General features: G+C 38.1%; 1 protein-coding gene across 6 annotated transcripts; it reads left to right on the top strand.

Annotated features, from left to right (window-relative positions):
- The first annotated feature begins 66,364 nt into the window (after window positions 1–66,364).
- DYNC1I2 (dynein cytoplasmic 1 intermediate chain 2) lies at window positions 66,365–118,998 on the top strand. 6 transcript variants are annotated; one of them, XM_037044463.1, is made up of 17 exons: window positions 66,365–66,527; window positions 67,936–68,052; window positions 72,553–72,670; window positions 81,404–81,494; window positions 87,723–87,782; window positions 89,910–90,025; window positions 100,198–100,293; window positions 100,501–100,663; window positions 100,772–100,871; window positions 101,596–101,721; window positions 102,637–102,783; window positions 103,123–103,236; window positions 103,544–103,677; window positions 104,528–104,672; window positions 114,532–114,672; window positions 116,497–116,622; window positions 118,366–118,998. In XM_037044463.1, the coding sequence occupies exons 1-17, from the start codon at window positions 66,393–66,395 to the stop codon at window positions 118,474–118,476; spliced, it is 2,040 nt and encodes a 679-aa protein (XP_036900358.1). In that variant the 5' UTR covers window positions 66,365–66,392; the 3' UTR covers window positions 118,477–118,998. The 6 variants fall into 6 exon arrangements, with proteins under 6 accessions (XP_036900358.1, XP_036900357.1, XP_036900360.1 ...); XM_037044462.1 differs by having other exon boundaries at window positions 66,366–66,527; window positions 118,363–118,998; XM_037044466.1 differs by having other exon boundaries at window positions 66,399–66,774; window positions 118,363–118,998.
- The last annotated feature ends 25,181 nt before the right edge of the window (window positions 118,999–144,179 follow it).

Here is a 144,179-nt window from a genome sequence, read left to right as displayed (position 1 = left end):
TTTTAATCATGCTGTGTCTTGGTGTGGGCCTTTTGGGGTCCATCTTTTTGGGGACTCTCTGCACTTCTTGGACTTGTATGCCTATTTATTTTACTAAGTTATGAATTGTTTTGTCATTACTTTTTCACATAGGTTTTCAATTCTTTGCTCTCTCTCTACTTCTGGTACCCCCATGATGCAAATATTGGTAGACCTGAAGTTGTCCCAGAGGCTTCTTATACTACTCTCATTTTTTTAATTCTTATTTATTTATTTATTTATTTTTAATTTTTAGAGAGGGGAAGGGAGGATGTCAGAGAGGGAGAGAAACACTGATGTGTGAGAGATACAATGATCAGTTGCTTTTTGCACACCCCCAAGTGGGGACCTGGCCTGCCACCTAGGCATATGCCCTGACTTGGAAACAGTGACCTTTTGGTTTGCAGGCTGGCACTCAAACCACTGAGCCATACCAGCCAGGGCTATTTTTGTTTTTCTTATTATGTGTTTTCTGTTTTGTTATCCTCCAAATTGCTCACTTGATCCTCTGCTCCATGTATTCCACTGTTTATTTCCTATAACACACTCTTAATTTCAGTGAATGTATTTTTGATTTCTGACTGGTTCTTTTCTATATTTTCTAGTTCTGTTTTTATGTTTCCCATCTCTTTGTTGAAGTTCTCACTGAGTTCATCTATCCTTCTCCTAAGTTTACTGAGCGTACTTATAACCAATGTTTTGAACTCTGCATCTAGTAGGTTGCCTGCCTCCATTTTGTTTAGTTCTTTTTCTGGAGTTTTATTCTTTTCTTCCATTTGGGACACATTTCTTTGTCTCTTCACTTTGGCAGCCTCTCTGTGTTTGTTTCTGTGTATTTTGTAGAGTTGCTGTATCTCCTGGCTTAGTAGACAGGCCTTATGTAGTAGGTGTTCTTAGCGTCCAGTGGCACAGCTTCTCTGATCACCGAAGATGTGGCCCCCTGTTGTGGGCTGTGTACCATCTCCTGCTGTAGTTGAGCCTTGATTGCTGTTGGCACATCAGTGAGAGGGATTAACCACCAAACCAGTTGGCTGCAAGGACTGGCTACCATCACCAACCACCATGGAGAATCAGTTGTGCATGGCCCCACCCCACAGAGCAGGACTTACTTCAGTGGGGCTTTAGTGCTCACTGAGTTTGCCCTTTGAGTGTGTCACTTATGGAGGTGGTTGAATGGTGTTTCAACTGGTCTGAAGCTGTCCACCAGGTGTGCTGGCTTTGGGTCTTCATCTGCTGCCGGTGTTCTGCCTGGGACCACTGGCATGAGCTACAAAGTGATCTGCAGATGGCTGCTACTTGTGCTGGTCTTGGAGGTGTCCTGGAAAGGCCAAGTTGTGAGCCAAGGCAGCTACCACTGGTGCTGGGCCTGGGGTCACTTAGTGAGAAGTACAAGATGTACTAAAGCCAGATGCTGCCTGTTTGAAAGATTTTTAAAAACTCTGAAGCATGAGCCAAGACTGGCCATTCCTATGGTAAAGCCACTGGAAACAGCTTGGGTGAGCTTGAAATTTGGGCGGGGCAGTGTCTCAGGGAGTCACCAGGGCAAGGTGAACCGTGACAGCCAGGTTGATGGAGACTCAATATGACACCCACCTGCTGGCTCTGTGAGGCATGGGCTCAGCAAGGAAACAATGGCCTCTACCAGCACTTCTATTTACAAGAAAGCTGGCCCTGTTGCCAGGCAATTCAGTCCCTCCTATTATGTCCTGGTGGCTTTCGTGCTGCTCTCTCAGTTCTGGAGCACAGAGGGAGTAAGTCCGAGTAAAACTATGTATGTGCCCTTTAAGAGGAATGCCTGGAATTCCAGAAGCCCTCAGTCACACTCAGTTAGAAGTTAGGGTTTTTACAGCCAGGAGTTATGGGAACTTCTCTTCCTGGCACTGGACACTGGGCTGAGGGTGTTGGCGTAGGGCTGGGACCCTTTGCTCCTCAGGCTGAACCTCTGCAGCTGAGATACCCCTCCTGATTTTTACCTGCTACTGGTGGGTGTGGGACCCACAGTTCCATGTTTCTGCCCCTCCTACCCATCTCCCTGGGACTCTTTCTTTAAAGTCTTAGTTGTAGGACTTCTGTTCAGCTACGTTTCAGGCAGTTCTAAATGGTGGTTGGTCTGTAGTTTAGTGATAATTGTGATGTAGTTGTGGGAGGGTGTGAGTACAGCATTTACCAACTTGACCATAAGCTCCCCTAGTTCTTTTTGATGGGAGGTTGTATTTGGGGTTGTGTTGGTGTAGTTTAACAAGACCACATTTGCCATTGTTCACAGGCTTTTCTGGTAGATAGAATTTTAAAATATTTTTAATAGAAAATGCATTATTCATTTATGGGTCCAATTCAAGTTTAGCATTACATGGTTTTTACTTAGCTTCTCTGATTCAAGCTTTTTATGTTGAAAACCTTGGCTTCTAATAAATTACAACATAATTACTTTGAATTTTCCTATATGTATAATAGTCTAGAATAATTATACCAACACTATTACTAATAATATGACTACTAGAAAAGATTTTAAGTTTGTTCATTTTTGCAGGGTTTTTTTTGTCATCAGGTACATTCTAGTCATATTGTTACATTTTCAAATACCTTTAAAAAGTTCTCTGTATGGTTAAGATACCCACTCAATGCACAATTGGGTTCATTAGTTTTATTTTTTTATTTTTGTAGTTATTTCCTTCTAATCATGTAAAACATTTACATGATTCCAAAGTCAAGTGCCTAAGTAATTTTAGAAATATCTAACTTTCATCACTATTCCCTCCTTTTGTCTTTTCCGCCTCTCTGGGAAATTTTTTAACATTAGATTTTAGTTTATCTTCTACTAAAACTAATAAATCTGGAACTTTAAAAAGATAAGCATGTGCCTTGAACCACAGGCATTCCCATCTTATTTCAGCAGGTCAGGTCCCATCTCCTTGTCACCATCCAGTTTGCCCAAAGTGAAGGTGGTGACGGTGACAACTTCAGTGGCAGTTCGCACAAGTGTGGCTCTGGCCCGCAGTTGAAAATATGGGTTGTTTCATCATCCTTTTTATGTTTGTTAGAGTCACAAAGTAGATCTGAAATCACTTCATATTTTCTGCTCATACATCTTTCGCTCTCTGAGAATCAGAATGGTTGCAACCATGAAATAGCAGCATCAAAACTCGCCCCTCCTCAGGGAGAAATTCAGGACCGTGCATTTACTGAAGCTTGGAAAAAACGAAGCCAGTGGGGAAGTAATGTAGTCCATTACGCTGCTCAGGTCTGCACTTAGTGTATTTTAGCTAACTATCATCACGATCAACACCAAAAATACACGCATAATAGAGCATCACGCGTGGTGGCCATGAGAGCCCACCTCACAGACCTGCAACTACAGGGGGTGTAACGGACTGAGGCCTCAGCAACTGATGTGCCCTGAAACCACTGCAGTGTTTTTTTAAAAAATAGCATCTTTATTGAGATATAATTCATATTCCATTGAGTGGGGTTTTTTTAGTATATACACAAAGTTATGCAATCCTCACCATTGCTCTCCATTAATTCCTTATCACCGTAATCCCTCCAAAAGAAAGCTCTGTACCCTTCAGCAGTTACCCCCCATCCTCCGCTCCCTCCGGCTACGGGAACCACTAACCTACTTTCTGTTTCCATGGATGTGCCTAGTCTTACATTTCTTATAACTCGATTGTATAGCATATGGCCTTTTGTGTCTGGCTGCTTTTGCTTCCCGTGTTTTCAAGATTTATCCATGCCATAGTATACATAAGTACTTCATTTCTTTTTTTTCTCTTTTTTAAACTTTGGTAAATAAGATACATATAATCTAAAATATACCATTTTAACCCTTTCAAGTGTACAGTTCAGTTATGTTAAGCACACTCACATTGCCGTGCAACCAACCCCAGCACTGTTTTCAACTTGCAGAACTGAGTCTGCGTCCCTTAGTCAGCACCTCCCAGCCCCTTCCCCACCAGCCTCTGGCCACCACCGCTCTACTTTCTGTCTCTATGATATGACTACTCTGGATACCTTGCGAAAGTGGAATCGTACCTTGGTTTTCTTTCTGTGACTATTTCACTTAACGCAATGTCTTCTGGGCTCTTCAGGTAGCACCTCACAGAATTCCCTTCCTTTTTTTAAGGCTGAATAATATTCCCGTGCATGTGTGTATGTGGTATGTGTGGCGTATTTCATTCCTTTATGACCACATCATATTCCATAGATTATACCACATTTTGTTTACCCATTCGTCAGCTGATGAACACTTTTTGCTTGATGTAACGCTGCTATGGACATCTGTATATAAGTTTTCAAGTGGACATGTTTTCAATTCTCTTTGTTATATACCTAGGGATAGAATTGCTGGGTTGGAGTTTAACTTTTTGAGGGACTACCAGACTGTTTTCCAAAGGAATTCACCATTTTACACTCCTACCAGCAATGTATGAATATTCCAGTTTCTTCACATTATGGCTAACAGCTGTTATTTTTATCTCTTTTAGTATACCCATCCTAGTGGGTGTGAAGTATATCTCCTTGTGGATTTGATTTGCATTTTCCTAATGACTAGTAATATTGAGCCCCTTTTTGTGCTTACTGGCTATTTGTATATCATCATTGGAGAAATTTACATTCAGAGCCTTTGCCTATTTTTATATTGGGTGACTTATCTTTTATTATTGAATTATGTTATTTGTATATTCTGGATACAAGTCCCTTATCAGATATATGATTGGCCTACATTTTCTCCCATCCTGAGGGTTGTCTTCCACTTCCTTGCCTGTCACAGCCACTGCACTGAGACCATGATACACACAGCTGGTCGCAGCCAGTGGATGAATAAGGCATAGACGCTAACGCAGGCTTGTTCCAAGGAAGTGTGCAACCTCTCTCATGGCTGACTTAGGCTCAAGGACTCACCAAAAGCTTTACCAAACCTTCCTTAGAGTGCTCGGTGGTCTCGGATGCTCCCATCCAATCTTCCCCTCTTTTCTTCTTCACTGGGATCAGACTTGCATTGCTGTCTAGCAGTTTTCAGCCTTTTCCCACTCCTGCCCCATATTCTCTCACCCAAAACACTTCCCCTAAGAAAACCTTTGCACATTCAATCTCGTTTGTGTCTGATTCTTGGAAGATGTCGACTAACACACCATGCAACAGCAATGGCTTCACTAAAGAAGGAGTTTAAAGGTTCATTTCCAGAGTCCTTCTGTGATGGTGGGCAGCAGCAACCAGAAGCAAAAACACGAAGATTTGAACTCATGTTTGTCATGGTGTTTCTACACAGCTAAAAGAGTGATGATTTTTGAACCAGGTAGATCATACCTGGGCTTGACTATATCAGCCCTGTCACTTGCTCATTTTGTGACTTTGACAAGTTATTTATTTCCCGTGTCTTAGTTTCTCATCTGCAAGGTGTGCACAGTGGTGCTGTCTACTATATTGTTTTGAAGATTAAATAATGTAAAAAGCATCTGGAAAAGTGCCTGGCACATAGTGGGTGTTTGCCAAACGTTCATTTCCTTCTCATATTCCTTCATTCAGGTCTTAGTAGCATCATGCTTAGCTGAGTGTTTGAAGACAAATAATAGCTTCACTCTAAGGTGAGTCACATCCACTTTATAGGAAAAAGCAGTGGGGTAAATGTAGGTTTTTCCTTTGCCTGTTTCTCAGTCTCCCCTTCCCTGATCTATTCTGGCCCAGCCATTGCCCTCAGGTTCCTGGACATTGGAGGGATGAGCCATTATGATCAGGGTTCTACACGGGGGACCTGCACTCAGAGCTGCACACCAGGATGACCCAGCAGCCTGTGCTGACGAAGCCTCTCTTCTTCCTCCTCACCTGGCTAGAGGTGAATTTTTGTGTTGCTCTGAAATGGCTCTTCTCTGCCTCCATCCCTTATTACCTTCCCAAATGCTCTGCCCCTTGCCCCAAGTTTTAACTAGCTTAATTCTTTCTTTCTTTCTTTCTCTCTCTCTCTTTCTTTCTTTCTTTCTCTTACGTTCACACAAAGCCTGCTCTTTCTATTATTCTAGTAAGCTTCGTCTTGCCATCTCCCCAACTCCTTCTCTAAGTTCCAAAGTGCCTTTGTGGTCAGAAGGGTTTGGGAGTAGTCTCTAGTCAGTCCCAGCATATCCCCACCCCAGGCAAAGCCACGTTGTGGGTGGAAGTGTGGATTATGGTATATATTGCTGTGTGGTAAAGATTACAAAGTTGTTATTTTTCACCTGTCAGAAAATACATAGAAAATAAAAATGAAAGTTTACCTCCATATGATCATATTTTAAAACTTTAAATTCTGTAACCCCCCTATTAGTTAGCAGTGTTCTAGAAAGCATTATTAAAGAGATTGGATAATGCCTGGAGAAAAATTACCTTTACAGACATGTAAAGTAAAAACATCTGATAAAGCATGGGGTTTTGCATAAAAAATGAAAGTTGGGTGGCCCCACAGAGCAGATGAGACCCCAAATTTGGACCAACAGTTAAATCATTTGTTTCTTAATACAATGCCCTTTGTCTAGTCCACACCCGATGATTGATAAAAGTCTCTGTAAGTCCCTGTACAGACTTGAAGGAGTGTTCCAGCTCTCTCTCCATCTTCCAATCAATTCCCGGGTTGTCTGCCCATGATTTCAGCCACACCCTGGGCCCCCAAGGCCATCTCTTACTTCCTCTCTACCTTATGATTTGAGAGATGGGAAGAGAACAGGGAGAAAACAAAACCATTTGTTCTAACAGAAATTTTCAACTAGTGTGCCACAAAGTTTTTTTAAAGGCTTTTAAAGTAAATCATCACCTAAAACTACCAGACAAAATGGAAGATATACTTTATAAAGGTAGATATACTTTGCCTCCTTGCACAACCAAAAGAAGGATAACACCCAGTTTAAAAACAAACAAACAAACAAAAAACAACCAGAACTGACAGAAAATCAAACTGAGCAGAAGTCCAGCAAGCAAAGAGTTAAAGAAGAAACACTCATCCAGACTGGTAGGAGGGGCAGAGACAGGCAGCTGGGGCAGAGAGGACCTGCAGCAAGATGGCAGACCAGGCCAGACGAGGTGGTGGCTGGTGGACTGGGCGATCTCACATTCATGTGTGGATAAGCCAGGAAGAACAACCAGGGGAAAAGACAGACAACAAACCCAGGGTTCTAGTGCAGAGAAGTAAAGCCTCAAAACCTCTGACTGTAAAAACCTGTGAGGGTTGCAGCAGCAGGAGAAAGTCTCAGCCTCACAGGAGAGTTCATTGGAGAGACCAACAGGATCCTAGAATATATACAAACTCACCACCTGGGAATCACATGAGAAGGGCCCAACTTGCTTGTGGGGAATGGGGGAAGTGACTGGAAGCTGGCTGAGAGCTGAGCAAGTGGCATTATTCCCTCTTTGATCCTCCCCCACATACAGCACCACAACACAGCAACATGGGTTACCCTACCCTGGTGAATATCTAAGAATCCACCCCTTACAATGTAACCAGTGATCCAAGACAAAAAATATGGCCCAAATGAAAGAACAGATCAAAACTCCAAAAATAGAACTAAATGATAAGGAGATAACCAACCTATCAGATGCAGAGCTCAAAACACTGGTATTCAGGATGCTCACAGAACTGGTTGCGTATGGTCACAAAATAGAGAAAAAAGTGAAGGCTATGCAAAGTGAAATAAAAAAAATAGACAGGGAACCAATAGTGAAGGGAAGAAAATCAGGACTCAAATCAACTGTTTGAATCAGAAGGAAGAAACAAACATTCAACCAAAACAGAATGAACAAAGAAGAATTCAAGAAAATGAGGAGAGGCTTAGGAACCTCAGGGACACTTTAAAGATTCAAACATCTGAATTATAGGGGTTCGAGAAGGAGAAGAGGAAGAACAAGAAACTGAAAACTTACTTGAAAAAATAATGGAGATGAGGATGACTGGGGTCGGAGTGGGGGGAGTGGTGGGAGGTAAAAGCAGACAACTGTAATTGAACAATGATAAAAAGTATGATAATGGAGAACTTCCCCAATCTGGCAAAGGAAATAGACTTCCAGGAAGTCCAGGAAGCTCAGAGAGTCCCAAATAAGTTAGATCCAAGGAAGCCTTCACCACAGCACATCATAATTATATTACCCAATACTGAAGATAAGGAGAGAATCTTCAAAGCAGAAAGAGAAAAGGAGACAGTGACCTACAAAGGAATTCCCATAAAACTGTCAGCTGATTTCTCAAAGGAAACCTTGCAGGCAAGAAGGGGCTGGAAAGAAGTATTCATGAAAGGCAAGGGCCTACATCCAAGATTACTGTATTCAGTAAAGCTATCATTTAGAATGGAAGGGCAGATGAAGTGTTCCCTAGAAAAGGTCAAGTTAAAGGAGTTCATCATTACCAAGCCCTTATTATATGAAATGTTAAAGGGACTTAACTAAGAAAAAGAAGATGATCAAAACTATGAACAGTAAAATGACAACAAACTAACAATTCTCAACAATTGGACCTAAAACAAAACAAAACAAAAACAAAAACTAAGCAAACAACTAGAACGGAAACAGAATCACTGAAATGGAGATCACATGGAGGGCTATCAGGGGGAGGGAGTGGTGGAGAATAGAGGGAAAAGGTACAGGGAACAAGAAGCATAAATGGTAGGTACAAAACAGAGAGGGGGAGGTTAAGAATAGTATAGGGAATGTAGAAGCCAAAAAGCTTATATGTACAACCCATAGACCTGAACTAAGCAGTGGGAGGGGAGTGGATGTTGATGGGAGGGGGGTGCAGGGAGGAGGGGAATAAAGGGAAGAAAAAATAATGGGACAAATGAAATAGCATAATCAATAAAATATACTCAAAAATCATCACCTGAGGATATGTTTACTGATTTTTAGAGAGAGAGGAAAAGGGAAAAGGAGAGAGACCGAGACACAGAGAGACATGGATTGGTTGCATTCTGTACGTGCCCTGACTGGGGACTGAACATGCAAACTTGTTTGGAGTGTGGGATGACTCTCCAACCAAGCGAGCCACCTGGCCAGGGCTGCGCTGCAAGAATTTTTTAAAACATGTGATACCTGACTATTTAGTCAGGGACACTGACCTCTTTTCCCTTAGACTGTCAAATAAAAAAATGAGAACAGCCACACAGCAGTAGCTATCTGCTGTAAATGGATCAAAATTATACCTATTTTTTGTCACATTGGCAAAAAATATATTTGTTGGTGTTCCACAGAACTTCAGTAGTTTGTTTATGTGTGCCATGAGATGAAAAAGGCTGAAAAATTGCTCTGTTAGACAGCCACAGACCTGTTTCTTTTTTCTTTGTTCTTGACTTACTGCAGGACAGAATGGTCTACTACAAAGAACAGAGGAGTCTTAATTAATGGAACAAACCCTATTTGAAACCAGCTAAATCACTCGCTATTATTGTGTTTATCATCTTCCACTTAAATTACTCATACACACTATTTTGAAATTACAGTGGTTTACTTTTCAATTCTGTAAGGGATACATGTTCATTGAAAAAAATACATAGAACATTGTAAAGATAAAAACCACCTGAAATCCCCCCTCCCTTCTATTTTGGCAAACATATTTTCTAAGATTTCTCTATGTGACCCATGTACTTTTACCCTCTTCAAATAAATCTTGACTAGAGAAAATGAAGCGGGAACTACTTATTTAGGGGATGTGCATTCACTTGTGTTGGCTTTTTGCTAACAAGCTCAGAGAGACAAGTGCAACAGAGTTGCCCCAGGAACTTGAACCGCCCCTGTCAGATTCCCCCGGTTTTTCTCATTCCTTCACCCTACCCCCACAGGCTCCGGAGTCACACTATCACAAAACCTGTCAGGACTTGTTTCTTCCTCTTGGGAATGTGTTGTGTTTCAGGGGCTCAAAGGGCACCTTCTCTTTTTCTTTCAGATCATTGTATTCAGTGCGTACCTCTTCCATTCTTGGGCCAAGAAATTTCCCATCTTGGAGGTCATCTGGAGGAAATTTGAAAGTAAAACCAGGTCAGTGGGTGTTGGACACATTTGAACACCTGATATTTTTCTTGGGGACCTTTAGCATCCTACAGACATTGTGAATACCTTTCTACATGGAGGAGAACTTCTCTGTATTTTTTTACCTCAATAAAAACTTAAAATAAATATTTGGAAGGCAGAAAGTGGCTTCAAGCTAAATTACCTTCTCTTATATTTTTAAGTTTTGAGAAACCCAATCATTAAATATATCAATGGTTCCCAAAGTTGAGGGTGATTAATATAAAGTGACAAAACAGTTCTGTGTGTTGATTGGAGTGGTGATCATATGATTGTGTGAATAAGATAAAATGCCATAGAACTACACCCAAAGACATTTTTAAAGAGTGAAAAACTGGTGAAGTCTGAGTAAGGTCTGTAGTCTGGTTAATTGCATTTTGCCAGGGTCAATTTTGTTGTCAGTAATGTACCACAGTTACAGATGTGGTCATGAGGGAAGCTGGCTGAGGGGTATTGGGATTTCCTTATTACTTTTGCAATTTCCTGTGAGTATCATTATTTCAAAAAGCAGAAACAAAACAGGCAGTGGCTGAATTTGTCCAGGACATGGTTTGCGGATCCCATCTTTGGAGAAAATAGTTTCTTTCCCCCTTTTCTATTTCAAAAACATCCAGGAAGAAGAATCTCACTGGGTCATGTGCCTCTCCTGCATTGATCACGATGGATAGAGAGCAAGGTTATATGATCACATTAGAACCAAAATGGGGTGGAAAGTTGACCCCCCAAATAACGGAAGGGTGAGGTGTAGACAAAACCATACATGTCCCCTACAATGGGTATCTTAAAAGTCTCAAAGTTAGAAAGTACAGATGGGCCTTGTGCAGAACTGGAGCCAGGAACCCCAAAGCCTCCGGGAGCTTAGAAGCTATGCTTTTCATGGAGCCGAATGGTCTCTTGTCTCCACTCTTTTCTCTGTATCACATTCCCCCTCCACTCATTCTGCAGCGTGGCTTTGTCTGCTTTTCTGTGGGAGCTAAAGAGATCGCCCACAGTGTCTGTGTTTGTGTTTTGTCAGTTAAATTATTTATTATTATGTTAGTATTTTACATTGTGTCGGTGAATTTGTATTACTAATTACAGGTAATTTTTATCTTTATGATACTATCCTCGTATCCTAGCCTAATAAATTATGTGTATTATTTTAGAAGGCCCAGCACTACGTAAACTTTATAATTGATTTAAAACAAACAGTCTCTAGTAAGAGTCTGCATATATTATTTTAAAATGTTTAATAAACAAATAACATTGTATTAAATAGCACAGAGACTGTTAATATCTGATCAAAATCTCTGAAAAATATTTTGGGCCAAGTGTTGTATTTTAACTCAATAATGATCAATGGCAGGTGGTGGGAAGAGATAGCAAAGACATGGCCTCAGGGATCCATCCTCTGATGCAGGATTTCCAAGGGCAGGGGGACCTGAAGGTCCACGAGCCACTACGGGTTCCTGCTGTTGCACAGGAAAGAGTCAATACGAGCCAGAATAGCTTTAAAGTGACAGAGAGTTTATCGGTGAAGCAGTAGGACAAAGAGTGGCTACTCCACAAGCATAGCAGCCTCAGCCTAGAGCGATTTGTTTCTTTTATTGAGACATTTATTCAAAGGGTAGGGCATTCAATAAGGGAGAGGGGTATTCAGGATTTTTCTGAGAAAGGGTTGGGACTTCCTGGAAGAGCTTCATTGGCCATGTTGTATCCTCAAATGGGCTTTCCATGTCTGATTATGATGGTGTGGGGTGTGTCATTTAGTATAGTAATGTATTACAATGAATGTATAATGAGGCTAGGGGTTACTGCAAGGTGAGATTAGTTGTCATGTTGGATCAAGCTTGTCTTCTGCTGGTTATAAGCCATAAATGCAATGAGAGCTGGTCTTACTATCTCCATGATAGTCCTTGTAGCCTCTATCAGTTACAGCCGGTTTGCCACACACCCTATCTCCCTTCTGGGAGGCTGCAGTTCCCAGAGATGGGGATACATGCTGAGCAGCACCTACCACATCTGTCTGCTCCACTACAGGAGACAAATGGGGTGCTGACCACTGTGGCGAAGACAGCTGGCTGTCCATCAGAAGTCATGACTCCATTTTTAAAAATTTTAATTGTTGTTCAAGTACAGCTTCCTGTCCTTTACTCCCATCCCAGCCCACCCCCCAGCCCTCCCCACCTCCTTCACACTTCCACCCTGCCCCTAGTTTTTGTCCCTGTGTCCTTTATACTTGTTCCTGTAAATGCTCCCCCTTTACTCCTGAAATACCCTCCCCTCTCCCCTCTGGTCACTGTCAGCCTGTTCTCTATTTCAGTGTTTTTGGTTATATTTTTCCACTTTCATAGGATAGAATTTGCACTGGAAATGAGCTGCTCTGGACTCCATTTCAAAAAAACTACCTTTCCCAAACCTCTGTGCATTTAAGTGGAGCCATACAGCTAATGCTCACCAGTGGAGGTAAGCAGAAATGATGTGGCCACCAACCCCACCACCTCCCCAACTCCCACTTTATATATACTTCATGCCTGCTCCCCTTTTGCTAGCTGGAGGCAGAGGACTCCAAAGGTCCAAATAGGGTTGGGCACTCTTTTATGTGAAGGGCCAGATAGTAAATATTTTATGCCATGTGAGCCGTATAGCCTATGTCAAAATGATTCAACTCTGTCTTTGTAGCACAAAGGCAGTCAGAAACAATGCAACAGGTAGATGCGGCTGCACTGCAATAAAATTTTATGTCTGCAAATAGGAAGTGGAAATTCAGGGGTAGGCTGATTTGGTCATCAGGAAGTCCAAGTTTTAGTGCCGCCTTGTGGTGCAGACCCTGGCTTGTGGGGTCCTCGACATTGTGAATGGGGGAGAGACATTCACATGGACTACCGAGTCCTGTGGAGGAAAAGGGCCAGCATGGCTTTTCTCTCAAGGGGAGCAGAAAGCCTGGGTCCTTGCCTTGGCCGGCCTTTATTGGGTTTCTCAGCACAATACATGATGGTCCTCATTAACTATGCACAGGTTTGCTTTAGGTGGTTACCTTTTACAGAAAACAAAGGAGCCAATGCCACTAATCACATCACAGAAGAGGTATATTTACAAATGAAAAGGGAAAAGCAGTTGAACCAGTTACACTCCATACTGGAGAGTTTTAGCACGGATTCTAGGAAGTCACTCTGTAGTAAATGCTTGCTGAAAATCCGGGTGAGGGGGTTTTTAGCAAAAGGAAGACTCAAAGTGGCCTAGGCACATTGCAGGTCTGATTCCCCACGGGAGAACCCATCCGTGAGTGTGGGTCCTGTGCATCTCTGAGTGATAGCTGGGCCCATGCCACACAGAGCGGTCTCCTACAGCCTTGGTGGTATGGTCCTGGCTATTGTGTATAATTCTCTGAGTCTCAGTTTCTTCATGAAATTAAAAAAGAAGTTGGACTTGATTTCTCTAATAACTCCATGATTCTGCAGTTTTAGTTCATCAACTTTTATTTCTACTCAACTTCTAGACGGGATGTAGTCTGTGTGAGTGTATTTTAAGAAGTATATAAAATCCTGATAAACCTTGTTACTTCACAGCATTTTATAAAAGTCAGAGAAAATTAGCTAAGAAATATAGCAATTAACTTTTTTCCCCCAAGTTTGGAAAAAAGTAAAGGAGAAAATTACCAAGAAAAAAAGGAAAGTCTCAGATCCTTCTGGAGTTTACAAAATTTAACAGATTAAACACAACGAACAAGTGAGTGAGTGAGTCCCACGTGTACATTCTCAGTGAACCAGACCACAGGGTGCTGGGGCTTGACCGCTGCCACCACATAAGAAGAAAACGAGTCTTTCTTTGGGAACTTCACAGCATCATTTGTCAAATAACACTCTGGGACCTAAAGGATTGTTTAGCTCAAGGGCAGTGAGACACATGGAGAAGAGCAGGGTGGTGATGTGAGTCCTTCTAACAACTTAGCAGTCTGCTCAGTGGAGGGGAGGTAATGTATTAACAAAGAAACATGAGCTATAGAAGTAGTGACAGTAACTGAGGTTCGTATTGGTAGTTAGGTGGTAACCTATTCTCGAGGTGCTCTAATCACATTAACCCTCTCAACCTCACATTGATGGGACACTAGCAAATACTGTACCATTATTCTCATTAACATATGAAAAACCTGTAAAGGCATTCATTCAGGTCACATTTATATGTATCCAAGTTTTAACACACCCAGTATAGCTTCAGGGAAAATATTTTGTTGAATATTGAATAGAAGTTATTTCACACCAGAAACAATAATAGTAACTATTTCGGTATGGCTAACAATATAGGAACAGTAAGACTCGCTTTTCATATATAAGTTTCCATATTATTTTATTTTAAAGCTTTTATTTATTTATTTTTAGAGAGAGGGGGAGGGAGGGAGAAAGAGAGGGAGGGAAACATTGATTGGTTGTCTCTTGTACACACTCCAACTAGGGAATGAACCCATTAACACAAGCATGTTTCCTGACTGGGAATCGAACCAGAAAACTTTTGCTCTGCAGTATGATGCCCAACCCACCAAGCCACACTGGTCAGGACTCCACATTATTTTAATCTTTACAACAATCCAATGCTGAAGGCTTAATTTCCTATGTGAATCCCATTGGATAGATAAGAAAATTGGAGCACATGGAGGTTGAATGGCACGTGCACATTCAACTAATTAGCTAAAGCAGAATTAATTCCAGGATCCAGGACTTCTGACTTGGAAAACAATTCCAAGTGTTATTCATGGTTTACAGCAGAAATGTAATCTCAGGTAATTGAAATAAAATAGAACCAATAATGTGTCTTCAGGACTGGCATCATAAGTTGTTATCTTCTAGTGCCCACATACCTATCGACATCTGAAGAAGTGTTCACACCTGTGAGAACTGCGGTTCTACTCAGGGAAAGTGTCTTTTTATTGTTGTTCAAGTACAGTCATCTCTAAGAAAGAGGGAAAGTGTCTTCTTAGGCTGGGTATGTAGCAAGAGCCAGAATGACTGAGGAGGTAAGAAGGTGTCATACAGAAGAAACTCAATATACATTTATTAAATAAATCACAGCCTTGGTTTAGGTTATCACTTTCATGTTACCATTTAAACATTTTCCTTATCCATACAGTATTTTTTTTAAGTCTGAGTTTCTTTTCCTCAGTACAAATACACAAAACTAAACTAAATTTATTATTTTTTACAATGTAAACATGTAAAATAATGAACTCAGGGGTCATAATATATATCTGTACTGCTTTCCATGGGTGGATTGAGCATAAAAGAAGCCAGATTGAAGAGTTCTATATTTTTGAACACTTTCATTCTTATTTTCCAATTAGTCCCAATTTTGCAGAATATGAAAACTAGATGTAAACATCCATAGCTCCTTTAGAAATAAAACAGGTATTTTAATATTAATAAAGTCTTGGATAATATATTTCTAAAACTAAAATGACCATTTTTATAATTTATTAAAGTTCTCTCTCAAGATAAAAAACCCCAGCTTTACACAGGGGTGATTTCAGTAAATTTGCTTATTCAAACCCAGGTAAAAAAAGCAGTGCTATACCTGAAAAGCCACTAGAATGGCTGAGTTGGTATTTTCCTTTCTCTTAGTTCTCCAAGGCACTCACATTTCTGAATGTAGTTTCTGCAGCAGTCCTTCTTTAAGTGAGCTTTTGGATATCCGAGAGCCCAGGTCCAAGATAGTTTACATCTAGTTCCCTGTAAATATCTATTTCTGCATTAGAAATGGAACCACACATACAGCAAAGTGCAGTATTCTTAACCATGTGGTATTCAGACAAGACATTCTCCCACCAATCCCCATATCAAACACATTCGTTATTTAGACTGAATTCCAGATCATTTTCATCAATAAGCAGTTCTAAGTCTTCTTTGCATTAACATCTAGTGTTGAGGGAACTTGCCTAATAAAATTAACACTAGGATGATTGTTAGAGAAAAGTGTTATAACCTTTTAGATAATTTTATTTTGTTTTTGTATCCAAACCTCGAATCTCAATCATTATTAAATGAAAATTTTCTTAACACCATGAAAACAAATATGCTTTTCATTCCAGTCAACTCTGTGACTGTTATATTTTAATATAATTGATAACTGTAATGTGTGAGGAACTTCAGTAGTTTTCTCAAAAGTTTATTCATCCCTATTCCTCTCATTATACAGTTACCAGGTTTATCTTTGACCTTCAAAAATTAAAAAAAGCCTTTATATTAATTTAAGCTGTGAGTTCCTGTAATATTTAAATTAAACATTATGGCCCTGGCTGGTGTAGCTCAGTGGATTGAGCGTGGGCCTGTGAACCACATGATTGCGGTTCGATTCCCAGTCAGGGCACATGTCTGGGTTGCAGGCCAGTTCCCAGCGGGGGACTCACGAGAGGCAACCATACATTGATATTTCTCTCCTTCTCTCCTTCCCTTCCTCTCTAAAAAAAATTAATTAAATTAAATATTAAAAAAATAAATTAAACATTATGCAATTCATCTGTTTTGGCTTATGATTTGCCTGTTTTTGAACTTGAGTTGTTACTTTGTCTCCTTAGGCATTAGGCTGCTAGAAGCCATGGTAGAGTTTGGTCGAGTCTCTTAGTGCCAAGTTTGGATGGAGTCATTTGTGCTAAGAGCTTCAGTAGTTCTCACAGGTCCAATGCCATTTGGTAGATTTTTGTAAGCTTCCCATGACAGTTGGAAACACTTTTTGTTGCTTGATATCTGACTGGGTTCTTTCAGTCTTTTATTGGACTATGGTTTTCATTACCCTCTTGCTACACTTTCAAAATCTCTTCATGGACTTTTGAGGCTGCTGTTTGTCCCCACTTCACTTCCTTGCTCCTCACATTGCAGGTTAAACTTTTTTCCCCAACTATGAGTGACTCTGGTCTTACTCATGTAGCACTTTGGTCTTTGTCCATCCCCATGTCATAAGGAGAGCAACACAGGATTGAAATAAAATATAAAACCAGGAACTGGAAGGGCAGTTTCCTACCGAGGCAGTATTGTCTTTAGGAACTTGTCACTTAAAAAGTACGATCTGATTTCTGCTTCTTCTGTTTCATTGTTGGTATACAAAAATCCCTTTGATTTCTGGATACTGACTTTGTATCCCGCTGTTTTGCCAAATTCATTTATTAGTTTGAGCAGTTTTTTAGTACAGGCTATAGGCTTTTCCATGTACACTATCATGTCATCTGCAAACAATGCTAGTTTTGTTTCTTCCTTTCTGATTTGGATGCCTTTTATTTCCTTTTCTTGTCTGATCGCTGTGGCTAGAACTTCTAATACTATATTGAATAGAAGTGGTGAAAGTGGGCAACCTTGTCTTGTTCCTGATCTTAGTGGAAAAGATTTTAGTTTTTGCCCATTGAGTATGATGTTGGCTGTAGGTCTTTCATATATGGCCTTTATTATATTGAAGAATGTTCCCTCTATTCCCATTTTTCTGAGTACCTTTATCATAAATGGATGTTGTACCTTAACAAAAGCTTTTTCTGCATCTATTGATATGATCATGTGGTTTTTGTCTTTGCTTTTGTTTATGTGATCTATTACATTTACTGATTTACAAATATCAAACCATCCTTGCATCCCTGGGATGAATCCTACTTGGTCGTGGTGTATGATCTTTTTGATGTATTGTTGGATGCGATTTGCCAATATTTTATTGAGGATTTTAGCGTCTATGTTCATCAGCGATGTTGGCCTGATATAGAAAAAAAAACTAAAATATCTGGGAATAAACCTAACCAAGGAGGTTAAAGATGTATATGCAGAAAATGACACAACACTGAAGAAAGAAATCAAGGAAGACACAAACAAATGGAAACATATACCATGTTCATGAATTGGAAGAATTAACATCATCAAAATGTCCAAACTAGCCAAAGCAATTTACAGATTCAATGCAATGCCTATTAAAGTTCCAATGGCATATTTCACAGACATAGAACAAACACTTCAAAAATTTATATGGAACTATAAAAGACCCCGAATAGCAGCCACAATTTTGAGAAAGAAGAAGAAAGTAGGAGGGATCACAATACCTGATATCAAACTGTACTACAAGGCCACTGTAATCAAAACAGCCTGGTACTGGCATAAAAGAGGCAGGCACATAGACCAATGGAATAGAACAGAGAGCCCAGAAATAAACCCAACTCTCTACAGTCAATTAATATTCGACAAAGGGGGCAATAACATAAAATGGAGTAAAGATAGCCTCTTCAACAAATGGTGTTGGGAGAACTGGACAGCTACATGCAAAAAAATGAAACTCAAGCACCAATTTACACCATACACCAAAATAAATTCAAGGTGGATAAAAGACTTAAATATAAGCCAGGAAACCATTAAAGCCCTAGAGGGGAGCATTAGCAGGAAAATCTCAGATATTCCACGCAGCAAGATTTTTACTGATATGTCCCCTAGAGCAAGGGACATAAAAGAAAGAATAAACAAATGGGATCTCATCAAAATTAAAAGCTTCTGCATGGCTAAGGAAAACAGTACCAAGATAAAAAGAGAAGCAACAGTTTGGGAAAACATATTTGCCAATGATACCTCAGACAAGGGTTTAATCTCCAAAATATACAAAGAACTCACTCGACTCCACTCAAAGAAGACAAGCAACCCAATTAAAAAAGTGGGCAAAGGACTTGAACAGACAGTTCTCCAAGGAGGACATACAGAGGATCCAGAGACACATGAAAAGATGCTCGATATCACTAGCTATCAGAGAGATGCAAATTAAAACCACAATGAGATACCACTTTATACCAGTCAGAATGGCTATCATAAACAAAGAAACAAACAACAAGTGCTGGAGAGGTTGTGGGGAAAAGGAGACCCTAGTTCACTGTTGGTGGGATTGTAGACTGGTACAACCACTATGGAAAACAGTATGAAACTTTCTAAGAATACTAAAAATGGACCTGCCTTTTGACCCAGCAATTCCACTATTAGGAGTATATCCTAAGAACCCTGAAACACCAATCCAAAAGAACCTATGCACCCTGGTGTTCATAGCAGCACAATTTACAATAGCCAAGAGTTGGAAGCAACCTAGATGCCCATCGGTAAATGAATGGATCAAAAAGCTGTGGTACATTTACACAGTGGAATTCTATGCTGCAGAAAGGAAGAAGGAGCTCCTACCTTTTGCAACATCATGGATGGAACTGGAGAGCATTATGTTGAGTGAAATAAACCAGGCGGTGAAAGACAAATACCATATGATCTCACCTTTAACAGGAATCTAAACAACAAAACAAACAAGCAAGCAAAATATGACCAATGACACTCAAATACGGAACAGGCTGACAGGGTCCAGAGAGGAGAGGGGAGAGAATCATAGGGGAAAAGGGGAGGGACTCACATGAATAAGTATAAAGGACACATGGACAATAATTAAGGTGGGGTGTGGAAATGGGAGGGAGGTGGGGAGCACTGTGGGGGGCGGGGCAGGGAATATAAAACAGAAAACTGTACTTGAATAAGAATTTTTTTAAAAAGTAAGATCTGAGGTAAATCTTTCATTTCCCCCAGCTTGGTCCTGCTCAGATGACCTGGGACTTAACTCTCTCTCCCAAAAGCTGTGGGACAAAAGATAGAGATGATGTCTGTACAGAATTTCAATTAAATGTTGTTTATAACATTTACTAGCTCCCTCAGCAAGAAGAGAAAAATGTTGTGTGTGTTCCTTTAAAAGCTATACTTGTGAAATTGCATCCTTGCTACCTGCTCTTGGTTGCTGTCAATGACTAACATGACCTATTTGCCAGTTCCAGCAGTTTCAGGTCTGTGATTACTCTGTAAGCTTACAGGAGAGGAAAGAAAAAAATTAAAAGCAACGAAGTTGAGGTAGGCTTGTAAAACAATGAATTAAAAATCCAAAGAGAGCAGAGAATGTAATAATTTCTCTGCTATGGCAATTTCTCTTTGTTATAAATGTCCTCATTTTTAACATGAGTTTCCAGGGTGCTAAACCAATTAAATTGAGGCTATGCTTAAATATTCTCTCTTAAGACCTATTTTAATACATAAAGTGAAGCTTGACTTCAAATTAACCTTTCTGAAACAAATAGTTCTGACTTTCCTCTGGGGAATGGAAGACTTAGCTACTGTCAAACATGCATTTTCTCACAAAATGTACAATTACCATTCTTCAAAATTGGAACAGAAAAGATAAAGGCAACTTGGTTCCAAAACCATAAAAATACAAGGTTTAAGGTGGCTTTAGGTTAATTTTTAAGAGGAATGTAATATTTTCATTATCTGTTTCTTAGGTATATTTTTCCTTTGGTGTCAAATCTTAGTTGATTTTCTCTTGTTAAACTTAAAATTCAACTACGTGACGCTGGGGTGACCAACCTGAGCCATTTATGGCTCTTCAAAGCTTATCTAACCTTATATGTATATTTGGAATGTTTAGCCTTGCTTCTCTTATATAAAAATGCCACTACTTAATTACATGACACTGTGTATGGAAATAATACAGCACATCCTTTGAAAGTCTTAAAGTGACACTGCCAGCTAGAGACAAACGAGGGCACCGTAATGAACCCCAGCAACCCGAGAGGCGTTTTTATAACAATCTGCATGAGGGTTGTGGTGTAAATTGGGCAGAAAGGAGAGTGGGTGAGGAGGGTGGGCCTTTATCAATGACATTGATAAATTCTGACTTCTAACTTCAGCCAACACTTGTATTACCTTCTTTTTTAGTGACAATTTAATGTTACGTATTTTTAAAATTGATCTAATAATATTTGCTCTCTTAAGTGTAGCTACAGAAGGGAAAGAAAGAAGTGATGATTATAGTGCAAATTAGATAGCAGTGGTCCTGAATGCTCAGCAACTCAATATAAATGACGGACTGGATGTATAGGTCAGTTTTTAAAATGTTGACTGGGAACCGCAAATGAGTAATATTACACATACCAAGGAGTATCCATGAGTCCAATAAGAAACCTCTCTCTTATCTGAAAATTCAGTTCTGAGGTGTCTGAGGTGGTGCTGGAGAAGCTGCTGAGGGTGGAAACAGAAAGTAGTGCCCTGGCCCTAGTGGTCTCCAGCTCTTGATGGTTCTGTTTCTTGGTTTGCTGGATTGTATTTGCCTATAGTGGCAGGATTTGCAGGACCTTCATGTTATGCTTATAAACACTACCTGGATTAGAGATGGTAGTGTTTGAGTTTAGTAGTCCCCCCTTGTCCATGGGAGATGCATTCTAAGATCCTCCCACTCCCACAGTGGATGCTGAAACTGCCTATATTATTGAACCCAGACCAGAACCAACTCATCCTCTGCATTCCTTCTTTCTGTTAATGCCACCACTGTCCTCAGAATTATCTTTGACTCCTTTCCCCCCATTTGTACGTATTTAATCAATTGTCAGGTTATGTGAATTATACAAGTTCTGTCCAGAAAAAGTCCAGCCATTGTTAATATAATGAGAACAGTTTGCGTGGCACCCATGTAACTAGGCAGCCAAGGAGAGTGGACTGGAATGTTCATGCGTGAACAATGACGACTTCACTGTTCTAGTCAGTGGGGGCAGTAGATGTCATTGAGTGAGCATGTGCACTGTGTGGCCATCACATTCAAAATCTACTGAGCAATGAATCTGCATCAAATTTTACATTAAGCTTGAACATTTCTCCATGGAAACTATTGGGTGATTCAGAAGGCTTTGGGGGATGATGCAATGAGTGAAGTACAAATAAAACTGTGGTGCAAATGCTTCTAACATGGTCAGGAATCTGTTGAAAGTGATCCATGTTCTGGAAGGCCTGCAATAAGTGAATCACCTGAAAGTGTTGAACGTGTACAGGCCGCAATCAACAAAGATCGGCGACTAACCATGTGAGAACTAGCAGCTGATCTGGGGATTCCAAAAACTACTGTGTCCGACATTTGGATGCAGGATCTTGACATGAAATGTGTCGTGGCAAAATTCGTTCCACAGCTTCTGCCACCAAAGCAGAGGGAACACTATGTAGTAGTTGCTAATGATGCTGAGAGACTGCATGAAGTCCCAGGGTGCCTACTTTGAAGGAAACTGATGCATCATTGTCCTGTGTACAATGCTTCTCGTATCTTCTTCAATACATATTTGTTTTCCATTTTATATGGATGGATACTTTCTGGACAAGCCTTGTACATACTTACAATAAAGCTTCATTTACAAATTAGGCACCATGAGAGATTAACAACAATAACTAATAACAAAGTAGGACAATGATATCAATACGCTGTAATAAAAGTTGCATGAGTGGGGCATTATTAAGTGAAATAAGGGTTGTATGAACACAGGCACTGCGAGAGTAGGTCTGACAACCCTGACCGCTGCTCTGTGGCTACCAGGTGGGAAGCATAGGCAGCATGGAGATGCTGGACGAAGGGGTGATTCATGTCCTGTGCAGGAAGGAGCTAGATGGTGTGAGATTTCACCATGCCCCTCAGAACAGCATGCAATTTAAAATGTATGAATTGTTTATTTCTGGAATTTTCCTTTTAATATTTTCAGACAGCAGTTCCCCATGGGTAACTAAAACCACGGAAAGCAGAATTGTGAATAAGGGGAGACTACTGTGTAGGTTGCTGTGTTTTACTTGTCTGGCTTGCAGGTTGTAGACTCTGAGAGCCTCCAGGCAGCCCAGCTGCTGCATTTGAATTGCGCTCCTTTTCTGGGCCCCTGCGTTGTTCCCCTCAAGTCCCACTCCTGTGCAGTGCAGAGACCACACTGTGCGTGCCAAGGACCACAGAAAATGAATGTTGGCTGCTGCCACTTAGAGCCACATCACAAGCCCTTACTTTATATTAACCCCAGCAACTATTTGTCAGCTCTTTCACAGCAGCCTAAAAGCAGCTGTGGCTAGTGGAAGACATGCTGTCTTCAAGGTGAGTGGGTGAAAAGGAACATTACCCAAAACTCTCAGAATTCTACACAAATTTGTTTGTTTGTTTGTTTGTTTGGGGGGAACATGTGTTTTTTTTTCCTGATTTTTATTTTTATTTATTTTTAATATTTTTTAATTTAATTATTGTTGAAGTACAGTTTTCTGTCTTTTACTCCCATCCCAGCCCACATCCCTAGTGCTCCCCACCTCCCTCCCATTTCCACCCCCCACCTTAGTTATTGTCCATGTGTCCTTTATACTTATTCATGTGAATCCTTCCCCTTTTCCCCTGAAATTCACTCCCCTCTCCCATCTGGTCACTCTACCCCTGTTCTTTATTTCGGTGTCTTTGGTTTTATTTTGCTTCCTTGTCTGTTTTGTTGTTTAGCTTCCTGTTAAAGGTGAGATCATATGGTATTTGTCTTTTACCCCCTGGCTATTTCACTCAGCATAATGCTTTCCAATTCCATCCATGCTGTTGCAAAGGGTAGAAGCTCCTTCTTTCTTTTTGCTGCATAGAATTCCATTGTGTATATGTACCATAATTTTTTGATCCATTCATTTACTAATGGGCACCTGGGTTGCTTCCAGCTCTTGGCTATTTTAAATTGTGCTGCTATGAACATCAGGGTGCATAGGTTCTTTTGGATTGGTGTTTTAGGGTTCTTAGGATATACTCCTAATAGTGGAATTGCTGGGTCAAAAGGCAGGTCCATTTTTAGTTTTCTGAGAAAATTCCATACTGTTTTCCATAGTGGTCGTACCAGTCTACAATCCCACCAACAGTGAACTAGGGTCTCCTTTTCCCCACAACCTCTCCAGCACTTGTTGTTTGTTTCTTTGTTTATGATAGCCATTCTGACTGGTGTAAAGTGGTATCTCATTGTAGTTTTAATTTGCATCTCGATGATAGCTAGTGATATTGAGCATCTTTTCATGTGTCTCTGGATCTTCTGTATGTCCTTCTTATTCAACAGGCAAAAACTAAAATCTTTTCCACTAAGATCAGGAACAAGACAAAGTTGTCCACTTTCACCACTTCTATTCAATATAGTATTGGAAGTTTTAGCCACAGCAATCAGACAATAAAAGGGAATAAAAGGCATCCAAATTGGAAAGGAGGAAACAAAACTGTCACTGTTTTCAGATGACATGATAGTGTACATGGAAAATCCTATAGACTCTACCCCCAAACTGTTCAACCTGATAAATGAATTTGGCAAAACAGCAGGATACAAAGTCAATATCCAGAAATCAAAGCATTTTTATATACCAACAATGAAAAAGCAGAAGCAGAAATCAAGAAAAGAATCCCATTCGATATAGCAAAAACAAAAATAAAATACCTAAGAATAAACCTAACCAAGGATGTAAAAGACCTGTATGCAGAAAACTACGCAACAGTGAAGAAAGAATTCAAGGAAGACATAAACAAATGGAAACATATACCGTGTTCATGGATTGGAAGAATTAATATCATCAAAATGTCCATACTACCCAAAGCAATTTACAGATTCAATGCAATGCCTATTAAAGTACCAATGACATACTTCACAGACATAGAGCAAACACTTCAAAAATGTATATGGAACCATAAACGATCCCAAATAGCAGCTGCAATTTTGAGAAAGAAGAAGAAAGTAGGAGGGATCACAATACCTGATATCAAACTGTACTACAAGGCCACTGTAATCAAAACAGCCTGGTACTGGCATAAAAACAGACACATAGACCAGTGGAACAGAACAGAGAGCCCAGAAATAAACCCAAATCTCTATGGCCAATTAATATTCAACAAAGGGGGCAGCAACATAAAATAGACTAATAATAGCCTCTTCAACAAATGGTGTTGGGAGAACTGGACAGCTACATGCAAAAAAATGAAACTCGAGCACCAACTTACACCACACACCAAAATAAATTCAAGGTGGATAAAAGACTTAAATATAAGCTGTGACACCATTAAAGTCCTAGAGGAGAACATTGGCAGGAAAATCTCAGATATTCCACGCAGCAAGATTTTTACTGACATGTCCCCTAGAGCAAGGGACATAAAAGAAAGAATAAACAAATGGGATCTCATCAAAATTAACAGCTTTTGCACAGCTAAAGAAAACAGTATCAAGATAAAAAGAGAAGCAACAGTTTGGGAAAACATATTTGCCAATGATACCTCAGACAAGGGTTTAATCTCCAAAATATACAAAGAACTCACTCGACTCCACTCTAAGACAAGCAACCCAATTAAAAAGTGGGCAAAGGGGGAACATGTTTTTGAGGGGACGAAAACATGTTCCCCCTTTGCCCACTTCTTGCGTTTGTCTCTATCTTCTATGGCTCACTTCTTGTGTTTGTCTCTATCTACTATGTAGATCTGCTATGACTCCCAGTCTTGATAGAGTGAATTTATGCAGATGGTTCCTGTGAGGCTCAGTGGGGCAGTCTCCTTGGTTGTCTGAGCCTGCTGCTTTAGGGGTGTCCCCTGTGTAGGTTGTGTGTGCCCTCTTCTTGCAGTTGGACCCCAAATGCTGCTAGCATGGCAGTGGTTCGGTTGACCCTCCAGCTGACTGTCTGTGAGCACTGGCTGCCAGCAGAGTGGATGAGGTGTTGTGCAGGGTTGATCCCATGGAGCTGAAGTCACTTAGTCGGGCTCTGCTGCCAGCCACGTCTGACCTTGGGGTGTGTCGGTTGTGGAGCTGGCTCACTGGGGCTCTGGTCTGAGCTGAAGCTTACATAGGTTTTAGGTAGATGTTTATTCTTGCCAGATGCATTTAAGATTTACATACTTATATTGGAGCTTTTTATAAGGTTTGTTTTAGGCTCTAATTCTTTATAATTGAAACTGGGCTAATTTTTTTCTCACATTAATCATTATCTGTATTTTCAGATTTTATTTTTGACTAGTCTGAAGGTCTGAGTTTCAGGAAAATTTAGAAAAGCACCCAAAAGTGGTTTTGTGCTTTTTAGAATTTATTCTAAAAGAACTTTTTGAAAATTTTTTTTCAATATTTACAATTATATGTGTATGAGTGAATTAACAATGAGGACAGCCAAGCAGAAACCCAGATGTCAATTTTCCCCTCATATTGAAGTAGACTTTTTCCCTTGTCTACATAAAATAAGAATGTTTTCTCTGTCGTTGGTTTGTTAATGGGTCCATTGCTGGTAATTTAATGAAGTAGTTCAGAGGGAACATATTCCAGACTGTTCTAGGATTGGCCCACACTTGCAATATTTATATAAAAGTGCTCAAACTGAGCCGAGTTGCAGAACACTCCAGATTTCAGTTGAAAGCCAGAGTCATGAGCACAATCGTCTAACCCCTCCAGGGAACCTGTGTAAGTAACGGTAACACAGATGTCCACTGTTCCTCAGATATTTTGGGTCAGTGCTGAGATAAAATCCGTTGTTCCTCAGATATCTCAGGTCAGTTCTGAGATAAAACTCCTACACTTCTAGGCCTTCCTTTTACACCCATTGAATTAGAATCTCTAGAGATTAGGCCTAGAATCTGCATTTTCAACTCTCCCCCTGCTTCTTATTATTCTACATCCTGAGAAGCACCCTTCTGGGAAGTGTATAATCAGGCAACCGTCAGTCAATCTTAGTTAATCATAGCAACCACGTGTCCATTTTCAAAGTCTATCGTGAATTCAAGTATTCTGTTTTACAAGTGCATCTATAGTTTTCCAATCTATGGACCCAGTTTTAAGTTCAGACAATTGGTTATCTATTGGAATAATAAATGGTTCCTTCTAAATCTATACTACCTGATACCATAACTGAACAAAAATTTTTGTTTCTATATTTATAAATGTTTACAAAATATGACTTTTTGTATTATACACCTAATTTGTAAAATGCTTAGTGAACTAGGTAAGGTACTTTTGATTGCAGAGAGCAGAAACCATCATGGACTAATTCAAGCAACAGAGAGAGTGAATCGCTTAGAGGCATTCCAAGGAAGTTTCTGGATTTCCAGGCATTGCTAACAATCAACACCTGGAAAATGTAGGAGGCAGGGGGAGTCCGGGGACTTCACCAGCAAATCCCTCTGGGCATCGTCTTTAGAGCGCTGGCAGCGAAGTAATTCTCCATGTGGCAGAATCCCATTCAAATCCTGATTAGCCCGTGGCGCTCATGGTACAGGCCCTCTGTAAGTGAATGGTTTGTGAATGGTCGTGTGACACAATTCTTTCTTTTTAAAAAATTTTTTTTTCTTATTTATTTTTACAGAGAGAGGAAGGGAGGAAGAAAGAGAGGAGAGAAACATTGATATGAGAGAGAAAAATAGATCGGCCACCTCTCACACCCCCCCAACTGGGGACCTGACCCACAACCCAAGCATGTGTCCTGACAGGGAATTGAACTGGCAAGCCTTTGGTTCACAGGACAGCACCCAATCCATTTAGCTACACTAGCCAGGTGGCACGTGGCACAATTCTGGCCAATGAATGATATGTGAGAGAAGTTCTTTTGGGTGACTTTGGAAAAAAGAAACGGGAGACATAATTATTCATTTTTTTATACTGGACTGGAGACTGTCATGTCTGCATGTGATGCCTGAGCCATAGCACCTATTTTTCAGTTAAGATGAAAATTAACATAACCATGTCCAAACTGAATGTGGGAAGGAACCTGGATCCTTGACGTCACTGTGGAATAGCCCTACCTCTCTGATGTCATTGTGAGGCAACCCTGCCTCTGAATATTCCGTTAAATGGGAACACCCTTAGTATTTAAAACAGTGGATTTGGAGTTTTCTGTTATTTTTAGTCCACAGCATCTTAACTGATGCTTAGAGAGAGAGCATTTCATTAACCCAGTTTGATTTAACTTTTCCCCCTGCATCTGTCAGCAGTGGAGAGTATTGACAGGGTCACACAGTACTGTCAAATCCCTTTGGGGCCTATCTCTACATATGAGGACTATTCTTAGAAAAGGAGGAGTTTGGGGGAGCCAAGAAGTCTCCTAAGAAGGGATGAATATACCTTCTGTAGAAATTCAACCATGACAGAATAGACAATGGAGAATATAAAGATTCCCCCAGATATAACCAGTGTATATCAATGTTAACACTTTGTATATAATTCTTTATGCTGCTTTACTATATGTAAACAAACATATGTAAACTTATTTAGCAAAATTCAAGACAGCACCTCGATTATTGAGCAGGAGGCCTTATGTCCGTGGGACTAAGGTATAATGCATTACGAAATGTGGCTCTGTCTTCAGCTCCTCTAAATAAGGCCTTTGAGTGGGCCTCTCCCAGGCTTTCTCTGTCACAATCTGCCTCCCTGATGCCTCAACCCTGCAGCCTGGCATTGCATAAGGCCTCCCCTCTGAGACCTCACCCTGCACTTTGCAGCTGACTCCTTTCTTTTCCATGTCCCCAACCACAATCCTATTCTCTCTGTGCCCTGCTCTTGACTGGTTTTCAAGAAATAATCTAATTATCTCATCCCCATCAAGATGCCGGCAGTGTATTTTCCCTTAGTGCATTAGTCTTTCAACAGGTATCTGTAAAGAGAGGTTTGCTGGACAGGGCACAGTCTTAGTCCAACAAACTGAATATCTAGTGGGTTTGTCTGCTGGGGGCCGTGGGGCGGGCAGATCAGGGACAGCAGTGGTGGAGCAGCGGCAGGGAGCTGAATCCACCTGTGGGTTTCGTTCCATTTGTGCTGGCTTCTCCTCAGAAGGGAGGGTTTACATGTGGGAAAATTGCCGCTGTGCTCCTCTCACCAAGCTTGATGGCATCATGACTTGTCCCTTCAAATTTTATGTTGGGCTCAGTTTCAAAGCTAAATTAAGTAAGTCACCCATAATTGTTATGGGTGACTTTCATCTTCTCCTGGTCCAGGACCTTATTTTCTACCTTTAAAGGAAAAGAGCTTCCAGGAAGCTGCATCTGCCATTTTCCTTGACAGATGGAAGACAGATTGTGAAGACCACTGCTAACAGAAATTCAGATATTTAGCATGGGGATTGTGGAGATACTTTTAGCCAGAATCTTGAACCATCTTCTACCCTCCAAGATTACACCACAGATCTGTCTCCCATAGGGAATCATGTAATCTCATTGTTGATAGATACTAGGTTTCTTTAGTTTTTCTTATCACCATTAGCAATAGATAATGGTGATAAACCTATAATGGAAGAACACCCAGAGTTAACAGAGTATGTGTTGAAATAGTAATGATCTTTTCCTTTCAGGACTAGGTCTGACTTGGACAAAACTATCCTTCCCCTCCTTAGGGTCAGATTTCCAGTCCCCCTCACCTTGGTCTGTCATCTTACCTGTTCATTCCCATCCTGTAGATTGTGTTCTCACCCTCATGGGCCCTCTTCCTTCCCTTTCACATCATTTTCCTTGTTCAGCTGACCCTAACTTTCATCTTCTACAGGTCCAGGGCCTCAACTAATATGATTAATCAGTCACTGTTAAAATAGGACTGTGGCACAGTTTGCAAGGTTGGTTCAACATTAGAAAATTAATGTAATATATCATTTCAACAGGCTAAAAAAAGAATCACCTGATTATATCAATAGATGCAAAAAAATTTGACAAAATCTAAAAGCTCTTCATGGGAAAACTCAGTAAAATAGGAATAGAGGGGAACTTCCAACCTGATAAAGAATATCTACCAAAAGCCAACAGCTAACACCATATTTAATGGGGAGAAACTTGAAACTTTTCCACTAAAATCAGGCACAAGGCAAAAATGTTCCCTTGAACCACAGATGACATGATCCTCTATGTAGAAAATAAAAGAAAATCAACAAAAAACTTCTGAAACTAATAAGCAATTTATAGCCAGGTTTAAAGATACATGTTAATGTTAAAAAGTCAATCACTTTCTTATGTATCAGCAATGGACAAATGGAATTTGAAATTGCAAACATAATACCAATTATGTTAATACCCAGAAATAAAATATTAGGTATAAACCTAATAAAATATGTACAATCTCTCAGAAAAACTACGAAACTATGATTAAAGAAATCAAAGAAGAACTACATAAAGAGGGTGATATTCCATGTACATGAGTAGGAATACTCAATATTGACTAACTCAAAATACCAGTTCTGTGCAACTTGATCTATAGATTCAGTATAATCCCCCCCAAATTTCAGCATGTTATTTTGTAGATATCAACAAATTGATGCTAAAGTTTATGTGGAAAGGCAAAGGACCTGACCAGCCAACACAATGTTGAAAGAGAACAAAATTGGAGGACTGATGTAACCCAAACCCACCCTATCGTTTCTTGAACATTGTTTCTGTAAATAATGACCTGATAACTAATATGTAACTGCAGATAAATAACCTGTTTGCCTAAGAATTATAGGAACATCCCTGACTGGTGTGGTTCAGTTGGTTAGGCAACATCGGGCAAAGCAAAAGGTCACCAGTTCAATTCCCAGTCAGGGCACACGCCTGGGTTGTGTGTTTGGCCCCCAGTAGAGGGTGCGTATAAGAGGCAACCACACATTGATGTTTCTCGCCCTCTCTTTCTCCCTCCCTTCCCCTCTCTCTAAAAAAATAGGAACTAGCTCTGGATGGTGGGGCTCAGTGAATTGAGCACTGGCCTGTAAGCCAAAAGGTTGCCAGTTTGATTCCTGGTCAAGGCACATGCCTGGGCTGCAGGCCAGGTCCCCGATTTCTCCCTCCCTTCCCCTCTCAAAAAATAAATAAATAAAATCTTTTTAAAAGACCTCTCAAAAAAGTAAGAACAAACTTCAAAAGAAGCAGACTCCAACCTCCAGACATTTTTCTTCAGGAGATTTGCTGAGTTTCAGCTGCTTATTTGAACAGAGAACTCAACCCCCTCCTTTTGATTCTTTGTTCTCCCCCCCTTCTTCCTTCTTATAACCCCCCCTCTCCGCCCATATCCAGTGGTTAAGATGATCTTTGTGACATTAGTCTACCATCTTCTCAGGCTGCTGGCTCTTGAATAAACCTACTTTCTTTTCGCCAAGCCTTATCTCTTGATTATTGGCCTTTGAATGTCAGGCAGCTGAACCTGGCTTTGGTATCACTAATACTACCCAACTTCAAGACTTACTATACAGCTACTACAGCCAAGATAATGTGGCATTGGCAAATGACTAGGCAAACACATCAATGAAACAGAACGGAGAGCCCAGAAATAGACCCACATGAATACAGCCATCTGATCTTTAACAAAGGAGCAAGGCAATACAATAGAGCAAAGATATTCTTTTCAACAATAGTTCTGGAACAACTGGACATTGTCATGCAAAAAAATGAGTCTGGACACAGACCTCACATGCTTCACAAAAATTAACTCAGGATGTATCACCTACATGTAAAGGTAAAACTATAAAAATTAAAGATACCAAAGGAAAATAGTTATGTTAGGTTCATTCTTAAGTTTATTTTCTTTGTTCTTTTTAAGCTATGTTTTCTTACTCTTTGCTACTGGCATACGAAAGTAAAAATTCAATGTTTATATATTTCTTGTATAAAACAACTTTGATAAGCTCTCTTATTCACTCTAACAATATGTCTATCACTTACTACTTTTTCTTAACCTGCTTTGCAACATCCAGTACAACGTGGATCAGACCTGGTGACATCCTTGACTTGTTCATAGTTTACAGGGAATGCCATTGTTTCACTGTTGAGAATAGTGTTTGCTATGTATTCATGAAGTTTTCTCTATTAATCTAACTTTGGTAAACATTATACAAATTTGAATCATCTAACCTATGACATATTGTATTTATCTGTTTACATAATCTTTGATATCTTTCAATTAACTTTTACGATTTTCTGTATACAAGACTTACATATTGTTTGTTTGGATTACTTCTAGTTATCTTTTTTAAAAATAATATTTCAAATGGTAGATATTTTTTAAATTACATTTTAAAAAGGACCCACACACAGATTTAATCAAACTTGCTCCCTCTGAGCTCCAGCACCAGGGTAGCAGATGGAAGTCACCACTGGCATGTAGGGAGAAAGTGAAGTGTCTGGCATCAAGGTGAGAGCTGTAGGACAGTCTTCTCCTAGACAGAAAGATGGGACATTGTCCTTTTTCTGAATCCTCCCCACAAAGAGCCACAGAGCTGGCAGACTGGAGCCACAGCTGAGACTCCATCAACCTGGCTAACACTATTTTCCCTGTCCTGGAGTTCCCCAGAAATGTTGTCCCACCCAACTTATGGGCCACCAAAGCTGCTTTTCTACATGAGTGATTTGTCTTGTTTCATGCTTCACAACTTCCTAAATCATCTCAGACAAAAAAAATAGCAAGCCTGAGTGAGTCCCCTGTCCCCCATACCTCTTGTTAAGTGGCTGCAGGCCCAACACTAGCAGCAGCCAGTCTAGACTCACAGCTTGGCTTCGCCTGGGAATCTCCAAGTCCAGTACAAGTAGCAGCATCTCAGATTGCTTTATAGCTTAGGCAGGCTGGCCCAGGAAAAACACAGGTGGGGGCTGACCTTGTCCTGTACCACCTGGGAAATTCCAGAGCCTAAGCACCTGGTGGACAACTACAGACCACACTGGAGCATGTTGGAGCATGTTGGAGCACCACTACCTGGTCCCCACACAGCTTATCCTCCACAGAAGGCAGAGGTTGGTGGTCAGTGGTCATGGACAGTCCTTGCAGCTGTCCATGACCACTGTGGACTGGCATGGGTAAATCCCTTTAACTGACCTGCCAATAGTAATCAAGTCTCAACTACAAGAAGCAGATGTACTCAGCACACACAAAGCACAGCTCAAGTACCCAGCTTGGGTGATAGGGGAGGCTGTGCCACTGGATCCTATATGACACCTACTATATTAGTCCACACTACCAAGACATGGAGTCATAGCAGCTCTACCTAATACATAGAAACAGATACAGGGAGGCTGCCAAAGTGAGACAAAGATACATGGCCCAAGAACAGATTAAAACTCTAGGAAAAGAGCTAAACAAAATGGAGATAAGCAATCTATCAGATATAGAGTTCAAAACACTCGTTATAAGGATGCTCAAGGAACTCAGTGAGGATCTCAACAGCATGAAAAAGATCGGTCAGGATTGAAGGATACACTAATTGAAATAAAGAACAATTTACAGGGAAATGACAGTAGAGTGGATGAAGCCAAGAATCAAATCAATGATTTTGAACATAAGAAAGAAAAAAAAACAACCAATCAGAACAAAAAGAAAAAAGAATCCAAAAAATGAGGATGGTGTAATCAGCCTGTAGGATGAATTCAAGTGTTCCAACATTCGCATCACAGGGGTGTCAGAAGGAGAAGAGAAAGAGCAAGATATTGGAAATTATTTGAAAAAATAGTGAAAGAAAATTTTCCTAATTTGGGGAAAGAAATAGACATGCAAGTCCAGAAAGCACAGAGGGTCCCAAATAAGATGGATGCAAAGAGGCCCACTCCAAAACACATTATAAGAAAAATGCCAAAGGTTAAAGATCAAGAGAGAACCCTGACTGGTGTAGCTCAGTGGATTGAGCATGGGCCTGCAAACCAAAGGGTCACCAATTTGCTTCTCAGTCAGAGTACATGCCTATGTTGCAGTCCAGGTTCCCAGTAGGGGGCATGCAAAAGGCAACCACACATTGATGTTTTTCTCCCCCTCTTTATCCTTCCCTTCCCCTCTGAAAATGAATAAAATCTTTAAAATTTTTTAAAAGATAAAAAATATTAAAAGCAACTTGAACAAGAGTTAAGTTAAAAAAATCTTAAAAGCAGCAAGAGAAAAAAAGTTACCGATAAGGTAATTCACATAAGACTTTCAGCTGATTTCTCAAAGGAAATTTTGCAGGCTACAAGGGATTGGCAAGAAATATTCAAAGTCATGAAAGGCAGGGACTTACAGCCAAGATTGCTCTATTCAGCAAAGCTATCATTAAAATCAAAGGGCATATAAAGAGCTTTCCAGACAAGAAAAAAAAATTTAAGGACTTCATTGCCACCAAACCATCATATGAAATATTAAAGGGATTTATTTAAGAAAAAAGATCAAAACTATGATCAACAAAATGGCGAAAAATATGTATCTATCAACAATTGAATCTAAAAAACAAATTAAGCAAAGAAGAACAGAGAGAGAATCATAGATATGGAGAGTGCTTTGATGGTTGTCAGATGGGAGGGGTGTTTTGAGGAAATGAGTGGAGAGGTCTGTGGGACAAAAAGTTTGCCAGTTCAATTCCTGGTCAGGGCACATGCCAGGGCTGCAAGTTTGGTCCCTAGTTGGGGTGCCTAGGAAAAGCAACTGATCAATGTTTTTCTTTTACATCAGTGTTTCTCTCCCTCTCTTTTTTCCTCCCTTCTCTCTCTAAAAATAAATATATAAAATCTTTTTGAAAAAAAGAATGTGGATATGATCTACTTCTGGCAACGTAGACATGGAGTTAGTCTCTTGGGCATTGGGTAGCTTTTCAGGAAAGGTTTCTTCATTCTTATTCTTAGAAGAGAGAGAGAAAGTCTTCTTTCTTTCTTGGGATGTTGTTGTGTCTGGATATGATGCCTAGAATTGATGAGCCCTATTGGTATCAGCCTGACGATAAAGCCAGATCATAGAGGGGTGGGCACAGAGCCAAGGGAATCCCTGAGAAGTGGGCAGAAGCTTCTGCCCAGGAGCTGGACCTCTGTTTGTATCAGTTATGACATCTTTGTTTAAGGCAACTTCATTTGGGATTTTTCTGTTACTTGCAGCAAAAAGCATTGTAAATGGTTTAAAATCAGACTAACCCAGTTTTACCATTAAACTTATTATATGTAAATTTGAAAAGGATTAAATATCAGTCTTTCACCTGTGTACTGGGGTATGGAATACGTATGATACAAAGCTGTTGTACAAATTTAGTGGAGAAATAAAGCTTGTGAAATGTTAGCATAGAACTTGATGTATGGTAAGTGCTTAATAAAGAATAGACTTAAACACTGAGGGGAAACACAAATAATCAATACCCAAACAAGTGGCTCTTCGAAATGGCAATCAGACTTCCTCAGGCTGTAATTCAGACTCTCAGCCTTTAATGAGAGTGGAAGACAATTAACTGACCACTTTTGGCTTGTGAAACAATTCATGCTGAAAAGGTCATTAGTAGAGATCCCATTTATTAATCTCAACAAAATATATAAAACCAAACTTATAAACTCATTACCCTGAGCTCTTACTGAAGGAACACAATAATGTGACGAGAGTAGGGTTCAAATGTCACCATTATGTGTCCTACAAATGGTCACCAGGATGGTCTTTGTTGTATCAACCTTTCTCAGCTTTAGTCTCCTAGCCCCTGCAGATGATTTTTTTTTTTTTCAAATCTGGTGTCTACCACCAATGCCATCAACCTTTGGTCTAAAGTTCCTTCCTCCCTCAGGCTTTGCAAAATCAAATCCCTTACAGCCAACCCCCAAGAGACTATAGAACTCTCAGCACTAGGTCATGTCCAGTCAGCTGGAGGAGGATCCCAGTCTAGTGCTACGTGATCCGGCTGACTATCAGAACACCAGCACTGCATTAGCAGCAGACCTGGGGAAAGAGGATATGGGAAGAGGTGGGAGCAGAGCAGGAAATGTAGCTGACTGCCCTGCGCAAGTCTCTCTTTTCCCTGTTCTCCAGAAAGCAGTACAAAAAAAGGCTAATTTAATTACGTTTCTTAAAGACAAGGATTGTGTCTTCATTAGTACCATTCCTTACCTGAAAATATTAAGAATAGTTAGTTGCTGCTCTTATAAGATTTAAAATGAAGTTTAAATGTAAAAATCTTCAAGATGAAGCCACTAAGCACATTTTTTTTTACTAAAGGGTATAACAGGGTAATTTACTTAAAAAAATCTTTGTTTTTATTGCTGTTTCTTTAGTACTGTTAATTTAGGAAGGAAAGAAAGCCTGGCTTTTCCCAAGGCCCCACTGGCACCACCATGGAGTTAAAAGGCTGAGTGGGTGGCCAGGGACTAAACACTAAACCAAATGAAGGTCCCTGTGCCACGAGGAGCAGAAATCACGTGGTCACCAGCAGAGCAGTGGGATGGAGTGTGTCACCTTAGCGAGGAGGGTCAGGGGTGCCAACCAGGAAGAGCTGAAGAGCAGAGGCCCTTCTCCAGCCCTCTAGGGGCTCTTTCACAACCTGGAGGAAAGGGAGGGGCTGAGAAAATTACTGAGACTGGAGTCTGTCAGCTTTTAAAAATTAAAAAAAATCTACGTATTTATTTTTAGAGAGAGGCAAAGGGAGAGAGATAGAGAGGAAAATATCAAAGTGTGGTTACTTCTCATATACCCCTGTCTGGGCACCTGGGCTGCATCCCAGGCATGTGCCCTGACTGGGAATCAAACTGTAAACCCTTTGGTTCACAGGCCAGCACTCAATCCACTGAGCCACATTAGCCAGGGCTGGAGCCTCTCAATTTCAAGAGAATAATGACAAAGCCAGATTTGATTCTAGCTGGAATATTGTGTACTATGGAGCAATTCATTCCTGTTGTATTTGTACATTGTAAAAGTATGCAAAGATAGAGAAACAACATGAAAATGAAAATCACACATACTCACTGCTCAAAGATAACCACTCATAATATTTTGGTGATGACTTTTCCTGAAAACAAACACACATACCCATACATATATTTGTATATGTGGGATCATACTTATATACCATTATGTAAACTGGCCTTTTCTTTTTATGCAGCATAACTTTGCAAAATATATTTCCACATCAATAAATACATTTTTCAACATGTCCTGGCCAGTGTAGCTCAGCTGTTTGAAGTGTGGTTGGTAAACTGAAAGGTTTAGGTTCCATTCCTGCTCAGAGCACATGCCCAGGCTGCAGTTTTAATTCCCTGTAGGTTTTGTCTCCCCTCAGGGCAAGTAAGAAAGACAACCAATCAATGTTTCTCAAACAAATGGTTCTCTCTGTGACCCCTCCCTTCCCTGCTCTCTAAAAGTCAATAAGCATGTTCTCAGGTGAAGATAAAAATTAAAAAAAAACATTTCTGAAACATAATTTCAATAGCTACATAGTATTCTATTACATAGAGTCTGTATGTTCTATATTATAAATATTGTATACAACCAAATCATTAGTTAGATTTGTTGTTATAATTAATAGCACTGTGGTAATTATAACTAAATTCCCTTAAACTTTCTTATTAAGTTCCTGATTTCCTTAGTATAATTTCTAGAAAGGAGAATCTTTGTAAAATGTTAGATTTTAAAATATATATTGCCAAAATTTAGTATGGTATTTAAATATTTTTTAAATTACATTCTCTACTTAGAGAAAATTTTTACTGGCCTATTAAATTGTCATACCAAAAATTTCACTTTCTTTTTCTATACCTAACCGTTTCATAACAAGGGTCCATTATGATGGCAATGAATTTACTACCCTGAAATTGTCATAGGTCTTATTTTTACTCCCAAGTTAAAACTCTTTTATTTTCTAACTGCTTACTTTCTTGAATTTATTCCACACTTGAATACTCAATAACAGGGTTTATAGCCCAATCTTTTGGCCTATTAATATAGGCAAATCTCTCTAGTACTTCTGTTCATCTTTTGATCAAATTGAACATTTTGCATAAAATGGTAAGCTGTCACTATTTAAAGTGAATTTAAAATAGAATATGCTAGGCCTTTTTGATTTGCAAATTTACCTGTAAAAGCCATGTCTACATAGCAGTTGAATGCTCAGTCTTTTGATATTAGCCCAGCATGAAAAGCAACAATTTTTATATTTTGATAGCATGCATTTATTTTTAAAATATGCATAGCCATGTACATATAAACACACATGCATTCTAGGGATATGCTGTGCTTTATTGCTTACAGATATGGCATACATTATTTAACTTCTAAGCCAAGTATTTGCAAATGTGTTTTGTTATTGCTTCTAATCTGTATTAAAACACACTAGCTAAATGCTCCCTCTCTGCTCTGTCAACCTTAGCAAGAAAAAGTATACATTAGTCCCCGCTTGTCTACAGTTTTTCGTTGTGTGGTTTCCGTTTCCTAGTCAACCAAGGCCCACAAATATTAAACTTCCCCAACTATCGACATCATCTGCTCCTGATAATCAACCATGGACATCATCGTGGCTCAATGACCCTCCTTCTAACATGTCATCAGGTCAATAGTAGCCTAAGCCTGTGTCACATACCTATGTCCTTCACCTCATTCCATCTTATCTCATAGGCGGTTCACCATCTCACATCATCACAAGCAGCAGGGTGAGTGCAGTACAGTAAGATATTTTAAAAGAGGGAGCTCACAATCACATAGCTTTTATTATAGCATATTGTTATAATTATTCTACTTTATCATTATTGTTGTTCATCTTGTACTGTGCCTAATTTATAAATTGAAGGTTAATATAGGTATGTTTGTATGTGTAGAATATAACATAGTATACCTGGGGTTTCATACTAGCCGTGGTTCAGGCATCCACTGGGGGTCTTAGGATGTAACCCCCACAGACGATGGGGGACAGTTGTAATTCAGCGCTCAAGAATTAATTTGGTTCAAAGACTCAGAAAATGCTGATGGCTAGACAAGTGACAGAATATTTTAACTTCAAATTTTAACTTGAGTTCACAACATGAACTACTTTTTCACTCACACAAAACTGAGAAAAATGTAGAAAATCTGACCTTTTTATGGAAAACTGTTAAGAGGGAAACATGAAGTTTCCCTAAGTAAATGTAATGTGAGCTTACAAGATCCACTGAGACCATATACTGATTCTACATATTTGGGAAGCATTGTGGACATAGAAATTGACAGGTCACTTTTATGGAAGAATTGATCTTTAGAAACAGAACAAAATTTTAATTAAGTTTATTGGGGTGACACTGGTTAATAGGATCGTATAGGTTTCAAGTGTACATTTCCATGATAGAGGATGTGTATACTGCACTGTGTTCCCACCACCCAAAATCAAATCATCTTCCATCAGTCCCCACACACTTTTCCTTCTGGTAACCACCACACTGTTGCCTAAGAAACAACACATTGGGCAGTGTTATCAGAGCCTTAATTATTTGTATGAAGCAATGAGTTAATTACGTATAATGACTCACTGCTGTACTTTCAACACCTTTGGGGATCAGATTCACCCAAAGGTGAACAGAGCCAGCACCACACGGTCTGCATCAAACATTGACCTCTCAATTCAAATGCAAACTGCTATTGCAGATGAAATTCACTGGGACAAAATGTTCAATAGGAAGATTACATTTCCAGTGGCAGAAAGATATTTGCCAGCATCTCATTAAGGTTTCAATACCAAGTCTTGGGTTTCAATCAGCATTGAGAGAGAATGGCAATAATCCAGCAGCAAGGCTGTAGTGAGGGCTTTGTTTCCCACAGCATTGCGCATTTCCCCACCTACAATGAAATCTTGAAAAAAATTTTTCAAGGAATAGATATGGAAAGAAATAACCATGTAATCACTTTAATGTCAGCCACACAAAGCATTCGGAGAAGCCATTGCGGCCTAATAACTTTGCCTCTCACTACAGGGGAAAGTGAAATCATTTGCATTTAGCCCGACACATGAAAAAGCCTGAAATTCTCTATGTGGTAAATGTAGCATCAATCCTTCCACCTTTGCAGATTCACCTCCCATCATTAATATAGTCCAGCCATTTTTTCCCTGGCGTTTTATCCTCTCTCCCTAGAAGTAATTTACTGACTTAATGGAAGTGTGAGAGATTTGCTTTAACAGATTTGATGAATTTAAGCAAAAGGTCCCACTGAACATTCCCTCTGCAGAGAGGCCATTCTTTGGCCAGGAGGCATTTGTAATAGTTCAGTAATCAGAAAGGTTGGCTTCAGACTTGATAATTTGCTCAGATTCTTAAGTAACAAAAGGGTCTAAACTCTGCCTCTCGATTTAAAGTGAGCTCATAAAAGCTTCCAGCTTAGCAAGAAAATCTAAGAATTCACAGCCTGAAGTTTTAACCCCATTTCAATTCGAGCAAGTGTGATATAATTAGGGACAGATTTCTACTATGGGGGAGCTGTGGCTTTTCACAGAATTTAGTTATTTATCCAAGAGATGGTGGGTGGGGTGGGAGAACACACGGAAGACAAGACTATCACAGAAATAAGCTTGTTCCCTTAAAGGATTTAGAAGCTGGGAACACTGCAAATTTCACAGGACTGTCTCTTTTGTATGAAACTTGTGGTCAAATAGGAACTCAGGTAGGAACTCAGGATTAGATTTGAATTAAGGGGTGGAAAATTCAACTGTATTCTTTTCAATTTGCATGGCTGTATCTGAAAAAGATACAATCAGGCAGAAATATGACACTGTATCCCCAGCATCTAGAACAGTGCCCGGCAGGCACCAGGATGCTCAGGAAATATTGACTGAATGAATGAACTGTAATAACACAGAACCATAGATATCACTTGGCTAGGGAGAGACACTGTGCTCTGCCTCAGGTTGTATCAACGTCCTGCTATGCTTTGACTGGCTGCTTTGGGCTGGTTGCTCCAGCTCCTGGTTTCAAACACCTTTTTTCCTGGAACAACTAAACAAACTGCATAATTTAATAGAAAAATGTGCAGTGAAGATTAGGGCCTCTTAACCCAGAAAACAAGTAGAAGAAAGCTAACCTATAAATCAATAATCTTGCTCAACATGTTAGTTCTTAAAAAAATTTATACAATTGAGAACCTGGGAAATCATATTTGCTGGAATTCTTGAAACAGATCTAATTTTTGAAATCTTGTCTCACTGCTTTTGAAATCATTGCCTAACCATAGTAGGTGCTCATTATAATTAGACTGAAACACAGAGAGAGGAAAACAATAAGTAGGAAAGAAAGAAGAGGTTTTGCCAGAGCTTAACTGAACTAAATTACTTCCTCTGCATATGTCATTCAGAGAATTACCAACAACCCCACCAAACAAGCATGGGCAACTCCCGCATAAAGCAAAAGGGTTAATAACTCAGGCATGGGTAGCTCAGCATCTTCTCATATCCAAGGTAATATCAGTAGTGGTGAGACCAGTTATGGCTGGTTCCTAAGTGTATGCAAAGAGCCAACTGGAAAGAAAACATGGCACGCTTAGGTAACCCAGAGGCAATACTGCAGTTTGACACATAAGCAAAATTGTTACCTTATCAGTACTCTTCATTTTTGTTAAAAATTCTTCCTGAAATACCTTGCCCTCCTCATGCAATTCTTTTTGACCCCTTTGTACAGGCACCATCTGAAGACCTTTACCTGCCTGTCTCACTGGTGTGTTAATTGGCTTACTTACAATCCAGGAATAACCCCACTTTGGTTAGAAAGTGGGGTTAAAAACTCTGGTGGCATACTACTTGTCATAGACAAAAGAGAGAGGGAAAAGAAAAGAGCAAAATGTCATTTGCCTTTATAAATAATTGCTACATTTTTATTTTTTATTTTTCAAAATGTTGATACATGTTTGTGTTAATTTTTTTATTAATTAATTAATGCACACACATAGTCTAAACACTCAAAAGACAATACAAGGGCTATGCCTCAAACTTCTACACCAATAAACTCTGCTCTTTTAGTTGTTTATCCTCATTTGTAAATAATATTCTTAGGCTACTAAGATATGTAAAAACAAAGAAAAAGAGCCCAAATGAAAAAACAAGAGAATTCTCCAGAAAAGGGACTAAATGAAACTGAGGCAAGCAGTTTATTAGATAGAGGGTTGGAGTAATGATTATAAGGATACTTAACAGCATGAAAAAGGACATAGAAATGATTTAAAAAGGCCCATGAGAAATCAAGAATGTATTATCTGAGATAAATAATACACTGGAAGGAATAAACAGTGGATTAGATGAAGCAAATGATTGATTAGTGATTCAGAAGACAAGGTAGGAAAAGCACCCAAGCAGAACAACAAAAAGAAAAAAGAATTTTAAAAAATCAGGAGAGCCTTAGATATCTTTGGGACAACATGGAGTGTATCAACATCTGCATAATGGGAATACCAGAAGGAGAAGAGAGCAAGCAAGGGATCGAGAACCTATTTGAAGAAATAATGACCAAAAACTTCCCTAACCTGGTGAAGGAAAAAAAAAACAAGTCCAAGAAGCTCAGAAAGTCCCAGCCAAGTTGGACCCAAAGAGTCCTACACCAAGACACATCATTATTAAAATGGCAAGGCTTAAAGACAAGGAGAGAATCCTAAAAGCTACAAGAGAAAAGCGGGTAGTTACCTACAATGGGGCACCAATTAGAATTTCACCTGATTTCTTAACAGAAACATTTCAGGCCAGAAGGGAGTGACATGAAATATTCAAGGTGATAAAAAGCAAGGACCTACAACCAAGGCCACTTTACCCAGCAAGGCTATCATTTAAAATCAAAGGAGAAATAAAGAGCTTCTTAGACAAGAAAAAGCCAAAGGAGTTTGTTAACCCCAAACCAGTATGGTAACAAATGTTAAAGGGCTTGGTTTAGGAAGAACAAGAGCCCTGCCTGGTGTGCCTCAGTGGGATGGACACTGTACTGCAAAGCTTAATGTTGCCAGTTCAATTCCCAGTCAGGGCAGGTATCCAGTTGGGACCTTGCAAGAGGCAACCCATTGATGTTTCACTGGCACATCAATGTGTCTCACCCTCTCTTTCTCTCTCCTTCCCTTCCTCTCTCTCTAAATATAAATAAGTAAAATCTTTTTTAAAATGAAGAAGAAGAAGAAGAAGAAGAACAACAACAACAACAACAGAGGAATATAGTCTAACAATAAAAGGGCACTACATACATTTCTATCAATAATCAGTTTAAATCTAAATGGCTTAAATGCTCCAATCAAAAGACCACGAGAAACCACGGGGTAACTGAATGGGTAAGAAAACAAGATCCATACATAAGCTGACTCCAAGAGACCCATCTCAGATCAAAAAATACACACAGAGTAAAAGCGAAGGGATGGAAAATGATATTTCATGCAAATGAAAAAGAAAAAAGGCTGGGGTAACAGTACTAACATCTGAGAAAATAGACTTTAAAACCAAAGCAAAGAGTCTCTTTGTAAGAGACAAAGAAGGACACTACACGATGATAAAGGAAACAATCCAACAAGAGGATATCACCCTAGTAAACCTTTATTGCTCACAACATAGGATCACCTAAATATGTAAGGCAAATCTTGGTGGACATAAAGGGAAAGACTGACAGAAATAGTTATGGTTGGGGATTTTAACACTCCATTGACTTCAATGGCTAGATCTTACAGACAGAAAACCAACAAGGAGACACTGGCTCTAAATGGCACACTAGATCAAATGGATTTAACTGGTATCTTCAGAGCATTTCACCTCAAAGTAGCAGAATATACATACTTTTCAAGTGCACATGGAATGTTTTCTAGGATAGACCACATGTAAGGATATAAAACAGGTCTCAATAAATTTAAGAAGATTGGAATATTGAGCATCTTCTCTGACCACAATGCTATGAAACTAGAAATTAATCACAAGAAGAACACTGAAAATCACAGAAGACATGGGAGCTAAATAACATGTTATTAAACAATGAATGGCTCAACAACAAGATCAAGGAAGAAGTCAAAAGATACCCTAAAACAAATGAAAATGAGGACACAAAAATCCAAAATCTGTGGGACACAAGGGAAGTGATTCTGAGAGAGAAATTTATATAACATTACAGGCTTATCTTAAAAAAACACCAAACAAACAAACAAGAAAAAGCTCAAACATACTTTACATTTAAAGCAACTCCAAAAGAACAACAAAGCCCAAAGTAACTAGAAGGAAGGAAATAAAGATCAGAACAGAAATAAACAAAGTAGAGTCTTAAAAAATGATACAAAAGAGCAATGAATACAAGAGCTGTTTTTTAAAAGATAAAGAAGATTGACAACCTTTAAACAGATTCACCAAGAAAAAAGAGGCCCAAATAAATAAAATCAGAAATGAAAGAGGAGAAATAACAACTGACACCAAAGTAATACAAAGGATTGCAAGAAAATATTATGAATAATTATATGCAAGAAAATGGACAGCCTGAATGAAATAAATTTCTAAAAACATTCAATCTTTCAAAACTAAATCAGGAAGAATCGGAGAATCTGAATGGACAGATTACACCTAGTAAAAGGAATAATAAATAAAACTCCCAACAAACAAAAGCCCTGGACCAGATGGCTTCACAATTAAATCTTAACCAAACATTCTGAGATGAAATAACACCTTTCCATGTCAAACTCTTTCAAAAAATTCAAGAGAAGAGAGGCTCCAAAGCTCATTTTACGAGTCCAGCGATATGTTTACTCCAAAACCAGACAAAGACACTATGAAGAAAGAAAATTACAGGCCCGTATCCCTGATGAATGTAAGTGCTAAAATCCTCAACAAAAATAGTAAACTGAATAGGGCAATGCATCCAAAAGATCATACACCATGATCAAGTGGGATTTATTCTGGGAATGCAAGGTTGGTATTACATTCCCAAATCAATAAATGTGATTCACCACATAAAAAACAAAGGACAAAAACCACATGATCATATCAATAGATCCAGAAAAAGCAGTTAATAAAATCCAGCACCCATTTATGATTTAAAAACTCTAGCAAAGTGGGAATACCTAATATGGGAACATACCTAACACACCAAGTAATAAAGGCCATATATGACAAACCTACTCCAGCATCATACCAAATGGGAAGAAACCACGAGCATTCCCCTTAAGATCTGGAACAAGACTGGAATGTCCGCTCTCACCTCTCCTATTCAACAGAGCACTGGAAGGCCTAGCCACAGCAATCAGGCAAAAAGAAGAAATAAAAGGCACCCAAATTGGAAAGGAAGAAGTAAAACTTTATTTGTAGATGGCATGACACTATACATAGAGAATCCCATAGATTTCATCAAGAAACTATTAGAACTGGTAAATGAATTCAGGAAAGTAGCAGGATACAAACTTAATACCCAGAAATCAATGTCCTTTTTAATATGCCAATAATGAACTAACAAAAAGGGAAATTAATGAAACAATTCACAATTACTTTAAAAAGAATAAAGTACCTAGAAATTAACTTAACCAAGGATGTAAAAGACCTGTACTCAGATTATAAAACACAGAAGACAGAAACTGAAGAAGATACAAATAAGTGATAGCACATACTATGTTCATGGATAGGAAGAATTAACATCATTAAAATGTCCATACTACCCAAAGTAATCTATAGATTCAGTGCAATTCCTCTCTAGATTCCAATGGTGTATTTCACAGAATTAAAATAAGCATTTCAAAAATATATATGGAGCCACAAAAGCCCCCACACAGCATCTGCAATCCTGAGAAAGAAGAACAAAGTTGAAGGAATCATGCTACCTAATATCAAACTATAAGTCTATAATAATCAAAACAGCCTGGTACTGGCATAAAAACAGCCACATAGATCAATGGAACAGAATAGGGAACCCAGAAATAAACTCACACCTTCATTGTCAATTAGTATTTGACAGAGGAAGAAGTATATTCAATGAGCTAAAGATAGTTTATTCAAAAAATGGTATTGGAGAAATTTGACAGATATGTGCAGAAAAATAAACCTAGACCACCTTCTTATGCCACACACAAGAATAAATTCAAAATGGATCAAAGACTTAAATGTTGGACCCCAAACCATAAAAATCATTAAAAAAACATAGGCAGCAAAATGTTGAACATTGCTCATAGTGATATTTTGTCAGATATCTCTCCCCAGGCAAGAGGAGCAAAAAATAAATAAATAAATAAATAAACAAATGAGACTGCATCAAATGAAAAAGTTTTTGCACAGCAAAGGAAAACATCAACAAAATAAAGAGAAAACCCACAGAATGGGAGAACATATTCACTGATACATCTGATAAGGAGTTAACATCAAAAATTTATAAAGAACTTTAAAGCTCAACACCAGAAAAGCAAACAACCCAATTAAAAAATGGACAAAGGACCTGAATAGACATTTCTCCAGAGAATACATACAAATGGCCAATAAGTATATGAATGATGCTCAATGTCACTAATCATTAGAGAAATTCAAATGAAAACCACAATGAGATATCCTCTGACACCTACCAGATGGCTATCATCCACAAATGAACAAACAACAAGTGCTTGTGAGAATCTGGAGAAAGGGAAACCTTTCTGCACTGTTAGTGGGAATGCAGACTGGGGTAGCCACTGTGGAAAACAGCATGGAGATACCTCAAAAAATTAAAAATGAATCTGCCTTTTGACCCAGTGATCCCACTTCCAGGAATATATGCTAACAAACTCAAAACACTAATTCAAAAGAACATATGCACCCCTATGTTCATTGTAGTGTAATTTCCAATTACCAAAATGTGGAAGCAGCCCAAATGTCCATCAGTAGATGAGCAGATAAAACAACTATGGGATATTTACACAATGGAATACTACTTGGCTGTGAAAAAAAGAAAATTTTACACTCTGGGACAGCATGGATGACCCTAGAGAACATTATGCTAAGTGAAATAAGCCAGTCAGAGAAAGGCAAATATCATATGATTTAACTCATACATGGAATCTAATGAACAAACTGAACTAACAAGCACAATAGAGACAGACTCAGAGAGCAGGACAGCTGAGGGTGTGGAGGAAGATTAGGGGTGGAGAGATTAAGCTAAAAGAAAAAAGGACTCATGGCCATGGACATGTGTGGCGATTGCAGGGGCAGGGGCTATAAGGGCACTAAATGTTCATAGAAAAATGCAATAAAAAATAAAAAAATCACAACAAATAGCATCTGGCCTTGGTGCACCCCAGTACCTCTTGCCTAGTGATTCCAGGTGTAGCACTAATGACACCCAGCCCTGGTTCACAACTTGGCCTCTCCTGGCCACCTCCAAGACCAGCACAAGTAGCAACCATCTGCAGATCACTTTGTAGCCAATGCCAGGTAATTCCAGGCAGAGCACAGGTAGTGGCTGGAGGCTCTAGAGCCAGCACACCCAGTGGACAGCTTTGGACCAATTGAAACATCACCCAACCACCTCCACAAGCAATGCACTCAAGGGGTGAACTCAGTGAGCACCAGAGCCCCACTGAAGTAAGTTCTGCTCTGTGGGGTGGGGCTCTGCTCAGCTGACTCTCAATGGTGTTGGTGATTACAGCCAGTCCTTGCAGCTATTTGTCCTTGCAGCCATTTGACTTGGCAGTAAATCTCTATTACTGATGTGCCAACATCAATCAAGGCTCAAATACAATGGGACAATGTACATAGCCCACAAGGTGGGGGACACACAACTGGAGTGACCGGCTCAGGTGAATGAGGAGGCTGTGCCACAGGACCCTACAAGATACCTACTACATAAAGCCATACTACTAAGCCAGGAGACATAGCAGTTTTACTTAATACATAGAAACAAACACAGGGAGGCTGCCAAAATGAGAAGACACAGAAACATTTTACAAATGGAAGAAAAGAACAAAACTCCAGAAAATGAACTAAGCAAAATGGAGAAAGGCAATCTACTAGATGCAAAGTTTAAAACACTGATTACATGTATGCTCAGTGAACTTAGGGGAAGAGTGGATTAATTTAGTGAGAATTTCAATAAAGAGATAGAAAACATAAAAAGAAAACTAGAAAACACAAAAAAGAAACAGTCAGAAATGAGGAATACATTATAGGGAATCAACAGTGGAGTAGATGAAGCAGAGGACCAAATCAGAGTTTTGGAAGATGACAAAGCAGAAAATACATAATCAGAACAGAAAAAGGAAAAAAAGAATTTAAAAAATGAGGCTAGTGTAAAGAGCCTCTGGGTCAACTTCAGGCATACCAACATTTGCAACATGGGAGTGCCACAAGCATTAGAGAGAGCAAAAAATTAAAAACTTATTTGAAGAAATAATGATGAAAACTTCCATCACCTGGTGAGAGAAATAGACATACAAGTCCAGGAAGCACAGAGCGTCCTAAACAAGAAGAACCCGAAGAGGACCACACCAAGACACATCATAATTAAAATGCCAAAGGTTAAAGACAAAAAGAGAACATTAAAAGCAGCAAGAGAAAAGAAAGCAGTTCGTTACTTATGAGGGAGCTCCCCTATGGCTGTCAGCAGATTTCTCAACAGAAACTTTGCAGTCCAGAAGGGATTGGCAGGAAATATTTAAAGTCATGAAAAGCAAGAACCCATCAACAAGATTACTCTACCCAGCAAGGCTATCATTTAGAATCAAAGAACAGATAAAGATCTTCCCAGACAAGAAAAGGCAAAAAGGAGTCCATCACCACCAAACCAGTATTACATGAAATGTTAAAGGGTCTTCTTTATGAAGAACTAAAAAGAGACCAAAAAAATGTCATGATAGAATGACAATAAATACATATTTATCAAGAACTGGATCTAAAAATCAAAATAAACCAAAATCGGAACAGAAATAAGTCTTAGATACAGAGAACATTTTGACGGTTATGATGTGAAGGGTCTGGGGGAATAGGTGCCAACAGGTGAAGGAATTAAGAAGTACAAATTGGTAGTTACAGAATATCATAGGGATATAAAATATAATCTAGGGAATAGTCAATAATATTGTAGTAACTATATGCGGTGCCAGATACATATTAGATTTATCAGGATGACACTTAATAAGTTATATAATGTCTAATCACTGGGTTGTGCACCTGAAACTAATGTAATATTGTAGGTCGACTGTAACTGAAAACAATTTTTAATGTCAATAAATTAATAAAGTAAAAATAGGAGTGTAGGTTTTTGGTTATTTAATGTGTGATTTATACAAATCAAGACATTCCTGCACCAATGGCATATTTGACAGATATAGAACAAACACTTCAAAAATTTATATGGAACCACAAACAACCTGAATAGCTGCAGCAATTTTGAGAAAGAAGAACAAAGTAGGGGTGATCACAATACCTGGCATCAAACTGTATTAGAAGGCCACTGTAATCAGAACAGCCTGGTACTGGCATAAGAACAGACCCATGGACCAATGGAACAGAATAGAGAGCCCAGAAATAAACCCAAGTCTCTACAGTCAATTAATATTTGACAAAGGAGACAGAAGCATAAAATGGAGTAAAAATAGCCTCTTCAATAAATGGTGTTGGGAGAGCTGGACAACTACATACAAAAAAAATGAAACTTGATCATCAACTTACACCATACACAAAAATAAATTCAAGGTGGATAAAAGACTTAAATATAAGTCATGACAGCATGAAAGGCCTAGAGGAAAACAGTGGCAGGAAAATCTCAGACATTCCATGCAGCACTATTTTCTCTGATATGTGCCCTAGAGCAAGGGACATAAAGGAAAGAATAAACAAATGGCATCTCATCAAAATGAAAACTTCTGCACTGCTAAAAAAGAAGCATTAAAATGAAAAGAGAATTCAACATATGGGAAGACATATTTGCCAATGATACCTCAGACAGGGTTTGATCTCCAAAATATATAAAGAACTCACACAACTCCACTCCAGGAAGACAAACAACCCAATTAAAAAATGGGCAAGGGACTTGAACAGACACTTCTCCAAGGAGGACATACAGATGGTCCATAGACATATGAAAAGATGTTCAGCATCTCTAGCCATTAGAGAGATGCAAGTTAAAGCCACAATGAGATACCACTTCACACCAGTGAGAATGGCCATCATAAACAAACAAACAAACAACAAATGTTGGAGAGGAAGTGGGAAAAAGGGAACCCCTGTATATTGTTGGTAGGAGTGTAGACTGGTGCAACCACTATGGGAAACAATATGGAATTTCCTCAGAAAAGTAAATCTGAAACTGCCTTTTGACCCAGCAACTCCACTGCTAGGATTATATCCTAAGAATCCTGAAACACCAATCCAAAAGAACCTATGCACCCCAATGTTCATAGCAACACAATTTACAATAGCCAAGTCCTGGAAGCAACCTAAGTGCCCGTCAGTAAATGAATGGATCAAAAAACTACAGTATATTTACACAATGGAATACTACGCAGCAGAGAGAAAAAGGCGTTCTTGCAATTTGCAGGAGTATGGATGGAACTGGAGAGCATTATGCAAGTGAAATAAGCCAGGCAGTAAAAGACAAATACCATGTGATCTCACCTTTAACTAGAACCTAATTAACAAAAAAAAGCAAGCAAAATATAATCAGAGGCATTGAAATTGAGAACAAACAGACAGTAACCAGAGGGGAGATGGGAGCAGAATAATGGAGGGGGGGAAGGGGGAAGGGTTTTCAGGAACAACTATAAAGGACACATGGACAAAACTAAGAGTGGGTGGAATCAGGGGAGGGAGATGGAGATATCTGGGGTGGGGGGAGAGATGGGAGGAAGGCAGAAAGCTGTACTTGAACAACAATAAAATTTAAAAGTATTTAAAAAAAGACATTCCTTTTCTGGCCTGTCACTGGTTGCAAATTCCTGTGGTTTGTGGAAAGCAGAGGAAGAAAGAAAAATGAATTCTCTGTTCTGTCCTCTTTGTCTTATTTGTCATTTGAAGGGAAACATCACACATTTACAGTGCAACCTAATTTTGGAAGGAAAGGAGAAAGAGAGGGAAAGAAACGTGAATGTGAGAAACATTTATCAGTTGCCTCTTGTATACACCCCGACTGGGGACTGAACCTGCAACTCAGGTATGTACCCTGACTGGGAATTGAACTGGAAACATTTTGCTTTTCAGGATAAACTTCAACCAACCAAGACACACTAATCAGGGCTTGGCAAATGTTCTTTTTAAAATTAGTTTTTAGATTGGACCCTTGAATTTTAAACAAACTGTTTAATGATGTGAACATTTTTTTCCAGCACCAGAAGTTATTTTCCTAGAAACTGTAACAATTTGTACTCTTTATAAGAGCAGTTAGTTGAGAGTGAGGCCTAAGAGTTTTTAATTTTTCTGACTTGGTAATTATATAACTATATTTTCTTATTTAAGGTTGCACATCTTTACTACTATAGATTAAACATTTTCACACATAGTAGTCTTTTGTAGTTGTAATTGTTTACTGTGTATTGTAAACTGTCTCTGTCTCTTTATTTCCTAGTGTACTACTATTTTTCTACAATTTCTATGTGTCCTCTGAATGTCAAAAATAATTGTAAGTGGTACATTCATTGAGTTTAAGCCAAATGTTTTACTGCAGAGCTGCTTGAAAACAATATATTGGGCATCCTTTCTAATTATACTTGTTTATTTTGTTACAATGCGAAAAGGAAGATTACAGTTTGTGATGTCTGAACTATTAGAATTATAAATCTGTGAGGTCCAAAATAATGAGTACCACTGTAATTACATTGTAATTCATCAAAATTCAATGGCTATTTCTTGAGTGCCCACCATGGGCCAGGGACTGTTCTCAGGGCTGGGGGTCCAATCTTGCTTGGCATAGCCAAGCAAGGTCAGGGCGGGGGGTGCCTGTGTGGGGAACTGATCTGCTTGGCAATGGCAACTGTAGCTCAGCCCTATTGAAAAACCCAATAGGCGCATTGTGGCATGCAGGAGCCAAACCAGGTTCTGCAGTGGAAAATCAGGCCTGCATTATAACTAGGCTGCTTTGTGACTTGCTCTTGCTAAAATTCCCTCACCCTGAGTTTAGGCAGAAAATGCTTACTGCATATCTTTGAAGTAACTTCCTGAAGTCTGTGCTAATTCTCCCAATGATTGAAATGTAACCAGACCTATTAATCTCCTCCTTCCCTTGCATTTGCAACATTTTTTCCTTGTTAATCTGTAAGAAGTAATCAGTAACATTCCTTCGGTTGCTATCTGTATAAAGTAATTACCTAAAGCAAACCTAAGCATAATGAATGAAAACCTTTGCTGTATGCTATTAGAAAGCCAATAAAAGCTTGTCAAGGCAAGAGTCAGTGTGCTCTCCCCTTGAGAGGGTGGCAGTGCCATACCTTTTCCTCCACAGGACTCAGTAGTCCGTGTGAATTTGTCTTGTATCTCATCCATAACGATGTGGGCACTGCGGGCCAGTGCATCAGGCCGGCACCCCCTTCAATTTCCTGTCTTTACTCTAGGATCTTAATAATCTAGAATACACTTGAGACCAGCCAAGTCTTTAGAAATTGTGGGATTACTCAGTGGAAAGTATCTTAGGCAGTAAATCAAAGTGATAGGGGGCTGTTAGTGACACAGTAACAGATAGCATCCAGTGACAGCTGATGTGATGACCTCCTGGCCCCAGAGTCCTAGAAGCTCACATTTGGAACCATCTAACCTCACCTGCCCCTTCACTCCTATTCTAGCTTCTGAAGTTAATGTGGCTCCAAGGCCAGAGAAATTTGGCTATGGGATCCACAGCTTATGGCTCTGCCTCAAGTCTCTGTCTGATCCAGACAGAGCTGGATCAGTGCTGATCCAGCACCCTCAGTGCTGATCCAGCTCTTAAGCTTTGTCTTCTGACACCGGACTCTTGGGGTGGCATGTGTGACCAAGTCCCTGCCTGCCAACCCAATTTTAGGAACATATGCCCAGCCTTATGTCTCCACCCCTGGCTTCCCTCACCTCTACCTAATTTCCCCCTGATCTGCTAGTTCTTTGACCCTGGGTTCTCTTGGTCAAGCCTGAGCATCATTAGTCCCTGTGGCCGAATCCTCACTGCTTGCTGCCCCACTTACCTCATGAAGACCACCTGCCTGAATCTAATGCTAGCTGGAGTCACACTTGCTGCAACCTTTTCACATAGCACTGCAGATGTCTTTCTGTTGCCTCCAGAAAATATTTAGCAGATGGAATAGGAGTGGGAGATATGGAATCTAAAAAGAATAATTTTGCAGGACTCCAGCTTAGATGACTGAAGAAATGATGGTTTCATTCAGTGAGACTGGGAACCAGGAAGAAGCAGGCTTGCTGGGAAATACGATAGGTCAGTTTTGGACACATTGAATTTGAGGTGCCTGTAGTAGTATCTCCAGAAGCTCGGGATAGTGTTACACGGTGTAAATATTTCTGTCTCTCTCTTTGTGTGTGTACATATATATTCATGCATACACATAGGCAACATTTTAAAAGCTAAGCACCTGCCAGTGATCAAGATTTCTATATTCATGTATAGCTGGAAAGATCACTAAGAAAACCATAGTTCTTTTCCCATTATGCAAATCCGTATGTGTTGTTAATCAACAGTTCTGTATAATTAGAAGCTTATTTCCATGTTAATGTAGAAAGTCTTAACCACCCTGAAATTTGCCTAAAGTCAGTATGGTCAAATGTTGAATAAATATTTATTCAAAGAGGAACATTACAGGTCAATGCTTCTAACCTGAAAAATTAATCAATCTGTCTGATTTCAGTTTGCATAGGGTTTGTGTTCCAAATCTGTCAATTAGTAATTGTTGTTTTCTACCCTTACCTTTGAAAAACAATGTATTGAATACCCAAGAATAACTTTTGAAAAACGACTCCGGATTTGATTCAACCACAAGACACTAAATCAATATAAGAAAGTCTGGGGGAAGAGTACCTCCCTGCCACATTTGGGGTGTATACTCCTTTAATGAGGCACTCATAATTCTGATTACAGTTAGTGGGGATTGCATGTGCGTGTCTTGAGGTGCACAAGCCTCGCCGTCTCTATCAGGGAAGGACTCCTTTTGTGTTGATTTCCTTGCTGTGTTTTCATTCTACCTTTTAAAACCACTACTCCTCACAGAGTTGTGAGTGCATTATCGGTAACTTTAAGAAGCTGTCATTATCTCCTCTCTCTTAACCACATAATAGGGGGTAGAAAAGTGAGAGCACAGCACAGACACCATGCTGAGGAAAAGGAACTTGCCTTGAATTTTTGAACCCTCAGCCTATTTTCTGTAATGCTCACTGGTGAATCACTCTTAAGTGCTCCATCATTCACTAGGATATATGCTTCCTGCCAAAGGTTACCAGATTACAAAAGTATCCTTAGCTCAGAAGGGACTCATAATTTACCATCACCTTATTTTGACACTAAGAAAGAAAATATGTGCATCAAGACAAGCAGAGAAAATAATGAAAAAAAAGGTATATTAAGTTAACAATGCGGCAAACACTCCAAAGGGAAAAAATACAGACTAGAACAATAGTACAGATAATAGAAAGTAATGCTGTTATATTATGAGGAGAGATTTGCTGCTCAGCCTATGAGCATTCCCCTGAATGAAGGTAGTTTCTTAAAGAGCTTCCCTTAGGCATGAGAATAAATGGGAAAGTTAAAATAGCTCCCAAAGTCGGAAGGAAATAGTGGTGTCAATGCTCCTAAAAGACATGGTGAAGTACATTTCCTGAAGGTGAGATAAAGGTATTTTTTAAAAATTAAAAATACCAGTGACTTGGAAAGAGATGTTAACATGCAAATAATGAGCAATCTCAAGGCCACAGAGGCAAGGTGGTGAAAACCTCAGGAAGTCAGGCAACCAAAGTGAAATCCTAGAGGACCTCTGATCAACACGTAGAAAAAATAGTAGAGCTGAAATATTTAAGAAAAGATGCTAGGATGTATGCTCTTTACATGCTCCTATATATAAAATATTCACAGGAATGTGTACCTGTGAATTTTAGCACATTTCATTTTGCAAAGTTATAACCAAATGAGTGACATTTACAAAAGGATACTTAAAGTGTAGTTACCAGAAAATTTTATCACAAATGCAGCTACAACTTACTTTTTAACAACATAATCTCACTGTAAACTTTGAATGGTGAGGATCACAAGACTTTCAACAAACAGTTATAAATGCAAGAGTTGACTACTTGGGAAACCTCACTGGAGTCCCTTCAATATTTTGAGATGCCTGATTTACTGGGTAACAGAACACATTTCTAACCCTTTCACATTCCTTCTTCTTCCTATTTGGGTGCCTGCTACATCTTTCTGATGGTTTGTATGTTTGCTTTTTTGTCTAAGTGCCACATTTTAACATGTTACTTTTTCTTAACTCCTTAACTGACTGTAACATATACATAGTAAAGAGGACCCTTCTTATTTATATATTTTAATATATTTTATTTATGATACTATTGCAATTGTCCCATTTTTTCTCCCTTTTATTCCCCTCCACCCTGCACCGCCCCGCCCCACCAGCATTCCCCCATCCTTAGTTCATGTCCATGGTTGTACGTACAAGTTCTTTGGCTTCTCCATTTCTGATACTATTCTTAACACCCCCCCTGTCTATTTTGTACCTACCATTTTATGCTTCTTATTCCCTGTACCTTTTCCCCTTATTCTCCCCCTCCCCCTCCGCACTGATAACCCTCCATGTGATCTCCATTTCTGCGATTCTGTTCCTGTTGTAGTTGTTCGCTTAGCTTGTTTTTATCTTTTAGGTTCATTTGTTGATAGTTGTAAGTTTGTTGTCATTTCACTGTTCAGAGTTTTGATCTGCTTCTTTTCCTCAGATAAATCCCTTTTACATTTCATATAATAAGGACTTGGTGATGATGAATTCATTTAGCTTTCTCTTATCTGGGCAGTGCTTTATCTGCCCTTCCATTCTAAAGGAAAGCTTTGTTAGATAGGGCAATCTTGGGTGTAGGTCCTTGCCTTTGACTTGGAATACTTCTTTCCAGTCCTCTTGCCTGCAACGTTTCTTTTGAGAAACCAGCTGACAGTCTTGTGGGAACTCCTTTGTAGGTAATTGTCTCCCTTTGCTGCTTTTAAGATTCTCTCCTCATTTTTAATCTTAAGTAGTGTAATTATTATGTGCCTTGGTGTGTGTTTCCTTGGGTCCAATTTCTTTAGGACTCTCTGAGCTTCCTGGACTTCATGGAAGTCTATTACCTTTACCAGATTGGGGAAGTTCTCCTTCATTATTTTTTTCAACTCAGTTTTCCATTTCTTCTCCTGTTTTCCTTCTGGCACCCCTATGATTTGGATGTTGGAACATTTAAAGTCATCCCAGAGGTTCCTAAGCCTCTCCTCATTTTTTTGAATTCTTGTTTCTTCATTCTGTTCTGGTTGAATGTTTATATCTTCCTTCTGCTCCAAGTCATTGATTTGAGTCTCAGTTTCCTTCCCTTCACTGTTGGTTCCCTGTTTATTTTCCTTTATTTCACTTCCCATAGCCTTTACTTTTTCCTTTATTTTGCAACCACACTCAACCATTTCTGTGAGCATCCTGATTATCAGTGTTTTGAATTCTGCATCTGATAGGTTGGCCATCTTTTTGTCATTTAGTTGTATTTTTTCTGGAACTTTGATCTGTTCTTTCATTTGGGCCATAGTTTTTGTCTTGGTGCACCTGTTACATAGGAAGGGGCAGAGGCTTAGGTATTTGCCAGGGCAGGGCAACCCACATTGCCACATTGTGGTGTTGTCAGTGGGGGAGGGGTCTGTGAGGGAACAATGCTGCTTGCTCAGCTCTCAGCTGGCTTTCAGTCACTTCCCCCACTACCCACATGCAAATTAGGGTCTTCTGGTGCTGATTCCCTGGCGGGTGGGCTTGTGTATGTTCTAGAACCTTGTGGGTCTCTCCAATGAACTTTCCTGTGAGGCTGGGAGTTTCTCCCACAATGGAAATTCCCATAGGTTTTAATAGCCAGAGGATTTGGGGCTTTATTTCCCTGTGCTGGAACCCTGGGTTGTGCGGTCTGTCTCACTCTCTAGTTATTCCTCCTGATTTATTCACATGCAAATGTGGGATGGCCTGGTTCTCTATCTGCCATCCAGAGGACCCTTCTTAAAGATAGAATTATACATATTTGTGAAATGTATACAACTTTACAATGTACAATTGTGTAACGAGCTGTCTGCAGACTATACAAATTCGTGTAGCCCCAGCCCGTATTAAGATATGGAATATTACCAACATCCCAGACACCTTCCCACACCCCTCTCCAGTAAATAACCTGTACCTCAGTGGCAGTGCTCTGACTTATATCATCAGTGTCATTTTGCCTGCTTTAAAATGCCATATCAATGAAATCCTACAATATGTTCCGTATATTTCTCCAAAAAACTTTCCATAACTTTGCATAATTGAGTTCAAGTGTAATTTGTTCAACAAATGCAAATTTTATCTATTTCTATCCTCTCTTACAAACCATTTGAGATTTAAAATGCAAATTCTCCCAACCTCTCCCCTCCAACATAAAACAAAAAACCCTTTCAGCAGTAATGCTCACTCTAACTCTTCCCCAATCCTGCCAATTTAGGAATGACGTAGTGGTTGGAACTAAATAATAGCTGGAGTACTGACCTTTCTTCAATTATTATAGTCTTTCTAATCAATGCTGATAATGGGTTTTTAAAAGTGTTAAAAATGAAACAAAACAAAAGCCTGAGTTGGGGTTTTTTTTGTTACATATTTATATATATAAAATCTTCATTTTACCTTAGGTTCTAATACATCTAACCCCCTTCTAGAGAGACAATTACCCCCTTCTAGAGGAATAATTCATTATTACTTACTTCTTGTGTGTTTTTGCAAAAATTGTATACACATGTATATGTTTCATTTTTTAGCACACATGGAATTATTCTATGCAAGTTATTCTGTAATTAGTTTTTTAAACTATAAATTATATTGGAGGTCATTTGCCATCAGCACATAGAAAATTACCATGCTAATTTTAATGGCACCACATTCTATGGCCATGCCTTTATTTACTTAATCAAATTTTAGGATTTGAAAAACAGCCAGTAATTCTTTAACCACAATGAAATAGAAATTTCAGGACATTAAAAGAGAGAAACTAGTCTTCACGTAGACTTTACTCCCCACTAAATGGATGGAAATTCCAACCAACATCTAAATATTTCCTACACCACTTTCAGTTCCCTGCCTGTAAGCATCAGTCTTCAGTCCCTGGAGCCCAGAGCTGATAACAGTCCCTGTGTGAGGAGGGTCAAATAATGGAAGAGGGGTTGCCTACAATCTTAGAGAGGTTGCCAATGAAGGAAAGAGATATTCTTTTTTTAAATATATTTTATTGATTATACCATTACAGTTGTTCTATTCCCCCCCTTCATTCCCCTCCCCCCCGCACACTCCCTCCCCCACCATTCTCCCCCCTTAGTTTATAACCACGTGTCTCAAGTTCTTTAGATTCTATATTTCCCCCACTATTCTTGCCCTCCCCCCTATCTATTTTCTACCTACCCTCTATGCTATTTTCTGTGCCTTCTCCCCACTTCTCCTCCTCCCACTCCCCTGTTGCTAACCCTCCATGTGTTCTTCATTTCTATGGTTCCACTCCTGATCTAACTGTCCTCTTGGTTTGCTTTTGTTTTAGGTGTGGTTGTTAATACCTGTGTGTTTGCTGTCCTTTCACTGTTAATATTATTCATCATCTTTTCCTTATATAAGTCCCGTTAGCATTTCATATAATAAGGGCTTGGTGATGATGAACTCCTTGAACTTGACCTTATCTGAGAAGCTCTTTATCTGTCCTTCCATTCTAAATGAAAGTTTTGCTGGATAAAGCAATCTTGGCTGTAGGTCTTTGGATTTCATGACTTGGAATACTTCTTTCCAGCCCCTTCTTGCCTGGAAGGTCTCTTTTGAGAAATCCGCTGACAGTCTGATGGGTACTCCTTTGTAGGTGACTGTCCCCTTATCCCTTGCTGCTTCTAGGATTCTCTCCTTCATTTTGGTCTTGGCTAATGTAATTATGATGTGCCTTGGTGTGTTCCTTCTTGGGTCCAACTTCTTTGGGACTCTCTGAGCTTCCTGGATTTCCTGGAAGTCTATTTCCTTTGCCAGACTGGGGAAGTTCTCCTTTATTATTTGTTCAAATACGTTTTCCACTCGTGGCTGTTTCTTTCCCCCTTCTGGTACCCCTATAATCCGGATGTTGGAACGTTTAAAGATGTCCTGGAGGTTCCTAAGCCTCTCCTCATTTTTTTGAATTCTCATTTCTTCATTCCTTTCTGGTGGGATGTTTTGTTCTTCCTTCTGGTCCATTCCATTGATTTGAGTCCCAGTTTCCTTTCCATCACTATTGGTTTCCTGTGCATCTCCCTTCATTTCAATTAGTTTAGCCTTCATATGTTCCTCTAATTTGTGACTATAATCCACCAGTTCTGTTAGCATCCTGATAAACAGTGTCTTGAATTGTACTTCTGAGAGGCTGGCAATTTCTTGGTCACTGAGAGTTATCGGCTCTGGGACCTTGAGTTCTTCTTGCGCCATCTTTTGGGCTGTTCGTGCCTGTTCCGTAGCAGGATCGGAGCCCTAAGGTGTTCACTAGAGCAGGGCAACTAAGTCACTGGGTTGTGACGCTGTATGTGGGGGCAGTCAAAGAGGGACTATGGCGTCCCGCCTGCCGCCTGCCGCCCCAGCCCTCACTGGTGCCGCAGCTGCTGCCGTCACCGAGCCCACGCGTTTTGTCCCACTGCACTCGAGTGTGCCACCACCGTCAGCCCTCGCCCCCTGGGGCCTGCGTGGTCCATCTCACTGTGCGCGAATGTGCGACTGCACCCCAACTGGTTCCGGGCTGCCTGTGCGCCTCGGTCGGGAGACCTGTCCTGCCCGACCCTGCTCACTGCTGGCTCTGCCCCTCTTACCGTCCCGTTGAACGGTTAGATGTAGTCGGACTTCCGTATAATTCAATTTTATGTCCTTTGTCTGTGTCTTTGTTTCTCCAAACCTTTGTTGTATTCAAACTTGGTTGTGGGAGAAGGCACAGTGTTTCCACCTATGCCTCCATCTTGGCGGAAGTCAAGGAAAGAGATATTCTGACTTTTTAAAAAAGCAGTAGTAGTTTCAAGCCTGATCAGGAACAAGGCAAGTGTGCTTTCTTTGATCACTTTACTTCAGCATTGTACTGAAAATTCTAGCCAGAGAAATCTAGACAAGAAAAGAATACAAAACACATGCAAATTAGACAAAAAGAAGTAAAACTATCTCTACTTACAGGTGACATTATCTTATATACAGAAGATCCTAAAGAATTCATATACAATTTGGACTTCCGGCCAAGATGGAGGCATAGTTAGAAACACTGTGCCTCCTCACACAACCAAAATTAAGGACAACAAAGATTTAGAAATAAAAACACAACCAGAACAGACAGAAAACTGAATAGTATGGAAGTCTGACAACGATTCAACCAGACCAGTAAGAGGCGACGGAGTCGGTGGCCGGCAGAGAGGGGTCTGCAGCAGGAATAGGCGGTGGTGGCCAGATCCGGGAGCACAGGAGGCGTGGGGCTAGCAGACCCTGGGCTCGGGGAGGAAATGAGCAGAGCATGCAAGGTGGTTGGCTGACTGTGGTCACACATTTGTGCACAGACAAACTAGGCAAAAATAGGCAGCAAGACAGACCGTGCAACCCAGAGCTTCAGCACCAGGAAATAAAGCCTAAAAGCACCGATTAAAAAGGTGCCAGGAGAGACTCCCAGTCTCACAGGAGAGTTTGTTGGAGAGACCCACAGGGTCCTAGAACATACAGAAACCCACACACCTGGGAACCAGCACCAGAAGGGCCCAATTTGCTTGTGGGAAGCCGCAGAGGGGATTGAAATCCAACAGAGAGCAGAGCAAGCACCATTGCCCCTCTATGACCCTGCCCCCACATACAGAGTCACAACCCAGTGACTGAGTTGCCCCACCCTGGTGAACACCTAAGGCTGTGTCCCTCATATGTAACAGGCATGACCTGACCAAAGACGGCTCAATCAGAAGAACAAATCGAAGCCCCAGAGGCAATAGTTTGAAGTGACCAAGAGATAACCAGCCTATCAGATGCATAGTTCAAAATACTGGTGATCAGGATGCTCACAAAACTGGTTGATTCTGGTCACAAATTAGATGAAAAAATGAAGGCCACTCTAAGTGAAATGAAGGGAAATGCACAGGGAACCAATAGTGATGGAAAGAAAACTGGGACTCAAATCAATGGAGTGGACCAGAAGGAAGAAAGAAAAAAAAAAAGAATGAAGAAACAAGAATTTTAAAAAAAATGAGGAGAGGCTTAGGAATCTCCAGGATATCTTTAAATGTTCCAACATCCGAAGTATAGCGGTACCAGAAGGAGAAGAGGAAGAGCAACGAGTGGAAATGTTATTTGAACAAATAATAAAGGAGAACTTCCCCAATCTGGGGAAAGGAAATAGATTTCCAGGGAGTCCAGAAAGCTCAGAGAGTCCCAAAGAAGGCGAACTGAAAGAGGAACATTCCAAGGCACATCATAATTACATTAGCCAAGACTAAAATGAAGGAGAGAATTCTAGAAGCAGCAAGAGATAAGGAGACAGTCACCTACAAAGGAGTTTCCATCAGACTGTCAGCTGATTTCTCAAAAGAGACCTTCCAGGCAAGAAGGGGCTGGAAAGAAGTATTCCAAGTCATGAAAGGCAAAGACCTACAGCCAAGATTGCTTTATCCAGCAAAGCTTTCATTTAGAATGGAAGGACAGATAAAGAGCTTCTCACATAAGGTCAAGTTCAAGGAGTTGATCATCACCAAGCCTTTATTATATGAAATGTTAAAGGGACTTCTCTAAGAAAAATAAGATAAAAAATATGAACAGTGAAAGAACAACAAACTCACAGTTATTAACAACCACACCTAAAACAAAAGCAAACTAAGTGGACACCTGAAACAGGAGTGGAGCCACAGAAATGGAGATCACATGGAAGGTTAGCAACAGGGGAGTGGGAGGAGGAGAGGGGAGGAGAAGGTATAGAAAATAAGTAGCATAGACGGTAGAGAGAAAATAGACAGGGGGAGGGCAAGAATAGTGTGGGAAATGTAGAAGCTAAAGAACTTGTGACACATAGACATGAACTAAAGGGGGGGAATGTGGGTGGGAGGGGGTGTGCAGGGTGGAGGGGAATGAAGGGGGAGAAATGGGACAACTGTAATGGCATAATCAATCAAATATATTAAAAAAGAATTCATACACACACACAAAAAGCTGTTAGAACAAACAAATGAATCCAGCAAAGTTGCAGTATACAAGATTAATACACGGGTCATGGCCGGGAGCTCAGTTGGTTATAGCATCATCCCGATATGCCAAGATTGCAGGTTTGATCCCTGGTCAGGGCACATGCAAGAAGCAACCAATGAAACATAAATATGTAAAAAAACTAATCAATGTCTCTATTCCTCTCTGTCTCTCTCTCTCTCAAATTAATTTTTAAAAGATTAATATAAAACTCTGTTTTTTAATATACTAAGAAAGAACAACCCAAAATGCATATTTAAAAAACAATTACATTTTCAATAACATCAAAAAGAATTAAATATTAGGTAAAATCGAGCCAAGGGGAGCAAGGCTTGTACACTGAAAACTGAAAAAAAAAAGCTAAAAAGGAGGTCTACTGAAAGAAATTAAAGAACTAAATAAATAGAAAAATATTCTGTGATCACAGATTGAAAGACAATACTGTTAAGATGCAATACTCCTCAAAGTGATCTACCAATTCAATACAATTCCAGCCAAAACCCCAATGGCCTTTTTTGCAGAAGTAGAAATATCCATCCTAATATTCATATAGAATTTTATATGACTCCAAATAGCAAAAACAATCTGGAAAAGGAAGACCAAAATTGGAGGTCTCACACTTTCTGATTCCAAAACTTAACTACAAAGCAAAGGTGATGAAAACACTCCATCACTTAAAAAGGTTCCCTTATGCCCTGTTGGCAATTAGTCACTCCCTCCTTCCCAACCCTAGCAAACCACTGCTTTGACTTTTGTTATTGTAGTTCTGCCTTCTCTAGGATTTTATAGATATGCAACCATACAGTACAGAGTCATTTCTTTCACTTAGCATGGTGTTTTCAAGATTCATTCATGCTGCTGCACATTTGATTAGTTCAGTCCTCTCTGTTGCTGAGTAGTATTCCACTGTATGGACATATTGCAACATATTCATTCACCAGTTGGTGGACATTTGGCTTATTTACAGTGTTTTTTCTTTGTTGTTGTTGTTTTATTATTTTTAAATTTTATAGTTTCATTCTGCTGTGTCAAATTCTAGGTTTCGTTTATTCCATTAGCCACTAGTTTAAATTCTTTAATATGTGGATTGGTGATTTTTGCCCATTGTCTTTTCAGATATTGTTTCTGCCCTGTTTTCTCTCCCCGTTCCTTGCAGGACTTTATTAGATGCTTTCTAGACCTTCTCCTCCTAACCTCTATGTTTCTAAATCTTTCTCATGTATTGTATTTTTGTCTCTGAACTTCATTCGAAATAATTTATGTAGTACTATCTTTTAATAAACAAATGTTCTCTTTTAACTTGCCCCTAATATTTCTAGGACTCTGGAAAGTGTATAAATGTAGGCCACACGCTATGTGGATATATTTAAAATTAGAAATCAAGCTAGCAAAGAAATAAATAAAATATATTCCACCCTCCTATCTTGATGAAAGCCAGGTTTGAATTTAAAATTCTTGGAGACACCCAGCTATGGCCTCTGTTACAGCGACACAGAGACGGCTGACTCCTAACTGCAAGCCTGCAACTCCTCTCTTTCTAGTCTGGGCTCCATATCCCATTGTAAGGGACACCAAGGGTGCACATTTAGCCAGCCAACCTACAAATCCACATTCTACCTATAATCCCCCAAGAGCCATTTCTTGGCAACCCCCTGAGGACTCAGTCTACCCTCAGGAAAGATCTAGAAGCAGGCTCAGAACCATTTGAGCTGAGAATTTCAGGGTCTGTGGGGCCAGGAGTATGATCTAGATGGGAGCATATAGACTCCATGTGACTGGCCATATTCTTAGCCATGAGGATTCACTGTGTCTGGCTGAAGGCCAGAGACGACTCCAAAGTACAGGGCCTAAGGCTGTATAAGGCAAGTACTATGCTGCTTTCTGTAGCTAGGGTAAACCCATCTTGGAGTTCTTAATTTTACACACTATATTAATAATTTCTTTAAGTTCCCATTGATTCTTTTTACAATCTGCTATTTTAGTCATATTTTCTGTTCCTTCTTTTATTTTTTTAAACATGTTAATCATATTTATTTTATATCCTGAGTTTGATGATCCCTATATCTGAAATCTTTGTGGATCTTATTCTGCTATCTGTTGTTATGGTTGGTTGATTCTTGCTTCTTGTGCCTTCTTTCTTTGTGTGTTTTTTGATGTTTAAGCTCATATTTCTTGAAATTTATCTATGTTAAATTTCTCAATAAGAATGATTTCCTATAAAAAATAGATTGCTTCTCCCAGGCGCCTGAGTATATAAGAAACCTGGGACAACTTTAAATCAAATTTTCTGACCATATTTTTATAAACCATCCAGATACTGAAATTTTAGGCTGAAAAATCCTTGTGAGGGCCCACTTGTGATTGAATATTCTCATATTTGCCTCCTCATTTCTATCCCACTCAGTGCCAGAGTTGTTGGGTAATTTTCCTGGAGTGAAGGTAGATTTCTTACAGCAAGGATTTATTGAGAGGTTTCCTTTTAAAAATCTAGTGTAGAGTAGGCCTGTCTCTTGTGATTTGACTCCATAAAGCTGCAAAAATTTATCAAGTTAGGCAAATGCTCTTTAGGTTCCCACCATTTTTTGTCTTAAGTATTCCTTACTTTCTTGCCAGCTTATTAAAGCAAAAAGAAAGGTATTTTATCTTGCATTTTTATCTAGTATTTTTAGATGTTTTTGGAAAGTCACTTGGGGTACTTAGCCTGATTTATTGCTATAAAAGTCTTGCACAATCTTAACATTTGTCTAATTTATCTATTTTTCTTAATTCCCACTGCTAATGCATTGGCTCACATGTGTAATTTTTTGCTCCATCCAAAAGCCTTCTAATTGCATTCCTTGCTGCCAGTCTACCCTGCCTCTTCTTTCCATCTCCCATCCTTCCTTTCTCCCTTCCTACCTTCTAAACTATCAATAAGGGTCTTGACAGGAGACAGAATTTACCCAAGTAGTTCAAATGAAAATAATTGAATGAAAGGATCAGTTACAGAAGGAGTAGCACAGGTAAGGGAGCAAATCACAGTTGACAATACATTTAGAGATTAGTTGCAGAAGAGATGCTAAAGAGACAAAGGGAGAAAATAAAGTTCCCAGACCCCGGTGCAAGGTAAGGTCATGGAGGAGGGGCCACCTGACAGGAGGTACAATCATGGAGAGACATGGAGAGACATATCTGTACACTGTATTTTGTGTTTACTACCCAAGTTTTTCACAGTTTTCTACAGAATGGGGTTACAGTACCTTCTAACAACTTAGACTTTTTATTTTAAATTCTGCCTAGGATCCCACATGAAACCTCTATTCAGCATTTTCCCCTAAAAACTGGTATATATGAGCAGGTACTCCCCAAATCCCCAAAATTATCTTTTTAAGGGAGGGTCCCATGTAATACAGGCTTCCCCCAATAAGTGAGTGTTCTAGGAACCCATCTGTATCTGTTCACCAGCTGGCATTGTTGGGTGAGGCTGTGTTCAGCTTCAGTTAATTTTTTTGAAGACTCTTTCAATGCATTTGCCAATTTCACGATGGATGATTCACCAACACACCTGACCACACCACACTGAGTCTGAGTGTTCAGCAGTTTTTGATGAAAAACGGAATGACCCTCCCTATTCACCCAATCTCATCCTGAGCAACTTTTTTTTTGTTTCCCTCTCTGAAAAGAGTCCTCCATGGGAAACATTTTGCCAATGAGGAAGAGGTGAAACAAAAACCAGCAGAAGCACTAAAAGGCATCACAATTGACGAGTTCAAAAACTGAGCAGTGGAAAAAAACATCTCAAGATGTTTTTTCTCCATAATATTCTCACCTTAGAGTACTCTCCATTTGTTGCAATGCACCTACGGGAAAAACGTCTCCATAAGTGCATTGCAACAAATGGAGAGTATTTGAAGGTGACTGAAGTTTAAACATGTGAGGATAAATACACAATTTTTATAAGGATATTTTAGGTTTTAGGGAGTCTCCCCTTGCACACCCTAAAAAGTGTTCTACACCAAAATCTCAGTGCAATGTATAGCTTCACTACTAGAAAACCCTTCTTAAAACTCCTCCAAGTGTTGAGTCAAAAATCTTGAGATACAACATACAACATTGTGATCAACAGACATAATACTTTAAGCAGTGTTGAAAGTTTCTAACAGGAGGTTTTTTTTTTCAATTTTTTTATTTAATTATTTTTCAAGTACAGTTTTCTGTCTATTACTCCCATCCCATCCCACCCCCCATCCTCCCCCCTCCCTCCCATTTCCACCCTTCTCAGTTGTTGTCCATGTATCCTTTATATAGGTTCCTCTAAATCCCTCCCTTATTTCCCCTGAAATTCCCTCCCCTCTCCCCTCTGGTCACTGTCAGCCTGTTCTCTATTTCAGTGTCTTTGGTTATATTTTGCTTGCTTGTTTGTTTTGTTGTTTAGCTTCCTGTCTAACAGGAGTTTTGAAGGAAGAAGGCATCAGGGAGCGGGAACCCAAAACTAAGAAACACTACATGTCCCAGAACGCTTTGCGACTATCATGAACCACAATTCCCAGAATACATCGCTCGTCTCACGCAAGTTTCTCTTGGAAATGGGGCATGTAGTTCTCCCCGGTCGCGTATGACCAGGGTGGTGGTGCTTATTGAGTGCGAGGGTATTAACAATAGTCTTCCAGGTTGGGGCAAAGCGAAAACACTTCGGGCCCTTGGACTGACCGACTCCTTTGTCTCATCTTTTGGCCTCTGCTTTACACAGGTAAGTCACGGAGGGACTACAATTCCCCTCAGCAGGGCCCCACCCTCTCTTTTTGAGAGCGACCTCTTTTCTGTTGAAGCCATTTGTCCCTAAGCACTTGCCGTAGCAGCCACCGCCCGTCCCTCTTTGTGTGCTTCTGGTAGCCCCCGAGGTAGTGGCGGCGACAGTTGGTCTTGTGGGTGAAGGAGAGGGACGTTACCGGGAAGTTGCAGGCGGGCGGATTCTCCCCCGTCCCGCCACCTGACAGGTGGGTTGACTGTCCTTACTTCCAGGCCCCCCTGTCTGCTGTGTCTCACATCGGGACTCAAAGGGCGGTTGGGAGTTCCTGCTGACACTGCCGCCTGGGCCGGCTCGGGGAAGGAGAGGCGGGGCGAGCCAGGTGCGGTGACTCAGGAAGGCCAGGGAGATGGGTCTGCGCTCTTACCTTCTTGATCTTTCTGCGGTGGCTCGGAGAGCCTGTCCAGGGCGCTCTGGTCCCCTCCTCCGGACCACTTCCAGAACCGCGCCCTCTTGGTGGTGACCCCAGGGGAGAAGTGACTCCTTTTCGCCTTGCTCCATTTTATAAATAAAAGTCATTACTACTTGCATGACAGCGTTTTCCCTCACTGTTTGTGTTGGAAAGTACCCAAGTGCGGAGGTGTAGCACAAAATTCCAGAGCCATCTTCCGTCGAGTGTTAAGAAAGTGAACATGTGCGTTGTTAGTCTTTAGGGCTCAGGCTTCTGTGAAGACGAGCGGGGCCGATCAGCTTTATGTAGTTAAGCCGGTCAGGCTTTGTTCAGGGGCTTTGACTAAACATGTATTTACTGTAACTAAGTGCGTTTGATAGTAAATGATGGTTATTTTGTGCTTTGCTTGTTAAACTATTACTATTACATTGCGCTTTTAGAATTTACAGCAGTTTTATATCTGATTGCACATTGTTTTTATTAAATTCCTGGGAATGAATAGAAAACTCAGGTAATTTGATCTGTATCATACAGCTTAAGTTAAGGATCTTAATGACAACCCATATGCTCTGTTTTAAAAGCCAGAGATACTCTGTTACATTTGGGCATTTGTAGGTTGAAGAGCTGTGTGCTATCTACTATGTTCAACTGAATACTCTGAATATTTTTTCTGTACCTCCCTTCTGCTCTTTGCATTACCTCGTCCTGTATTTTAATTCCTTAATACATTTTATTTCTATACACACGTGAGCTCACGAAGTGCTCTCTGTTGTTTTTAAAGATGAGTAATCTCTGTAATGACACATTTACCCCCAATTGCACCTCAGTCCTTCTTACATTTTCAGGTTCAACTCTGAATATTTCTTATACACCTTTGTTTATAATCTTGAAGACATTTTTAAAAAGAGTGCTGCTTTTACCAGTGTAACAATGATTGCATATGATTATATGCTTCTTAAGGTCACAAACATGTCGGACAAAAGTGAATTAAAGGCAGAGTTGGAACGTAAGAAGCAACGGTTAGCCCAAATCAGAGAGGAAAAGAAGAGAAAAGAAGAAGAAAGAAAAAAAAAGGAAGTATGTATGATTTTTAAAAATAAACAATATAAACTAATTGCATTTTATTTCAATTACTTAACCTTTATGTAAAGCTTTCAGAATAGTTAAAAAATCCAGGGGTTGTGACTGTAAAATACAGTGCTATGGGTGAATTTTACTGTAAAGAAACTGGGTATGACTAATGAAATTCATTGTAGACAGTAGCTAGAGTAATAGGTATCTAGTCGATACAGGCATTTGAAGTACACAGTAGTCCCTTCTTATCTGTGAGGAATAAGGGCCCAAGACCCCCAGTGGATGCCCGAAACCCCAGATAGTACTGAAAATGATAAAATTGATCAATTAAAATATGAGGTTTTTTACTAAATAAAAAATATTTCATGTAGATTGATGCATTTCTAAGATTTGATTTATTAAAGTTCAGCTTACATAATTATTGAGTTGGCCAAAAAGTCTGTTGCATTTTTTCTATAAAATAAGACACATTTTTCATTTTCATCAATAACTTTAGTGATTTGGATATTTTGAGTATGTGGGCTATCTCCCTCTATTGGCTTCTAGTGGGTGGAAGCCAGAGGTGCTGCTAAACACCTTCCAATGCATAAGACAGCCCCACAGCAAAGAATTATTTGGCCAAAAGGTCCATAGTACCAAGAAAATTTGCAAACTACTTTTGACATCTTCTATCAGTCATAGCAACTTCTCCATACACTGCACAAATCCTTTTTGTATTTCAGTTGCTTTTTTACCTTTCTTGAAATAATAAACCATAATATGCTGAAAATGTTACATACTTTCTTCCATCTTTAATATTGAAATGGCTGAGTAAAAACTCACCAATTTTGATAAGTTTTTTTTTCCATGCAAACCCATATGACAGCTGTCATGATACAATCTAACAGAACTTTCAAATGAAGTTAAAGACAACTAAGCACTAGTAGAGCTATTTTACAGAAAAAATGTAATAGACTTTTTGGCCAACCCAATAGTTTTCTAGGAATATGTTTATTATATAAAAAGTAAGGGGCATCTGCTCATAAAACATGGCATATACAGTATCATAACTTAGTTTGGATTTTGGACTTACTAGTATGAACTGCTAATAATATTTTACTAGTGTGAACCGCTAATAATTTGTCAAGATAGTATTGATGGCAAAGAAATTATGTAATTAAGGGATTTGTTTTTATCCCCTTTATCATGAGTTAGTCATTGAAATATTTTTACTAAGTAAAGGGTTTGCTATATCCTAAAGGTAGACCAGGTACTTATATCTTCTGATTTTTGGCATCACAATTTAATCATGTACGGAAAATGTTTATTGACCCTAAGTTGGAGATATTTTACTTACTTCTCTGTTGAAATGTACATTTATCCCCACAGAAGCTCTTTAGGTAAAGTTTGTATTCTTTCATCACAGATATGTTTTTAATGGCCAGTGTAAGATAATTTGTTCTAAGTGTGACATTAGTTCCAAGTTTTCTGATGTGATAGCCTAAACAATGGCAAGATTAACAGGAATCTCTTAGGGAAAAAATAAAAATTAGTAGTAGAAAAATCAAAGATACAATTTGTATGTGGCATTGCAATGATGTTGTCAATGCCTGTAATTGAGGGATTTTTCTAGTGTGTTCTCCACCTTTCTGTGATACGTTATTATGAGAGAGTTGGAGGTTTAAGTTAGTTATTTCTTCAAAAGCTCATGGCAGAAACATGAGTCAGACCAGCAGAGCCATTACAAAGTAGTATCTATAGCTTTAAGCCCTTTAGAGCTGAGCACAAATTTGGTTTTTGTTTTCTAAGGATGACCATAAGTGGCCTCTAAGGGATATCTATTACATGATTTATACATCTAAAGTATATGAAACATTACAAGAGATAATAGTATTAATGAGTCTACTAATATGTTGTTACACAAATTGTCAGTTTTATATTATAGCCTATTTGGCCATTTTGATGAAATTTTCTGATGAATTTTTTAAAGTTAAAATGGTATAGAAAATTATGACTGACAAAATTCACTGCAGACAGTTGTATGAGTAATAGTTGTCTTGTTGAATGAGGCATTTGAGGTATACCGTAGTATTCCTCATCTGCGAAGGATAAGGTCAGGAACCCCAGTGGAAACCTGAATCCCCAGATAGAACCGAACCCTATAAATACTATGATTTCTCTATACATATGTTCCTATGATAATGTTTAATTTGTAAATTAGGCATAGCAACAGCTAATACAGCCAGGCCCCACTTTATGACATGAATATGTTCTGAGAAATTTGTCATAGGCGTGTTTGTCCTTGTGTGACTGTCATAGGTGTTTACACAAACTTAGGTGGTGTAGCCTTCTATCCACCTCGGCTGTATGGTATAGCCTGTTGCTCCTGGGACACATGCCTGCACAACATGTTACTGTATAAAACAAAATGACATTGAATCAGCACAGTACATACATGTAAACACATAATAAATGAAATGTATGAGGCTGCTGCCAGCATAATACATGTGCTGTTTTACAGTAAACTTATTTTTTATAAGTAGAAATAGTACAGTCTAAAATAATAAGTATAGTAATATGTAAATGAGTTACAGTAATTTATTATCATCAAGTATTATGTACTCTATATAATTATATGTGCTGTACTTTTTTTATAAGACTGATAGCATAGTAGGTTTGTTTCCACCAGCATCACGACAAACACCTGCTTAATGCATTGCACTTTGACATCGCTAGGAGGTAGGAATTTTTCAGCTCCATTATTATCTTATAAGACCACTGTTGTATATCCGGTCTATTGTTGACTGAAATGTTACGCACTACGTGGATTATAATAATATACTATAATAAAGGTTATGTGAATGTGTTTTCTCAGCAAACTAGCACAGATTTTTTTCCTTTACAATTTCACAGATAGAATATTCATTCTTATTGTAGATCTTAGCAACCTCAGCATATAATTCTTTTTCTTTATTTAAAGTTGAGAATTTTCACCTTTTCACTTAAAGGATGCACTTTATGGCTTCTCTTTGGCATGTCAGAATTGCCAGCATCACTACTCTTGTACTTTGGGACATTATTAAGTAAAGTAAGGGTTTCTTGAGCACAGACACTTCAGTACCATAATAGTAGATCTGATAACTGAAACAGTTACTGACTTACAGGTGGTTAGCATATATGCTGGACAAAGAAATGATTCACATCCCAGGCTGGTCAGAGTGTGACAGAGCAAGATTTCATCATGCTACTCAGAATGGCATGCAACTTAAAACTTATAAAGTATTCATTTCTAGAATTTTCCATTTAATATTTTCAGAACAAGGTTAACCAAAGGTAACTGAAAACCATGGAGGTGAAATAGCAGATAAGGGGACACTACTGTATATATAGAACTTTTCTCTTGAAGGCTTAAATTTCTCCTTAAGGATTTTACTTTTGGATGGAATGAAAATATTGAAGCTTATCTAGTTAAATTTTTTAAAGATTTTTTTCTTATTTATATTTAGGGAGGGTGAGGGAGGGAATAGGAGAGGGAGAGAAACATCAGTGTGTGGTTGCCTCTTGAGCAGCCCCTACTGGGGTCCTGACCTGCAACACAGGCATGTGCCTCAAATGGGAATCGAACCAGCGACCCCATGGTTTGTAGTCTGGCACTCAGTCCACTGAGCCACACCACCCAGGGTTTGAAGCTTATGTAGTTTAACTGGAATTTTGCTAAAACTGTAAATCTCTACAATAAAAGCTGGCAAGAGTTTAATTTAAAAAATGTTTAGAACTGTGCAAAAGTGATTTTTTTACCAAATCCAACCACATATTTATCATAAACATAATACCTTAGCTTAAAAAATTTTAGAAAGCTTTTCTTCAGATGTGTTTCTTAAATACATCCTTACATAAAGTTGCATCAGTACAATGGAACTTTATACAGAAGTTTGAGGTACTCATACTTTTTTCATTTAAATGTGTTATCTTTTAGATAATTCTATCTTGCTCTGACTGGTGCGGTTCAATGGGTTGGGTGTGGGTCAAGGCACATGCCTGGGTTGCAGGCCAGGTCTCCTATTGGGGGTGTGCAAGAGACAACCAATCAGTGTTTCTCTGGCACATCGATTTTTCTCTCCTTCTCTTTCTCCCTTCTTTGCCCATTCTCTAAAAATAAATTTTAATAAAGTTTTTTAAAAAATCCATCTTTTTTCCCCATAGCAGTGTGATACTTATATTTAAGCTTTTGTGCCACTGGGGGAGATTTTCACAATTCCTAACTGGATAGCAATTTAATGCTGTAGATAATTAGAAGTTGACTGTACTTTTAGAATTTACATATAAAGAATTTTCTTGTGGGAGCTCTGTGATTACATATACAAATGGGTCAATTTAGTACATGTCATTTGGAAATTACTTACTGGAATTCTATTGAGAATGATTTTCATTTAATGAGTATAATGTGTAATCAAAATCCTTTTTTTATAAACAGACATGTTGAATACTGTATGTAAACTTAAGTTTTTAACTTAAAAAATTTAGACTGATCAGAAGAAGGAAGCAGTTGCTCTTGTGCAAGAAGAATCAGATCTAGAAAAAAAAAGAAGAGAAGCTGAAGCATTGCTTCAAAGCATGGGACTAACTCCAGAATCCCCCATTGGTAAGGATAAGAATATATCCATTTATAAGAGACAAGTATTCTATTCAGCTCATATGTACCTGAGATGGATGAGTTGACAATATATTTTGCATATTTTTCTTATTCATATATCTAAAAAATTACTGATCTTACAATTTATTTGAAATTGTCTTTTTCAGATGTGCTAATATTTGGTTATTTTGTTTGTTCAAAAGAACTGCAAGGTTAATTATGTTCATTAACATATACAAACCACCAATTGACTTTTTAATTAAATCAGTCATTTATTTCAATAAACATTTGTTGAACAAGTTTTCTATGCCATACTGTATTACGCTCAAAGATGACTGATTCCTGATTTTAACTCTATATTCCTCTCTATAGACAGAGGTGTAATCAATTAGTTTTCAAAGGTACAGGAGTGGGAGGAGAAGCGTATAGCCTTTTGCTGTCCATGCTAATAAGGGAAATAATATTGGTACATTATTTTGGCAGTGATCTGACTTTGTCTCATTCTTCTTGTAGACTCATTGTGATAGCAGTGCTAGACCAAAAAGCTGAAATAGGAGGTACTGGGGACAATGTAGTTACATATCAAAAAGCATTAAATGCTTGCTTAAAATAATTTTGAGCTTGGTATAAAAGCTAAACCTAGTATTGTTAGTTTGACATGGCTCTTGTCACTTAGGGACCTACAATTTCAGGGTTAGCTTGAAGGCTAATTTCAGGTAGTCCAGGGAATGAATACTAGAGATAGCAACTGCTGTGTACCTGTTTTGAAACTACAACAAAACTGTCCCTAGAGCTGCTATCTCTAAAAGACGTGAAGATGAAAAGCTGGTTGCTCTCATGGTCTGCTTCATTGTTACTTCTTTCAGCTTATTTGCCTTTTCCTTATTGGTAGATTGTGAAGATCGAAATACATTAATGTTTACATCTTTGTTTAATAAGCTTATGTTGCATAAAAGTAAATTAATCAGGACACTGTTATCTTGTTTTAAAAATACCAAGTTGCTTGTTAATTGTATAGTCTTTGGGTAATCATTTTTTTCTGAGCCACTGGCTTTTGTTTGTCCCCTGTAGGATTTCCTTCTCTTTTCTGTTCTTTTTTAGGATATTGGTTTCACTGAATCCACTTGCTCATAATTAATTTATGGCCCACCTCCAATCATCACTTCTTGGCAGATTGTCCTTTTGCTGTGTACATATGTCTGTCTCTGTGTTTTTCCCTTACACACTATCTCCAATTTAATTCTTCTTCCCAGTCCTGCATTAAGTGCTTTTGCATTTGTAACATACCCCTTTTTGATCTGTACTACATGTGTTTACATTTTTCAGGGTTTCATATATCTAAGTGTCTATGTGTTTTATATGCATACATGACATTGTGCTGTATGTCTCATTCTTCAAAGGGGAGCTTTCCTTCAGCAAATAGGGCAGCTTGACTACTGTAACTGCATTTTCTGTTAGAAAAGCAGGAGACATGCTTAACTCTTTTCATTTTAATTACTAGTAGTTACCTCCAGTGGGTGGCAGATAAGGGGTGTGTGTGTGTGTGTGCATGTGTGTTTTAAAAGTAGATTAGCTAATATTTTATTTTGGATTTTTGTGTGTATACTCATAAGTGAAATTTGCCTATAATATTCTTATACTGTCCGTGTTCAGTGGCTACTCTGTTACGGTTTAAAATAAATTGGATAGCTTTCCCTTTTATTATTTTGTACAGTAGGACCATTTATAAAATGTAGATATTACCTGTTCCTTAAAAACTTGATGAAATTGAACTGTAAAGCTACCTGGGATTATGACCTTTTCCCCAGGGGATGGTTAACAACACAGTTGTTTTTTGTTGTTGTTGTTTTTATGAAATTTCAAGTTTTTTATGGTTATAGTCTTTGAGTTTTCTATTTCTTCTTAGATCATTTTTTAAAAAATATTAAACGTTTATTGTCTCTCACAGTTTTTGCCAGTTAGGAATGTAATGGTTGCTTAGCTCAGTGGTTCTGGCTTAGGGCCTCTCATGGGGCTGAAGTCAAGATGTTAGGATTGTAATCATCTGAAGTCTTGGCTGGAGCCAGAGGATTTGCTTTCAAGATGGCTCACTCCCACGGCTGGCAAGTTGGTATTGGTTGTTAGAGGGAGAGCTTAATTCCTCTCCGTGTGGGCTGCTCCACAGAACTGCGTGCTATCCTTGCAGCATGTCAGCTGGGTTCTCCTAGAGTGAGCAATCTAAGAAAGCAAGGGCCAGGAGGAAACAGTCTTTTTTTTGACTTACCTTTGAAAGTCCCAGAGCATCATTGTGTGCCACATTCTGTCCATTGGAAGACAGTCACTAAATCCATCCCACATTCACATAGAATTTGTGGACATTCTTTAAAACTGCCAATATATTTACATAAACTCATAGACCTCTTCTTATTTTGAGATGAAAATAGGTTTTTTCCTTTGAATGTATTAATATAATGATTTATATTGGTCTATTTTTTAATATAAAAACATGCTTATATTCTGAAATAAACCCAACTTAGTTATGAGATACTATTTTTCTTATATATTGCTAGATTCATTTGTTAGTATTTTATTTTGAAATTCTTCATCTGTGCTCAAAAGACTCATTTTTTTTCTTTTTACTGTATTTTGTCTGGTTTTATTATAATGGTTATACTAACTTCATTAAATGAGTTGTGTGGTTTTCCACCTTTTGTTCTTTGACCAATGCCTAAAAATCTTTCCATTATTTATTTAAACTGGGCCTGAGAAATACAGGGTACACATGTAGGCAGTGACTATCAAACTCTTTTGATAGTAATTCACAGTAAAAAATACATTTGTCTCAGGACCCAAGATGGATATTTGTTCTTTTCAATACAAACTAAATTTATTAAATATTTTTATTATATAAGAATACTGCTAGGATACTCAAGAAGATTTATTAAAAACCATCAATCTATTATTAAAATGGATTTGTTTTTCTTTTCTTTTATTCTCCCCAAAATAATTTGCTTTTTTAAAAAACAGTATAGCTAAGAAAACCTCTTAGCTTCTCTTCACTGGTAGATCCTTATTTATTTGGTCATTTGACTACTTTTTGACAAAGGTCCTTGGGAGTTGGGTTAACATATTACATTTTTATCCCTGGTGCCCAGCACAGGCTAGACGCTTCAATGTTTGTTCAGTTGCTGTAAGTCAATTGTCTTTGTAGCTGGTAAGGCCAAATAAAAGCTATTTTGCTTTAAAAGCAACAACAAAATCTTGTTAAAGTTTAGGGAAATGCATAGTGGAAATTTCCACTATGGCTTCGTTGTTTGTTTGTTTTTTAAATGAATATAAGTGGTAAGTCTTAAGAAAGTTAATTTTAAACACAGTATGCAAGACATAGTATATCAGCTCTGGCTAGTGTGGCTCAGTGGAGTGAGTAACGGCCTGCAAACCAAAAGGTCACTGGTTCAATTCCCAGTCAGGTCCTCAGTTGAGGACCAGGTCCCCAGTTGGAGTCTTAGGAGAGGCAGCAGATCCGTGCATTTCTCACACACTCATGTTTTGCTCCCTCTTTCCCCCTCTCTCTAAAGATAAATAAAATCTTAGTGTATCAAATGGGGAGTTCTTAAACACTGATGATTGAAAAAGTAAAGTGAATCTCTGTATGTGTAACTATTGTTTTATCCATCTTGTACAGAGATGAAAACATATTGTCAATCTGTAGCACGAGTCTTTACCAGTTGGGTAGAATAAATTGATTAATGTGATAGTTTATTATCTGGATTTTATTTTATTAGGAAACAAAAGCAGCCCTGGCTGGCATAGCTCAGTGGATTGAGCATGGCTGCAAATCAAAGGGTCGCCAGTTTGATTCCCAGTCAGGGCACATGCTGGGTTGTGAACCAGGTCCCCGGTGGGGGCCATGTGAGAGGCAACCACACATTGATACTTCTCTTTCTCTCTCCTTTCCCTTCTCTAAAAAGAAATAAATAAAATCTTTAAAAAATAAAAAGAAACAAAAGCAATTTGCTAGTCAAAATAGTATTTCTTCTTTTTTCTTTACCTCTTGCAACTTTTGAATATTTTAAATATGATTTTTAGAATGCTTTCCATGTAACAAGTCATTTTTTCAAGTGATTTAGTCTATTTTAATAGTTCCTTATAATATTTTAATTCAATAAATTGCATTTTTATTGATTTCTTTTTAAAAATGTATCTGGTGCTCTAAATTGCAGAGATAAAGGAAAGAAAACATTTAGGGCATATTAGTGGAGGATAAACTTCATTATCAGGAGAAAGGGCCATAGGAAAGGGGGGAATTAGTAGTTTTCAGAGATTTAAGGTTTAAAGCAAGAGCTTTCAGGACAAAAAGAGTAAGGAATGAAAAAGTTACTTAAATATTAATATTCCAGGCTAGGAGCACTGTGTCCACAAGGGGGCGAAATGGTAATAGGGGCTGTGTTTGAATACTTAGTACCCTAGAAGAGACCTCAATATTAGAAGCTCACTCCTTTCCTATCACTGTCTTCTACCAACACTTCCTTTCCCTGCATTTACTTTCCTTGACTCTCCATCTTTCTAGATTCTTCTTTCTGAAAAAGTCCCTGATACAGATCCTGGCTCGTGGGGTCCTCCACATTGTGGATGAGACACGATAAATTCACACAGACTACCGAGTCCTATGGAGGAAAAGGGATGGCATGACTTATCTCAAGAGGAGAAAAAGCCTGGGCTCCTTCCTTGACAGGCCTTTATTGCTTTTCTGGGCACATTATATGATGGTCCTCATTTACTATACATAGGTTTGCTTTAGATGGTTACCTTTTACAGAAAACAAAGGAGCCATTGCCGCTAATCACATCACAGAAGAAGGATATTTGCAAATGCAAAGGGAAAAGTGGTTGAACTGGTTACACTACCTCTTGGGGAGGTTTAGCACAGACTTTAGGAAGTTGCAGTAAGCACTTTCTGCCTCAGTTCAGGGTGAGGGAGTTTTAGAAAAAGCAAGTCTCATAGCTTGTCTAGGTACAATGCAGGCCTGATTCCCCATGGGAGAACCTGTGGGGAATCTGGGCCTGGGTCCTTTTTGGGCCCATGCCACACAGAACAGTCTCCTATAGTCTCTTTTTACCAGAGCCTTTCTTGTTTCTTTTTTTTAAGGATTTTATTTATCTTTAGAGGGGAAGGGAAGGAGAGAGGGAGAGAAATATCAATGTATGGTTGCCTCTCATGTGTCCCCTGCTGGGAACTGTCCTGCAACCCAGGAATGTGCCCTGACTGGGAATCTGTTGTTTGGTTCATAGGCCAACGCTCAATCCACTGACCTACACCAGCCAGGGCTTCAGAGCCTTTCTTTTACTTGAAAAATAATTGGGTTTTGCCCCATCCTTCGTATCTGAGACTTTTGTGTAGTTCTCAGTGGTTCACTCAAATTTAATTCTAATACTAAGTCTAGGTGCATTCCCAGGTCCTTTGTGCTTTGAGAATATTCTAGTTGTTTCTTCACAGGCCAAAAGGCAGCAATGTTAATTTTATACCCCTGGAAGGGCCATTTTGATTTTATTTCTCTAGAGAATTAGAATTACAGCCTTTCAGTATTAATATTTATATGATCAGTGTATGCCATGGTATAGATTTGGTTTTCAATTTACTTCTTATTTCTCTGTCAGTTCTCTCAAAGAAAGAGATAAGTGTCTTTGTCCTAAACTTCAAAGAAGTGTAAATTCATTTACATATTCACATATGTCAATATGAAGTCTTTATTTTCTACCACTTAAAAGTTTATTTTATGGATTGAGCACAGGCCTGCGAACCAGAGGATCGTGGTTCGATTCCTAGTCAGGGCACATGCCTGGGTTGCAGGCAGATTCTCTGCAGGCCAGTTCCCAGCAGGGGGCGCAGGAAAAGCAACCGTACATCGTTGTTTCTCTCCCTCTCTCCTTCCCCTCTAAAGAAATAAATAAATAAAATCTTTTTAAAAAAAGTTTATTTTAGGCTATTTCATATACAGAACTGTGTAGTAAAATACAGTTAAGCAAGCAAATTGAATCACTCTTATTAAGCAAATCATTTCTCAAATATGTGGCAAAAGCAAATTATTATTAGCTTATGTTATTTTCAAAGCTGATTGGACTCTTAATCATCTTTAAAAATAAATTTTAGAATTGAGTCTTTTCTGAAAGGCAATGAGTTGTTTAGCTTTTTTTTTTCTTTTAATCTCCCTGAATGCATGCTTTCATTTGTTCTTACGGGTCATTTATTATAGCCTGGGAGTATGGTGGTGTTGCCTTATTGTGCAATTACTGTATTCTTTGATTTTTCCAAACTAATTGAGTTAAAATGTGGTGGCATCAAACAAAGCTACCATTCTCTTTTTTCCTATTAACATTTCTCTTTTTGCACTAATAGTAAAACTTTATTTTTTTAGAGTTGTCTCTCTGTAGTATACATTATTTATTGTTGCAAGATGAAGTTGGTAGGCCAGATAATAATTTTGAGTCTTTAATAAGTCCTGTTTATCAGCTGGCTTGTGTGTATGTGTATATATTTTTCTTTTCAAGAGAGAATATAGCTCTGGGATGGAGATTTTTGTCTAATTATAAATTTTAAGTTATAGTGATTTATTTTGCTTCTGGCTGAGAAAAAATTTGGTAGCATTATCCTTGTGATTTATTTTTAATTTCTGAAATCTTTATTTCAGCATTGGCTAAGTTAGTGTATTTATTTATGTATGTATAATTACTGTTTAATAACATGTTTCCATAAAAAATTTGAGGTAACCTTTTTTTTCAATATAGTTGTTAAACTTGCCGAGTAGAGTCATGCATACTTGAAATCACTAGAAAGGGGAAAAACATATTAACCTGGAAAAGAATTTTATAGTTTGTCACAAATAATTGTTAGTAATATTACTGTTTTCCTTCAATATTTCTAATATGTTGCTTAGAAAAATTGTTTTCCTAAGCATGAAGTATGTAACTTAAGGAATACAAAATTTCTTCTTTGAAAACCTTTAATATCGAAACATGTTGCCTTACTATGATTTAATAAGCATTTATTTGTGCTTATAGTGGCAAACCACTGTTAGGTATTACCTTTATCTCTCTCCATTTGGATCTTAGCATAAAGGAAGCCTCATAGTGAGAGATGGACAAAAGATGAGGAAATGTTACATAAGTGAAGTTAAGGGATATTAATGTTCTTTTATTTCAGATACAAGTCATTTTTAGCTGCTTTGAGTTACATGTATATACAGCACCTAGCACAGTGCCATCAGCGTGTGAACTATGTGAAGGCAATTTGGTTTTATCATTGTTTCTGAGAGACTTAATCACATAATTAGAAACAGGTGATAATGTTTTATAGTCCTTTAGAATTTAAGTAATAATCACTGTCTCAGGAAACAGACATACTATCTTGTTACCAATAGAATTTGCCTCTGAAAAGATAGGATGATCAGTTATATGCCTATGTTTAAGATGTAATTCATCATACTGAACTTGTACATTTGTTAGATTAGCAAACCCACTGTTTTTACTGCAGCATGTATAAATATTTAAACATAATTTTAAGGGTGCAGTGAAAGTTACTATTCCAAAAACACAGACCTTTAATTAAATACATATTTCTTTAGTTCCTATGTAACTGGGAACTTACCTTCTTTTCACTAGACTAGTAAAAGAAGGACTTGCAACTCAACATAAAATGTATTAGTCACTTAATATTGTACATTGAAAAAGAATTTAAAAAATATTTGGGATCGGGGACAATAATGGTAAATTTTAACCAGAAGATGGCAGTGGTGATCCTCTTATACTCTGTGCAATGGTAATGAAAAAGTTTTACAAATGTAATAGCATGAAATATGCTATTGTTTATAATTCATAATATGCACGCTCAGCTATTGGTATATTATGTTGTGAGAGATAGTTTAGGGGAAAGCATTTGCTATTTGTTTTATATACTATGAAAAAATGTGTATTTTTCTATAAGAAGGGATTAAGAATATTTTGGGTGTCTGTATCTTTGTCTGTACACTTCAGTTTTTTCTGAATACTGGGGTAAGGAAGTTACCATAAGTCTTGCCTTGTTTAAGTTGCATGAATCACTTTATGTTATGCATCATGTCTAGAAGGCATGCTGTTTTTATGGCCTGTTTGCATTTTTCACCCAAATTGCTGGAAACTAATGGACATTTTAAAGGAGCCATTCCTTTAGCAACAGTCATTTCTCTAAATTGGCCTTTATTTTCTGATGGGGAGGCAAAAATTAAATTATTTAAGACATTTTTGAAAGAAAAAGTTAGACAAAAAATAACATTTTAAAATAAGTCTCAGAAAACAAGAGTTAATGACTTTAGAAGCATATTTTAGAGTTTTGATTTTGAAACAATTCTAAATATTACTTATAATCTGGTGATTTTAAAAGTGAGAAGTTAGAAAGGGGAGAAGGAATGCTTTCCTTTGAAAATTAGTGCCCACATTTGGTGTTGGCTGAATTGAAGATGCATCCTTCTATAATCTTGCTTTTTTTTTTTTAATGTGAAACCCAAATGCATTTTGCCGGAGAAATTGCACGAATTGTCAGCATGCATTGTTAACTTTGTCTTTTTCCTTTTCTTTCTACTGTTCATTTTCATTCATGTATTTTTGTTTTGTGTTTTGCCATTATTTATCTTTTTTGTTAATTATTTCATGTTAAATTACTTTGAAACGTCATAAGCTGAGCAACCTCTCCGTGTAGTAACAGAAGATACCTGTCTATTTCACTATTTAGTCCCTCCTCCTATGTCTCCATCCTCCAAATCTGTGAGCACACCAAGTGAAGCTGGAAGCCAAGACTCTGGAGATGGTGCAGTGGGATCTAGGTATAGTAATTTTCTTTTAATATTTTAATGATAGAATGCATTTAGTGCCCAGATACTGCCAGTGCTTTATAGGGACTTTAAATAGTTATGTTGAGTTAGTCTTAATATTTCAGAATCTAAATGGCACAGAAATTGTTTGTTATAAATTGGGTTTTTTGTTTTTTTTTACAATCAGATTAATTTAGTACTGAATAGTTAATTGACTTTATGCTAGTTTATTTTATATTAAAATAGAGGTGTTTATTTATTTAAATGTTTTCTGTTTAAGCAAACTTTATATTGGTAAATATATGACTGTTTTGGGTGTAAATAGTGTAAAATCTCTCTATTCTGCTTAATTCCCCATTCAGTAATTTAAAATCTCAACAATACAATTAAAACAGCCCAATTCTATTCTATTAATTTACTAGTTGTAGTTAAGACAGAAAATAATAATGCATAAAATATCAAGAATAAGGAATAATTGCTAAGGAAACATTAAGTTTTTCACTTCCTTGAGGACATCATGCTAAGTAAAATAAGAGAAAGACAAATTACCATATAATCTCACTTATATGTGGAATCTTAAAAAAAAATAACTCACAGAACCAGCGGTCGGTTACCAGAGCAGGGGCAAGAGGTGGGTAGAATGGGTGAAGTGAGAGGGGGGTGTTAAAAGGTACACACTCCCAATTGGAAAATAAATAACTTGTGAGGATGTAATGTATAGCCTGGTGACTAGTTAACAATACTGTGTTTGAAGGTTAAGAAGAGAATAGATCTTTAGAAAGTTCTCATTGCAAAAAAAGAAAGAAAGAAATTTATAACTGTATGGGGATGATGTTAACTAGATGCATTGTGGGAATAATTTCACAATATATACAAATATGGAATAATTGTGCTATATAGCTGAGACTAATGTAATGTTATGTGTTAATTATATGTTTTTACCATTTAGTGCTCTTTTTTTCCCCTTCTGTTGCAATCACCCCACTGTTGTCCATGTCCACGAGTCATTTTTCCTTTTTGCTCTATCCCTCCACCACTTAACCTCCCCCTACCCCCTTAGCTGTCAGCCTGCTTTCTATTTGTGAGTCTGTCTCTATTTTGCTTGTTCATTAGATTCCACATAGGAGTGAAATCATATGGTATTTATCTTTCTCTGACTGGCTTATTTCACTTAGCATAATGTTCTCAAGTTCCATCCATACTATCACAGAGGGTAAAATTTTCTTCTTTTTAATGGCCAAGTAGTATTCCATTGTGTGAATGTCCCATAGTTTTATCCACTCATCTACTGATGGACACTTGGGCTGCTTCCCTGTCTTGGTGATTGTAGACAACACTGCAGTGAACACAGGTGCTTATGTTCTTTTGAATTAGTGTTTTGGGTTCCTTCAGATATATTCCCAAGAAATAGGATCACTGGGTCAAAAGGCAGATCCATTTTTAATTTTTTAAATTATAAAAACTTTACAATTATATATCAATTAGAAAAGAAAAGGGTGTTTACTGGAAAGTTTTCCTAAATTTGTATCTTCCTTGTGAGACTGTACTTCATGCTTGTTTTAGGATTTTGGACACTTTTTGGATCTTGCTATTCAAGGTTCAGTAAAATTTCACCTTTTTTCCAAAACTCATATTGGAAAAAGTGTTACTTAACTCTCCATCACACACACAAATGCACACACACAACAATAGCAAGTCTTTAACAACATACTTTTTGACTTCTTATGATAGCTAAAATGAGATTAAACATAGCTAGTCAAAATCTTTTATTTAGAATCCTTATTTTGGGCCAGGAAGTTAAATTTCCTTCTCAAGAAAATCTCTCAACATATGTTTTAATAAGAAATAAACTGAAGTTTTATCTTACATGTGCCTGAGCCTCTCTGAGTGAAGTTGTTTAAGATTTTATTTATCTTTAGAGGGGAAGGGAAGGAGAGAGGGAGAGAAATATCAATGTATGGTTGCCTCTTGTGTGTCCCCTGCTAAGAACTGACCTGCAACCCAGGCATGTGCCCTGACTGGGAATCGAACCACGATCCTTTGGTTTGCAGGCCTGCGCTCAGTCCACTGAGCTACACCAGCCAGGGCTGAAGTTTTAAAGAAGTAATGGAAAACAGGGCAAGAAGAAGAGCAAGGAAGCAAGACAATCCATAAACTTAGTACTCATTATTCCTGAATAATCAGGTCATCATTAATAACTAGAAAGCACAAAAAGTTCAGTTTGAATTTGAAATGTGCTTTCCAAAAGTATTCTGTATATAGAACCAAAATTGTAAATCTAGGCAAGACTGTCACTGGAGGTAAATGACATAACGCTATCATTTAAGATGAAGTGTTTTTTTTTAAGAAATAATATTACCTTATAAAATAGTATTATTATAGATTATTTAATCTAATTTTTAATATTTATGCTTGCATGTTTTTATACAAATATGTTACTGTTCCTTTTTTAATAAGCAAGTGGTATTTTCAAGTGCAGGGGTTTTTCCCTTCTACAACATTACCATACTAAAAATATTTCCCAAAATAAAAAATTAATTATTAAATTTCTTTTTATGTTTTTATTTATTTTTATTTTTTCCGCTACCATTTATCTCCCTTACGCCCCCTCCCTCTGCTTAAATTTCTTTATCTAATATTCTATGTTATTTTTAAGTATATAAAATACTGTGTTCATTCCAAACTCAGTTTTTTTTATTTTGAATAGGAATAGAAAGAGTATTTTAATGCAATATCAGGAAATTTGCTTTCAAAACACTATCATCTATTGGTTATTAAAATTAATATGAATAAAAACATGTCCCTCTTGAGTTTCATTGGGAAACCTAGAGATTATTAGAGACCTATTGGAATATTTTAAATTGGTACAGGGAATAAATACTATTAAGAAATATATTTATTTGTATATACAAAGAGGGGCAAAAGTAGGTTTACAGTTGTGAGTATGGCAAAGGTTTATTCTTGAATTATCATTTATTAAATACTGTATTACTTTGCATATGAACAACTGTAAATCTACTTTTGCCCCACCCTGTAGAATACATATGCACTGAATCACCAGTTTAATGTTAAATACTATAGGTTACCACAGAAAATAAAGTGTTCATGGCCCTTGCCTTCATGGAACTTACGTTCTAGTGATTATATCATTGATTTATGGGGGAAATATTTATAAATGATGTATCTAATAAGGATTTAGTACCCAAAATATGTAATGAACTCAAACTCAACATCAAAACAAACAATCGAGTTAAAAAATGGACAGAAGACTTGAATGGACATGTCCTCTAAAGAAGACGTACTGATGGCCAACTGGCACATGACAAAGATGCTCAACATCACTACTCATCATGGAAATGTAATCAAAACCACAGTGCAATGTCACCTCACAAAAGGACAGTAAATAGTAAGTATTGGCGAGGATGTGTAGAAAAGAGAGCCCTTTTGCACTGCTGGTGGGATTGCAAGTTGGCCCAAGATATGGTACATAAATGGATAAAGAATACCTGGTATTCTTTTAGTACATTAAAAAAAGAATGAGATCTTACCATTTGTGCCAGCATGGGTAGATTAGAGGGTATTATGCTAAGTGAAATAAGTCAGACAGAGAAGGACAAGTATGATTTCACTTACATGTGGAACCTGAAAAACAAAACGAATGAACAAAACAAAAACAGACTCATAGATTCACAGAACATCTGGTGGTCTCCATAGGGAAGGAGAATAGGACTGGGCAAAAAGAGTAAAGGGGAAGAGGAGGTATAAACTTCCAGTTACAAAATAAGTCATGGGGATGCAATGCACAGCTAGGGAATGTATTAGTAGTACCATAATAACTTTGTACAATGACAGATGGTTACTAGATTTATCATGGTGATCATTTTGTAAGGTATACAGTGTTGAAAAAGTATGTTGTACACCTGAATACTTCAACTATGATATATTCATATAATGCCAAGTATGCTTTAATTTTAAAATTGAGGATGTTATTTGTTGTATTGAAAAGTCCTAACGATAGCATGCTAACTTGTATTTAAAGTATAGATTTTTAATAATAAGTTGTAAAACAAGAAAATAGGTATTTAATATCTTTGGGGATATTTGTTCTTATTGGAGAATGAATACAAAATTACTTTGCTCTAAGTTTAACAGGAGAGGGAAAAATTCCTGAGTGAAATCATGTATCCTTTTAATCTTAGTGTATGCATTGTCTCTTTTGAGCTCATTTTAAACATTAATTTTCAAGAGGGCTGAGTAAGTTCATTACACACATACACGAGTAGAAAACTATGACTTCTACTAAATCATCTCCAGATTCTGTAATAGAAAGATAATTAATATTGTTGGTACTATTGGTAACAAAATAATAGCATTTCCAAATATGTATATGGCTTTGAAAAAGAGTGCTAGGGTCTGAGAATAAAACAACAAACTTGAGCAGGCATGATTCAATAAATAAAGAGAAAAAAGAAGAAATATCACAGGAAAATGCATGAAGATGTGTAAGGTGGCCAGGACAGTCTAAGGTTAGCACCCTCAAAGAGAAGGAAAAGATATTAGACATTATCAACTATGGGTTTTGATATCATGTGTTGAAATCAGGATTTTTAAATGCCAAAAATTTCTATTGAACTTGGTGGTAATTTATGAATAAATGTAAAAGGGCATGAAAAATGATGTTTCTCTGACTTCACATTTCATTAGTCTTCTAGTTCACTTTCTCAGCCACTTCTATTATCTCAAAGTTAGGTGGCAGCAGTTATTCTGTTGGGAAATTCCTACCTCTTGTTTCTTTTATCCATTCTTCATCAGTTTATTTCTCAGGCTTTTGGATTATGGGAATTTTACTTTATATGTCTGCAGATGGCTCTAATAAATATAATTTTATGTATTGTTCAGTGTGTTTTTAGTACTGGCTGTATTTTGCAGCCAAGTGTTAATTGATGTTAGACTAAAGTGACACCTTCGGCAAGGAGTTCTATGTCACTGATAACAGCTCGAGCTTTCATATAATATAGAGGCTGTGGTCCGACATTCCTAGGACAGCATTTCATAGAACCCCTTCTGGTTTAACAAAGCCTATGTTTGTTGCTGTTCATTGCTTTGTACAAAGTAAATCTTTGTGGCCTCTTTCTTTGCATACACATAATAATGTTTAAATCCCAAAGTCTTTCTTTATATTTCTAAAATGAAGAATTCCTCTAGTTCAAGTCAACTGATTGTTTTTATTGATAAATTGTATAGGCAATAAAGTATAGAAATCATTTGTTGTATTTAAATATTATCGCAGTTTTAGTCGTACATTATCACTTATATGAGAAACAAATATTTTGACAAAAATGGTAGCACTGACTGTATTGTGCTTAACTTTTTAATAGGGATATAAGCATCATACAGTACTGTACATAATTATTTTATAGGAATGCCATTGTGACAAAGTACCTTTTATTCTAGTAATGACTAGATTTCACTTAGGTGGAAAACATCCCAATAGACAAACCTAAAGCAAACTCTATAAAGACAAACTCTATATTTATTTAGGATCAATATTCTCCAAAAACTTAGTTTAGGTAAATCCTTTGAAGATAAAATATTTTTTCTGGGAAAAGTCTATTTCTTCCTAAAGACAGAAGTCTTTAGCTACTTTCTAAAGCAGATGACATGTAAGCCCAAGGCAGTGCTTAACCCATAAATTACATAAGGGTCACATTTTGGAAACTTTAGCTATTTCATATCCCAGTGGAATAGTCTTTGGCTTTCTTACCGAAAGGCTTATGTGTTGACTCATTTCCTTTACCAATATGACAATTTCCTGCACACATTTAATGCTTTGGGCAAGATTATAATATGTTAACTAAGATGTCTTTACTAATGTTTTTTTTCATTAGGAAATTTTAATTTTAGACTATTTTTATAGTCTAGCTTGTTATCATCAAAAAATAATGTATTATTTGTGTTGTTGAATGCTTGCCTGTTCTTATCCATTATTGTACAATATTAGTTTCCCATAATCTGAAAATACTGTCTTTTAACTAATGTGGGTTGCGTGTTTCCATCTTTAACTGTATTATGCTTGTTGCATGCACTAGAGCATTGAGTGATACCTGGTGTTTTTTCATACTAACCAGAACATGTGGTTTTTAATCGTAAACAGTACTTTAGCTATTCATAGATTGTATTTGCTTGACTAACTTATGGCCTTTTCTGCTAATGCTTCATGGTTGCCCTACAACCATTTAGGACGCTGCATTGGGATACAGATCCATCAGTTCTTCAGCTTCACTCAGATTCCGATTTGGGGTATTGAATAGATTTATTACCTTCCCTTTTTTATAATTAATTTGATTCTTTGTGAAACTGTCCTAAGTTTATTTTGCTTAAATTTGTAATATGCAGTATATATTAGCAAAAGAGTTATATTTTACTGTGACACCTCATTTATCCTCTATCATTTAGTGAAAAAAACATTCTATGTGTCCAGTTTTCTAGGTACCCTAAATCTGCCCATTTAAGTGTCCAGATACCTTTTTTTATTTCTGTATTTTTATGTAAGTTTTTAAAAGATGTATTACAAACTTCCCGGACTTTTAATATATATTCTCCATGTAATCAACCATTTTCTGGGTTACTCACTATGAATATTTATTTTTCTGTATTGAAATTCACTGATGATTTCTAATGTTTTGAGAGGAATAGAGCTGTTGGTCTCTGTACTGTGGTCCCAGAGTGCTATTGATTTATTAATGTATTAGTTCAGTTTTTCAACTCTATTTTTTATTCTAGTCCCCAATGCCAAATGTAAATATTTTCTGCTGCCCCTGTGCCTGACAGATGCTATTTTCTCTTGCTAATTTGCAGCTTATAAAACATATAACCAATAATTTTAAAGTTACGTCTAAAGTAAGAATAAAATAAGCCTTGAATTGCAAGTAATAAAAGCATAGAAGCTTCTTGTTCATTAGCTGGAAGGCCTCTCTATTGGCTGATCTGAGGCTCCCCTATCCCAAATTGCTTCCTTATTCTCAGTAAAAATGGCTCTTGGATAAGTGAGGTATTACCTCCCTACTTCTACTTTTAAATCTTAGAATATTTTGTTCTAATACTTTGATTTTTGTCTATTAGATCCTATGTATACTCAAGTTAGTAACTTGTACTAATGTTGTTTGTTGCCTTGATCATATTTCCCAGATATGTGAGTGCTTCCCTTTTCATGTGGTTCACATCTTAAAAATCAGAATATAATGTTTCTTACTCAATTTTTATTCTTAGAACACTAGATTTTTTAAATGTACTTATATTTTCTCATTTAATTTTTTGATTATGCTTTTTTCTTTCTTTAAGGCTAAGATATTCATAAAGTAAAAAAATGCATTAATAATTTCTTACATCCTACATTGAGGACCTTAGAGAAAATTAAATTTTTTAATGTACTAATTTTATTATACTTTTTAATACAGGATTTTGAAAAGGATATTAATATAAGAAAAATGTTATATATTACCAATGACATATATGTATATTTCAGATACCTTTTTGATATTTTGGAAGTTATAGCAATGTCTTGATTAGATCCTTTAAGACAGCTTCATAATTGAGAACTTTTTTGGGAGTTTGAATGCATATTTTATCTGGTTTGGAATTTAAACATCTGATATAATAACCAAGAAAAAAATCCCCCAAATATCTAATAAAATATATTTTTCAACTTTTTTCTGTTTGTCAAATAAGAATACTTTTCCTTTATTTAGAATAGAAATGACTTTAGTCATTTAGTCAGTTTTATGGTATTCAGAAAATCTGTTGCTTTAGTTTAGATAGAAAGTACCGGCACTGTAGTTTGTCCGTATATGAATTGAGGACAACATATATACCATGCAGATACTAGCAATGTAAGTTTAAATATTTTATTTTAAAGTCTAAACTGACTGTATGGTTCTCAATTTCCTCTAATTATAAGTAGAAAAAAATGGTTTTTGGCAGAAACTTATTTTTCAGTCTTAAAAGTCAAGGGAACGGAACATGATCTGAGTGAGATCCGTATTCTCTGACTTTCAAAACAGTCCAGAATGGCATCCCTGCTAAAAAACGTTCTCATAGCTGACCATATTGAGCAGACCACTCTGAAATTCCTGTCCTCTTGCTCTATCATTACCCAGACATTTGCTCTAAGAATAAATTATTTGCCTTTTTAAGGTGAAAAATAAATACCTTGAATAATTCGGAAATATCTTTTGTTTTTGCTACAATCTAATTCTTTTGTTAAGATAAAGCCAATTGCTTGTTCCTCTAAAATTTCTTGAGTAAAACAGGGATTTAAATTACAATGTTGGATACACAATGTTTAATTCTTTTCCAAAATAACATGGTTTGATGTAGTCAAATGTGTCATTTGTTGTATTTTAAAACATTTGTGTTGACTTTATTTAGACGAGGACCTATTAAACTTGGAATGGCTAAAATTACACAAGTTGATTTTCCTCCTCGAGAAATCGTGACATATACCAAGGAAACTCAGACTCCAGTTATGGCTCAACCCAAAGAAGGTGAATCTCTGTCCTTAATATGATTGTCATTAATTCCTCCCCTTCATTTTTAAATAAGTGGATTCTTTCTCTTTTTTCCTTATGTTTGTTTGTTTTTATTTTTTGGCATATTTTCTTGGGGTAAAACACCATAAAATTAATGCTTGCAGGGGTGTCCAACCTTTTGGCATTCTGGGCCACACTGGAAGAAGAGTTGTCTTGGGCCACACATAAAATATACAAACACTGACGAAAACTGGTGAACAAATTAAGGTTTTAAGTAAATGTTCAGTTTTGTGTTGGGCTGCGTTCATAGCCTGGGCCTCTGGTTGGACACCCCTGCTGAGTTTCTGTACTTATGTAGTTGTCTTACAGAGTTTTAAAACATTTTCTTTTAAAAGTTAATCAAGTATAAGCTGTATGTGTGGTTTAGTTTTGTTGACATAAATTTAACTCTGTCTTCATTTTGTCATTAATATGTACAGTTTTAGAAGCAGATTTGCTTAGGAATGTTCTATTTCTCAGTCGTTGAACATAATTCTTCCCTACAAGAGCATGTATGCCACAGTGAATGAAATCATCTAAATATTTTCTGTAGCACATACTATATTCTAATATGTTGTAATGCTATAATTATTTTCCATATTAATGAATGAATCGTGATCTAATTCTTAAATTTCCTCTTTTATGATCAAAGGGCTGTACTGTGTTGATTATATAGCAGCCTTTAATCTGTATGTAATGAAGGGAAATATACACACACACAATATTGAATGTGGAGTACTTTAATTTTTTAAAGCAGAAGGAGTTACCATTTTTACATTGGGGACTAATTTTTTAATCTCATCAGATAGTAACTAAATTCAAGCATAAATTTAATAGATATGATAGTTCTTGTTTTTCCCAGTGAGGCTAAATTTATATCATATATATATATATATAAGAGGTTTACATAAAATTCCTACTACAAAGGTACACTTTCTTGTCTAAAGCCACAAGGTCATATATGTATTTGAAATCAGAATTTTTCAGATTTCAGAAAAGTGGTAAAGTGTATGTGCCATATATTGAATATAAACACTGTGGCAACATTATGGGCATTAATATTTGGGTGGCAAAAGATATAAATATTCAAAGAAACTCAGATAAATAATATTATAAACAGCTTTACCTCTGCTTACATCAGGGTTTACCACCAAATGAGTTATGGGTTTTAGAGCTGTTGATATTTTGAAATTGTGGGACCCTAATAAATTTTCCTTTTAGCAGTCTGTGCGTAAAGAACATTTTCTTCTTCTTAGCCAGGAAAAGTTATTCCTATTTAACAATAGAATATCAAACATAAAAACTATCAAATGTTTTTATATAACTACTTTACGAGTTTTTGACTTAGTAATGATCATCACATGCACTTTTAACAATTCTCCTTTTTCTGCCCACCAAGAGAAATGACATTAAATACCTTAAATGTTTTCTTGTACCCAAAGGAGTTGACATTACCATACATACATGCTTTGAAAACTTTGAGGAAATCAGGGTAACATTTTTATCCAAGTATTTTTTTACGTGACCATGTAAGTGTTTGTTTCTGTGGATACATTTTTTTTTTCATTCCCGCTGCTCTTTTGGTTGGTAAGATACCTTTCACAGGTGCAAAATACTCATCCTAGAAAAAAAATGAATTATGGTAAACTTGTTTGAAATATAAGCAATTTAAAAAAGGGAAATAGAAAAGATAGTGTTGAACTATGTACTGCAGGATTCCATAATTTCCAGAATGTATTATTTTATTAGGTAGTATATTAATTTAAGTATTACAATATCTGTCTTTTGAAGCTACATTATGACATGTGTTTGCTCAGAAAGTGCACCAAAATTGCCAGAATGTGGTTTTAAAAGTAAATTAGGCTTTTTTCTCTCTGTCTAATAATTTGGAGATTGACTTTTTTGTTATACCATTATACTTATGAAATACATTTTAGATTGTTTGAAATCTAAAGTGTTATGAAGCTATTTTGGATAATGCCTATTGTAATATACCTGTAACTATATTCAGTTTAAGTGAAGACTTTCACTTTTAAAAATAATTTTTTCTAATTATAATAAGTATATAATAGAGAATTTAGAAAATACAGAAAGGATATAAAGAAGAAATGTCCATGATACCACTGTGTAATAGCCATTGTTCATATTTTGTTTTTAGCCAGTTTTCTATGATACATATTTTTATAAATATACATGGTTTTATATCCTTCTTGAAATTTTCATTTTTAATTGCTTATTTTTGAGATGCATATACATTTTAAAATATAAATGTATAACTTACTGCCTCTGAACTAATTTGATGTATACCTGCATATTTAAGATGGCGTATTTCAAATTTTTTTCCCATTGTATTTTGCAAGTAATTAAAAAATTAGAACAATCATGATTTGTTAGATAAGCTGATGTCCCAAAAGTACATGATAAACTGTATTCTTTTCAGTTTGAAATTATTTGGAACAAGGCTTTAGCTTCATCATACTTCATCTTATTTGACAAATTTTTCATGAAATAGAGACTGTTTCTTCTTTAGTGCTGTGCCTGGTCCAAATAGTTCCTGGTCTATAATGAGTATTCAATAAATACTTGCTGAAGGAAGTAATTACTTTTACCTCCTCAGGAGAATGATTTTGTTTACTTGAGATGTTTATTTTCGTGTGTTTATTCTGGAAGCAAGTAGGGGGAAAATAGGTTGTTTTCAAGTGTTAATGCTACAATATAATTATTGATAAAGTTGGGTGAAAAGTATGATTAGTCTTAGTTCTTGGTTTTAATGACTATCTTGTATTGTAATCTTACTTGTTCTGAGACCCTTAAATGAAATCATTACAGATTCTGCTTTATGGCCTTCCTGAATTCCATGATGACATGCTGGGTAGATGCAAACATGTGCTGTTATTTTGTGTTCTATGTATCCCATCTGAATGCTTTGAACAAAATTGAACTATTAGCATCTTTCAAATATATATATATGTATATATACTTTTAGCTATTCATTTGTGGCAGTTCATGAAACTTCATGTTTACATTGATTACTGAAAGTTTTAACAGCATAGCATCTACTACATGTCAGGGATGGTGTGAAGCACTTTACGTTACTTCTGATGCTCTCACCAAAACCCTTAGAGTTAAGTATTGGTACTGTTTGTGTGCGTGAAGAAGCGGAAGCTGAAAGAGAGAAATTATCAAGGGTCTCAAAGCTAGTAGCTAAGATTCTAAATCAAGTCCGACTGATTCCAAAATGTGCTCTCTCTCATGCTGCCACTGTAGCAGCACTGTCCTGCTTTTATGACAACCGGTGGTAAGAAATTCCACTAATATTACAGTGCAGTACAAACATGGATACAGATGACTAACTGAACAAAGATTTTATGAAGTAGCACCTTCCCTGTCCTTGCTGTATTTCACTTTTTTAAATGTTGACCATGTGAACTTAATTTATTGGTTTAGATCTGTAGTTTGAAAAATACTTCATTATAGTTCACTTATTTATTGTTATATGCATCAGGATAATGTTGTTTTATAGTGATTACCTAAGAATAATGAATAAACAGCTTTGCTCTTTCATGGTATTAAGTAGAATTTTTCTTATTTTCACTGATAGGAGGTAAAAGTGACAAGATGGCTGAACTGAGCCTAGTTTTTAATCAGCACCATTGAGGCAGAAATACCTTTAAAATTTATCTGAGGACTAGACTTAGTTATTAATTTTACAAAGGTCCATATTTATTCATTTGCAACCTAATAAGTATTCATTGGTTCTACAGGTTTATTGAGTATATGATATATATGAAGGCACTGGATTGTCTTTTCTTTGGTGTTTTTAGTTTCAGGTTGAGGTATGTAACTGAAGGAGAGGAAGAAATATATCCCGATACCGTGTGGCCATCCTTAGCCTTTGGAACTATTTATAAAAATTAGATAATTTTCTTTCTATATCATTATAATTATTTTCATGTCTAGGGCTCTTCCATTAAGTTTCTTTTCTCAATTTGTAGAAGTTTTTAGAAAGAAGGGAAAGAAAAAAACCCTGAAATTAAGTTTATATAATGAAAACACTTGTACTTATCCATCGCTTTAATACAGTGGTTCTCAGACTTAGCCTGGCTGGTTCCCATTGAAGAATTATGTAACAAATTCCAAAACTCACCATGAGACAAAATTGCACAAATCACAATTTCAGTGTAACAGACAATAAATTAAACCTGGGTAGGCAGTGTAATCAGTGCAGAAGTAAAGTGAGTTACCAAATTGAAGATAAAAATTGGTCATAGATTTAACTCTTATCTTTCTCTCATTTTCTTACATGGCATGAACCTATTCTTTTAAAAGGCAGTAGTTTTTATTCTGTCTTGTTTTTTCTTTTTCTCCATTCTATCCATCTTCTTGCTTTCAAGTTTACTGTGTAAGTTGGTGGTACTGTTTCGGAACTGAGGTTCTTTGCTGTCTTAAAGTGCCTACTGTGAATGAAATTGACTAGGAACACGCGAGCTCAGTCCATTTTGTTCTCTGCAGGTAAAAAGCTTCTCATGGCAGGAGCACGGTGCCCACAGTTATACTCCTGGAAAAGTTACTTTTTCCCCTTCCTTACCTTTTTACAGTTTTTAACTTTTTTGAAAAATGGCATTTTTATTATTCACCTCTCAGTATGGATTTTTGTTGCTATTTTTAGAAACTTTTTTTAAGAGGAAGAAATCCTAAAGGTTATGTACTAATCATCTTGTTTACAACTGAGGCCTCGGGAAATTGGTTGATGAGCCTGTGGTCACAATGTGGAGAGAATATCAGGGCTACCTGCCTTTTCATTTCTAGTAAAGTGTTATATTTTATACCATTCAATTTTATTATCTGAGCAGATTTTGCCATTACTTTTGGTGTTGGTTTAGTAGCCAGGTGTCTTTATTCAGGTACATGGTAATTAGCATTTATAATGTGTAGGAAAGTATTGTATGTAAATAGCTTTTAATTTTTTATTCAATGATCTTAACATCTGGAATTAACACTTCCTAAGAAAACTAAATTCGTGGGCCTGTGGTTAATGCTAACCTTGTTTAAATGTTTTTTAAAAATTCTGGAATATAATAACATAAAAAAGTTAGTTTTAACCCTCAGAGAATCTGTGAGTATATAAATATAAATGAAAGTTTAAGCATTTGTTCTTAATCTAAATTGAAAGACTTTAATCAGCATACCCAAAATTATGAGAAATGGCCTCAGAGAAATGGAATATTTATGAGAGCATAGATCATAGGGTCTGTGTAAATTATGTCAGTACTGCCTAAATAAAATCTGAATTTTATGTGAAAAGACCATGTAGGAGAGACATATTCTGCAATAAAGTAAATAGTAAGGGTATTACTCCTTTTTATATGTTCCCCAAATTAGCATTAGATCTGTATTTAAAATATCTTCAGACTAAAAAGTCTGCTATTGAAGATCTAAATTATGAAGGAAATTCAAGTGACCCTGCATCTTACTCTATGTGTTTTAAAAAATGAAAGGAATGGATTCCCTTGGTAACATTCATGAAGCTTTGTCCCAATATAAATTTTCTCTTTTTTAAGCTTTTATTTATTTATTTTTAGAGAGAGGGGAAGGGAGGGCGAAGGAGCAGGAGAAAAACACCAATGTGAAAGAGAATATTGATGGGTTGCCTCTCAAATACAGTCTCCAGGACGGAACCTACAACCCAGGGATGTGCTCTGACCCAGAATTGAACTGATGACCTTTTGCTTCATGGGATGATGCTCTGCCAACTGATCCACACTGGTCAGGGCCCAGTATAAAGTCGCTTAATAATGATTTTAAAGAATAGGGTATAAGAAGATGAAATTATGGACAAATGGATTGAAATGAAGTAATTCAAATGGTGTTGATCCAAGAAGGGATTATTTTAAAAATATTAACAGAAAATTATTCATATCTAACCTGTATTTGTAAATTAATGATTGCAGCATTTCCCACTAATATTCTCATGTTCTGAAATATGTTTATAAAGTTACTCATGTTGAATTTTTGTAAATTAAAGTATTTTTTGTATGCAACAAATTTCCTGATTTTTAAAACTCAGTGGCAACTTTCTTTGTACCATGAATAATCAGACTACTTTTTAAATTAGGTATTCTTCATTGGATTAAACTTCAACTAGGGTACACCATAATAATGAAACTATTTATAAACAACAAATATATTTTTAAACAACATTAATGGACTAATGATGGGATTTGTTTTTTACTTCATATTGAAAATTAATCATGATAAGTGATAGATTAAAAATTATCATTGAGCCCTGGCTGGCATAGCTCAGTGAATTGAGCACGGGCCTGCGAACCAAAGGATCGCGGTTTGATTCCCAGTCAGGGCACATGCCTGGGTTGGAAGCCAGTTCTCAGCAGGGGACACATGAGAGGCAACCATACATTGATATTTCTCTCCCTCTCTACTTCCCTTCCCCTCTAAAGATAAATAAATAAAAATCTTTAAAAAACTTATCATTGGTTAGTGAGCATTTTCCAGGCTTTTGCATGTTACCTGTTAAATGAGTTGTAATATTTTAAAATAATTCAAAGTGTACTTTGTAGCTTATTCTTATCTTAGAATTCTCTTAAATATAATATGAAATAAAGAGGAGAAAACTTGCTCTTAAGACTCCCTTCAGTTTAACAAAAGCCACCCATTTCACAGGTGATTTAACTTTGATTAACCCACTGCATTGTAACAGATTATTCTGACAACTGAAATTTCATTCTTTGGTGTTATTTCTAGGTGCAGTTTAATTTACAGAACAGCTTTTCTTTCCATCTCACCAAAATACATCACAATTTTGATGTTAACTCAGAGTAAAAAATTCATTGGTTCATTAAACCTAGTCTTAGCATTCATTGACAAGAGATTTGTCATTTTAAAAGTAACTGCTACTTTTATGCATTCTTTACTGCTCAGTTTATAACCTTAGATTCCCTGTCAGAGAAAGCATGGAGTTAACCACTTAGCATATTGCAATGAATATTCATCAATAAATTGATGTGACATGGCAGTCCCATTTTTTAGTCTTCCTGCTCTGTTGTAGTCTTTTTCACTTTTAAATATATTATAGCTTATCATGTAATAGGGACTAGCTTAGAAAATCTTTAGAATTGTAATATTTTGGTCACATTAATAGTCCTTTGGTAGCTATTGTATTAGTCTTTAATAAGGGAAATATATTTATTTTAGGAACATTCTCTAATCTGATGTTACTGATGTTAAGCATTTTTGCCAAATATTTGGTGTATATATAGGTAATTGCTTAAGATTGTCTTTATAATAAAAATATTGTTTTGCATTTCATAAGAATAGATCATTTATTTTTATGTGCCTTGAAATTTTATTAAGCTTAATCATTTTTATGAAGCTTGGGTTTAAATACCTATCATAATTTTTAAATGAGTTTTTAATGTGGAAAGGGTTGTATGCACATTTTTTTCTGAAATTAAATCCTGAAAATATGTGTTTAAGTAGTTAATACTTATCATTCAACAACTAAAATAATCTATATAGGCAAATAGACATGGCAGATGCCACATAATATGCAGATATAGATCACTGTCTAACATACTTCATCTACATTTTAAATTTTAAAAGAAAAAGAGTATCCATAAACAAGATCTTTTCTGTTAAGTACGTAGATTATGAGGTCACTTAGCACTAAAGTACTGACCATATGCATTATGACAGGAATTTGACACCTGTCATTGGAAATGGTACTTAGAAGCCGTATAATGCAACAAAGTTAAAGGAGAATATGATGTGGGTAGGAGGCTGTAATTTATAATTCATAGTGCTCAAGAATGACCTGTCCAGTGTGATTCAAAATCCCTGTCTTTGATTTTAGGATTTACATACGGTGAATGCTACTAGTAAACAAAATTGATTAGGATAATTGATAGTATTAGCAGAAAATGGATATATATGTATGTGTGTGTATTTACATGTATATTCCCATATTTAATTTTTAATTGAAGTAGCTATCCTAAAAGTCAACTTTTAAGTTAAATGTAATTAAATTATTTTATTACATTACACCTGCAGGTGACTTTATGGTAGGATTTTGTTCTAATATTTGAGCAGTAGAGTATAGAATTGTTACCAGTTATACCATTTTCAGATTAATAATTTGTTGTATATGAGAATTCACCTAAAAAAGGAGTACTGTCTTTCTGTTTCTCTGTGTGATTATATTGTCCCCAAAAAGCTTTCATTTTTTAAGTAGCACAAAAGCTGTAATTGGCATGCTTTGTAAGGAAGTGTCAATGTGCAAGAGAGTGGCGATCACTAAGAATTCTTTTACGTGTTCTTTCCCCTTTGCACCACCGCCTCCTCAGCGGGGTCACTGAGATCACTAGCTTTTCTTGAAATGGCCATTTTCACTGGCAGGTGCATTATACCCTGTATTTTCAGATTGTTTTTCCATTCTGAATGTTTGGCAGGTTGATTGCTCTGGCTGCATTGACGGAGAAAGGGCTGACAAATGCGGTTGGGCTGGCTGAAAAGACAGTGATTACTGTTTTCCTTTGTGGCTGATTGAGGCCCTTGAAAGGAAAAATTTTAACCTTCACCATTTGGTTCAAAAGTATGAGCATATATTGAAATCATTCGTGCCATTTATCCTAGTTCTGTAAACTTGTCAGAACATAAAAATCACTCTATTTCAAGTAATGTAGGATTGGCATACGTCATTATCATTTTGATTAAGTTGGAGGTTGTATCATTGTGTGCATTATACAGTGTCATTTAAAGCTTTCTTTCCTACAGCTACAGTTATATTTTTATTGCTTATACCATAGAGTTAGAAAGATTTTCATAGCTCTCCAAACCTAACACTATGTGTGTGGTTTGGCAGCTGGTGTGGCCTACAAGCTGCATTTTGTTTGCAGGGTAAAGGCTTATCTGTAGGCCTCCTGGAGTGTGGGTAATTGCACGGCTCGCCATTGGGGAGAGACAGGATTGGAAGCAGTCAAGCGGAAGAATGTTATGCCATCCCATTGCCACCATGTAGCAGAAAGACACAATCCCAGCAGTGCCATCTGGTTGTTGCTATCTAGTCAGCTGGCCTGGCTGCTGGGACCGTGACTTGGCAGCTGGTTCCCATCCTTGGCCATTCTTTTGTGTATGTCGTATGTATGTATGTTTTAGATAATTTTGAACATGGGTCAGGGAAATGACTATAACTAACAAGTAAAGTTCCCTTATTGAATAGGCTCTCATTACTTGAGATGTACTCTGCTGTAGATGCCTGCTGCTATTCCCTTATAGACAAATGACACATCTGTTTAGGCAATAAAAATAAGTGTTTGCTCCATGAAAATCCATCTCAGTATGTAGTGAAAGAGAAGATAGGGAGAGTTGTATGTTCTGTAACATTTTAAAATAAGTGCTTTTAAGGTATTTCCTGGTTTGGGAATATAAGAGGACATTCATAAGAAAAGAAGGTCTTATTATAAATGTATGAAATTTCAATATATATTTTTATTCAAGTTAAGAAAATATTATTTTTAAGTGCTTATTGCCACATTATATAACAGTAGATAATGAAACATGCATTTAAAATGACAGAATAGAAAATGTGGTCTCATAGCTATTATCTTTAAAATCTGCCTCTCAAATAGCAACCTGAGAGTTAATGTAAGCTGTCTTTATGCCATATGAAGACCCATTAGACACTGATGGTTTCAGATCACAAGTAAGCAGCCAGCTCTGTAGGCTATTTTAGACATTTGATTTTCTTCATTCTACAGCATTAATGTGTCAGCATGCTACATAAAACTATGCAGGAGTAGCATGTTGTTCTTTCTGGAATGATAAATGCTTGCAAGCTTTTAGAGATTTCCATAAGGAATTTGTCCTGGTTGCTTATATATCTTATTTCAGTTTCTGTAGCTACAGAATTCAGTATGAGTGTTGATGAGATACCACATAGGTATGTATAAAAACCAGGGGGTTTTACTTAATTTTTCTTCAGAATTTGTTAGCAAAATTTGTATTATTTGTCCTTGTTCTGTCTTATCAGTGCTTTCCTCTTGCTTTTATGTAAAGAATTGTTATACTTTCTGCACAATACCTCAAAATTAGCCATTACTTTCATAAAAGTAATTTTTGTTCTATTTATTCAGATGAAGAAGAAGAAGATGATGTAGTGACTCCTAAACCACCTATTGAACCCGAAGAAGAGAAAACTTTAAAGAAAGATGAAGAAAATGATAGTAAAGGTATCTTAAAGAATTTAACTTGAAAAAAAAGTTGTTGATTCCTATTAAGATTTATTATTTATGTATGAAAGTAGAATAAAATGCTCTAAATCAAAGAGGTGAAGCAGATTACAAAAGAATGTGTGATATTCATTGATCCAAACTAATGGTTAGTTGACCTGATTTGGCTCACATGTATCAGACATCAGAAAAACGTTTGTTTTCCAGCTCCCCCTCATGAGCTGACTGAAGAAGAAAAGCAACAAATCTTGCACACTGAGGAATTTTTAAGTTTCTTTGACCATTCCACAAGAATTGTAGAAAGAGCTCTTTCTGAGCAGATTAACATCTTCTTTGACTACAGTGGAAGAGATTTGGAAGACAAAGAAGGGTAAGGTTTGATTGCTAAAATTATGGCTTCAGAATGTTAAATTACTTTAAGACTAAGAGCAAGAAGTTATAACACCATCTCTTTTTGGATGTGGTTTTTTTTCTGTAGAGAGATTCAAGCAGGTGCAAAACTGTCATTAAATCGACAGTTTTTTGATGAACGTTGGTCAAAGCATCGGGTTGTTAGTTGTTTGGACTGGTCATCTCAGGTAAATAATAATGACACTAGTTGCTATTAACTTATTTTTTCTTGTTTTCCTCCTTTATTTGTTTTAATTTATTGAATTTATTGGTGTGACATTGGTTAATAAAATTATAGGTTTCAGGTGTACACTTCTATAATACATCATCTGCTTATTGTACTTTGTGTTCACCACCCCAAGTCAAGTCTCCGCCACCATTTATCCCCCTTTACCCTCTTCTGCCTCCTCGCACTCCCACCTCCCTCTGGTAATCACCACACTGTTGCCTGTGTCTGTGAGTTTCCCTTCACCTTTTATTTTAATTATGGAAACTTTGTTATCATATTCATTGTGTCTTATGTACTATGGAAGAAAGGATTGGAAACATTACTTACATTTAAAAGTCATGATTTTATTTATGCCACAGCCCAGTTTTACTCATTTCAGTTGCTCTCAAAATCATTTGATAAAATTGCAACACATATATTAATGAAGTTAAGTAATAAAACATTTCTGATTCGTATAAAAAGCATTTTAAGTAGCTATGTCAAAGCATTTGAAATAACTAACTTTACTGATTCAAGGTTGTACTTACTAATGTTGCAGTGAGCGTTACTCTAGAGATATCTTTTTTGATGAAGTGTTAGGTATTTGTATTTCCAGAATAATTTGATAGACAATTGAGTAACTAGGAATATAAAAGCAGTTCTTATTATCACAGCATTTTTTTCTACTTGATTTTTGTGAGCAGTATCCGGAATTACTCGTGGCTTCCTATAACAACAATGAGGATGCTCCTCATGAACCTGATGGTGTGGCCCTTGTGTGGAATATGAAATATAAAAAAACTACCCCAGAGTATGTGTTTCACTGCCAGGTAAAATGGTCTTTTAACAGTCTGCACCAAGTTAGAAATTCATTAATGAATTTAGACGAGTGCCTTTTTTCTTTTCTTGTCAACATGATGATTTCATTGGGTTGGCATTTGCTAAACCACCCCATATTTGCAAGCAGATGTTAACAGAAAACTGAAGACTTCTCAGCTCCACATGATCTGCCTTTTGTAGTGTTTCTGACATCTCTTATAATGTTTAATCACACCTAAAGTTCTTTGCACTTGTGATTTTCTGTTATTGTGATTGATTATATAAAAGAAATCTTTTATAGAATGTCTTTTCTACAGGGAGTTTTTCAGGAACTAAAAATACAATTAGACTGTTGGCCCACTGAATATACAATTAGACTGTTGGCCCACTGAATTACTTATACATGGCCTGAGGAGTTGGAACTAGATAGTTTTAAGTAGAAACATATGTTTGAAGTAGGAAACAGATGCAGAGTTTTAAAGTAAGTTTAGTGGAAGGTTAGAATTTGCAAGCCTGTGTTGGTTGCATACGTTATAATATTTTAATAATGTAATAACTCTGAAGAAACACTGAACTGAACTAAAACTAGTGTCTGTCCTGTTGTCAGGCCGTCGTTAGGGGCTGGTGCAGAGCCAGTCATCTTTGACTCAACTCTGTGATCCAGTAAAATCACTGTTTGCTTCCTTCATAAGTTACTTAAACATTTGTGTAAGTAATCATTCCATCTGACTTTTTAGCAAAAACTATTCTAAAATAAGTATATATTTTTTTATTCTGGAACAAACAAAAATTCCAAATGAAGTTATTATTTTCATAACCTCTATACCTTACAATAAAGAGGAAAATAGATTGGACAGATTTATTTTTATAACTTGTCAGGCTTCTACCATTTTAATCTTAAGTGTACAAATATTACTTATTTGCAGTCAGCTGTGATGTCTGCTACATTTGCAAAATTTCATCCAAATCTGGTTGTTGGTGGTACATACTCAGGCCAGATTGTGCTGTGGGATAACCGCAGCAATAAGAGAACTCCAGTGCAGAGAACTCCGCTGTCAGCTGCTGCACACACAGTAAGTAGAGAGGTTATTTCCATTAGACTTCTGGGAATTAAATACTTAGCAGTGTCCATCAGAGTCATCTCAGACTGTGTTTCCTTTGATGTATGAATTCCTCATCGTTTAGCAACCAGGAGCAAAGGCTTTCTTCTGTATTTTTGGAAATTTATTTTATTAGAAACTCATCTCCCTCCTGAGGCAACCTTTTGTTAATCAACAGAATAGCATTAAACTTCACTTTAAAAATGCCATGATGATGTTTTGATATGAAATAATACCTGTGATTATGGAGTAAAACATTGTCTTAGTTTTTGGTAAAATAATCTCAGAAAGCCTTAATATTTCTTTCTTCAGCATCCTGTATATTGTGTAAATGTTGTTGGAACACAAAATGCTCACAATCTGATTAGTATCTCTACTGATGGAAAAATTTGCTCCTGGAGTCTGGACATGCTTTCCCATCCACAGGTAGGCTCATCCATGGAACACTTTGAAATTTTGAGGCAATTGTTTTTATTGTTCAAGTTTATGTAAACCCCAGCTTATATTTTTCAGAATGTTTTATAATGGTATTATGGTGACAGTTTATAAACCTAACCATGTATTAAATATATGGATTGCTTATTACATATATATTTTTCAACCTGGTTCATTGAATCAAAGACAATCTATATAAGTATATAATAAAAGAATTATTTATAAGCCAATTAACACTAGAATTTTTTTTAAAAAAATTACAAGTTTGCAAACTAATTGCCTTCATTTTTCTGTGCAGGATAGCATGGAGTTGGTTCATAAGCAGTCAAAGGCGGTGGCTGTGACATCCATGTCCTTCCCTGTCGGAGATGTCAACAACTTTGTTGTGGGCAGTGAAGAAGGCTCTGTGTACACAGCGTGCCGCCATGGCAGGTACACATGAACCAGAATCCACAGTTATTTAAAATCCTCCATTAAATAATCTCGTTGAAACAAATTGCCCCTTGTTTAAGTAGAAATCTATCCCCGAGCACTATTATTTGTGACAAATTATTTGAGGTCAGGTATATAAAACTTGAACAAATCCTTTTTAAAAAATAAAGGGTTATTCTGGGTGCTGATGTGTCCTGAATGTTGAGGGCTGTGGCATGCTGTGGTTTGCATGTGTGCGTGTGCTCCCAGAAGTCAGTAGTAGGACATGACATTCAGCAATTACAAGCACAGTGTGCATGTGCCATATACTGACCTTTAGAATTGTAAATAAAATTTTCAGCCATTTTCCCATTTTATTTGGACTTTGAGCTTTCGTCTGTTCTCCTAATAATTGTACAGTAATGTCACGGACGCATTTTAAATTGACGAGTATTTCTCCTGCTGTTCAATCTGTTTTGAAATTGTCTGGCTATACCTTATCAATTGCTTCCTTAAAAAGAATTGAATGTCCAGTTTTCATCTCAAATACAGATCTCCTTCCCTTCAAAGCTTTTGATGTGAAAGTAGCTCAGATTTTCTCTCTTACATTTGTATCTATTTCACCACCTCAGGTATCAAACTTTTGAGTTCTGTAGTCAACAGCATGATGTTTATGATTCAGAATGTACTTACTGCTTTAGTTGTCAAACAGAGTAACACTCAATTTGAGTTATTCTGATGTGTTATGAGTACAAAGTTAAGTTTGTTGAAATTACATTAGAAAGTCTAATATGTAAACTGTAAAAATAATGTCTTTGTAAGTGGTCATCTTACGATAGATTTCTCTAACATTTTCACTTTTATGAAATAGCAAAGCTGGAATCAGCGAGATGTTTGAGGGACATCAAGGACCAATCACTGGCATCCATTGTCATGCAGCTGTTGGAGCAGTAGACTTTTCACATCTTTTTGTTACTTCGTCATTTGACTGGACAGTGAAACTTTGGACAACTAAGGTACCTAAAAACACACGTCTGCTCATTTGCTTAGGTTTCTGACACAAGGTGGTGCTCTAATACTACATAGGAAAGATGAAAAGCTTTCTAATAGCTTAGCATGATTAACTGATAGGTCAAATCTGCTAAGAAGTTAGAAACCAAATGAACTATTACTGGAAGTTATAGTTTTCATAGAGGTGTGCTGACAAATATGGTAACCCCACACATGGAGCCAAAGACCAGTTTTCCCCACCAATTCAGGCTTTTCGAGCATAGAACTATCTATCCTGCACTGAGTTGGAGAAAAAGCCCCTGAGTATCTCACATAGTGCCTCACATAGCTGTCACAGCACAAAAATCATACATTTTTCTCTTTGGAGAGCTTTTAGAGGCTTGTTCAGAACCACAGTGTCTCACTGAGCTGATGGAAAGTGGAGAAAAGACAGATAAAAATTGATACACACTAAGTCCTGTATGGTAAGGCTATACATAATAAACTTGAATCATTAAGAAAGTGTGTAAAGTAATGGGTGCTTATATATTTTTGTTTTCCACAGTAAATCATTTAATAGGGGCTTGGGTTTTGTTTTTTTGTTTTGGTTTTAATAAGCTTTAGTTATTCAAAAACCCCACTAGTGCTTCCTGATTCTCCAGCAATTCCAGATACATGTGATATGGCCCTGCCTCACTGAGAGTCTCATGGCAAATCCAGCTTGGGAATGTTACTTTCTGTGATAGGCCTTGTAATTTCATTTCACTCTAGTTTATTTTCAAGATTTTATTTATTTTTAGAGACAGGAAGGGAGGGAGAAAGAAAGGGAAAGAAACATTGATGTGAGAGAGAAACGTTGATTGGCTGCCTCTCGTAAGCCACCCAACCAGGGACCAAACCTGCAACCCAGGCATTTGCCCTGACCAGGAGTTGAACTAGCAACCTTTCACTTTGCGGGATGACGCCCAACCAGCAGAGACATACCTGTCAGGGCTGACTCTATTTTAAAATTAAAAGCCTTGTCTGTGCTGTCTTAACTTTTCTGCAGTGTTACATTGTTGCTTGGGAAAGCTGTATCCTTGGAATAGCAGGTTATATTTGAATTAAGTTAAATTTTAAGGTATACTTTTCATGTTTGCATCTGCCCTATCCTAAACATTGACCTTTTAAATAATTCACTGTGAGACAAAGTTCAGAGACCTTACTTGATTCTTCCTTTTTTTTTTTTTTTTTTTTTTTTTTTTTTTTTTTTTTTTTTTTTTTTTTTTTTTTGATTCTTCTATCTTTTTTGAGAAAACACAGTAGTCTTGGCCCTGGCTGGTGTAGCTCAGCGGATTGAGCGCGGGCCTGCGACTCAGACGATCCCGGTTCGATTCTCAGTCAGGGCACATGCCTGGGTTGCAGGCCAGTTCCCTGCAGGCCAGCTCCCAGCAGGGGACGCACGAAAGGCAACCATACATGGATGTTTCTCTCCCTCTCTCCTTCCCTTCCCCTCTAAAGATAAATAAATTAAATTAAAAAAAAAAAAAGAAAACACAGTAGTCTTAAGAGATGTTCTTTGCTTACAGTGAACTTATATTTGTTAATCAAATATGGGCTTCAGAAAACTGGGATGAGCTCACTGTTCACTATCATCCTTTTCTGATGCTTTCTTTTTTTTTTAAAGATTTTATTTATTTACTTTTATTTACTTTTAGAGGGGGGAAGGAAGGGAGAAAGAGAGGGGAAGAGAGGGAGAAAGAGAGAGAGAGAAACATTAATGTGTGGCTGCCTCTCACATAGCCCCCACTGGGGACCTGGCCTGCAACCCAGGCATGTGCCCTGACTGGGAATTGAACCTGCAACCCTTTGGTTCACAACCTGTGCTCAATCCACTGAGCTACACCAGCTAGGACTGTGATGCTTTCTTTCAGTCTAGTATCAAGTGAGTTAGAAGACTTGATCACATCTAAAAGCTTGCCTTTTAAAATCAAGCATTTTCAGGTTTGGCATTATCAGGCAGAAAAACAGTACTTACCTTACATCTAATGAAGAAAACATATAGAAAAGTGGTTAACTCAGTGTCTAGCATGTAATAGGCACTTACCAATGTTCAGTTTCTCCTTTTTCCCCTTCATGGGAATCAGACAGCACCTGAATGCAGTGGTCTATTTTCTTTCTTGGATCATTCTTGAAATTTTGTTCTTTTTTTTTTTAAAGATTTTATTTATTTATCTTCAGAGGGGAAGGGAAGGAGAATAGGAGAGAAATATCAATGTATGGTTGCCTCTTGTGAGTCCCCTGCTGGGAACTGGCCTGCAACCCAGGCATGTGCCCTGACTGGGAATCAAACCACGATAGTGTGGTTCGCAGGCCCGCACTCAATCCACTGAGCTACACCAGCCAGGGCAGAAATTTTGTTCTTTTAATGAGTCCTATAGGACGGAAAAACCCCCAAAACTCAGAATTTATTTATAAAAAATTGTGTATTCTTACATGTTTAGAACTTCAGTAACCTTCCAAGTACTCTCCATTTGATGCGATAACCTATCAAGACATTTTTTCCACTGTTTTACCTCTTCCACATTAGCAAAATGTTTCCTTTTGAAGACTCTTTTCATCTAGGGAAACAAAAAAAAAGTCAAGATGAGGTTGGGTGAACAGGGGAGGGTGGGCCATAAAGACCATGCTGGTTTTGGTATGAAACTGCTGAATACTCAGTGTGGTGTGGGCAGGTGCGCTCGTAAATCACCCATCATGAAATGGGAAAACACATTGAAAGAGTCTTCAAAAAATTCGCCAAAGCTGAACACAGCCTCTCACAACAATGCCAGCTGGCACACTGATACAGGTGGGTTCCTAGAACACTCACTTAGTGGGGGAAGCTTGTACTATGAGGGGACCACCCTCCAGAAGATAATTTGTTTTTTGTGGGGTCCCCCTTTGTAGAATGGAAAAGAGAAAGAAGACTCCCAGAAAGAAATGCATAATCCAGCTAGTAAAACTGAAGGAAGATACAGGACTGGAAAGATAAAGCCAACTGTCTTTCTACAGGCTGCGAGTAGCAATTGTCCTTTATATAGACGTAGAAGACATTACGTCTTTCTTAGTTTTTTGGCTAGCTTCTTTTTTAGTAATTGAAAATAATCTCTGTAGATTTATTATTTTAATATCTCAGGGCTTCAGTTTGCTAGCCTTCTGTTAGCTTTAAATTTGAAGCTTTTATTCTGACATATATTACTAATAGGACTGGAAAATGAAGGGTTCATCTCACCTAAACAAGAACAGAATTTGTATCTGTGAAAGCAGACTAATTGATGCTTGCTTTTGTGGTACTGCATGGTTGATTGGTGGTTGACTTTTTTGTTCTTATATTTTGCTTTATTATAACATAAAACTCTCTTTGAATGACAGGTAGGCATATCTCTTTCTGGGCTAGGCATTGCTTCCTTCTGTAAGCTTCATAAAGAAGACTTATTTATTCATTCAATGATTATATATACCTCTCCCCTGCTTCCTGCATATATGTACCTCTCAAATGTTAGTGGCCAAAGGACTGGCCAACATAGAACAAGGTGTTTTTATACATGCCCAAGGATCTTCTAAAACTTTGTCAGAAGAATTACTTTTTATTCTAACTGTTCTGTACACACACAGTTCCGCATGAAGGCTGGAACAGCAACAATCTGCTGAGTAAAATTTTTTTCTTTGGCAATATGTAGCTCCCAGTGGCATTGTTTTGTTGTTGTTGTTTTAAGATTTTATTTATTTAATTTTACAGAGAGGGTCAGGCAAGAAGAGAGGGAGAGAAATATTGATGTGAGAGAAAAACATCACCTGGTTGCCTCTCTTACGTACCCTGAACAGGGCATATGTACCACGAACAGGGACCAAACCTGCAACCTAGCCATGTGCCCTGATGGGAATCAAACCCATGACCTTTCACTTTGCAGGATAATGTCCAGCCAACTCAGCCACACTAGGCAGGGCCTCAGTGTTGTTGTTATGATCTTAGATTTATACTTCAAGGCTAGTTGTATTGCTATTGTTCATTTCTGCCCTGCCCAACAACCTGATGGTACCTGTGTGCTCTGTAACACAATGGTTATGAGTAATGGGCAGGTAAAGTTTTTACATCCTCTTTTTAAAAACATTGTTTCAATTTTATTTTAAGCTTTTTAAACCAGTATCTTTACATTTATGAATTTAACAGACTTTTTAAATGTTTTTCTTCTTTGTCTCTACTTTTAAATGTTTTTGGACCCTGGGAATTGAGTCCCCATAAACTGGAAGAATGAATCATTAGATATTGCTGCATCTTTGTGTCCTTTTAAAGATCAGGCCCTGCCCCTGTAGCAAAACAAGAGACCTTCTTTTCCTCCCTTTCTGTAAGTCCTCTAAAAAGTCCATAGAAACATCAGTTTGGCACTGCCTCAAATTTAAAATAATCTACTTTTGTAGTCTGCTTCTAAATTTTGCCTAGTTAGGAATTTACAACTCAGTGTAAGAGTTCTGGATTATCAAATTGTTTTCAGTACTTGTTTGAACTTAGTGACTTTTACTAAAGCAGATAAAGATAGGTGATTTTCACATTTTGGTGAGGTTAAACCAACCAAGACATTGCTTCTAATATATATGGGGGATTCAGTTACCTTTTCAAAATACCAAATTTGAAAAATTACAACAAAAAGCACTTCTGCAGGCTTGAGAAATGGTAGGGAGAATATGTGAAGAGTAAAAGTTTCTTGAAGGTACTCTGAGCATTCCATAATTAAGAGGTAAATTGACCTGGTAAATTAAGAGGTAGACCTGGTATGTTAGTTTCATGTTCTATTACATTTAACTGTACTTGTTACAGATTACTCTTAAAATATAAGGTTTATTTGGGGGACAAACTATTTTAATATATACATGGTATATTCTAGTCTCAGAACAATGCCTCTCACAACCATATTTACCATAAAGTGACAAAATTAAGATTGTTAATGTGGTAATTTCTCAGAATTGGTGGTTTTCAGACTTTTGTAATCCGTATGCACCCTTAAAGTTTTTACAGTCTCTGATGTCTTAAACCCTTTTCCTGTTTTAGTAGCTTACCTGTTTAACTCTCAGAGAATACAACCATTGAAATAGGGTCAAGATTCTGGAATAGCAACTAGGCACATATTACAGAAATTGAAATGAAAAAATGTTTTGAGATTGGGGTGTTTCTTGGGGAAGCCTACTGACCATTGGACCCAGGGGCAGCATTTACCATAGTAAGTTGCTGTTGACCAGTGTCCAGCCTGTCCTTCACATATTTAGAAACTCAGTTTGGTCAGTCACTAGTTATTAGCTAGGGAGTGCTGACTGGAAGTAACAGGCTCCTGAGACACTGATACATTGCAGAAGGTCAGTTTATTAATTTACAATGAGAAGTAACTGCCAATATGCCCAAATACTCATGCTGGCCTTGCCAGCTCATTGTTTCCCTGTAGACAACCCACATGGGAAGCCAAATTATAATCAGAGGATTGCTTAGTGAGCAAGGAATTGGAACAAAAGAAGTCTTCTAATTTGAATGTTTAATGGCATCAAGCAAAGATAGCCCGATTCATTCATCTTCACATAGACACAGTCTTGCCCTGGGTGGTAATTCTCAGAATACATTGGCTGAGACTCCCTCCCTCCTGGCAGTGCTTGCATTGGGCACTGTCTGTGTTTTTCTTGTAAGACTCTGCTTCTTTGCATTTCCATTGTTTTTAATGGACACATTTCTTCTCAAAAAGGTAGTATCATCAGTCAGGTTATAAAGGAGCTATTTCTGTCCTTGGAGTCATATCTTTTTAAAGAGGATCTGTTTATTTCTGTTGTGATCCAAGTGAGGACTTATTTCCTGGTTCCCTTGAGAGCACCTCACTGTTATGTTCATGTACATACAATAGGGACTCTGGTTGTTAATTTTGATCTACCCAGTTGCCCCAGAAAAATACAGAATTACTATATTTATTTCCTAGGGATGCAGAACAAATTATCACAAACTAGATGGCTTTAAACAACAGAAATTTATTCTCATAGTTCTGGAAGCTGGAAGTCCCAAATCAGAGTGTTGGCAAGGCTGGTTACTCCAGGGGTCTCTGAGGGGGAATCTGTGCCTCTGTTCCATGCCTCGGTTCCCCGCTTCGGGTGGTTGCCCGCAATCCTGATTCTACCAGTGTGTAATTTACCAGCAGCACGTGAAAGTTCCCTTTGCTCTGCATCCTTGTTGGCACTTGGTATTTTCTGCATTTCTTTTTCAATTTAATCATTCCCATGAGTGTGGTCACATCATATTGTACTTTTGATTTGCAATACCTTGAGACTAATGAGGTTAAGTGCCTTTCCATTTGTTTATTGCCATTTTGTGAGGTACCTGTTCAAGTCTTTTGTCCATTTTCTATTGATAATCTCTTCTTTATACTATGTAGACCAGTACATATTCTTAGAGTTAAGCATGTGAACATAATTGTGTATGACTTCTGTTTTAAGCCTGATGTCTCAGGACCATAAAACTGCCTTAAAATGGGGTGTTCTTGAAGCAGTATACAATCACCTCAGGAGTGACAGACCCTTACTATGGTGGTTCTTAATTGTTGACGTGCATCAGAATCGCTAGTGAGGTAACAACAGAAACACTGATGAAGCGCATTGGGGGCGAGGCCCTGCGTCAGGATTGTTAAAAAGCACTGCAGATGATTATGATGCCCACTACCTCAGAGTGAAACTTCATTTGGATTGTTGCTAAGGAGAATGGTAGGAAAATAATTATCTTAAAAGGGGGAAAAAACTTTGGTTTCTGTTGACTAAGTTTTATTAAGAATGTATTTTCTTAATTACAAACAAATATGAATTTTTGGATATTAAGGTAATCATGCTGGTGGTCCTGACTGGTGTGGCTGAGTTGGTTGGGTGTTGTCCTGGAAAATGAAGGGTTCCCAGCTCAACTCTGGGTCAGGACATATGTCTGGTTGGGTGTTCAGTCTTGGTGGGGGCTTGTAACAGAGACGGCCAATCAATGTTCCTCTCTCACATTGATATTTCTCTCTCTTTCTCCTTCACTTTCTGTCTTTCTAAAAATAACTAAATGAAATCTTTTAAAAAGATTTTTAAAAAAGATTATCATGCTATTAACATTTATTTTGATATCTGAAAATTTCCAATTCATATTTTTAAACTTCTTTTTTATCTATTTTCCAACTGAACTTTTTAATTGTTGTTCAAATATAATTTTCTGCCTTTTACTTCCATCCCAGCCCACCACCACCCCCCCACCCTCCCCACCTCCCTCCCATTTCCACCCCCCCCTTGTTATTGTCCATGTGTTCTTTATACTTGTTCCTGCAAACCCTTTCTCTTTTCCCCTGAAATTCCCTCCCCTCTTTCCTCTGGTCACTGTCAGCCTGTTCTCAATTTCAGTGTCTTTGGTTATATTTTGCTTGTTTGTTTGTTTTGTCAATTAGGTTTCAGTTAAAGGTGAGATCTTATGGTATTTGTCCCTCACCGCCTGGCTTAGCATAATGCTTTCCAGTTCTGTCCATGCTGTCACAAAGGGTAGGAGCTCCTTCTTTCTTTTTTGCTGCATAGAATTCCATTGTGTAAATGTTTAAACTTATTATTATGGAAAATTTCAAATAGATATAAAAGCAAAGAGAAGAGTATAACTTATGTTTGAAGCAGGATCCAAATGAGGGCTATATATTTGCAGTTGACATACTCTTTGAGCCCCTCTTTTTAAAAAATATTTTTTATTGATTATGCCATTACAGTTGTCCCATTTCCCTCCCTTCACTCCCCTCCACCCTGCACACCCACTCCCCCCCTATAGTTTATGTCCATGTGTCACAAGTTCTTTAGATTCTGTATTTCCCCCACTATTCTTGCCCTCCCCCCTATTTTCTACCTACCATCTATGCTACTTATTCTCTGTTCCTTCTCCCCTCTTCTCCTCCTTCCACTCCCCTGTTGGTAACCCTCCATGTGATCTCCATTTCTATGGTTCTGCTCCTGATCTAGCTGTCCTCTTAGTTTGCTTTTGTTTTAGGTGTGGTTGTTAATAACTGTGAATGTGCTGTCCTTTCACTGTTCATATTTTATCTTCTTTTTCTTAGGTAAGTCCCTTTAACATTTCATATAATAAGGGCTTAGTGATGATGAACTCCTTAAATTTGATCTTATCTGAGAAGCACTTTATCTGCCCTTTCATTCTAAATGAAAGCTTTGCTGGATAGAGCAATCTTGTAGGTCTTTTGATTTCATGACATGGAATACTTCTTTCCAGCCCCTTCTTGCCTATAAGGTCTCTTTTGAGAAATCCGCTGACAGTCTGATGAGTACTCCTTTGTAGGTGACTGTCCCCTTATCTCTTGCTGCTTCTAGGATTCTCTCCTTCATTTTAGTCTTGGGTAATATAATTATGATTTGCCTTGGCATGTTCCTTCTTGGGTCCAACTTCTTTGGGACTCTCTGAGCTTCCTGGACTTCCTGGAAGTCTATTTCCTTTGCCAGATTGGGGAAGTTCTCCTTTATTATTTATTCAGATAAGTTTTCCACTTGTTGCTGTTCCTCTTCCCCTGCTGGTACCCCTATAATTCGGATGTTGGAACTTATAAAGATGTCCTGGAGGTTCCTAAGTCTCTCCTCATTTTTTCAAATTCTTGTTTCTTCATTCTTTTCTGTTTGGTCATTTTTTTCTTCCTTCTGGTCCAGTCTATTGATTTGAGTCCCAGTTTCCTTCCCATCACTATTGGTTCCCTGTGCATTTCCCTTCATTTCACTTAGTGTAGCCTTCATTTGTTCCTCTAATTTGTGACTAAAATCAACCAGTTCTGTGCGCATCTTGATCACCAGTATTTTGAACTGCGCATCTGATAGGTTGGCTATCTCTTGGTCACTTAGAAGTATTGGCTCTGGGCTTTGAGCTGTTCTTTTTCTTGAGCCATAATGTTTTGGTCTATTTGTGCCTATTACGTATGAGGGGCGGAGCCAGAGCAAGGCAACCCAGTTGCTGGGTTGTGATGCTGTATATGGGCGCGGGGTCAGAGAGGGGCAGTGGCGTTTGCTCTGCTCTCTCTCAGATTTTACTCTCCTCTGCTGCTGCCCACAAGCAAATTGGGCCCTTCTGGTGCAGGTTCCTGGTGTGGGCTTGTGCACCCTCCAGGACCTTGTATGTCTCTCCAACGAACTCTCTGTGAGCCTGGGAGCCTCTCCCTGCACCTCAACCCCTGAAAGTTTTTCTAATTGGTGATTTCAGGCTCTAATTCCCATTGCTGGGGCCCTATCCCCAGCGATCTGTCTCACTCCTTGTTCCTTTGCCTGGTTTATCTGTGTGCAAATGTGTGACCGCGGTCAGCCATCCGCCTTGCACCCTCACTGGGTCTGCCCATCGCAACCCCATGCCTGGGATCTGCCAAGGGCTGCCTGCCCGCCTGGGTTGATCTGGCCGCTGCGCAACCCCACTCTGCCAACCAATGGCTCTTACCGCTACTGACTCTGCCCCCTTACCGGTCTGGCTGAACAGTTCATTGTGGTCGGACTTCCATATAGTTCAATTTTCTGTTTTTTGGTTGCATTTTTGTTACTAAAACTTTGTTGTCTTTGAACTTGGTTGTGCAAGGAGGCACAGTGTTTCTACCTATGCCTCCATCTTGGCCAGAAGTCTGACAAATGTTTTAAAGCACCTTCTATTTCTTTTTAAAAACATATAGTGTCTATAAGTTTAACAGAAAGTGGAATCCAATAGTTGATTGTTAGTTCCATAATTCCAGATAATTTATAGTGGAATAAATTATAGGAACTTTTTCTAAGCTGAGTTAAAGATCATAAAATGTTATTGTACCTGTTGAATGTGTCATATTTTGACTGTGCTAAGAATCAACTTTTCCCTTTCAGAATAACAAGCCTTTATACTCATTTGAAGATAATTCGGATTATGTTTATGATGTGATGTGGTCACCCACCCACCCAGCCCTCTTTGCCTGTGTGGATGGCATGGGAAGGCTAGATTTGTGGAATCTCAATAATGACACAGAGGTAAGCAGGAAAATCACAAGAATTATGCTGAAAAATAGAAAATTGGAGATTTATTGAATAATTTGTGAAAATCTTTTTACCCCAAGGAATGTAAAAGGGCTCTATGAGTGTATCATCATCACAGAAACCAAGTAAGCTTTGTACCCTAAGTAATAAACAGCATGCTCTGCAGAACTGAAGGGAGGAATAGTGTGGTGAAGAGCACTGAGGCTTTTCCTTTTACTTCTGAAAAGCACCACGGTGTCTCTCATGTCCTGGCAAAGTCTCATTCATAAAGCAACAGGAAAATTCTTTTATTCATAGACCAGAAAGCAGAGAGTTTTAGACTCTTAAAGTATGTTAACCTTACTTCTGACTTTCTCAATTTTCTCTTAGCCTTGATAGAATTGTATATAACCCATACATATTAGTCTTAGCCTGACTTATTTGAGTGAAACAAGGATGTATTTTGAGGACTTGTTCCATGAAGGAGTGAAAACATTGTTACTATTAACATAAAATGAATATAGGAGCCATCAAGTTTCCTAATTGCTATACCAAAATCACTTGTTGGCAATGAAATTTAACTGCAGCTAGTATTTATTTTTATCCATGTGTATTTTTACCAGCTTAGAGAGGCTTAAAGATATTCTTAGAATTCTCTATTGCTTTGTGGTGGTAAGAAGTGATGTTAGCAGTTCTATCAGTAACGGTTGAGGAGAAAGCCTCCTGGTTGCTTTCTCACATCCTACTCTTTCCCACATCTCTTTATATTTGTGTCTAAATCCCTTGAAATAAAATAGTTGGTTATAGAGGGCAAGGAAGTTATATATCAGAAATGTAGAAGAGTTAACACTGTGCTAACTACTAGCTTAGTGCTTTGAGGAGCATTCACATGCCTCTAGGAAAAGATACTACATCCTAGCTAGATGATTGGAATTCATTGCACATTGCTGGTTGTTACAGTGGTACTAATTCTGTTTTCTTAGTTTGGGTTTTGGTGTTAAAGATTTGTGGCTACAATGAAATTTGTAGCCACAAATGATTAATAGAGGATCTCCTCTATTAATCATTAACTCCAAGAATACATCTTAATTATAAATTTTCTGTGTAACAGTTTTAACATTCTGGGAGGTTAAATTTGTCATTTGGGGATGACTGGTGTCAATTAGATGGATTATTTTTAGTCATTTCAAATTTTTAAAAAATATTACTGTGCTCTGATCTGAGTCAAACACTGAATGTTTGTTCTACACGTGGCAAGTTAAACTGGTTTTCTCCAGCACAGGAGAGATACAGTCAGATTGCGAGGGGCTGGTGCCGCTGTGTTGGGCCATCGTTCTCCCTGCCCCAGACGGTTTATGATCACCAGGGGCTTTGGGGAAACCCATCCTGTACTTTCAGTACGAACCCTTTCCAGGAACTGTGGGTCAAATCACAGGTTCCAGCCAACTGAGATGCAAGCTACAAGAGTAATTCCTGTCTTCCAAAATTGAACCATAATGTTTATGAGGGCCTTTGGAATTTTTTCAAACAGCTTGACTTCTTAAAGAAGTTAAAACAACAAAGAATGCTTTATTAAAGAGATCTTTCTAAAGGGTATATCCAGTCATGTGAGAATTTCTTATATAAGCTGTTATTTTCCCAAACAATTTTCAAAAATTGACTATAATATCGTTCATAATGTATCACTTACAGGAAGAAGGTTAGAAAAATTCTTTATCTATTTTCACCTTTTTCTTTAAAAAATGTAGCCAGATTGAAAGAAAGAAGAAACATGTTTTACATGTTTATAGAAATCTTGATGAAACTTCTAACACTGCACTGCATTTTAAATGACTTTAGGTGCCAACCGCCAGCATTTCTGTGGAGGGTAATCCTGCTCTTAATCGTGTAAGATGGACCCACTCTGGAAGGGAGATTGCCGTGGGCGATTCTGAAGGACAGATTGTTATATATGACGTGGGAGAGGTATGGAGCTCACTGCCTATAATTTTGATACATCTGTTTAGCTTTCACAGTGTAGTAGTAACCCTGTCTTTGGGGCTAAAACTTGTCTTTGAGGCTCATGAATTGTATAAACTATATGGTTGTAAAGATAATACTTTTCATCATAGGAATGACACTTGAGATTAATTTTCTTCCTAAACTGGATGTCCTGTGTCCCCATATAACACATTGTCAGGGTAATATCATCTGTTGGAAGTACCTTGTTCCTTGAAGTATGCATTGCTGGAAGCTAGAAATTCTTTAGGCAAAATAAAAAATTTGGAGTTATAATGGACTTTGGAGCTTTACAGGATTGACACTGAGATAAGATTTTATTTTTCTGTATTCATAGATTTGTTTGGGCCATGCAGTAGAAATCAAAAGTAATATTTTTGGGGAGTTATCTGATGACATTGTGAAATATGAATCTTGTCTCTTGAGCTTGTTGCAAAACCGTATCATTGAATCCAACAGGATGAGCTGCATTTCTCTCATGAGTGCTTAGGTGGGCCATACACAATGCCCAGGAGCGAGTTTCTTTTTTTTCAGTCCTGGCTAGTGTCTTCTGTATTATGTCTTATGATTCCCATCTCTCTGGATACTCTGAGGCCTCTAAGCAGTTGGATCTGGAGAGAAGTAGATTGAATCATTTAGAAAAGCCAATTGAACTATCTGCACAGATGGAATTGCTGTATCCGAACTGTCCAATATGGTAGTATGTAGCCACATATGGCTGTTAAACACTTCGAATGTGGCTAGTACAACAGAAGAACTGAATTTTAAATTTTATTTAAAATAAATTAAATGTAATCACATGTGGCTAGTAGCTACCATATTGGATCGGATATTATTGTCCAACTTAATCTGATCTTTTTTAGAAGCAAGCATATTCATTTGCCACAGTGAATGGTTTGTGTCCTAATATGCCATGTCACATTCCTTCAATATTATTATAACAATTATCAAAGATTTTTGGCCCTGGCTGGTGTAGCTCAGTGGATTGAGCATGGACCTGTGAACCAAAGGGTCACGGTTCAGTTCCCAGTCAGGGCACATGAGTGGGTTGCAGGCCAGTTCCCCAGTAGAGGGTACGCAAGAGGCAACCACACATTAATGTTTCTCTCCCTCTCTTCCTCATTCTCTAAAAATAAATAAAATCTTTAAAATAAAAAACTTTTGATCATTGGACTTGCTTAGTGAGGCAAAAGCATCACAGACCTCTTCTCCCATGTTGCCCTTAATGCATCATTTAAGTGGGAAGAGGTAAGCCTACCTTCTGATGTAGGGATTAAGGTGTCAGGAGAGGTTATCTTATGCTCCAAACAAAAATAAATACTTTAAGAAACAAGCTTTTTGATCCATGCTTGAAAAACTATTTCATACTAGGAATGGTACAAGAAATAAAAAATTTTAAGATATTCCTCCCCACCAGCAAAATTCATGAGCTAGTGCGTAGGAGTTACAGAGCATCATTGTTATTTTCTCACACTGTGATGGTGATAATAACAAAATCACTTCTAAAGCTGTCACATCACACTCCACAAACACTGTCTTTTGTTTTAAAATATTGTATATCATGTTATAGTCCCTGTAATTATGGAAAGGCCATTAGGGTCAACTATTGCTTTTTAATGGAAAAATTATTTGAAAACAAACTGAATAATAGTGAGTAAATTGATCTTTTATTTCAGAATACATAAAACATTGTCTTTCTTTTAACAGCAGATTGCTGTCCCCCGAAATGATGAATGGGCACGATTCGGCCGGACACTTGCCGAAATTAATGCTAACCGGGCTGATGCAGAAGAGGAAGCTGCTACCCGAATACCTGCTTAGCTTCTGAAGAGATGATAGGTAGCCGTAGTGGATTTGGAGAAGATTCTAAATAGATCCTAAGACTATTTGCATGCTTCTGTCTAAATGATAATTAAAAGGAAATTTTGTGGATTAAACCATGGATTTAATGTAGCAGGCAAATCTTATTATGTCCCTTTTTATATATAACATGCATCTTGTTTTGGATTTGTGTCATTTTTAATACAGCTGATTGACTTTGCTGAATGAAGCTTTTTTCAAATTCTTATACACAGGTGTATATTTGGGATTACTTTTTTCTTTTGAATTCTTTTCAAATTATAACACTATACAGTTATTTCTAAAGCACAGATTAAATAAGTTCTTCATATTTTTAAATAATCATAATTCCCTGTTATACTGATAATGTTCTCACTAACCATAATATGTAGGAACATTTGTTTATTTTAGCTATAGCCTGCATACATTTACCCGTTACATTCTAATACCCTTCATTATAATTCATGTGATAGCTGTCTATAAATAAAAACAAATATGGTTTAACTTTTCAAATTTTTGTAAAGTGTCTTTTTTTTGTATCTTTCTTAAAGTTCCTACTGTAAGTAGCCACCTCAAATGTCAGTGCTCTTTGTCTAACATCCTAGACAGTATTATGGAGGCTTCCCAGGTTGCTGTGAACCGGTGTTCAGATAATGTCAGCGAAAAGCATTTCTCCTGCATTAGCGTTTGCTTTACTCCCTTATTTTCTTTTTTTAAAATATGTTTTATTGATTATGCTATTACAGTTGTCCGATTCCCCCCTCATTTCCCTCCACCCTGCACACCCCCTCCCACCCACATTCCCCCAGTTTCGTTCATGTCCATGCATCATAAGTTTTCATTTCTACATTTCTCACACTATTCCTGCCCTCCACCCGTGTATTTTCTACCTACCATCTACACTACTTATTCTCTGTACCTTCCCCTCCTCTCCTCCTCCCACTCTGTTGTTGCTAACCCTCCATGTGATCTCCATTTCTGTGGTTCTGTTCCTGTTCTAATTTCCTTAGTTTGTTTTTATTTTACGTGTGGTTGTTAATAATTGTGAGTTTGTTGTCATTTTACTATACATGTTTTTTATCTTCTTTTTCTTAGATAAGTCCCTTAACATTTCATATAATAAGGGCTTGGTAATGATGAATTCCTTGAACTTGACTTTATCTGAGAAGTGCTTTATCTGTCCTTCCATTCTAAATGAAAGTTTTGCTGGATAGAGCAATCTTGGATGACTTGGAATACTTCTTTCCAGCCCCTTGTTGCCTGTAAGGTCTCTTTTGAGAAATCTGCTGACAGTCTGATGAGTACTCCTTTGTAGGTGACTGTCCCCTTATCTCTTGCTGCTTCTAGGATTCTCTCCTTCATTTTAGTCTTGGCTAATATAATTATGATGTGCCTCGGTGTGTTCCTTCTTGGGTCCAACTTCTTTGGCACTCTCTGAGCTTCCTGGAAGTCTATTTCCTTTGCCAGACTGGGGAAGTTCTCCTTCATTATTTGTTCAAATAAGTTTTCCACTANTATTTTTCATATTACTATATCAAGCTCTTCTGGTTGGATGTTTCTTTCTTCCTTCTGGTCCACTCCCTTGATTTGAGTCGCAGTTTCCTTCTCATCACTATTGTTTTTTTGTGCATTTCCCTTCATTTCACTTAGTGTAGCCTTCATTTGTTCATCTAATTTGCTACTAAATTCAACCAATTCTGTGATCATCCTGATCACCAGTATTTTGAACTGTACCTCTGATAGGCTGGCTATCTCTTGGTCACTTAATTGTATTATTTCTGGAGTTTTGATCTGTTCTTCCTTTTCAGCCATTTTTTTGTCTTTTCGCACCTGTTATGTATGAGGGGTGGAGCCTTAGGTGTTCACCAGGGCAGGGCAACCCAAGTCTCTGGGTTGTGATGCTGAATGTTGGGGTGGGGTCTGAGAGGGAACAGTGGCGCTTTGGTCCACTCTCTGTTNCTTCTGGTCCACTCCCTTGATTTGAGTCGCAGTTTCCTTCTCATCACTATTGTTTTTTTTGTGCATTTCCCTTCATTTCACTTAGTGTAGCCTTCATTTGTTCAGCTAATTTGCTACTAAATTCAACCAATTCTGTGATCATCCTGATCACCAGTATTTTGAACTGTGCCTCTGATAGGCTGGCTATCTCTTGGTCACTTAATTGTATTATTTCTGGAGTTTTGATCTGTTCTTCCTTTTCAGCCATTTTTTTGTCTTTTCGCACCTGTTATGTATGAGGGGTGGAGCCTTAGGTGTTCACCAGGGCAGGGCAACCCAAGTCTCTGGGTTGTGATGCTGAATGTTGGGGTGGGGTCTGAGAGGGAACAGTGGCGCTTTGGTCCACTCTCTGTTGGACCTCAGTCCCTTCCACCGCTTCACCCAAGCAAACTGGACTTTTCTGGTGCTGATTCCCATGTGGGTGGGTTTGTGTGCATTCTAGGACCCTGTGGGTCTCTCCAACAAACTCTCCTGTGAGGCTGGGAGTCTCTCCTTGCACCTCAATCCTCACAGGTGTTTTCAATCAGTGTTTTGAGGCTTTCAGTGTTTCAAGAGTCACCCTGATATGCTAGGTTACAGGTTTAATTCCCATTCAGGACACATGCAAGAATCAGCCAAATGAATACATACATAAATGGAACAACAAATTAATGTTTCTCTCCATGTCTCTGTCAAATAAAATAATTCTAACAAAGATATGTTGGGAGGTAAATTTCCAAATAAAACTTTTTAACTATGAATATTGTGTAATGTAAGGAAACAATTGACCAGGAAAATGAAACCCAGCTCTGGTTGGAACTCTGGCACTCATGAGAAATGTGATTTGAGCCAAGTCTTCCCATCTGTCTGTGCCTCATTTTGTCTAGGAATTAAGTTTGGATTGCCTTTCTAAATTGCCTTCCAGCTCTAAAATTGTAATTACTTCAGGCAATTCTCCACTTTTATATATTCAGTTTTTACAGATTGACACCCCACAATGGCCTATTATATACCAAAGACAAGTTGGTTTTTTTTTAATCTGCAGGCAAACATTTCAAGTTATCTCATGGTAGCAATGTCTGAAAGTTCAATTTCAGTAGGGTAACACAGTCTTTGTATAGGAAAATTTATATAATCTCTGTAATAGTTACTATATTTTTGCCCTCAGTTTGTAACAAAGACTAGAAAAAGTGAAAACAGAATTATGACTAAGGTTAGAAATCAAGAGATGTGGCGAACCAGATGCACATTGGACTCAAGCTGATGTGTTCAATTGTGAAAAAAAGTGTAAGTAAGATTTGCAAAATATCACCAAAGAGTTTTTGCTTTTGGGAAATAACTTCTTCCCTATCCCTCCAAAAAGTCCAATGTGGACCTTTGCCTGTTTAACTTAAGTCTACATTTTTAGGAACACATGAGTTAATGTGAGGAATTGCTTTTTAAGGTTGACTATATAGTAGCAAATAGAAAGTACTGAGACTGTCAATTTTGTAAAATCTTTTGACAAATGAAGTTGACCAGAAAAGTGTAGCAGAGTTCCATCACAGTTTTAGAAATGAAAACCTTTTTAATTTCAAAGAATATTAAGTTATGGAAATGTACCTTATTTTTTACTAGTTACATTTTTTTTTTCCTGAGTGGGAAGCAAGCCATAGCTTTCTGGCTAATTTTTTTAATTGTTTGGTTATTCTTTTTTTGAGTGAGTAAAGAATTATTTGTTGCCTTTGTTTATGCTGCCTTTGCACATGGTAATTATCTTGCAGAAAATCTCAAACAATCATTTTTTGTTATTTAAATTTTAAAATGCATTGGTAGAAGCTATCTTTCTATTTATAAATTCAGTTTCTAACAAAATTTAGAAAATCTAAATATAAAATCTTGTTGCAATAATGCTGAGATACTGCATCTTCAAAGGATGGATGGCTTAATTTAGGAGAAACTAAAAGTCATGTTAGGGATGACCCTAGTCTTTTCATAGTGTAAGCATGTTGATTCATTCTATTTTGTACTAGTCCTGATAGACTATAACCTCTACCGCAGGAACCCTATGGGACAGAAGGGCTTCAATGAATTAAAATCTGGTGTGAACCATATGATTTTTCACTTCCATTCTTTTGGGTATTGCATTATAAATTTTTTAAATATTTTATTTTTATATAGAAAAAGAAACATCAGTTTATTTTTCCACTTATTTATGCATTCATTGCTTGATTCTTCTATGTGTTCCAGACTGGGGATTGAACCTGTAGCCTGGGTGTATTGGGATGACGCTCTAACCAACTGAGCTACCCAGCCAGGGCTAGGCAGTACTTTTTTTTTTAATACTCACCTAAGGGTATATTTATTGATTTTAGAGTGAGAGGAAGGGGAAGAAAGAGAGAAGAATCTATGTGAGAGAGAAACATCACTCTGTTGTTTCCCATATGTACCCTGACCTGGGATGGAACCCACTACCTGGATATGTGCTCTGATCAGGGATCGAACCCACAAAATTTGGGATAGGGAATGGTGTGCCAACCAAATGAGCCACCTGGCCAGGATGGCAGTGCATTTTGAAACGCCTTTTCCACAATCCCTGTATTTCAACATTGTCATTGTGAAATTTTCTAAATAGGAAAATGCCATACAATTAGATGTATGTCAGAGAGAATGGAGCTTCAATTACAGCTTTAGCTGCTCAGTGTCTATGAGAACAAAGTTTATGTCATGTTTAAAACATGTCATAAAATCTCAGAAACAATCATTTTTTGTTATTTAAATTTAACAAACATGTTAAATGTTTAACATGTTTAAATGTTAAATGTCATGTTTAAAACATGACATTCCATCCAAGGTGGCGGTGTCATGCCTGAATCTTGGGCATACATCTAGGTTAAAAATCCATTGGCTTGGCCTCATTTGTTGATTTAGTGATGGGATTCCCACTGGGATGGGATTTTTTTTTCCCAAGCTGCATAGAGGCAAGAATAGAATTTGCATTTTTGCTATCATTGTGCTGATTTCTAGGCAAACTAGGGACCTTACAGGTTTGGGGAGAATACCTGGAAATCACTTTTGACTCATTAAAAAATGCTAGAAAATTATTTACTTGCTATTCTGGTTTGCAGATTCTAGAGGCTGCTAGTGCTACCAGGAAAAGTTGCCCAAAGGCAAGAAGGAAAGAATACCCACCCTCACTATTTCTTTTACAGTGCAGGATTACAATTAAGAACATTCTTTTAACAAGTTTCTATCTTACTGCCTCCCAAAGGTAGTAATTTGCTTGTACCTAGTGTACTATATCTTATGAGTATTTGCTTATACTTAATGTACTATAGTTTTAAAATCCATTTCACATGTAAGAAACTCATCTTGGAAGAAAGGTCCTACATTCCTAACCAGAATGCCTACGGGAATCATGTCACTGGAATGCCTTTCTCAGCAGGCTGATGCCCTCAGACCTTCTGTTGGACTTGAGATTTACAGATTCTCTTTCTGCCCTGAACTTCCAGAAGTTGGGGGAACCAGAGTTCCCCCAGCTTCTGAAAGTTCAAATGGATTTCAGGTATTTTAAGTTTTCAGTATGTACCTTCTAGACACTGATAGTTTCAACATAGCCAATCAGCAATCTTTCATAAACTTTGTCTAAAATTACTGTATTTTGTGTTGTTCATTTCATAGCAGGAATCTCAGATTTTGCTTCTTAATATTCCATTACCAGCTCCCAGTCAGAGGGTGGAACAGCTGGCACTCAGGTAAGCTTTCAGAAAGGTCTGTTGCACTTTGTGAGGTCATTTATTCAGGCCCCTGGTAATGTATTATGCTGCTTCTCTTTTAATGTACTTGATGTGGTCAGAAAGCTGTGGGGCAGTGATTGTGTCGGGTGTAGAACACACCTACGTGTGGCGGAACATGCAGAGACCTGACTCTGTGATTCTGGAAATCAGGTATACCACCGGTAAAGCTTTGATGGCAAGTAATTTTATCTTTTGTGAATTTCTGTAGTAGGTTTTTTTTTTTAAAACTTTCTGAACAAAGTAATGTAAATGCTTTGGAACAAAATCCCTTATTATTTCAGGCGGTCTAGCATGCGAGGAAAAGAACACTGGACTCAAAAGATCCAAGTTCTGTTTTCCTGATCCCCTCCTCGCCAGTAATGTCCCCTGAGGCAAGGCTTGGTATTTTCATCTGTTAAGTGAGAAGGAAAGATTGCTTTTCGTGAAGATTACATGATATATTATGCGTGTAAGGACATTTGTAAATTATAAAGTACCACACAAATAAGGGTTTTTATTTCTTTTTTCTTTTTTTAAATACTAGAACGGAGACTATTTGTGTAGCTATCTGTGCAATGTAAAAAGTTCTCATCTTGTAAAGATTAAGTCGCTTGGTAGTCAAGAAGAAAGCATTTTTTTAATTCTAAGAAATCATACCACAATTTGAAACCTCAGATGTTTGGGAGTAGCAGTAATCTGAGGGGAAAATATTAATTGCCCTTAATCAAGGATATTTCCCTAGGAATGTTTCCTCTTATTCTGTGGTTACAATTTACAAATTACGCTAGTAGGAAAAAATGACCCCCTTTGAATGTATGAAACTTATCTCATACTGCTTTTGTGGTCTCTCACAATAGAGGAAGCAGAAAAAAGAAAGTTAAGATTAGGAGGGAATCCTAACTAAAAGCCTTGTGTGGTAAGACAGAAATCTCTGATTTGTAAGAGTTTGTTTTTAACCTTTAACAGCTGAGATAAAGCCTCTCCACCTGGAGGCTCTATCTCGAGACACTGAAGTCACTGGACCTGTTGAAGGGTTTTACTCACCACCTCCCATAACAACAGTGGCTCGCATTTGAGTGGTGCTTCACCTCCATCTGTGTGCTGATTTAACAGCCCTGTGACATGGTAGATGAGAAACTAAGCTCACACAGGTGAAGCCATCTGCCCAAGCGTACAATTAAGTTTCAACACAAGTTGCCTCTAAGTCCAAGACTCTCAACGAGAAATACAATCTCAGGACCAGCACGTTCTGAAGGGGTTCATCTACCAACGAAACATTATTTAGGTGTGCACTGTTTACTCTCTGTTGGTATAATTCCAACTAAAGAGCAACATCTTGATATTCAGTTAGCCTTTTAGGGCTACTGATTTATGTAGATGTATTATTTCCATTATTCCTTTGTAACACTGATTACTGCAGCATTCATTTTACAATGGGGATGATGAAGGTCTAGGAAGATGAAGGATTTGCCTTCAAAAGAAGTAAAATTGAGAAATAAACACTTTCCATGGTATAAATGCTCCCACCACAGCCAATAGTAAACCACCAGTGTAATGTCACTGAACATGGAGTCGGGAAGATTCACATGTAATTGATTCTCATTGAGCTGGTGCAAGCCAGGCCAGCATATCACAGGGCTTGGGGACATGACTCACTTTAGGAACTAAACACAGGCAGTCAGACTTTAGAGTTGTGATCTTTACCGCTATACTATACTGCCTTTATGATCTTAGTCTACCAACAAATTGATATTTTATTCAGATAAGCCTACATGCATGCAGTGCTGAGTGCTTAAAAGACCGTAAGGCAATTATGTAAGAAAGAGAGGAATTAGGATTTCTCTTCTGGTCTGGGAACCTACAAAGTGATTCTAGAACTTTCTGTGGTTCATCTGGTTGACTGAAACCGCTGGCTGAAGAAGACAGCATGGCTGTGAGTAAACAGGACTACAGGACCTACCACGTAACAGGGCTCCCGCGTGGCATCTCTGTGTAGCAGAAACTCCCGGAAACCCATTTAGCAACCACTACCTTCCCCCTTCCTAGGCCTTGCCCTAACATTTGCAGTCTCTTCAACAAACATTTGCAGTGCTTGAGGCAATAGGTCAAATATTTCAGTCTTATACAGTTAAACTAACAAGCTATTATAGCGAGCTATTCTATTTATATCGCATGCATTATATGGGGAAAATATGTATTAGAATCCAGGAGAGGCCTGGATTTTAGAATTTTCACACTTCTCAGAATTCCATGTCAGATGATGGCAGCCGGGGGGAACTGGCTCACGGCCCATTCCTCTTCTCCTCCACGGGCTCCACCTGTTCTGGGAGAGGCCTCAAAGGACAACTGGATTCTTCAGCCCGCATGCCTAAGTCTTGCCCCCCTGCCAATAACACCTCTTGGTCACCCGTTAGATACAGGTGTGTCTTGGGGAAGATGGACCTGGTTGACGTAGGCTTATGAAGGCCCTGGAAGCTGAGCTGCTTCGGCAGGAAATTTGAGTTCAGGCACCTTGAATAGATGTGGAATGGAGCCAGATGGGCTCCAGGTGGGCATTTCCTGTTGGCCTGTAGACGCTATACCCTTCAGAGGGGGGTACAGCTGCAGGAAGGGATAGGCCGAGAATTCTTCACTTAAGGGACTCAAAAATGAGTCAGCTAAAGGCAGTGCTAGACATTTTCTCTTATATTTGGTTTTTATAAATGTATTTTTATTCAGAATATAACATTCTGTAAGTTTAAGGTGTACAACCTGTTGATATGTTTACATATTGCAGTATATAAACAGGTGTAGCATGCTAAAGGGGTAGCATTAACTACAACCTAGATAAACTAATCTTGGATACAGGTCCTTGCCTTTCATGTCTTGGAATACTTCTTTCCAGCCCCTTCTTACCTGCAAGGTTTCTTTTGAGAAATCAGCTGATAGTCACATGGGAACTCCTTTGTAGGACTGTCTCCTTTTCTCTTGCTGCTTTTGAGTCTCTCCTTATCTCTAATCTTGGGTAATGTAATTCAGGTGTGCCCTAGTGTCTGCTTCCTTGGGTCCAACTTGTTTGGGACTCTCTGAGCTTCCTAGGCTTCCTGGAAGTCTATTTCTTTCACCAGATTAGGGAAGTTCTCCTTCATTACTTTTTCCGATAAGCTTTTCATTTCTTGCTTTCCCTTTTCCCCTTCTGGTACCCCTATAATTTGGATGTTGGAATGGTTAAAGTTGTCCCAGAGGTTCCTGAACCTCTCCTCATTTTTGGAATTCTTTTCTTTATTCTGTTCTGGTTGAATGTTTCTTTCTTCCTCTCCAAACTGTTGATTTGAGTCCCAATTTCCTTCCTGTCACTGTTGGTTCCATTTATTTTCCTTTATTTCACTTTTCATAGTCTTCATCTTTTCCTCTATTTTGTGACCATACTCAATCAATTCTGTGAGCTTCCTGAATACCAGTGTTTTGAACTCTGCATCTCATAGGTTGGCTGTCTCTTCATTGCGTAGTGGAATTTTTTCTGGAGCTTTGATCTGTTCTTTCATTTGGGCCATTTTTTTTTTTTTTTGTCTCAGCGCACCTGTTACATAGTAAGGGGTGGAGCCTTAGGTGTTCTCCTGTGCGGAGCAACCCACGTTGCTGTGTTATGATGCTCTCTGTGGGGAGGGATCTGAGAGGGAACAGTGCCGCTTGCTCAGCTCTCCTCCACTTTTCAGTCACTTTCCCTGCTTCCCACAAGCAAATTTGGGCCCTTCTGGTGCTGATTCCCATATGGGTGGATTTGTATAGTTCTAGGACCCTGTGGGTCTCTCCAAGGAACTCTCCTGTGAGGTGGGGAGTTTCTCCTGCCTCCGCAACCCCCACAGGTGTTTTCAGTCAGAGGCTTTGAGGCTTTATTTCTCCTGTGCTGCAACTCTGGGTTGTGTGGTCTGTCTCGTTCCCCGTTCTTCCTCTGGGCTTATCTGCACTCGAATGTGGGACCACCCAGTCCTCCAGCCGCCACCTTGTTGAGAGCCCTCTCTACACGGCTGCCTATCTCTGCCCCTCCTACTAGTCTGGATGAATGTTTCTTCTATAACTCCTTGGTTGTTAGACTTCCATACAGTTCAATTTTCTGGCAGTTCTGGTTGTTGTTTTTTTGTTTTTAAATTTGTTGTCGTCCTTTTGGTTGTGCCAGGAGGTGCAGTGTGTCTACCCACACCTCCATCTTGGCCAGAAGTCCTACTCCCTCTCCTCTTGATGACAGCCATTCCAACAGGTAGGAGGCAGTATCTCATTGTCGTTTTAATTTGCATTTTCCTAGTGTCTAATGATGGTAAGCACCTTTTCCAGATGTACCTCTTGGCCATCTGGATATTTCTTTGGAAATTTGTGTATTTAGTTTCTATGCCATTTTAAAACTGGATTATTGGGGTTCTTGTTAAGGTGTATGAGTTCTTTATGTATTTTGGGTACCAACCACTTATCCAATGTATGATTTGCTAATACTTTCTCCATTCTATAGATTGCCTTTTCATTTTTTCCTTTTCTTTTCTTTATTTATTTTTAGAGAGAGGGAAAGGGAGGGAGAAAGAGAGAGAAAAACATCAATGTGTGGTTGCCTCTCATGGGGACCTGGTCTGCAACCCAGGCACGTGCCCTGGTCGGCAATTGAACTGGCGACCCTTTGGTTCGCAGCCCGAACTCAACCCATTGAACTACACCAGCCAGGGCCCTTTTCATTTTTTTGATGGTTTCCTTTGCTGTGCAACTTTTTAGTTTAATGTAGTCCCACCTGTTTATTTTTGATTTTGTTCCCTCTGCTTTTGGTATCAAATTTAAAAAATCACTGTTAAGACTAATATCAAGGAGATTACTGCCTCTGTGTGTTCTTCTAAGAGTTTTATGATTATCAGGTGTTATGTTTAAGTCTTTAATTCAATTTGAGTTAATTTTTGTTAACAGCAAAAGACCAGGATGCAATTTCATTTTCCTGCATGTGGTTATCTAGTTTCTCTAACACCATTTGTTGAAGAGACTGTTCTTTCCCCAATTAGGGTTCTTGATTCCTTTGTCAATATTAGTTGACCATATATGCAAGGATTTATTTCTGTGCTCTCTATTTTGTTCCATTGGTCCGTGTGTCTTGTTTTTATGCCCAATCCATACTGTTATAATTCTACAGCTTTGTAGTGTAGTTTGAAGTCAGGATGTATGATACCTATGCTGGCTTTTTTTTTCTCCTCAGAATTGTGTTGGCTAGTCTAGGGTCTTTCATGGTTTCATAGAAATTTTAGTACTATTTTTTCTATTTCTATAAAAAATATCATTGGAATTTTGATAGGCATTGTATTGAATCTATAAATCACTTCAAGTAGTATGGACATTTTTAACAATATTCTTCCCATCCATGAATATAGGATATCCCTGCATTTGTGACTTCTCAAACTTCTTTCATCAAGTTTTCATTAAATCTCCCACTTCCTTGTTTAAATTTATTCCCAAGTATTTTATTGTTTTGATACCATTTTAAATGGAATAGCTTTCTTAATTTCTTTTTCAGATGTTTCATTATTAGTGTAAAAAATACAACTGATTCTGTACGTTGATTTAATACCCTGTAACTTTGAGGCTGTGTGTCCTTAAAACTGAAGTGAGCCTCTTGTAGGCAACATACCTTGTAGGTGGCATACAGTTGGGTCTTTTTCTGCTTTAATCCATCAAGCTACCCTGTCTTTTTCCATTGACAAGTTCAATCCATTTGTATTTAGAGTTATTATTGATATATAAAGACTAATACCATCATATTAATTGCTTTCTGATCATTTTTGCATTTCCATTACTTTCTTTTCCCTCTATTATTGCCTACCTTTGTAAATTGGTGATTTTCTATGGTCGTATGGTCTGTCTCCCCTTTTTCTTTTGTGTATCTAGGTTTTTGTTTTGTGTTTAAAACATGGATAAAACAATCCATTTTAAGCTGATAGTAACTTAACTTCAATCACCTACAAAAATTTAATCTTTTTACTCCCCATTCTCATTTGTATTTTTGTCATTTGCCTCTCTTTATATTGAGTATTAATTTGCAATTTATAGTAGCTAAAATTATTACAATACACTTCTCATTTAACCTTTATACTATAGTTAAAGTGGTTAAGAAACCATCTTTTACGGAATTAGAGTGTGTTGAGTGTGCATTTCTCTTTACCAGGGTGTTGTATATCTCCTATTGCTCCACTGGCTTTTCTCTGATGCAGATAGTCTCTATTGCATTTTTCACGTCACTGATTAGCACCTTTTAATTTCAGCTTGAAAAACTCCTTTCATCATTCATTCAAGATAGGTCTAGCAATGATGAACACCCTCAGCTTTTGTTTGTCTGGAAAGCATTTCTCCTTCTTATCTGAAGGATAACATTGCCAGATGCAGTTTTCTTGGCTGGCAACCTTTACCTTTCAACAATTTGAATTTGTCATTCTACTTTCTCCTGACCTGTGTTTTTTTCTTTTTAATATATTTTATTGATTATTCCATTACGGTTGTCCCATTCCCCCCCCTTCACTCCTCTTCACCCTGCACACCCCTCCTTCACCCTTCCATCCCTTTAGTTTATGTCCATGTGTCACAAGTTCTTTAGATTCTATATTTCCCATACTATTCTTGCCCTCCCCCTGTCTATTTTCTCCCCACCATCTATGCTACTTATTCTCTGTACCTTCTCCCCCCTTCTCTTCCTCCCACTCCCCTGTTGCTAACCCTCCATGTGATCTTCATTTCTATGGTTCTGTTCCTGATCTAGCTGTCCTCTTAGTTTGCTTTTGTTTTAGGTGTGGTTGTTAATAACTGTGAGTTTGCTGTCCTTCCACTGTTCATATTTTTTATCATCTCTTTCTTATATAAGTCCCTTTAACATTTCATATAATAAGGACTTGGTGATGATGAACTCCTTAAACTTAACCTTATCTGAGAAGCACTTTATCTGCCCTTCCATTCTAAATGAAAGCTTTGCTGGATAGAGCAATCTTGGATGTAGGTCCTTGTCTTTCATGACTTGGAATACTTCTTTCCAGCCCCTTCTTGCCTGTAAGGTCTCTGTTGAGAAATCAGCTGACAGTCTGATGGGAATTCCTTTGTAGGTGACTGTCCCCTTATCTCTTGCTGCTTCTAGGATTCTCTTCTTCATTTTAATCTTGGGTAATGTAATTATGATGTGCCTTGGTGTGTTCCTTCTTGGGTCCAACTTCTTTGGGACTCTCTGAGCTTCCTGGACTTCCTGGAAGTCTATTTCCTTTGCCAGATTGGAGAAGTTCTCCTTTATTATTTGTTCAAATAAGTTTTCCACTTGTTGCTGTTCTTCTTCCCCTTCTGGTACCCCTATAATTTGGATGTTGGAACATTTAAAGATGTCCTGGAGGTTCCTAAGCCTCTCTTCATTTTTTTTTTGTATTCTTGTTTCTTCATTCTTTTCTGTTTGGTCATTTTTTTCTTCCTTCTGGTCCATTCCATTGATTTGAGTCCCAGTTTCCTTTCCATCACTATTGGTTTCCTGTGCATTTCCCTTCATTTCACTTAGTGTAGCCTTCATTTGTTCCTCTAATTTGTGACTAAAATCAACCAGTTCTGTGAGCATCTTGATCACCATTATTTTGAACTGTGCATCTGATAGGTTGGCTATCTCTTGGTTGCTTAGAAGTATTGGCTCTGGGGCTTTGAGCTGTTCTTCTTGAGCCATAATAGTTTGGTCTGTTTGTACCTGTTACATATGAGGGGGGCAGAGCCTTAGGTGTTCACCAGGGTGGGGCCACACGGTCACTGGGTTGTGATGCTGTATGTGGGGGCGGGGTCAGAAAGGGGCAATGGTGCTTGTTCCATGCTGTCTGTCAGATTTTGGTTCTCTCTGCTGCTTCCTGCAAGCAAACCAGGCTCCTCTCATGCCGGCTCCTGGGTGTGTGGGCCTGTGCACCCTCCAGGACCCTATGGGTCTCTCCAACAAACTCTCTGTGAGCCTGGGAGCTTCTCCCGGCACCTTGATCCCAAAAGTTTTTTCAATTGGTGCTTTTAGGCTTTAATTTCCATTGCTGGGGCCCTAGACTGCGAGGTCTGTCTCATTGCTTGCTCCTTTGCCTGGTTTATCTGCGCCCGAAAGTGTGACCGAGGTCAGCCAGCCTTGCGCCCCCACTGGGTCTGCCCGTTGCCACCCCATGCCTGGGATCTGCCAACTGCTGCCTGCACTCCTGGGTTGGTCCAGCAGGTTTTTTCTTTTAAAGTCACTACAATTTTTACTCACCCTCCCCTAGTTTGTTTTTGTCATTAGTTTTTACTTGTTGTGTGTGTTTACATGTATCCTTTAACTTATTGTAATTACACACGATCTCCCTACTTTTGTCTTTTAACCCTTTTTAGCTTTTTAGTTGGTTGATCCATTGCTTTTACTATTTACCTTTTCTTTCCTATATTTTATTTTTATTTTTTTTATTATTTTTTTTACTTAAAGAAGTCCCTTTAACATCCTTGTAATACCAATTTAGTGATGATGATGAACTCCTTTTGCTTTATCATGTCTGGGAAACTCTTCATCTTTCCTTTGATTTTAAATGGTAGCTTTGCTGCATAAGTAACCCTTGCTTTTCATCTCTATTTTATGCCAGTCCCTTCTGACCTGCAATCTTTCTCTTAAGAAATCAGCTGGATCTTATGGGAGCTCCCTTGTACATAACTAACTGCTTTTCTTTTACTACTTTTAAGATTCTCTCATCTTTAACCTCTGGAATTTTGGTTATAATGTATCTTTGTGTGGGCCTCTCTAGGCTCATCTTGTTTGGGACTCTGTGCTTCCTGGACTTACATTTCTATTTCCTGCACCAGGTTAGAGAAGTTTTCAGTCATGATTTTTTCAAATAGGTTTTCAATCCCTTTCTCTCTCTTTTCCTTCTGGTACCCCAATTATGTAAACGTTGGTATGCTTGAGGTCCCAGAGGTCCCTTTAACTATCCTTATTTTAATCTTTCTTTCTTTTTGCTGTTCCAACTGGGTGTTTTTCACTGCCTTGTCTTCAGGATCACCTTTTTCAACCCTGTGCTTCATCCCACCTGTTGATTCCCTCTGGCGTATTCTTCATCTCAATTACTATAGACTTCATTTCTGGGGGTTTTGTTTGTTTGTTTTGCTTTGCTTTCTATCTCCTTTTTTATGTTTTCTCTTTGTTGAAGTTCTCACTGAGTTCATCTATTCTTCTCCTAAGGTTACTGAATATCATTAAAACCAGTATTTTCTACTCTAGTATCTGCTAGATTGCTTGTCTCCCATTTTGTTTCTTTTCTGGAGTTTTGTTCTGTTCATTTGCAATGTGTTTCTTTGGCTCCTTATTTTGACTGACTCCCAGTGTTTGTTTCTATGTGTTAGGTAGATATGCTACATCTCCCAGCCTAGAGGGAGTGGCCTTATGTAGGAGGTGGTCATCTGAGCCGTGTGCTCCAGGGCTGTCCCTTGTGTCTGTTGTGTGTGCCTTCTTGTTGTAGATGGGCCTCGATTGCTGTTGGCACATCAGTGGGTGGAGTTGACTCTCAGTTTGACAGGCTGTGAAGGCTGGGCATGACTACAGTGAATAGGCTGTTTGCAGGGGTCGAAGCCACTGAGCAGGGGTTGCTTTAATGGGGCCCTGGCGCCAGCTGAGTCCACCCATCAGGTGTGGCATTTGTGGAGCTGCTTCGGTGGTGCTCTGGTGTGTGTGGTCAAAAGCTGGCCACCCGGTGTGTCAGGTCTAGAGCCTCTTGGGAGGGGCTGGTACAGGCCTAGGTCAGCAACCATTTGTGCCTGACTTGGAAGGAGCTAGAATGTGATCTGCAGTTAATTGCCACTGGTCCTGGGCTTGGAGGCAATTGAGGGAGGCAACACTGTGAGCCAAAGCTGGCTACCACTTGTGAGCTGCCTAGCTGAAGCTTAGTTGAAGTTCCAGGCCAAGTCTGGCCATCACTTATGCCGGGCTGGGGCCACCTGATGGGAGTTACAGAGCAAAGTAAAACCAGCTGGCACTTGTGATGGGCTTGGGGCCACTTAGGAAGAGGTACAGGGCACTCCAAGGGCAGCCACTGCTGGTTTAGTGTTTGTGGACCTTTGAGAGATTTGGGGGAAGTCTATAGTGTGAGCTGCTGCAGACCACTCCTGTCAAAAAGCTACTGGAAGTGGCTCAGGTTGGGAGTGAACTGTGCTAATCCATGTTAATTGTGAGCACATATTTGGCACCTGCTTGTGCTGGGCGGGCTGGGTAGGAGGAGAGTTCAGCAAAGGAACCTCCAGCCCAGGACAGAGCTGCCCTGACCTCTGCCCCTCCAGCCTTCACCCTGAGGTAGGCAATTCACTTCCTCCTCACAACATCTCTGGTGCTTTATGAGCTGCTGCCCCTGCACAGGGGCCTGGAGAGAGAGTTTGCGAGCGAGTGAGTCCGGGCATGGACCCTCAAGAGGAGTGCCTCAGTCTCCAGCAGCCCTCCATCTTAGTTGGAAGCAATCTCCACTGTTTTTCACAACTGGGTGTTAAGGGGACTCCTTTAACTGGTGCCCCGAGCTGGGGAGTCTGGGTTGGGGCTGTGACCCCTCACTCCCCAGGGGGCATCTCCACAGCCAGGATATTCCTCTCCATTCTTAACTGCCACACTAGGTGTAGGACCTGCCCATTCTGTCTTTGCTTCTTCCACCAGTCTTGCCGAGGCTCCTTTATACCCTCAGTTATAGGACTTACGTTCAACTACTCCTCAGGTGGTGCTCAATGGCAGAGGTTCTATAATCTATCAGTAGTTGTCATTTTGATGTGCTTGTGGGATGAGATGAGCTCAGTTTACCTACTCTGCCATCTGGACCAGAAGTCAGGCACCTCATTTCTTTAATGCGCTTTGACATTATCTGCCTCTTCCCCAATCTTCCCATTCAGGGGAGTCTCACCTCAGTACTCTGTGTCCTGCTGGAGAGAAACTGGCTTCTCTCCAGCAGCACCTCACCCCACTGGAGAGTTTAGCCCTGTGTGGGGTTGGCTTGGTGGGGGGCAGCACTGGGAAAGTTCCTCTTACCCTCTCCACTGTATTCAAATTCCTATTTATTTTTGCTCTGGGGAATGCTGGAATCGCCCCTTGGGAAGTCTGGGTTTCTGTCTCAATCGTGCATATCTGCCCAGGTCAGCACATTCCAGATTTTTTCCTGAATGTGGCAAGAGGGTTTGGAGTGGTTTTACTGGCTCTGCAGCCTGTAGCAAGGTCTGCCTGTTACTGGGTACACAGGCACTGGGTGTTACTGGGTTGTCGTCTAATTTGTTGTTACGATGGGGGAAAGGAGGAATGTCTCACACCACCATGATGCTGCCCAACTGAGTGCTTTTTGAGATAATTTTATTGTCCCTAATCTTTCGATGCAAATAAAGGTGTATCACTCAATACCATTTTATTACTGCTAGGAATTGCTTCTTATTATTGATAGGTTTATCACAAAATTGTGCACATTAGGAGGCAGAGAAAAGAGCTAATATTTCACTAATTCCTTGTAAATAATACCTTCTGTGAACAGCTTGCAGTACACACCATTTTGTAACTGCAGGACCACGCTGGAGCCGCTGCGACATTTGTTCTTTTCTAGGAAAGTAACTGGAACAAAAGGAAGTCTACAAAAGAGTTTTTGTTCTGTTTGCATAAAGTGGTATTAGTGAGATCGGATCAAGATGCCAAATGGAAGAGAAGCATCTACTATCCTTCTCAACCCTAAATCCCATAATGTGATAAAGCATTAAAAAAAGAAAAAAATGAAACAACACTGGAAAATGAGAGGGCTAGCAATGGAACAACAGAAATTTGGGGGAATGCCATGAAGATAGAAAGCATATGGGATCAAAGCTATAGGCAAATAAAATGAGGAAATTGTAACACAAAACAAAGGAATGGATTGGATCTCAGAACCAACAGATGCCAAGAGCGGGAAAGTTCCACAGGTGATGGGCAGGGTAATTTATTACAGTGCTGATTCAGAACCAAGTCCACAGCCATGGGCCACGTGCCTGGCACAAGGGGTGTTTATACCCAGCCTATAACATAACAGTGGGTGAAGCCACTGAAGCTGAAAAGGCAGGGCAATGCCCCATGGGAACTTGCTTACCCTCAACAGAAGATGTGAAGCCTGTAACTGATTCAAAATATTGGCATAGGCTCCCTGGGCAGAAAACCTACCCCTCCCATCACAGACTCTGATACACAGAACATCTACAAAGAGACCCTCAAATGCAAAATATGAGCAACTAAACAAATTATAACGAAGAATTACCAAAATATTTCAAGAAAGCCAATAATACAAAAGGCCAAAACAACCAATAATGTACACACACACAAATAAGTCCATTTAATATCCCAAGGGCATAGAATTTTAAGAAACAAATAGGCTGGATAGTAGAGGAATACAGCTGAACAGCAAAGTTGTGGGCAAGACGATCACAAGGCAAGTCTCCCATTCCTCAACCAAGAAGCTTGATGGAGAAAATATCAAGGAAAACTAAGAGATACAGGGATAAGTTCAACAATTCCAACATCTAAACAGAAAGGAGATAAAAGAGAGACTGTAGAGAGACAAATAGAGAATAGATTTCTTTGGTCTGGAAAGTCTTAGTATTAAAAAGGTTCATCCCCATCCGGCACAGAACCAGATAAATTAAGTACCTTATTACAGGACAAATTCTAAAAGCAGCCAGAAGCTAAAAAGAGATTGTGTGCCAGTTAACCCTCTTAACCTCAGGCCTTTCCTTGATAATAATATATGAAGACAAAGCCGATTACTTCAAACCAGAAATCCTAGACATCATTTCCAGTCCTGCATGTAAGAAGCATGCCACTCTCTCCTAGTAGTAAGGATTATAATAAGCTTAACACACTAAAGATAAATAACTCCTCCTAGATCCATAAGGGAAGTAAGGTCACAGGGCGAACTGCTGTCTGCCGTGCTGGAGAGCCTGACAGGCAAAGACAGAGTCACAACCTACTGGAACAGTTACTTCCGTGGCCACCAGTGCCAGGGTAGGGAGACCTGAACCATAATCGGCAAACTGCCGGAGCTTCTCAGTGAACAACTCAGGGTTAAAAACTCCAGAGGGACCCACGACCTCACTTGGGGAAGGTGGGAGCAGAGGGGAGACACTTTTGTTGGTGAGTTTTACCTCTTGGGTCTGTACCAGTTTTTCACAGTGAACATATGAGAATAATCCCATAGTGGTTCTGACAGAATGAGAGGGGGGGAGGAATTATTCTGAATGTGTCAGACTATTGTTTTATTCAATACAGTCTGCCTTCAGGAGAAACTGCTTTACCAGAGCCTAACACACCTGGGAGAAGGGAAATACGTACCAAACTCCACCCCACTCGAACAACCCTGTCCCACCTACAGGGGGCATTAAGGGAGGACTGAGAAGTACTTGTGTAATTCACAGTCCAGGGGCAGAGGCTCAAAGACTGAGGTCTAATTATAGGAGTATAAAATGCTTCTCCCCCTACACAGCACCATGATACTACTTAAAGGCCTGTTTACAACAATTCCTTTTACCTAGTTATCAGGAAGAAATTACAGAACACACAGCATAAAAACCACAGTTGGAAGATACAAAGCAAACATCAAAAATATGTGATATGGGGTATATGTCATACAGCAGATATGGCAGGGATGCTGGAATTATCAGACCAGGAACTTAAAACAACTATGACTTAATATGTGAACGGCTCTAATGGACACAGCATGCAAGAAAAATGGGCAACAGAAGCCAAGAGATGGAAATTCTATGAAAGAACCAAAAAGAAGTACTAGAGATAAAAACCCTAACAGATGAAGAATGCCTTTAACGGACTTATGGATAGACTGGACATGGCTAAGGAAAGAATCTTTGAGTTTAAGGATATCTCATTAGAAACCCCTCATGCTCTGACTGGTGGGGCTCAGTGGATTGAGTGCCAGCCTGTGAACCAAAGGGCAGCAGGTTTGATTCCCAGTCAGGGCACATGCCTGGGTTGAGGTCCAGGTCAGGTCCCCAGTAGGGGGAGCATGAGAGGCAACCACACACTGATGGTTCTCTCGGTCTCTTTCTCCCTTCCCTTCTCTAAAAATAAATAGAATCTTTAGGAAAAAGAAAACCCCCAAACCTGAAAAACAAAGAGAAATAAAAGGCTGAAAAGGAATACCAGAACAATATCCAAGAACTATGGGATAATTACAAAATGTAAACTGTAAAATGGGAATACCAGAAAGAGAAGCAAGGAGCAAAAATATTTGAAACAACTGAGAACTTCACCCAAATTCATGATAGACATTAAATCACAGACCCAGTAAGCTGTGAACACAAAGAAGATAAATATTAACAAACTTTTAAAACTTTTTTTTTAAAGTAGGTAGCAGCTGAAATAATGGGAGGGATATTCAGCAGCTGGGGGAAACGCCAAGCTGGGCTCTCCAGCCTACAGCACCAGAGCCAGAAAGGAACCCAGATAACACCCAGCTGTGAAGAGCAGCAGGGCTTCTGTCTACCAGAGAGAGACAGCTGGAGATTCAGAGAGCCTCTTAAAGGGCCAACACACAAAATTTTGTTTGCAGCCACATGCCCTGGGCTCCAGCAAACGGAGGGCAGAGTGGATTAGAGATGCTTGAGTAGAGTCTGGGGCTGGTGGCTCTGGGGAGAGAACTGAGGAAATAGCCACCAGAATCCCTGTGCTGAGTCATCCCCCATACTGCAGAAGCCAGCTTTCTCAGGCAAAGCACTCCTCCCCAAGTGGCATCAGCCTGAGGAAAACCAATAGCCCCACCCTGTGATGCTTAAGCCAGACTGATAATTTACAGCTTGATTAAACCAACAGCGAAGTGCTATGATGGATGATTAATTTAACAGCCAAGTCGAAAAATACAAAGCAGCAACCAAAGTGTGAAGGCAAAGAAACAGACCCCAAATGAAAGAACAAGAGAATTCTTTGAAAGAACTAGATGAAATGGAGGCAAGCGATTTGTTAGGTAGATAGTGCAGAGTAATGATTATAAGGATACTCAACAGCATGAGAAAAGACATAAAAAACATTAAAAAAAAGGGCCAGTCCAAAATAAAGAATGTAGTACCTGAGATAAATAATACACTGGAAGGAATAAATGGTAGGTGAGATGAAGCAGAGGATCAAATCAGTGTTTTGGAAGACAAGGTAGAATAAAACATCTAGGCAGAGCAGCAAAAAGAAAATGAATTTTTAAAAATGAGGAAAGCTTAAGAAACATTTTGGGCAACATGAAGCATAACAACATCTGCATCATGGGAATACCAGAAGGAAAAAAGAGCAAGTAAAGGATTGTGAACCTATAAGAAGAAATAATGACTGAAAATTTCCCTAATCTGATGAAGTAAAAAGTCACACAAGTCCAGGAATCTCAGAGAGTCCCAAACAAGATGGACCCAAAAAGGCCTCACCAAGACATAATTAAAATGACAAGGCTTAAAGTCAAGGAGAGAATCCTGAAAGCTGCAAGAGAAAAGCAGGTAGTCACATACAAAAGAGCACCAATTCGACTGGCATCTGATTACTCAACAGAAACATTTCAGGCCAGAAGGGAGTGGCATGAAATACTCAAGGTGATGAAAATCAAGGACCTACAAACAAGGCTACTTTACTCAGCAAGGCTATCATTTAAAATCAAAGGAGAAATAGGAGCTTCTCAGACAAGAAAAAGCTAAAGGAGTTTGTTAACACCAAACCAGTGCTGAAACAAATGTTAGAAGGCTTGCTTTAAGAAGAAGAAAAAAAGAAAGGAAAAAAACAGGGAAAAACAGTCTACCGATAAAATGGCACTACTTACATGTCTATTAATAATCACCTTAAATGTAAATGGCTTAAATACTCTGACCAAAAGGTATAAGGTAGCTGAATGGATAACAAAACAAGACCCATATATATGCTGCCTCCAAGAAACTCATCTCAGATTAAAAGATACACACAGACTAAACGTAAAGGGTTAAAAAAAGATATTTCATGCCAATGGAAAAGAAAAAAAACTAGGATAGCAGTACTTATAAATCAGACAAAACAGATTTTAAAACCAAGGCTATAGCAAGAGACAAAGGAGGACACTACATAATGATAACGGGAACAATTTGATAAGAGGATACAACCCTAGCAAACATTTATGTACCCAATATGGGATCACCTAAATATGTAAAGCAAATCTTGATGGACATAAAAGGAGAAATCAACAGAAAGAGTTATAGTTGGGGATTTTAATACCCCACTGACCTCATGGATAGATCTTCCAGGCTGAAAATCAACAAGGAGACAGCAGCCTTAAATGACATCTACATCAAATGGATAGAAATAATATCTTCGGAGCATTTCACCCCAAAGCAGCAGAATATACATACCTTTTAAGTGCACATGGAATGTTTTCTAGGACAGATCACATGTTAAGACTCAAAACAAGTCTGAATTAATTTAGAAAGTTTGAAATCGTGTCAAGCATTTTCTCTGACCACAATGGTACGAAACTAGAAATCAGTCACAAGAGAACACTGGAAAAAACATGCAAAGACATGGACGCTAAATAACATGTTATTGAACAATGAATGGGTCAACAACAAAGTAAGAAAGAAATCAAAAGATACCTTGAAACAACTGAAAATGAGGACACAGCAACCTAAACTCTGTGGGACACTGGGAAAGCAATCTTCAGAGGGAAATTCACAGCATTACTTGCCTATCTTAGAAAAAAAAAAAAACCAGAAAAAGCTCAAATAAACAATCTAACTTCACACTTAAAGGAACCTGAAAAAGAACAAAGCCCAAAGTGAGAATGAAGGAAATAATAAATATCAGAGCAGAAATAAATGAAATAGAGTCTAAAAAATGACATAAAAGATCAATGAATCCAAGAGCTGGTTCTTTGAAAAGATAAACAAGATTGTCAAACCTTTAACCAGACTCATCAAGAAAAAAAGAGGGCTCTGGCTCAGTGGATTGAGTACAGGCTACGAACCAAAGGATCGTCAGTTCAATTCCCAGTCAAGGCACATATCTGGGTTGTGGGCCAGGTTCCCAGTTGAAGGCATGTGAGGGGCAATCACACATTAATGTTTCTCTCCCTTTCTTCCTCCTTCCTTTCCCCTCTTTCTAAAAAATAAATAAATAAAGTATTTTTTTAAAGAGGAAATTTTTTTTTTTGCGTTTCAGTTGCTTTTTCACCTTTCTTGAAATAATACAACATAATATGCCAAAAATGTTGTGTATTTTCTTCCATCTTCAATATTAAAATGGGTACACAAAAATTTACCAAATTTTATAAATTTATAAAAAATACACACTGATATGACAGCTGCCCCAATACAATGTAACAAAATTGTTTTGAATGAAGTTAAAGGTGACTAAGCACTACCAGAGCCATCTTACAGGAACAAAGAAATGAACTGTTTGCCCAACTCAATATGTGATGGGGAAAAGTAGTTGTTCGTGTGGGAAATAATACAATAATGGAGAAATAATAATACAAATATAAACTCTGCTGCATACTCACAACTGTAAACCTATTTTTGCCCCACCCTGTATATATCTTGCATTTATCCCAGGCATGCAAGACTGGCTCAACAGTTGAAAATCAATGTAATCCATCATATCAGCAGGCTAAAAAAAAAATCATGTGACCCTATCAATAGATGCAGAAAAGGTATTTGAAAATCAAACATTCATAATAAAAACTCAGTAAACAGGAAATAAATGGAAACTTCATTGATTTGATAAACAATATATATGGAAAAAACCCAAACCTACCGCTAATATCATACTTAATGGTGGGAAACATGAAGCCCTGCTGCTAAGATGAAAAAGGAAGAGCTTTCCCACCAAGGGGAAGGAGGCAAGGATGTCCTCTGGCGGGATGTCCTCTCACCACTCCTTGTCCCGGCACTGGGCTGACACTATGAGCTAATACTGTCAGACAGGAAAGAAAAGGCATACAGATTGGGAAGGAAGAAATAAAACTAGGTTTGTTTACCAATGACACAATTGTCTTGGCAGAAAATCTGAAAGGACAACAGCAGCAAAACATGGGACCTGATAAGTGGTTATAGCAAGGTTGAAGGATGCAAGGTTAATGTACAAAAGTCAATTCCTTTCCCGTATTCCAGCAATGAACAAGTGAAATTTGCAATTAAAAACACAATACCATTATGTTAGCACCCCAAAAAGAAATTCTTAGGCATATATTTAACAAAATATGTGCAAGATCTATATGAAGAAAACTATAAAACTCTTCAATGAGTGAAATCAAATAAACTGAATAAGTGGTTATTCCATGTTCATGGGTTGGAAGACAACATAGTAAAGATGTCAATTCTTCCCACCTTTATCTAATGATTTAATGCAGTCCCAAATAAAATCCCAGTAAGTTATTCTGCAGATACAGTCAAACTGATCCTAAAGTTTATATGGAGAGGCGAAGGACAAATAGCCAACACAGCACTGAAGAATAACGAAGAGAACTGACACTACACAACTTCAAGACTTACTCTTAAGCTACGATAATCAAGACTGTGTACTGGCAGAAAAGACAAATGGCTCAATGGAACAGAACACAGAGCCCAGGAAAAGATGCACATATACAGTACATACAGTCAACTGATCTTTGACAAAGGAACAAAGACAATATAATGCAGCAAAGATCATCTTTTCAACAAGTGGTTCTGGAACAACTGAACTTCCACATGCAAAACAAAATGAATACAGACAACGATCTTAACACCATTCCCAAAAATTAATTCAAAATAGACCACAGAACTAAATGTAAAACATATGACTATAAAACTTCCAGAAGATAACAAAGGGGGGCACCTAGGTGACCTAGGGTATGCTGGAGATCCTTAAGGTACAACCAAGCCACAATCCATAGAAGAAATAATTGATAAGCTGCACTTTATTAAGATTAAAAACTTCTCTGTGAAAGACAATGTTGAGAATGAGGAGACAAGTGACAGAATGGGAAAAGAATATTTGCGAAAGCCACATCTGACAAACGACTGTTATCGAAATACACAAAGAGCTCTTAACAATAAGGAAACAGCGAAGTACAAAATGGGCCAAAGGCCTTAATAATCTCACCATACACATGGTGACATTATACACATTGAAAATATACACATGGCAAATAAGGAAATGAAAAGATGTTCCAAATCATATATTATCAGGGAAGTGCAAATTAAACAATGAGATATCACTACTTACCTATTGGAATGGCCAAGCTGTGCAACACTGACACCGAACGCCGATGAGGACGTGGGGCAACAGGAGGGCTCGTTCTTTGCTGGCAGGAATGCAAAATGGTACAACCACTTCGGAAGACAGTTGGTGGTTTCTTACAAAACTAAACAACCGTACCATATGATCTAGTAATCATATTTCTTGGTATTTCACAGCTCAAAGGAGCTAAAAACTTAGGTCCACAAAAATCTGCACATAAATGTTTACAGCAGCTTTATTTATAATTGCCAAAACCTGGAAGCAACCAAGATGTCCTTCAGTAGGTGAATGGATAAATTGTGGCACATGCGGACAATGGAATGTTATTCAGCACCAACAGAAATGAGCTCTCAAGCCATGAAAAGACATGGAGGAATCTTCACTGCATATTACTAAAAGGACAAAGCCAATCTGAAAAGGCTACATATCATACCATATGATTCCAACCATATGAATTCTGGAAAGGCAAAACTATGGGAGCAAAAAACATCAGCGGTTGACAGGTGTTAAGGGGAGGAGGTGAAGGAACAGGTGAAGGACAGAGGATTTTTTAGGGCAGTGAAAATATTCTATATGATACCATAATCATGGGTACATGTCATTATACATTTGTCCAAACCTATAAAATGTGCTATAAAATGTGCAACACCAAGAGTGAACCCCAATGTAAACTATGGACTTTGGGTGATTCTGACGTGTCAGTGTAGGTTCATTGAGTATAACGATTG

The sequence above is a fragment of the Sturnira hondurensis genome, unplaced genomic scaffold (genome assembly GCF_014824575.4).
Source record: "Sturnira hondurensis isolate 20B ecotype Veracruz unplaced genomic scaffold, ASM1482457v3 Scaffold0004136, whole genome shotgun sequence".
Lineage (NCBI taxonomy): Eukaryota > Metazoa > Chordata > Mammalia > Chiroptera > Phyllostomidae > Sturnira > Sturnira hondurensis.
This window is presented reverse-complemented; position numbering and strand designations above follow the sequence as displayed.

Excerpts from the sequence above, each read along its gene's own strand:
- DYNC1I2 (XM_037044462.1), top strand. The coding sequence starts at position 66,393 with ATGACCAGGGTGGTGGTGCTTATTGAGTGCGAGGGTATTAACAATAGT. Across the intron at positions 81,495-87,722 it reads GATGGTGCAGTGGGATCTAG|GACGCTGCATTGGGATACAG; the intron begins GTATAGTAATTT and ends ACAACCATTTAG. Across the intron at positions 103,678-104,527 it reads ACAGCGTGCCGCCATGGCAG|CAAAGCTGGAATCAGCGAGA; the intron begins GTACACATGAAC and ends TTTATGAAATAG.